The sequence below is a fragment of the Miniopterus natalensis genome, chromosome 3 (genome assembly GCF_054644295.1).
Source record: "Miniopterus natalensis isolate mMinNat1 chromosome 3, mMinNat1.hap1, whole genome shotgun sequence".
NCBI lineage: Eukaryota > Metazoa > Chordata > Mammalia > Chiroptera > Miniopteridae > Miniopterus > Miniopterus natalensis.
In genome coordinates, this window is record NC_142083.1 from 91,877,804 (window position 1) to 92,019,707 (window position 141,904).

The window sequence follows — 141,904 nt, forward strand, 5'->3', positions numbered from 1 at the left end:
GTGAGGTCCAGTTAAACATTAGCCGGCAGATGGGCCTGGCGGGAAGTCCAGCTTCTGGACCTAGCGCCTCCCAGGAGGGGGCTGTTAAGGGCCAACTCGCCTGGTCCACTGACCAGCGGGTACGTGGGGAGGGGCGGAGGCTGAGGGACGCAGAGCGCCCCCTCCCGGCGTCCGGGTTCGTGGGGATTCAGCCAGCAGCGCAGCTCTGCAGTCCACAATGTCACAAAGTCTTATCCCTGCCAGGTTAGGCTCCAGCCCCGGGGAAATCCAGGTGTGCGAAAAAGGTACACAAGGGGCTGATTTTATATCAGTTAAAAATGCTTACTGAGTTTTTGCAGGATGCCAGCCACTGTACAACAATGCAACAAAGAGTGACAACCTCAGTTGCCCTTGCTCTCCTGGAGCTTATAGCCCAACAGGAACTGAATCCAGCGACCAGGGGAATCCAGTGATCTCCAAGCCATAAAGGGGACTTTATTAGCAATCACTACCAGGTGTTAAGCCTGATCCAAGGCCTGTCAATTCCAGGACCCAGCTAGTGTCCCCTTGGCTTCAAATAAGTCCCTAAATTGACTCTTGCAAATGCAACAAAAATGAAGAACGCTATAATTTTGGTGGAGTTGACCCAACCAGAAACCCCCAGTTCTCAGCCAGACCAGTTCTTTCTCTGTACCAGATGCTTTACTTTAATTATATCTACAACCCTGAGGGTGGGTTCTATTATTATTGCTGTTTTACAGAGGAAGAAACTGAGGGCACAGAGAGGTTAAGTACTTCGAAGCTGGTAGGAGGCACAGTACAGACTGCAATCTCAGTCAGTCTGATTCCAAAGCTTGTGTTATAATCTGCTATGTCCCTGGGGCATCAGATAACTGGCAGGGTGGGGTTTGGCGACATCTGAGAGGGCCAGGCTTTGAGAGTTTCAGGAAAGTTGGCTTTTCCAGGAGGCAACACCTACTATAGCATATAGCAGTCAGGCCAGGTCAGGCATCCTCCTTCTTAGTGAAAGGTAGGTGAGGAGAGATGTCTTCCTTCCTCACCATCATGCTGAGTTTCCTCTCTCCAGAGTCCTAACTCTAAGCACCCATTCTTTGTTACTTGCTCCCTCCCAAGTGTTATGGACTATCTCCCCTATTAGACCCTAAATTCCCCAAGGAGTAGGGAGTAGGATACAAGGGCATTATCTGCTTTGCCACTCCCCCGCAGAGTTCTGCCCAGGGTCTGGAATATAGTATATACTTCATAAATATTGCTGTTATGAACTGAATGTTTGCATCCTCTCTAAATTCATAGGTTGAAGCCCTAATCCCCAATGTAACTGTATTTGCACGTGGAGCCTTTAGAAGGTAATTTGGTTTAAACGAGGGCATAAGGGTAGGGTCCTCATGATGAGATCAGTGCCCTGACAAAAAGAGGGAGATAAGATCTATTTCTCTTCCTCTCTCTCTCTCCTTCCCTTCCTCTCTCTGCCATGTAAGGACACAGCAAGATGGCCATCTGCAAGCAAGGAAGAGAGCACTCACCAGGAAGTGAATCTGCGGGCACTTTCACCTTGGACTTCCCAGCCTCTGGAACTGTGAGAAGTAAATGTGTGTTGGTTAAGCCCCCCAGTCTATGGTATCCTGTTATAGCAACCTGAGCTGACTAAGAAAATTGCTGATAGATAAATTTTGGGGACTGAATCTTGTCCTGTAATCTTTCATCAATAAACATATATTGACCATCTCCTAGGTTCCCCATTCATTCAACAGATGCTAATTAAGCTGTTATGTGTTTATTCAACATTTACTGAGGGTCTACTATGTGCCCAGAGTTAGACAACCCCATCTATATTTTCAAGGAGATCTCTCAATCTAGCGGGGACCCCCTGCCTGTCAGTACTCAGAGGGGAAGTGTTATAAACACAGAAGCAGAGCAAGGACGATGGGCCAGGTACAGAAACTCATCAGGGCAGAAAGCCCCAGATGCCTCCCAAGGGGCAAAAGTGGGGAAAAAAGAAGCTTGTCCCCAGGGTGACCTGTCCTCCCCTAGCATATCCCTGGTCATGCCTTTAGACCCCCTGAGCAGTTCCTCCCTAAAGATAACATCTAGACCTCAGTTGTACTTCAGCTCCAAGCCCAGAAAAGCAGCAAAACCAGACAAGTGATGCCTTGGCTGCCTCAGGACCAGCTACATTGGCTAATGACCCCCTGCCCTGGCACTGACCATTCAGTGGAGACCATGACCCTGAAAGAGTGAAAGAGTACACCTGGAAAGCTGATGAATATTCTATTGAGATACTCCTCTGAGACCTCCCCCAAGATTTCCACCTGCAAGAGAAAGATAAGTAAGCTCAGGACAAGACCCAGTGTGTGCTCCCCACTAGGGGAGCAGGCCAGCTCCATTCCTTCCCCCTTCTTCCCTCCAAAGGGATCCCATGAGACTTGCAACCAGGGGAGCAAAGGGCAGCAGCAGCTCCTCCTGGGCTTACCCCTGAACCTGTCTCCAAGGCCCCCTTTTCTCTCTGACTTCCCAGTGAGCCAGAGCAGCCCAGCCTCAGCTCTCCTGTTGCTTCTTCTGTGCACCTTCCTTGTTTCACTGTCCCAAGAATATTTTTGCTGCCATCATGGACCCAGTACCCTTTGGCTCAGTGCTGTATAGCTCTTCCCTTTGGATATCCCCATTCCCCATCCCCTTTTCCTTAAATAAATTTAATTTTTCTGTATTCACCATCTGAGATGGCTATTTAGCCTGCCTGCGCATCACTGACTTTAACCTTTCGGGAAGTGGCTCACATATTCACACACATGGCTCTTTAATGCACAATGCTAGCTCCAGCAGGAAACTCAGTATAAGCACAATTTTTGTCTTTCTAGAACCGTTACTCTATCTAAGGAGCTGAGAGTGAACATGAAGAAGGGAGGCATAAATCCTACATTTGCAGACATAGGAGAGGTGGCAGGAACCAGGACAGATGAATGGCAGCACACCATGAACTCTGGCATTGAACTTAGCCCAGCTCTTGGTTCTCTCTGAACCTTAGTTTCCTGTGTGAGGCTCAGTGGAGAGGGTACACAGAAGACTTCCACCAATTCCAGTGGGGAGAAGGAGCAGTGCGACAAATGGTAGCTATTATTATTAAGGAAGCCTGCAACTAACTATGAGTGGGACCAGGCACAAGAATGCAGTGATGGAGAAAGTGAGATCAGGATGACTTATTAACCTTGAATTGGCATCCTGATGAGAGTCTCTCCAGTTGGCACTGTCTTGCCTTGCCTGCTGGCTTGCCCTGCCTGCAGGACTGGGGCAGACTATGGGTGGAGTGTTTATTCTGGGAAGCAGCCCTGGCTGCTCTTCACACCCTGTGCCAGTGAGAAAGGAGGGCTTCAAGTCAGAACTGAGGCCCCTTCTGGGCCTGGCCTGGCCCTTAAGATCCTACCCACCTGCCTGAAGGGCCCAGGGCTGAGAATGCCCAGGAGCCACAGCCCAAGAGTCAGCTGGGTGGTTCAGGTTTGGGACACACCCTGTGGGACTCACCTGACCCTCAGGAAACTGGTCCTGGAGGGCCTGAAGTACTTCCCTTTTGGAGTTCTTGGAGGTGAGATTCCTGGGCTGAGGGGTGGGGGTGAGTGACACTGGAGGTGGGGTTGTGACTTCTCTGTCCCTAGCAGAGCCCCTGAGTGCTTTAATCAGGGTCAGCTTCATGATATCCACCTGTGCAGTCCCACAAACCTGGCGCTTAGAAGGGCTCATGCTTTGGGACTCAATATTCTCCCATCATCGTCTTGCAATTCTTAATCTTTTTGTTGTTGTTAATCTTCACCCTGAGGATATTTTTTCCATTGATTTTGAGAGAAAGTGGAAGTGGGGGGAGGAGGGGTGTAGAGAGACTAAAACATCCACGTGAGAGACACATCGATTGGCTGCCTCCCACATACACCCCAACCAGGCTGGGATTGAACCTGCAACCCAGGGACGTACGTTGAGCGGGAATCCTACCTAGGACCCTTTAGTGCTTGGGCAGATGTTCTAACCACTGAGCCACACCAGCCAGGGCTCTTGATCATTTTTCAACACAGGGCCCCTCTGTTTTCCTTTTGCACTGGGCCCAGCCAAAGGTCCAGCCTGTCCAGCCTTCATGCTTTCGTTTCCCCTAGTATGTAACTCGTGCCTCCAGTGGGGCATTCAGACGCACCCCTCAGCCACACCCAGCCATCCAGCAGTGCCCAGATAAGCCCATTTTGGGGGGCAAGCACCTCCGGAAAAGCCCAAGACCTGCTGTGTAAATAAATGGTGGGTACCTCACTCAACTTTTCTGAGCTTCTGGATGACAATATTTTACTTACCTCAAGTGGACTGTTGGGAGGATTAAGAGAAAAGTTCATATAAAGGGCACGGTGCCTAATACAAAATAGGAGCTTAATAAATTAGGACTATTACATTTTAAAAATGAGTATTATTACAGGCGCTATCTTGGAAGGAGGGAAAGAGGGAGCGGCTAGCCCCGGATCCCCACGGACCTGCCCCAGGAAGGAGGAGCCGCCCCTCCTGCCTTCCCAGGGAAGAGACCCCCCCCCCCAACCGAGGGCAGGGACGAGGGGGCGGAGGAGCGGGAGCGACACATTTTTGAGTCGTGACCAAGTGGAAACTCCCTCCCCGAGGCGGAAGCCGGGGGCGCCCCACTGGGGCCGGAGCCTCCAAGGGGGCGGGACACGCGGCCAGGGGGCGGGGCGCCGCTGGGGACCGGGTCCCGCCCTTCACCCTCCTCATGAATATGAATGAGCAGGCCGGGGTGAGCGGAAATGTGAGGCGGGCCGGGCCCCGCTGGCCCCGCCTCCGCATTGGGCCCGCGGCCGGAGGGGCGTGGCGTGGCAGCGAACGTCCCGCCCCTCCTGCCCTGTGCCGGGCCTTTTTCCGGCTGGCACGCCCCGGACGTGACCTCGCGGGTGCGCGCCGAAGCCGCCCGCGGGGAGGTGCCTGCGCCCCCAGCACAGGTAGGGCAGTCCTTTGTCCCCGGCGCCGCCCCCCGAAACCGCGGTCCTGCTGCTAGCCCGGGCCCGCGGCCCCCGCGCGCGCCGTCGTGCTCTGGCCCAGGGCGGGGTCCGGCCCCTGTGCCAGGCTCCGAGGCGCGCCCGCAGCCCCGGAGACGTGATAGGAAACCTTCACTCACCCCGGCGGGCGCGGGCGCCGGATGGAGACTGGCACAGAAGCCCTGCCCTCAGAGGGCTTACGGCCCGGGCGCATCAGTAGCATGTCCAGTGTGTCAGATGAGTGTCAGGGTGAGGACAAAAGCGGGGAAGGGCATCACCCGGGCGGCTAGGGAAGGCTCTCGGAATGGTGACGTTTGAGTCAAGACCTGAGGAAGCCAGGGAACCAGCCGGCGCCTGGGGGTTTGAGGAGCAGCCCGGCAATGCCCGTGGGGCAGGCTGGAGCGAGGAGAAAGAAAGGATGGAATAATAATAATGGCTCACGTGTTGAGCAGGTGCCTGGCCAAGTGCTAGGTGCCTTATGCATATTATTTCCTTTAATCATCAGGACAATCGACCTGGGCGCTGCTGTTAGCTGAGAGGAAATTGGGTTCAGGGAGCCCAAGGAGGTTGACGTCATTGCCTGAAACACACCCAAGAGACCCAGGGTGGGGTGACCTTGACCAAGATAGGTTCTCCACTCTACCCCTCATTTTCCTCCCAACGTGCTAGAGGGAGGGGGTGGTGAGTGACTTGAAGGGAAGGATGGGCTGTCAGGGTCCTTTTTGCTGACAGTATTCCCAAAAAAACAGTTTGCTGTAATGCACACCCAGCAGTTGGGGCCCTGAAACCCAGCCTAAAATTAGTGTACAGAACAAGAGTGTAGCAGGAGTTTTCCTGGAGGGAAGTCTCTTCTCTCTGTTCTGGGAGAGGCTTTTGTTGTCTGGGAAGATCTTGTCACCCCTTTCAGGCTTTGCAGCAGGTACAAGTGGCTTCGGGGAGGGAAGGCAGAAGACCTAGAACTGGAAAGAGGCTGCCGCTGGGAGTGGGTTGAGGGGGAAGCCTGCTATGGCTGAGTGCTCTGGAACAGTAACAAAGAAGGTGTCAGCCAGGCAGGCTATGTGTACCCACCAGCAACTGCAGGACAAGAAGCGTCACCCAAACATCCCTGCAAGCCTGGAGAGATTAAAGCACATCCACGAGCTCTGGCTGGTGTGGCTCAGTGATTAGAGCACTGGCCGGTGCACCAAAAGGTCACGGGTTCGATTCCCAGTCAAGGGCACATACCCTGGTTGGTTTGCGGGTTCGCTCCCCGCCATTCGGGGTGTGTGGGAGGCAACCAGTCGATGTGTCTCTCCCACATTGATGTTTCTCTCTCTCCCCCTCCTTTCCTCCCTTCCACTCTGAAAAAAGCAATGGGAAAAATACCCTCAGGTGAGGATTAACCAAAAATTCACACACACAAAAAAACAAAAAAAGCACACCCATGAAACCCACCCAAGTCTGTGCCTGCAAGCAGGCTCTCTGATCGCCGACCAGATGTGGTAGAAAGGGCCTCAGAGTTGCCGATTTGGTCTCTGCTGGCTGTGCCCATCGTTTCTCTGCTGTGGAAAGTGGGGGGAGATCATTTTATGCTCCTGTGAAGACTGCCTGTGATCAGGTCCCAACGCACTGAAGGCCTGTGGGTTTCTCATGGAGACCTCTTTCCCAGCCTGTCACAGTTTTACTCTTGGCCTTTGGGTTATGGTATGAAATGTGACCCCAAGAGGATTAGGAGTGGAACTCAGCCTTTTGTGTTTGAACCTTAAGATACCAGTGAGTCTGAGGTCCTAGTGGTATAGGACCACAGGGTAACTTACTGTTAGGTCATGTAATAGACAAGAGGGAGGCTCAGAGATGTTAAGTGGTTCACCTGAGAGCGCACAGCTATGGGATCCAAGTGCAAAAAACCCCAAACCATTGGAGTCCAAAGCCCAAGCCCTGCCCCTCAGAGAGTGGATTCACCCCAACAGAAGGGATGTATTTTATATGTGGCCATGTGTTTGCTATAGTGGGTACCTTGGAGACCCACCCACCACACACACACACACAGACACACACACACAGACACACACACACACACACACACACACACACACACACACACACTGTGGGGGCACAGGGATGGGGAGGTGATGATGACCAAAGGGGACAGAGACACTTCCTATTCTTCTGAGCTATGCAATCCCCTGGCCTAATCCCCAGGCTTTTACAACTGAGCTGAATCAGTCAGTCTGTTTTCAGGGTGAGACTGGTATAGGAGGGGCCAGTGGCACCATATGGGACACCTGCCAGTGTCTTCAGCCAGGGGCTTCCTCATGAAATCTCAGGCTTTAGTCTTGGGCCCTGGCCCAAGGACTGAATGATTCTGCCTGGGCACTTGGAACCTACTTGCACTCCCTGGCCTTGAACTAAGGGCACAGCTGAAGCTATGGCCACTGACTGAGTGTGAGGGTACAGGATGGAGGGGGAGAGGTCTGAGGTGGCACATGTGAGTCATGAGACTTGAGTGAATAGAAGGCCAGAAGGAGATGGGAGCTGGTCCCCTCAAATGACCCCTGTGGGCCAGGGCTTGTTAACAGTCACTCTGCACATTGCTTCCTGTTGATCTGGTCCCTCCTACCCTCTTTGGCTCCCTGGAGATATTCTGAGTCTTAGAGCCCCAATGGGTTCTCAAACTCAGCATGCTCACCAGTAAGTCTGGGACAAGGTCTAGGGATCTGTATTTTTAACAAGCTCAAGTGATTTGTGATGCATGTGGTCTTCTGACTAGACCCGGCAAACCACTGTCCCAGGCCTCCCAGCCAGGCAGCTGTGAGAAACCCCTTCCAAGCCTTCTGGCAGATAAGAGACTGGTGTGCCTAATGGTTTTCCACAACTGAATTTAAACACATTCTCAGTTGGAATGCTGTCATCAGTTGAGCTTCTCCCCTGTTTAAAATAAATGATGGAGCCCAGCTGGAGTGGCTCAGTTGGTTGAGCATTGTTTTGTGCACCAAAGGGCACATACGTGGGTTTTGTGTTCCATCCCTGATCCAGGTACATATGGGGAGTCTCAAGCAATATCCCCGTCTCCAACCCTCCCCTGCCAAGTATCCCCAAAGATCTGGCTGCCCTAGATCACCCACTCACTCCTGAGCTTCTTGCTCTGTCCTGAGCTCTCCCCTCACAGCACTTTGCACCAGGTTCTGCTTATGTCCTAAAGCTCTCAGGGTCTGCCTATGGTCCCAGAAGTAGGTGTTCCCTAAGGTTTCATCTTTGCACCTCTTGTACTTGATGGGTTTCCTCAATTCAAGAGCAAAAGTGAGGGGAAAGAAACCCCACCTCTACTCAAGAAAGCTCCCAATATTTATACCCAGCCTCTAGGGGGCACCAACCCCACTTTTTTAGGGGCTAGTTTGATGTCTCCCCTAGGCCAAGATAGGCTCTTTGATTTGAGAACAACCTAGCCACACCTGTCACTTAGGGTGGTCCAACTGGGTGAATGCTGTGTGGCTCCTTCCTGAGGCTGCACACCCTGAGAAGAGGCCTGCCATCTTTATGGGAGCCCTTCTTAGTAGCCAGGCTTCCCTGTTGGACACTTCTGAGTTCTTTTTGCTTTCCCTGATAAAACTATTAGTACCATCTTATCTTCCTGACCTCTGACCCCTGAGCCTCCCACCCCCATTGGTGTCTGTTCTAGTGCCCTAGACTTGCAGTCCCAGGATCTCTTTGTACCCTCCCAGCCCCCGCCAAAGCACTACAGTCCCTTGTTTGGGGTCTTTGAAACTTACCAGTGTCCTGCTCACTTTGCTCAGAGCCAGACACTGAGCCCACGGGTATATGATGAGCACTTTGGACTAATTTGTCATCTATCCAGAGATTGCCCAGCTCTCCTCCATTTGTGTTAGGCCACAGGGCATTCGTCCACACTGCCCTTGCCTAGAGGTAGGGGTCTTGGTTTAGATCCTGGTTTTGTCTTAACCAGCCTTATGACCCGACAGATTCCTTGAGCCCTCAGAGTTCCTATTTCCTCTATAATGTGGAAGCTGGTAATAATAGTCCCATCTCACAAGACTCTTGTGAGGATTGACATTACGTGATCTCATCTCTAAGGGTCCTTGGCACGTAATATTGCCTGATCTGTATTACGTTATTTAATTCTCAAAACTACCGTGTCAGGTAGATTGTTGTTATCAGGCCCATTTTGTAGATGAGAGGGACTCAGAGAAGCCAAGTGTTTCGCCCAAGGGCACACAGCTGTCAAGTAGCAGAGGTGGGATTATTCTAGTACAAATCATTTCACTCCAGAGCCTAAGCTTCTAACCACTAACAACCCCCTTGTATCCCCAACAAATATTTTTGGCATATCTACTATCTAGGGATATAGCAATGAATGAATAAAGAAGCTCTGCACTCATGGAGCTTACATTTTGGTCGGGACACAGGAAGAGATGTATAGGAACTCCTGTAGATACTTGCACGAGGCCCCTGTTCCTCACTGTCTGTCCTGGGGGCACAGACCTGGACCCCCTATCTCGCCTCCTTAGTATTTCTTGTACCTGAAGGCCTCAGGCAGTAGGCATTGGCTGAATTGGACTGGATGTGTGTTTGACCCTTGTGAGGGAGGAAATGGATCACAGCAAGACCTGGTATAGGGTTTAAATGCATTGGAATCCTCAAGGAATGGGGGCAGTGGAGTGCTGGCATGGAAGGAATGGGAGAACAGTTGGGTACCACCATCCAAAGCCAGACTGAGGATAGACTTTATTAGGGAACTACAAATCAAAACCACATTGAGATATTGCTTTACACCCACCAGGACAACTATAACAAAAAAAGAGAGACAATAGTAAGTGTCAGGAGGATAGGGAGGAATTGGAACCCTCACACACTGCTGGTGGCAATGTCAAATGGTACAGCCGTTTTGAAATGGTCTGGCAGTTCCTCAACATACAGTCACCATTAGACCCAGCACTTCCACTCCCAGGTATATACCCAAGAGAAATGAAAACATATGTCTAGGCAAAAACTTGTACAGGGTTGTTCACAGCAGTGTTATTCACAACAGGCAAAAGGAGGAAACCACCCAAATGTTCATCAACTGGTGAGTGGCTGAATAGAATGTGGTTTAGCCATACGATGGAATATTATTTAGCCACGAAGAGGATGAGGTTCTGATATATACTACAACATGGGTAAACCTTGATAGCATGCTGAGCAAAGAAGCCAGACACAAAAGACCACCCACATGCGGTATGGTTCCATTTATATGAAATGTCCAGAATAAGCATCCATAGAGATGGAAAATAGACTACTGGTTGCCAGGGGCAGTGGGCACAGGGGTTGGAGACTAACTGTTCATGGCTGCAGGGTTTCTTTTGGGAGTGATGAAAATGTTCTAAAATTGATTGTGGTGATGGTTGCACAACATGGCGAATATACTGAAAACATTGAAGTGTATACTTGAAAATGGTAAATGGTATGGTATCTGAATTATATCTCACTAAAGCTCTTATTAAAAAAAATATTAGCCAGACTTTCCTGCATTAATGCTGACAGAAGGCACCAGGAAGTGGACTCAAGAACTTGAGTGATTGAGGGAGATTCTCTGTGGTTATGTTGCTGTAGTTCTCATGAAGTGTTTACGGAGAAGTGACTCTCTAGAGGAGGCTTTGATTCATCCTTCAGGCCTCGCTTATGTGTTCCCCCTGAGCAGGCCCCCCTGCCCCCACCTCATAACCTTCCCTCTGTCATTTGCCATCAGCCTCAGCCCCTTCTTCCTTCTTTCCTCTAGCTCTTCCCATACTTGGAATTATTTTCTGATTTTGTCTGAGTCTTGCTGGGTCAGGGGCTTTTCTGTATCTGGTTTGCCGCACAGTAGGTGCTCAATAAATACCTGTTGAGTGGATGAACCCATACAGGGTAGGGAAAAAGTAGTTTATAGTTGTGAGTATTCGAAACACAGAGCTTATTCTTGTTTTATTATTTATTAATTATTGTATTATTTTCCATACAAACTACTGTAAACCCACTTTTTTTTTTCTTTAATCTGAGGATTTTTTCCCACTGCTTTTCAGAGAGAATAGAAGGGAGAGAGAGAAACATCGATGTGAGAAAGACAACACATTGATTGGCTGCATTGACTGGGGGTGAGGATTGAACCTGTAACCTAGGTACATGACCCTCAGGTGCACAGGCCTACCCTTTAACCCCTGAGCCATGCAGGCTTGAGCTATAAATTCACTTTTGCCCCACCTTGTATATTACTGATAACTGGGGGAGATCTGGGCTAGGGTCTGTGCTTGCTGCAGGGGAGGGAGTGAACAATGGATCAGGGTGTCTCCTGGTCCCAGTGGCTTTCTTTTTCTCTCTGTTTCAGTTCCAGGAGAATGTCTCTGGAAAGGAAGCCCAAAGCCTGGTCTGGCTGGGAAGAGGGGAGAGGGGTGGGGAGCAGGAATGGGGGCTGGGCGGGCCTGGGGAGGAAGTCTGCAGCCCCAGGCTGCTGAGGGCGTGGTGTCTGTGTTTGCACCTTTGGAATGTGGCTGATTCACTCTGGGGAGAGCCATGTGCAGCCACCGCTGCTGCCTTGGATCTGACATCTGGAGGCTGAATTCCCCGAGGAGACAGATTCTTGCAAGCAGATGCCAACTTTGAAGGTCAAACTGAGTGATGGAGCTGCTTTAGGAGGAGGTCCAGAGGCCCCCCCAGGATTCTGGGAGAGAGGTGAGGCCCCATCCCCAGCCATGTTCTAGCCCCTAAGCTACCAGAGCTCTGCAGTCAGGCCTATGTTCAAAGATCAGTTAACAACTCATATAACTGCAAAGGCCCAGGGCCTGGCTGGTCAAGTGCTCAGCAATGGTGCTGGGACATAGCTTGCATCTCTCCATCCAGTAAGGCTCTGTGTCGCCCAGCTTGGCCCTCCCAGATCTCCAGCAAGACCCCACCCAGGCTTGCCTCTTGTTGGGTCCCAGCTCATCCCTGTTGCTGATTGTACAGGTCTGCGTCAGGAGCTTGCCCCAGTCCAGGGCAGATACCCCTAGAGCCACATGGAGAAAGTGGGAGTGAGGGGTCCCCCAAAGGAGCAGTGCCACTGGGTGGGCAGAAATAGTACACAACCCCACTCTGCTCAGCTGCCCCTACAGGACTGGCTTCTGGGGCTCGTGCCAGGCACTGTGCTTGGCTTTATGGCTCTTACTTACTGTGTGTCCCGCTGGCTAAATTCCTTAAGCTCTTGGAATCTCATTTTCTTCATCTATGAAATCTCATAGGATTCTTTTAAGTACGGAATTAGACAATGCTTGCAAATCCCTTGGTACCTGCCTGGCCCAGAGGAGGCAAGATGCTAACATGTCTAGTTCCCTTTCTCTTCCCTTTATCTAGGTGTTATGTGATCTGCTCTGTGACAGTATGGGCATGTGTGTGCACATGAGTGTATGTGTGTGCATGTGTGCACATACACGCAGCAGGCCCCTTTCTCTTCTCCAAGAGAGGATTCTCCCCAGAGGGTTAGGGACTACACAGGACAGAGGGTAGAGGCAGGAGGGAAAGGGAAGGGGTTGAAGGAGAAGTGTATGGGCCTCCCTTGTTGGTCTACAGGCTCAGGCCTGCCCCTGGGAGTCGCCTTCCTGTTCCCTCAGTTCCACCTTGGACTGGAGGATGGGCCCAGGCTGTGAGGAGTGGTTGCATCTGTCCCTCTCACGCCACATTAAAAGCCTATCTGGTCATTTGACATTGGGGGACAGGCCTGAACCAGGCTTGCTGACCTTGTGTATTCTCTTCTCTGGAACCCTGGAACCTGGGGGTGAGTCAGAGAGGAACCCAGGCCTGGAGCTTCTCAGAAGAAGAAACTGGTACCCCAAGTAGTCTGAGCCTCTGGGATGCCTCAGATAAACCAGGGGCTTCTGGGAGGGCAGAGGGCAGAGGACAGGCCTGCTGTAAACTTTTTCCAGCCAATTGTCATTCTGCTTGGGGCCATGGAGCACTATGATAAGAGTGTTCCACCCCCTGGGTTCAGTGTTCTCCCCTCCTGCCAGCCCTGCTTGGTGCCACATCTCTGAGTTGCCATAGGTCTGTGGGTGCCAGCTCATCCCCACCCAACCACCCAAGTCCTCCAACTCTCATCCCAAATGCCACCACATGCACCTGTGGTTATTCTCATTCCGTGGCAGTGGGTTCAGTACCTGTGTGCAGAGCTTAATCTGGATGCTCCATCAGTCATGGTGACAGGTCATGGCTCCTGCTTGCCGGCCACTTGTTCACGTCTGTGTGTACCAGGTATGACTCTGTGACAGTCGTCCCAGGATGCCAGGACCATGCTGCTTGTCTCTTGTCTGGATGTTGAGCATTTTTAAATGTGTTCATATGGCCTCTTCCATTTTATAACAGACTCTCTGAAGTTGAAGGATATAGTAATGAGAGCTGTATTTTCTGAATTCTTACTAAGTGCTTTTTAAAAATTGAGATATAATTCGCATACCATAAAATTCACCCTTCTAAAGTACACATTCACTGGGTTTCAGTAGTCACAGAGTTGCACATCCATCACCACCATCTAATTCAGAACATTTTCATCACCCCAGAAAGAAACCCCAGTAGGCCCTTCAATTGTAAAAAAATGTACCACTCACATGTGGGGTATTGATAATGGGGGAGGTTGTGATGTGTGTGTTGAGGTCGGGGGCTATATAGGAAATCTCTTTACCTTCTGCTCAGTATTGCTGTGAACTTAAAACTGCTCCAAAAAATAAATTGATTAAGAACAAAAACAAAACAGAAAAGAAACTCTGAACCCATTAGCACTCAGTCTCCATTCCTCCATCCCCCCAGGCCCCGGCTATCACCAGTCTGTTTTCCATCTCTATGGATTTGTCCGTTCTGGACATTTCACATAATGGAATCATGCAATATGTGACCTTTTGTGTCTGGCTTCTTTCCCTGGGTATATTTTCAAAGTCCATCCGTGTTGTAATATCTGTCAGTATTTCATTCTTTTTGATGGTCAAGTAATATTCCATTTTGTGGATAGATCAGAATTTGTATATCCATTCATCTATCAGTGGATGTTTGTGTTGTTTCTACCTTTTCTGAATAATGCTGCTATTCGTGTACAATTTTGTGTGTGAAGATGAAGGTTTTCAATATGTGCTTTTTTTTTTTTTTTAATCCTCATCTGAGGACATGCTTAGAGAGAGGGAAGGAGGGGAGAGAGAGAGAGAAACATTGATCAGTTGCCTTCTGTATGTGCCCTGACCTGACCGGGGATCGAACCTGCAAGCCAAGTATATGCCCTGACCAAAAATCGAACCTGCAACCTTTCAGTGCATGGGACCATGCTCCAACCAACCGAGCCACTCCAGCTGGGCTCAATATAAGTGTTTTTTGACAAACACTTTATTTAATTCTCACAGCAACTCTATGTGTCATTCCTGGCAAACACCACTCCTGCATATGAGGAAATTGAGGTTCAGAGAGGTGAATCAAGGTCACACAGCTGAAAGCACTGGGATTCTCTAGCTCCTCGCCCCCAGGCCCTCTGATGCCTACTGAGGTGTTTCTGTCCATTTTTAGCAGAGCTTTGCCGAGTGCTGTCCCACAGTAAATGTTGATTCTTCCATCAAGGGCCATGCAGACCTCAAGCCCCAGATGTGTTCCATGGTCTATCAAGGTGAGTACCAGTCATTTGCTCAGTGGTAATCCTGTGGCCTCAGGGAAGTATACCTCTTCCAGCAGATTCGTTCACAGATCTGGGACCAGGCATTTAGCTGTTGCGTCTGAATACATTCTCAGCCTGTACCACCTTGCTTTCCTGGGGGACCCAAAGCTGCCTTTCATCTCTTGCCTTGGATTTGACACACAGACCTGTGTTTACCTGCTGGTGAACTTTGCTTCTTCCACCTTCCTTCCCCCGTGGCATGGTGGGTAGGTTTGCAAGTCCTGCTGTCATATAGCCTTGGTTCAAGCCAGATCTGCCACTGGCTGTGTGGCTTCAGGCAAGTTTGTGAATCTCTCCGGGCCTCTATTTGCTCATCTGTAGTGGAGGCGGGGAGGTCATAATAATACTACCTATTAATACACTGATTAGGTGGTGGTGGAACTAAGAAAAGGGAGATGTGCCCATTCAGTACCCAGCACCTCACACACACTTGGGAAGCCACCCGTCTCTGGTCATTCCTCACTGCAAAGGTAGGCTGGCAGGCTGGCACCTGGCCCAGGGAGGGGGTAGGAGCTTTGTGTGTCTCCCTGACTCTGGAGTAGTAGGAGGTTCCCATGACTTAGTTCTGCCCAAGGGGGGGGGTAGTCAAGGCCAGGCCTCTGAGGTAGGGGACCCCAGGGACCTCTCTGTACCCCTACTCACTGTATCCTCTGCCCATCTCCCCATTTCCCCATCCGGTGCTTCTGGCAAAGCTGGGCAGGGTCCAATGCATTCTCTGCTGGTTGCCTTGGCCCGGGCCTCCATCCCTTCCCCAGATCTGCAGCACAGACCTGCTGCCCTATGGACCACCCTGAGTGGGTGCCACAGCCCACAGCCTGAGGCTGGAGGGGCAGTCATTTGGAGGGGATGTGGGTCAAGGATGGGAAGACCTTTGGCCGCCACAGTGGAGCCTCCAGCTCCTTCCAGGAAAACCCTCCCGGCTGCTGCTGCAGCAGCAGCGTCTTTCCCAGCCCTGCCCCTCTCATGCTTCTCACATTTCAGCTTCTGAGTTACTGGCACCACCTTGTGCTGCTGCTGCTGCTGTGCTGCTGAGGCTACTACACCAGACAGATGTTAACCCCCCATGTGCTGGCAACGGCTCACTGCTGGAAATAGCAGCAGGGGGTTAGAGTCCACAGGGGCTGAGAGAGGAGAAAGCCATCCTGAAAGCAGTCCCTTCGCTCTAGCCTGGCTCCCCTCCTGGACTTTATCTTGCCTCCTTCCTCCCTGTCTGCCCAAACTTGAAGCCAAAGCCTCCCTGACCCCTAGGAGTTGTTCATTCCTTCGGCTGCCTGGACACTGACAATTGATAGAACGTTGTTTCTCTATCACTGAGTACTTGACCTTGTCCTTTCACGTAGACTGTGTTTTCTCTCTCCATATTCCTCACCACACCCAAATGGGCTCCCCTCTTGCCCTTGGCTTTATTTGGTCAGGGCTGGCCCCTAGTCCCAGGTGAGTCTTGAGGCCACAAAAAATTGTGAGGAGCCTGCAAGGAGCCAGGTGCTGGCACTGACTAGCTGGGATAATCTTGGGCAAGTCCTTGGGGTATGATAACTGAATGGTTAAAGCCGGTGGTCCGAGGGGAGGCTAAATAGCCATCTTAGATGGTGAATACAGAAAAATTAAATTTATTTAAGGAAAAGGGGGTGGAGGATGGGGATATCCAAAGGGAATGGCTACTTAGTGCTGAGCCAAAGGGTATTGGGTCCATGATGGCAGCAAAAATATTCTTGGGACAGTGAAACAAGGAAGGTGCACAGAAGAAGCAACAGGAGAGCTGAGGCTGGGCTGCTCTGGCTCACTGGGAAGTCAGAGAGAAAAGGGGGCCTTGGAGACAGGTTCAGGGGTAAGCCCAGGAGGAGCTGCTGCTGCCCTTTGCTCCCCTGGTTGCAAGTCTCATGGGATCCCTTTGGAGGGAAGAAGGGGGAAGGAATGGAGCTGGCCTGGTCCTCTGGTGGGGAGCACACACTGGGTCCTTTGTCCTGAGCTTACTTATCTTTCTCTTGCAGGTGGAAATCTTGGGGGAGGTCTCAGAGGAGTATCTCAATAGAATATTCATCAGCTTTCCAGGTGTACTCTTTCACTCTTTCAGGGTCATGGTCTCCACTGAATGGTCAGTGCCAGGGCAGGGGGTCATTAGCCAATGTAGCTGGTCCTGAGGCAGCCAAGGCATCACTTGTCTGGTTTTGCTGCTTTTCTGGGCCTGGAGCTGAAGTACAACTGAGGTCTAGATGTTATCTTTAGGGAGGAACTGCTCAGGGGGTCTAAAGGCATGACCAGGGATATGCTAGGGGAGGACAGGTTACCCTGGGGACAAGGTTCTTGTTTTCCCAGTTTTGTCCCTTGCTAGGCATCTGGGGTTTCCTGCCCTGGTGCGTTTCTGTACCTGGCCCACCGTCCTTGCTCTGCTCATATCTGTCTAACAATAACAGACTTGGGTGCTATAATGAGGACAGAATAGAGAATCTGAGTAAAGCCACCAGAGCATCAGTTGGCACTTAGTGGCTGGCTGGCACTCGACCACTGGTTCCCACATACACATGTTCTTCCCTCCATCACACACACATGCTGGAGTTTTGAGTCCCCTCCCCCTGTCCCCCAGGGAGAGAGACTCCTGTTTCCTAGCTGCCAACGTCCCCATAGCCAATCAGGTCTGCTTTCTCATCAGGGCAGACCTCTGGCCCTCCCCTGGCCTGGTCATTCCCAGCCCCAAGCCCATCCTTTTCCATTCTTAGGTGGTACTGGACCTCCGGCCTTCTCTCGCTCACCTCTCTCCATTCCTCTGAGGAGCTTCAGCTGTCCAGAGAGACACTGGACACCTCTGGGCTCAGCAGCAACCTTAGTATTCCTCTTTCCCTATATCTGATTTGGACCTTTCTCCTGAACCCCAAATGCTCCCTCCTGGTTTTTTGTGGCACCTCTGCTGACCTCCCCCCTCCCTGCTACACCTCCTTGGCCCCTGGGCTGATTTTCTCTCCTTTTATATTGACACAGGCCCCAGCTCTGTCCTCCCCTTCCCCTGCACTCTCCCGTGGGAAGGGCCCAGTCTGGGTGCCTGTTCCCAGCTCTCAGCTGTGCCATCCACAGGCTCCTGATCTGCTGTGTGGGATTGTCACAGCCGAATTGTGTGCCTACTGAGATCAGCTGAGGAACTGGTCACCCATTCTGTTTAAAACTGAAATAGTCCAGCCCAGCTGGGTGTGGCTCAGCGGTTGAGCATCGACCTAGGATCTAGGAGATCGCAGTTCAATTCCCGGTCAGGGCACATGCCTGGGTTTTGGGCTCAGTCCCCAGTCGGGGACGTGCAGGAGGCAGCCAATCAACGACTCTCTCATCATTGATGTTTCTATCTCCCTCCCTTCCTCTCTCTGAAATCAATAAAGATATATTAAAAAAACAAAAACAACTAGATACAAAAGAATGCATTATTTAAAAACAAAACAAAACAAAACTGAAATAGTCCAGCCAGGTGGCCATATGTTGAGTTTTTACAAGGAATGCACCTGAGGCAGGACATACCTGGTTCCTCCTTGCTGACATGGTGAAAAGGAGAGGTATTTCCCTGGGGGAAATACCCACACAGAGGGAGGTAAAACTTTACCAGGGAGTGTGAGGGGAGGAGGGGAGTGCTGACCGTGGAGGGGAGAAGAGGGATGAGGGCCAGAGCCCACCCCAGTGGGCTGTAGTATCAGACCTGGAAGCAGGGAGTAGAACCAGAGGAGGAACAGAGGACATGCCACAGGTGGACTCCAGCCCCCTCCCTTTTTAAAAACCCTCACCTGAGGACATGTTCATTGATTTTAGAGAGAGAGGAAGGGGGAAAGAGAGAAAAAAAACCCACATTGATGTGAGAGAGAAACATTGATCCTTTTTTTGCCTCCCGTTCGCACCTGAACCTGGGATTGGACCCGCAACCTAGGTATGTGCCTTGACCTGGAACCCAACCTGCAGCCTTTTGGTGTATGTGTGGGACAGTGCTCCATCCAATTAAGCCACCTGGCCAGGGCTATAACCCCCTTTTTAAGAGCTTGCTTATGAGCAGAGTGAATCATATGGGGCTGGACAAAGGAAGCCAGCATTTGGAGGTCAGGACCTTTTGGGGCTTCTGGACAAACCCAGTGTCTCCAAGATCTGTAAGGCCTTGGGGGTGCTGGAGGCCAGAGCTCAGCCACTCCACCCCAATCCCTGCCTTGGGTTCTCCAAGGATGTTCACTCTGCTTGCCCTCAGAGCATCGTTTGTGCCAGGCGCCCTCTAGTGGTTGGGGAACCCCAGCCTTGCTGGCCCAGAAATCTGTGTCAGGGAATTGGGGGATATTGGGATTTGCTCCAAACCCCTGCGTGGGCATCTGCCCCCCATTCTGTCTTCCTGGAAGTATTTTCTCTCCGAAGCAGGGGCTTTTTGCTTCTATGGGGCCTCCATTCCTGATCCAAGAACTTGTATCCTCCCCCATCGCCTAAACAGGCTGATGTTCCTCACATGTACCAGAACATGCTGGGGCCCAAAAGGCCATCTGTCCACTCCCCCATCCCTCCCGCAACTCATGGCGTATTTGCTTAGAGGAAAAGCCTCAAATTAGGATTGGGGCCCTAGATTCCTGTGTAGGTTCCATCTCCAGTTTTCTGTCCTTAGTGTGGTCCTTTAACTTTCTCTGTACCTCCTTTATGTTCCCCTCATCTGTGGTAGCCGAATTCTTCTAAGGTCCCCAATGACCTTTGCCCTCATATACTGCCCTCTCATTGAGTGTGGGCAGAACCCGTGTATAGGGTATCATTCTCATGGTTAAGTTAGGCTATATATGCACAGTTGACCTTGAGATAGAGATATTATCCTGATCATGTCAGGCTAACAATATCCATTAGTCTGACCTAATCACATGAGTTCCTTAAAAGTAGGGAGTTTTCTCCCACTGCTTCTGGAAGAGGAAATTGGAGAGATTTGAATTAAGAGAGGGACCCATGTGTGGGACATTCTCTTGCTCAGATGGAGGGGCCCAAGGCACAAGGACCTGAAAATGGCTTCTAGGAGCTGAGAGCGGACCCCAGCCAGTAGCCAGCAAGCCAATGGGACTCAGTACTACAGCCGAAAGGAACTGAATTTTGCCAACATCCACTGAGCTTGGAAGAGGATCAGATACCCAGATGAAATCGCAGCCACAGCTTACACCTTGATTTCAGCTGGTGAGACCCTGAACAGAGAACCCAGCTATGCCATGCCTGGCCTTCTGACCCCCTGAATTGTGGGATGATAAACAGGTACTGTTTTAGCCAATACATTTGTGGAAATTTATTACACGGCAACTGGAAACGAATACATCATTTGTCCAAAGAGAAGAATAGTATTCTAGACACATGTAAGATAAAAATGAGAAAAATCTATATCCCCCACCTCCCAATGGGTGTTGTGTAGAGTCAAAACCTGCAGCAGCTGCTGTGTTTACAGTCCCTTCTGGCTGCAGTTAAAGCCACATTCTTAGGGTTCATATCTTTCACTTGAGCTTCCATCTATTCTGGGTGAGGGCAGGCTTGTTCTGAGAAGGGCTGTGCTAATGGCACCATCAGAGCAGCCAGATCCCACTGTGGCTGAAGATAGGAGCTCTGGAACCCTCTGCTTTGGGGATCCCTGGACTTTGGTCACCTTTAGGGTCAATAAAACCGTTTTTAAAATAACAGCGTTATTAGATATAATTCACCCATCTAAAGGGTAAAATTGAGTGGTTTTAGTGTATTCAGAATTGTGTAACCATCACCACAATCAATTTTAGAACAAATTCATTGCCTTACAAGAACCGCTCCCCACAATAGTTGTTGCCCCTCATTTCCTCCTAATTCTCTCTCATTCCCTGGCAACCACTAATCTTTCTGTCTCTATAGACTCACTTATTCTTGACATCCATGTAAATGGAGTCATGCAGTATGTGACCTGTGTCTGGCTTCTTTCACTGAGTATCATGTTTCCAGGGTCATCCATGTTGTGGCATGTGTCAGTACTTCATTTCTTTTTATGACTGAACAATATTCCATTGTATAGGTGGACCACATTTTGTGTGTTCATTCATCATTAAAACCTATTGATGGCTCTTATTCACTCCTCCTACATGGAATTTGGGGGTGGGGCTGTGAGAAGGGGAGCAGAAGGGAGGGAAGGGTGCTGGGCACCAGCTCAGTAGATGATCTGCATTTCTAACTGGGATCATCCATGGGCAGTTATTTGATTACACTCTTTATAGAGATCTAGTTTTTAAAGGGCAAGCAGTCTGCAGGCTGATTTTCACACCACTTGTTCTATGTGCAGTTGTCTCTACTGTAAAGCAGGTGAGCCCCATATTCAATGTCAACCTTACAATATGTCTGTTCCATTTCACCTGCAAGTTGTAACAGGGAAGTGGGGGCAGGGGGTTAGCTTCTCCTCTGTCCCTCCCTGCACATCACCAAACTGTCATTCTCCCTGGGCAAGCTCAGACACCTCTGGCCACCACCACCCATGGCAACCTGGTAATAGTGATATATCAACTACCGATTATTTTTTTAAAATATATCTTTATTGATTTCAGAGAGAGGAAAGGAGAGGGAGAGAGGTAGAAACATCAATGATGAGAGAGTCATGGATCGGCTACCTCCTGCACGCCCCTGACTGGGGATCAAGCCTGCAACCTGGGCATGTGCCCTGACCGGGAATCGAACCCTGACCACCTGGATCCTAGGTTGATGCTCAACCGCTGAGCCACGCCTGGCCTGGCTCAACTACTGCTTATTGATGCCAGGCATGCCACTAACTTCTCGTTACGGCCTGCAAGCTAGGTGCGGTAGGGCCTCTGTCTTACAGATGAGGAAACTGAGTAGCCTTGAGGAACTCGCCTGGGGTCACTCTGGAGCTGGGGTTCAGGCAAAGTCTGGATTCTGAACCACACCACACTGCACGGCTTCTAGTCCTTTCTAGAACTGTTGTCCAAAAAGCAGGGAGTGTGTGTGGACAAATGAGGTCCCAGGACTGTGGCCCCAGGGGATGGTGTCCCAGATGCCAAGAAAATAAGAATTTCACGAAAGTCAGATATGGTGACAACAGAAAACAGCCCTTCGGAGGTCACCAGTGACTTCAGAAAGTTTTAGCAGTTTTTATGGAGTCCTGGGAGACAGGTGGAGTGAGCAGGAGAGAAGGGGACAGTGAGCACAAGCACCCACTTCAGGGTTTTTTTGTGGGAAGGGAAACGGACGAGAGTGGTAACTGGAAGGGAATGTAGGGCCACTGGGTTTGTTTGTTTGTTTGTTTGTTTTTAAAAATGGCAATGAGACCAGCTTGTCCTTGGCGTGGAGTCATCTAATGGAGGCTCACACGGAGGATGCATGAGAGTGGACAGCTACTGGAGAGACACATTGGAATAATACACAGGAGAGCTGTCTATGCCCGGACATTCATCCAGACGCATTACAGGTACAGGTGGGGAAGCAGAGGTGTTGATGGATTGTGTGGAGCTTCTTTCTTTTTTAAAAATTTCAAATATTTATTTTTATTGGGTACTACATTTACGTGGTCTAAAATTTAACACGCTATAAAAGTGATACGCCCAGAGGAATCTTGTACTCACTCCTGCATTCCTACCCCAACCCCCTAATGTTCCCTTCTAGGGTTTTTAAGCAAGCGTATACAAATATATCTCCCACCTTATTACACACAAGGTAGCCTACCGTGTACACTGTTGTTGTTTTTTTTAAATTAAATGTACTGGGGTGAGATTGGTTAATAGGATCATAAAGGTTTCAGGTGTAGATTTCTATGATACCAGACCTGTATATTGCACTGTGTGCCCACCACCCAAAGTCAAATCACCCTCGATCATCATATATTAGGCTCCCTTCACCCCCACTCCTCCACCCCCTTCCCTCTGGCAACCACCATACTGCTGTTTGTGTCCACGAGTTTCAGTTTTATATCCCATATGTGAGCGAAATCATATGGTTCTTAGCTTTTTCTGACAGACATTTCACTTAGCATAATATTCTCAAGGTCCATTCATATTGTCGCAAATGGCAGTATTTCTTCTTTTCTTATGGCTGAGTAGTGTTCCATAGTACATATGTACCACATCTTTATCCAGGACATGTTGGTTGTCTCCATGTCTTGGCCACTGTGAACAATGCTGCAGTGAACATAGGAGTGCATATAGCTTTGTGAATATGTTTTCAAGTTTTTTGGGTATATATCCAGGAGAGGGATTGCTGGGTCATATGGTAACTCTATTCTTAATTTTTTTAAAATATGTTTTTATTGATTTCAGAGTGAGGAAGGGAGAGGGAGAGAGAGATAGAAACATCAATGATGAGAGAGAATCATCGATCGGTGGCCTCCTGCACGACCCCCCCCCCCCCCCGCCACTGGGGACGGAGCCCGAAACCCCAGCATATTCCCTGACTGGGAATCAAACTGTGACCTCCTGGTTCATGGGTCAACGCTCAACCACTAAGCCACACCAGCTGGGCTATTCTTAACTTTTTGAGGAATCACCAGACTGTTCCATAGTGGCTGTACCAGTCTACATTCCAACCAGTGGTGAACGAGGGTTCCCCTTTCTCCACAACCTCTCCAGCACTTGCTATTACTTGTCTTGTTGGTAATAGCCACTCCAACAGGTGTGAGGTGGTATCTCATTATAGTTTTGATTTGTATTTCCCTAATTGCTAGTGAAATTGAACATCTTTTCATAGTACCTGTTGAGAGTTTGTATGTCTTCTTGGGAGAGGTGTCTGTTCAGGTCCTCTGCCCACTTTTTAATTGGGTTGTTTGTTTTTTTGGTGTTGAGTTTTATGAGTTTTTTATATATTTTGGATATTAAACCTACATTGGAGCTGTTGTTTGCAAATATCTCCCATTTGTTCGGCTGGCTCTTTGTTTTGTTGTCAGTTTCTTTTCCTGTGCAGAAGATTTTTAGTGTGATATAGTCCCCTTCATTTATTTTTGCCTTTACTTCTCTTGCCTTTGGGGTCAAGTTCCTAAAATGTTCTCTACAACCAAGGCCCATAAGTTTAGTACTTAGTTTTCTTTTATGTAATTTGTTGTTTCAGATCTTATATTTAGGTCTTTGATCCATTTTGAATTAATTTTTGTACATGAGGACAAACTGCAATCTAGTTTCATTCTTTTGCATATGGCTTTCCAATTTTCCCAACACTATTTATTGAAGAGGCTTCCTTTACTTTGTTGTGTGTTTCTGGCTCCTTTGTAGAAATTTATCTGCCCATATCCATGTGGTTTTATATCTGGGCTCTCTATTCTGTTCCACTGATCTGTGTGTGTGTTTCTGTGCCAATACCATACTGTTTTGATTATCATAGCTCTGTAGTATAATTTGAAGTCAGCTAGCGTGATACCTCCAGCTTTGTTCTTTTTTCTCAGGATTGCTTTGGCTATTCCGGGTCTTTGGTGGTTCCATACAAATCTGTTCAATTTCTTTGAAAAGTGACATTGGTATTTTGATGTGAATTGCATTAAATCTGTATATTGCCTTCAGTAATATGGTCATTTTAACTATATTGATTCTTTAATCCATGAACACAGGATATTTTTCCATTTTGTTGTGTCTTTTCCAATCTCTTTTAATAATGCTTTGTAGTTTTCAGTATATAGGTCTTTCACGTCCTTTGTTAATTATTTTTCCTAAGTATTTTATTATTTTGGTTGCAATTGCAGAAGGAATTTTTTTTCCATTTCTTTTTCTGACGTCTTGTTGTTAGTATACAGGGAGGCAGTAGATTTTTAATCCTGATTTTGTATCCTGCAACTTTGTTTATTGTTTCTAATAGCTTTTTGGTGGAGTCTTTAGGGTTTTCTATGTACAGAATCATGTCATCTGCAAAAAGTGACAGTTTTACTTCCTCCTTCCCTATTTGGATGCCTTTTATTTCTTTCTCTTGCCTGATTGCTCTGGCTAGGACTTCCAGAACTATGTTGAATAAGAGTGGTGAGAGTGGACATCCTTGTCTTGTTTCCGATCTTAGAGGAAATGCTTTCAGTTTTTCAGTATTGAGTATGATATTAGCTGAGGTTTTTTTCATATATGGCCTTTATTATGTTGAGGCACTTTCCTTCTATTCCTATTTTGAGTGTTTTAATCATAAATGGAGGTCGTATCTTATCAAATGCCTTCTGTGCATCTAGTGATAAGATCATACGATTTTTATACTTTCCTTTGTTAATGTGGTGTATTACATTGATTGATTTGCATATGTCGAACTATCCTTGTGAGGTAGGGTTCATCCCTGGAATGAACCCCATTTGAGCGTGATTTATTTATTTTTTATGTATTGTTGTATTTGGTTTGCTAGTATTTTGTTTAGGTTTTTTGCAACTGTATTCATCAGATATACTGGTCTGTAATTTTCTTTTTTTGTGGTGTCCTTGCCAGGTTTGGTATGAGGGTTATGCTGGCCTCATAAAATGTGTTAGGAAGTGTTGCCTCTTCAGTTTTTTGGAAGAGTTTGAGAAGGATAGGTTTTTAAATCTTTGAATGTTCAGTAGAATTCACTGGTGAAGCCATCTGGTCCTGGACTTTTATTTTTGGAGAGGTTTTTAATGGTTGTTTCAATTTCCTCACTGCTGATTGGTCTATTTAGATTTTCCATTTCTTCATGATTTGGTCTAGGAAGGTTATATATTTCTAGGGATAAGTTCTCTTCTAATTGCTCCCGTTTTCTCAGAGAAACAGGATGTGAGGTCAAGAGCTGAGAGTAAGGAGCAGGAGGAGGTGATGGAGATCTTGTGGAGAGAAGGTGGGAGAGAGAATGGACTGGACAATATGAAGCAACTGCCAGCCACCCAAGGATCCACTCCAGGATCTTGGTCTGGCATTAAAAATATCAGTAAGCCCTGTTCAGCTTGGGGCTGGGGTAGGGGCAGGGCAGTTGGGGTTAGATTGAAAGGGAGAGTGTATGCAAGATGACTATATATATATATATATATATTTAAATATATCTTTATTGATTTCAGAGAAAGGAAAGGAGAAAGAGAGAGATAGAAACATCAATGAGAAAGTCATTGATCGAGCCTGCAACCCAGGCATGTGCCCTGACCAGGAATCGAACCCTGATCGCCTGGATCCTAGGTCGACGCTCCACCGCTGAGCCACTCGCGGCCGGGCAAGATGATTATATTGATGGGCTGTGAATTCTAAGCCAGATGAGGAGGGAAGTGAGAGGTTAAGGGGGGAAAATTGATAAAGCCAGCCTACTGACCTTTTTTTGTTTAACTTTTTTTTTTTAATACTCACCCAAGGATATGCTGGTTTTTTTTTTTTATTGTTTTTTTAAAAAATATATCTTTATTGATTTAATAGAGAGGAAAGGAGAGGGATAGAGAGATAGAAACATCAATGATGAGAGAGTCATTGATCGGCTGCCACCTGCACGCCCCCGACTGGGGATCGAGCCCACCACCCGGGCATGTGCCCTGACCGGGAATCAAACCTCGATCTTCTGGATTCTAGGATGATGCTCAACCGCTGAGCCACGCCCGGCCAGGCCATTTTAACCATTTTAAAGTGTACAATTCAGTGCCATTAATTACATTCACAACGTTGTGCAATCATCACCACTATTTCCAAAATTTTTCATCACCCCAAACAGAAACTCCATACTCATTAAGCAATAACTTCCCATTCACCCATCCCCCCCAACCCTCGGTAACTTTCAGTCTATTTTCTGTTGCAATGAATTTGCCTATTCTAGATATTTCACATGAGTGGAATCATACAATATGTGATCTTCTGTATCTGGCTTTTTTCACTTAGCATTATGTTTTCAAGGTTCATCCATATTGTAGTATGTATCAGAACTTCATTCCTTTTTAAGACTGAATAATATTCCATTGTATGGCTAGGCCACATTTTGTTTATCTGCTCACCAGTTGATGAATGGTGGGTGGTTGGCACCTTTTGGCTATTGTGAATAACGCTGCTGTGAACACCGCTATACAATGATATGTCTGAGTCACTGTTTTCATTCTTTGGATATATATTTAGGACTGAAATTACTTTGGCATATTGTAAACTCTGCGTTGTTTTGTAGGGCTCACAAACTAAGAGTGGTGTTGTAGACAGAATAATGCTCCCCCCAAGATATTTATATCCTAATCCCAGTACCTGTGAATGTTACCTTACAAAGAGAACTTTGAATATGACTTAAGGATCTTGAGATTTGGAAATTATTCTGAATTATCCGGGTAGGTCCAAGGTATCATAGAAGGGAGGCAGAAGAGTCAGAGAAGATGTGATGACAGAAGCAGGAGTTGGAATGACACTTTGAAGATGGAGGAAGGGGCCACGAGCCAAGAAATCCAGGCCGCTTCCCAGAATGTGGAAAAGGCAAGGAAATATTTTTTCCTATAGAGCTTTCAGAAGGAACACAGGCCCTTCTGACACCTTGATTTTAGCCAAATATGACCCATTTGGGCTTCTGACCTGGAGAATAAATTTGAGTTGTTTTAAGCTAAATTTATAGTAATTTGTTACAGTAGCAATAGGAAACTAGTACATATAACTTTTACATGCAGTTTGCTGACTCCTAATTTAGAGCAAGAATGTGACCGGTAGAGTCAGGTGTCAAGGATCTAAGGGATTTTGCTGAACACCTGAGGGCTCCAGAAGGCACAGTTAACTTGAGTTTAGGAGCTGGGGAGGGGAGGGGAATGGGGTCAGATTAAGGGATGTACAGAACCTCCTGGGAATGGGGGACGGCCTGGATTTTGGAGGATTTACTGTGCTACTGCTATAGTGATGGGAGAGAGTTGGAGTGTAGGACTGGGGGCAGTGATGGTATTTTAGGTCTTAGGGCAGAAATTGTTGATACAGCTCAAAGGACTTTGGGTTTGTGCATCTGAGAGAGCTGAGGGCTCTCTGTGAGAAGGTGCCTTTGGCAGAAATGGAGAGGCCAGTCTTAGTGACAGGGCTCATGGGGACCAGGCTGGGTCAAGGCAGTTCCCTAGCAAAAGAAAGAGCAAGGGTGTAGATAAATTTTCCCAGCTGTCATTCATTCATTCATTCATTCATTCATTCATTCATTCATTCATTCATCTAGGCACTGTACATGTTGTTAGGTGTATAGTTATGGGGCTCTGTATCCTGTTGTCCCCCAGGTGTCATCGTTTCCTGAGCACATTCCCTGTCCCCACAATTGAGGCCTTCCAGGGACTGTGATGTTAAGTGGCTTGGTCTCTGCCCTTAGAGAAACTGCCCAAAAGGTTGCTTTAGGGACTGGAAAATATGCACGCAAAACTGCTCAAGATCTACAAGGTGCTCTCACAATCTAATAACAATATTTCCTAATAACTAATCCTTGTTATTAGTAGGAGTATTTCAATTAGGATGTGCAATGTGGGCAGAACCTTGAAGGTGAATGGGATTGAGAAAGGTGGTAGGCAGGAGGCAGGATATTCCAAGGCAGGCGTGGTCTTCCTGAGCCAGGGGCCAACCCTCCAGGAGGTGGGGAGGGCCTGGGGAAGGAAGGTGGGGACCTGGTGGGGGACGGAAGTTGGTTGTTAGCCAGTGTCCCTCCCTCCCTCCCTCGCCCCAGGCATCACCCCTCCTTGAAAGCGCACCCTGGTGGAGGAGCAAGTCTTGCACTGGCTTCGCCATGAATAAGAAGCTGCAGCTTTCTGCCAGCCCGGGCCAAGACTCCCGCCGTCCTGCCTCCTCGCAGAGGGGGAAAGTGTGTATGTCGAAGGTTAGGACGGGACCGGGCAGCAGCCACCAGACCTCCCAGCCGCGCTGGCAGCCTGCCCCCGGGCCGCTGCCGTCTTGGCCTCCCTCCACGTTTCCCTCCCCGCCAGGGCCCCTGCTTCCTAGGGCAGCCCCAGGATCCGAGGCGCCCGGCGCGCCCCCTTTGCATTCCTCTCCCCGGCTCCGGATTCCCAGGCTTTCGAGCCGGGGTTGGGCGATCAGTGGCGGGCAGCTGGGCATGGAGGGAGGGTGGGAGGCAGTAGGCTGGCGGGCCTCCGAAGTCGGCCCCAAGTTCCATGTGGGAAGCGGTGGCTGTGACGCAAGTTTCCAGGGGGCCCTGAGCTCGGAGGGAGCGCGCCAGAGCGGCTCCACTCTGTGCAGTTACAATCGTTAAAAAGGAAAAGCCCCGAGCAGCACCCCAGGCTGGCTTCACCGGGCCCAGCTGCGCGCCCCCGGCCCCCGCGGGCCTCAGCGCGCAGACCCTGCACTGGGCAGCCCCGCCGGACCCCGGCCGCATGGGCTGGGCTCCCCCGCGGTGGCTGGCTTTTTTTTTTCTCTTCTTCCTAACGCTTGCCAACCTGTCAGCTGATGGACCTCATCACCCATAGTGGCGCATGTAGCTCAGCCGCAGCTCGCTCCATTCACGCCGCGCCCTCCAAGTCAGCCCACGGCCCCCAGCTCGCTGAGCCCCGGGGGAGGCCCGCAAACCCCGGCCGCCCTTCGCCCACTGGGGCCCAAGCCCCTCTCGTCACGGCCTCGCGTCACCCGGGGGGGCGCTGCAAATAGTCCTTTGTTTACATGCAATTCCTTACTCCGCGGAAGGAGGCCGGGGGAGTGCTGAGTTTTCACCAGCTGTTTCCCGCCTTGAAACAGACATCTGATCAGCTGCAAACACACACACACATACACGCGCCCGGGGAGGCAGGCCGGAGAGACCTCCCTCCCGCCCCTCCCGCCCGCCTCCCTCCCCTTGCCGCCGCCGCCGCCGCCGCCAGCATCTGGGACCGGCCGATTCTGCACCTCCGTCCAGCGCTGCCCTTTGATTCGGATTTCCATCTTGCATTCTCCGGCGGACCGCGGGACCGGCTCGTGCAGAGGAGGGGGGCCGATCGCTATGGAGTATTTCATGGTGCCCACTCAGAAGGTGCCCTCTTTGCAACATTTCAGGAAAACAGAGAAAGAAGTGATAGGAGGGCTCTGTAGGTGTGTACTCCTCCCCCCCCCAACCCCTTCCTACAATTGCAGCCCCGGGCCAGCCAGCCCGGGCGGGCGCGCGTGTGCGCACGCATGGCCCGCGCCGCCGAACCCGCTCGCTTTTCTTAGCCGCTGGGACGGTTGCAGCCCCGCACGCTTGTCTCGTGCCGTCCGGGGACCCTCCTTCCTCGGAACGTGGGGGCCCTGAGCGGCCCCGGTCACTTTTGTCCGCTGCAGGCGGGCGAGTCGCGACGTTTGTAATTGCAAACAGACCCACGTGGTTCTGCAGCAATCCCGGCCATGCTTGGTGCTGGTGGCTTCCCTCCCCACCCCGCGCGTCCTCCTCCCCCCTCCCGCGTTGGCTTCCTTCCTTTCCCTCCTTCCTCGCTGTCTCTGGGCGCCCGCTCCAAGGGAGTCTGGGGGTCCCGGGGCGCGCGGGAGGCTGCGGGAGGGCGGCTACAATGCAGCCACGCCGCAGCTCCGGGCGTGGGGGGGGGGGGCGGGCAGTCGGGTGTGTGTTTGCTGGACGCGGGGCTGCGGCGGGGGCGTGCTCGCGTGGGGGTGTAAGGGTGGGCGGGACCCTAGGGGCCCGCGCGGCTAGCCGGGAGCGCTGCGGCCGGGGCACGTTGCGGCAGTCGCTGCTTGCTAGCCGCCCGCGCCCGGGCGCTGTTTACTAGCGAGGCCTGGACGTGACTCTGCAGCCCTCTTGGAGTAGGCGGACCTCGGCGCGCCGCCTCGCGGGAGCTGTAGTTCTCCGCGACCCTCTGGTGCGGCATTATGGGAGTTGTAGGCGCGCCAGGGCCACGCTTTCCCAGCACAAAGCTCAGCCTCCGCTGGCGGGATAGGCGAGGCAGGCCAGGTGGGGTAGCTTTTGGGGCAGTGGGTACCAGAAGCCGCGCCTAGTCTCACCAGACGCCGCACGTGGGTCTCTACCTCAAACTTTCCCACCCACGCCCCTCCCCCCAGGCACCAACCGAAAGCGTCAGATCTTACAGCGGGGTGGGAGTGGGGGTGGGGGTGGTCCGAGGTCCGAGGCTCCCCCGCTACTTTACAAATTTGACCCGGGTTGTTCCAGGAGCCACTTTACAAGTGTGACCCGGGTTGCTCCGGATTCACCCTTTTCCAAAGGGTGATGAGTTCGCGCACCACTTCCACCAGAGTCACCCTGGACACTTGCTAAAATGCCGATCCCTGCAACTCCGCTAGAAGGAAGGGCCTGGCCATCTGTGTACTGAACACTACCCGCGAGGCTGCAGGGCTTCCCGGGGGGTTCTCCCTAGTGGCCAAGTTTGGGACCTGTGGTCTCTTTGCTGAGGCACTACTCTAGGACCGAAATGGCTCCCCAGGGTTGAGGCCACGTGCTCTGCCGCCAGGGAAGGCCAGGCGTGGATATTGAGGGAGGTGGAGCCCCAGGTGGTGTGGCCCAGGCTGGTGAATACCAGGGGCTACGGAAGCCAGGTTGGGGGATGGTTGCTGCACAAGTATCACCCCCCCTTTCTCTCCCACCTCAACTCTCAAATACAGGGAGGATGGGCCAGTTGGTGGGTTGCAGCTAGCAGGACCCCCTGAGTGTTGGTCTCCTCTTTAGGGCCACCTGGGGCCCCTAGCCATAAAACATTAAAGAAATTTCTGGAGCTCAGTATATTTTAGGGACTTGTTTTGCTAGATTTTCTCGTTGAGTTTTCAGTCTCCTGAGTTAAGTGGCCTGATGGTTCCTGTGTGGGACGAGGACACAGGCTGGGAAAGGGAACAGTTCCAGCAAGTGGTGGGGCTGGGACTTTAACCCTGATCCCAGGGCCCTGCTCTTAGCCACCGCCCCCCAGGGAAAAACCCACAGAACACTGCTAGTTGCTCAGAGGAGGGCTGGGCAGTGGGGGGGAGGGGTTGGGCTGCCCCAGATGCTAGAGAGGACATTGCCAGGCCTCATCCTGGGCAGGCTTGGAGCAGTGGATCCTGGCTACACACTGTCCCTAGCCTCCCTTTAGAGGAGTCCATCTGTTCCCCCAGGGGCCAAGTGCTCAAGGTGGCAGGACTCCCCCCCCCCCCCCCAGGACTGGGCATGGGGGTATCCTCAGCCTGCCTTGCTGGGAGACACTTGTGAGCCTGTGCACTGGGTGTGGAGTTAGGGCCTCTGGGTTTGTTCATTTTTAGGAGGGGTTGTGAGGCAAGGTCAGAAGCCTGTGGAAGATTGAGGTTTGGGTTGGACAGGACCTTCTGGCCAGATGGACTCACTCTTCAGGCTGGTGGACTTTGTTCCACCCTACAGGCCAGTAGGGTTCCCTGCCTCCCCCCACCCCCACCCCCACCAGCAGGGTACCCACAAGCTTGTGGTTTTGGACTTGCCACCTAACTGCTCTTAGCCTCCGTAAAATGGAGCACCTGTGAAGTGTGGCTACAGGTATGGGAAGTGCCTGGTAGTTGTCAAAATGGCTCTTAGTCCTGGCTGGGTAGCTCAGTTGGTTAGAGCATTGTCCTGATAAGCTAAAGTTTTGGGTTCAGTCCCCTGTCAGGGCACATACAAGAGCCAACCAATGAATGCATAAATAAGTGGGACAACATATCAGTGTTTCGCTCTCTAAAAAAAGCACCCTGGCCAATGTTGCTCAGTGGTTAGAGCCCCCGCCTCCCCCAAAGGGTTGCAGGTTCATTTCCTGGTCAAGGACACGTACCTGGGTTGCAGGTTCAATCCCTGACCCCAGTTGGCACACTTGTGGGAGGCAACCAATTGATGTGTCTCTCACATTGATGTCTCTCTCTCTCTTTCTCCCCCCCATTCCACTCTCTCTAAAAATCAACAGAAATCCTTGGGTGAGGATTAACAACAACAACAAAAAAGGCTCTCAAACTCTGAGAAGCTGGAGTTTAGGGACTGTCTTCAGTGGGGAAAGAGACAAGCTGCTTTAAGAAGGAATTAGAAAACATTTAGGGGCTTTTGAATGTGTGTTGGGTCCCTGATCCAGTATTTACAAGGCACTTACTTTGTGCCAGGAGTGAGGTCATCACAACAAACCAGAACTGACACCTGCCTTAAGAGTTCCCAGTCTCTTAGAGTTGTCAGCCCTCTAAGACAGATACATGAGTTCTCCTGGAGTCCTGGGTATGAACCCTGGAAAAATAAGGCATCCTGTTTTCCCCAACGTCTCTCTTTTCTCCTCCTCTTTTAAACTTCACCATGGCCCTGTGAAATGAGGCAGTATTTCCCCATATTACAGATCGGGAGACTGAGGCTTTGAGAGAGAGAGTGGCTAAGCTTGGGGTTCTACCGCTAGCAAGTGGCAGGGCTGGAGTTTGCACTTGAACCCATTGAGTGTAGGGCTCCCTCAGAAGGACTGGAGAAGCTGTGGGGAGGAGGTGTTTCTGATGGTAACAGCCTGGATGTGGTGTGTTCTGGGACTGAAGGCAGGGGTGGCAGGCTGGTTGGAGTGGGGTCTGTGGATAGAAGCAGCTGGGATGGGTGAAGGCCCCCGGCTGCTTCAGCACCTGCTGCATAGAGAAGAATGAGCACCTCAGGCATTCTTGGTGAGGGTTGTCTTCCTCCCTCCTATCCTTTGGATTGTGGAAGAAATCCTGTGTGGCTCTCCCACCTCTGACTGTATAGCTGTTGAGTGGCAGTTGTGTGAGTGATTTTGGGGCAGTGTGAAATGAGAGTTGTTAGTGGCTAATTTGAGGCCAGAGTCCGACAGGGGTGTCTGTGGGGGATGGGAGATACTGTCCTTGGGCTGAGCTCGAGGGACAGGTACAGGTCAGGATCTAGACTTGAAGAGTGTGTTCCCTGCTGAGTCTCTGGTTGGGCTGTTGGTGTGTCCAGGAGGCTTTCTGAAGGTTCTCTCGTAGTGGGTTGGCAGCTCTGGTCTTGGCACCTGAGGCAGGTGCCCTCCCTTATTCCTGAGGCAAGGCAGTCCCTGCCAGCCCCAAGAGACTGTTGGAGGGCAATCAGGGAGAGAGAAGCAAGAGATATCTGGTGGTAGTAGACCCAGGCCACCTTTGTTGCTCATCTGGGGGGTCTGAAGTTGATGTGGAAGGGGGACGTGCATAGGACTTTTACAATTACTGTAAACCATGTTTACTTCTGCAAAACTCAGAAAGAAATGCAAAAATACTTTAAGGCATTTGCAGCATCAGCTGGTAATTCCAATTAGTCATCCTTTATAGGAACCTCTGGTTGGCCAGCACTCCACCAGTCAGAATCCCTGGTTAGGCAGCATTCTACCAGTCAGAAATCCTGGTTGGGCAGCAGTCCACCAGTCAGAACCCCTGGTTAGCTGCACCTATTAAAGAAACTGTCAGCTGGTACTTCCAGGGCTATTTAAGTGAGTGAGAGTGGAAAGTTTTGGTGGCAGCCCAGGTCCCCATGAGGAACTAGCTTTGGGGAGAAGTCTCTTCTGGGACTTGCCTGCACTAGGTTAACCAGCAGCTGGTTCCTGCACCAGGAGGCTGGGCTGATGGATATGGTGTTGAAGAGGGAAGGATGGGACATTTGGAAGAGCCACGCTGGCGGCTTCCAATGAGCAGGAGACAGCATAGGCCTGTGCATACTGCCCTGCCCCCCGGCCTGTGGGAACTTCCGTCTGAGACTGTCAGGCCTGGGTCCTGCAGTCGTCTTTGGTCTCCTCAGTTCGTGGGCATCCTGGGGAGAGAGGAGGGGGAGAGGCAGAGGGTTGGCTCCCTAGAGCTGTTTCATGGGCAGATGAGCTGGCTGGGGGGTAGGATTCCGAGCGATTTGGGTTGCTGCCTCTTGCTGCCATACACAGGGCTCTGATAAACGGTGGGCTATGTGTGAGCCATCAGTAGAGGGCGCCATCAGCTGGTGGGGAAGGAGAGTGAGCTTTGGTGCCTGCAGGTGCCTGCTGCTCCCTGGTCTGGCTGCCTGACCTTGGGCATGCCACTTCCCCTCACAGGACCCTGGATTCCTCATCACAAGAGGATGGTGCAGCCACCTTGTTGGGTTTCTGTGAGAGTCAAACAGGGAAACATGTAAAAGAGCTCTGTGAATGGTAATAGGAGTTAACACGAGGGCAGGGCATACCTGTGCTTGGTCCTTTCTACGGGGGTAACTGTCACCTGTCTGTTGGGATGTGCTGCTCTGGGACATGTAGAGCCCACTCTGCTCTGTGGCAAGACCTCTCGGGGCTAATAGCAGGGCCCTGGGATCCAGGTTCACGTCCTATCCCAACCCTTGCAGAGCTATTCCTTTTCCAATCCTTTGTGTCCTCACCCCACACAGGAATCATAAGGCCACATAACTCAGGGGAATATTATGACAATTCAATGCGAAAATCCCAGCAACGTGAGTCCTTAGCACATTACAGTAAAAACTTTAAAATGACTTAAAAACAACAACTTATTACTCTGTCGCTAGGCCCTCCAGGTTGGCCTTCTGTAAGGACTAGCACTCAGGGTGGCCCAAGGCTGGATGTGGGGCTCCTTTTTGACCCCTTACTACTTTGGTCTTCTCTGACCTTTGGGCATCACCAGGAGGGACCCAGGGACGGTGAGTGGGGTTCTCTCCCTGTATCTCCTGAGGGGGAGGGTGATGCTGTCAGACAGAGTCACCCGATGGCTTGACTTCCTATGGATGTCTCCGTCTTTTCTTGCCCCAAATATTCCCAACTTTAATCCATCCACCATTGAGCTTCTCGAGGGCACTGCTCAACCCAGGAAGCTGGACTCCGTTCTCCACCCTCCCCTAAAGGGCAGGCACACCTCTGTGTATCAGGTCTCTGACTTGCATCCTCTCCAGCCACCCTGTCACCTCCACTGTAGGGGCAGGGAAACTGGGAGAAGTGAGATGCCCCTGGCCCAGAAGTAGGGGAGCTAGATACTCGGCTGTCTGACTTTAAAACTGTGTTCCTTCCCTCTATGAGCTCTAAACCCCATCTGTAAAGTGGGGGTCATGGACACCCTTTACAGCACTGACATTTTGAGGCCCTGCAATGGACCTGTACCCTGTGGAAGGGGGCCCAGGGAGGCCCTGGGGGAACTGGTGGAGGAGAGGTCTTGTCTTTGGACCCTTAGCAGCAGCCAATGTGGAGCCTGCTCCTGGCTCATCCCCAGCTGCCTACCCTCTGTTGGGAGAGGGAGCTGAGATACAGGAAGGCGCAAGGACAAATCCAGGGTCCTGCAGGGAGCTGAGGTGGCACAGATAGGGTGGGCTGCGGGGCCAGGAAGGGCCTCAGCTGTCTCCAGCTGTTGCAGATGTATTCCTCTCCTGCTTTCATGCAGATTCCTTTCTGCCTGGGCATGGGGGCCTGGCATAGTAGAGGAGCTGAACCAGGTACCTCTTTGAGCCCAGGCTCCCGCATCTATGGAAACAGGGCTGCCCAGAGTCCTTTTCCTATTACCTCAGACCCAAGGGTGTGAGCCCAGGCCTGAACCAGTCACCCTGGGGGGGGGGGGCCCTTCAGGAAGAAGCCAGGGCTGTGGCTTTGGGTGGGGCCAGTGGCCTCTTCTGGGAGCCCAGCATCTGGAAGCCATCAGGCCAGGGGCGGGGGGTGTTGCAGGAGAGGGCTGGGAAGGGGGACATGCCTTCTTGAGGCCACACACATGCCCACCCCTTGGGAGCAGTGGCTTTGGGCCCACAGGCCCTGTTGCCATCTCTGCCTCCCACTACTGCCTCTTAGCCCGCAGCCTCACCCCCTTCCACTGGCTGCCTTCTCTCTCACCCCACAGGCTGCTGCTCCTGCAAGATGCAATCGCATAATATGCAATAACATTGCCCACTACATGCTGGGAGCCTTGTTTCTCTGGCACAGGGTAGTCTGCCTCTTGGAGTAGTGTGCATGGGGGAGAACTGTCCCTAGGGGTGCTTGGCTTGGCATCCCCCCTCTGGAGTGAGTGCTACCTGTCTTGTCTTTGAAGTCTTAGCATAGGGTGGCTGGGGCTGGGCTGGGGGCTTACGTAGGAGCTTGTGGCTGGAGATGTGTCTGTGGGGATTCGAAGGGAGTAAGGATATCATCTTCAGGCCCCAAGCCTGTGACTCTGAAGGAGGTGGTCCAGGTACATATCAAGATGCTCAGGAGTCCCAGGAGCAGGTGTGTCCATTTGTCACCTGGACCCACCTGCATCAGAATCATAGGGATTCTTGCTAGCCATGTAGGTTTGGGGCTCCACTCAGGCCTGTTGGCCAGACATTGGGGCGGGGACTTGGGGTATGCATGGTGACTTTGATACCCAGGCATCATAGAGCATGCTACTCCATCACCCTCCTGATCTGATAGGGTGTAGGCATCAGGTCTGGTATCCTTTGCAGGGGGAGAATTAGAATTGCAAGATACACCCAGGTCCTTTGGAGATGAACTGTAAAGACAGGGGTGCCTTAGGGGCAGGGCATGGAGGACACTTAGGCTGAACATGTCCCTGCCTTCTCTGGCAGTCTTGCCAACATTCCACTGACCCCTGAGACTCAGAGGGACCAGGAGCGGCGGATTCGGAGGGAGATTGCCAATAGCAACGAGCGGAGGCGCATGCAGAGCATCAATGCGGGCTTCCAGTCCCTCAAGACCCTCATCCCCCACACAGATGGAGAGAAGCTCAGCAAGGTGGGCGAGGGCTGGGAGGGCTTCCTGGAGGAGGTGGTGGGCTCAAGCAGGGAGAAGGAAGTGAGCTTCAGTAGATGTTGTCAGCTGGGGCCCCTGACTTGTCCCTCCTTCCCTTAGGCAGCCATTCTCCAGCAGACGGCGGAGTACATCTTCTCCTTGGAACAGGAGAAGACCAGGCTCCTGCAGCAGAACACACAGCTCAAGCGCTTCATCCAGGTAGCACCTGCAGAGGCCTCCCGTCACCTCAACACCTGTCCTCCTCCTGGCTCCCTCTCCCTGGCATGGGCATGTCTGGGCTCAACCACTGGCCTGGGACTCCGATGAGGCTACAGGTCCCACCTTCCCCACCGACACGCCTACTTCAGGCACTTGCCTACCTGCCTGGGCCTCAGTTTACCCATCCATGCAGTGCAGTTGAGCAGCTCTGGGAGGAACTGGGTGACTTGGCCAGCAGGTCCGTTCTGTCCCTCTTCCTGACCTGTGGCTATTGTTGGATTTGTAGAATGGTGCTCCCAGTGCCAGAGCACCTGGGCTGACAGGTTTGGGGGGCTGCAATGGAGCCCTCCAACTTTCCCATTGGTGGTGGTGATACAAGGGTGTCAGGGCACACTCACCAACCCCGTGGGGTCCCCAGGAGCTGAGCGGCTCGTCCCCCAAACGGCGGCGGGCAGAGGACAAGGACGAGGGCATCGGCTCACCGGACATCTGGGAGGACGAGAAGGCGGAAGACCTGCGGCGGGAGATGATTGAGCTGCGGCAGCAGCTGGACAAGGAGCGCTCGGTGCGCATGATGCTGGAGGAGCAGGTGAGGCGGGCGGGTGCGGTGGGGAGCTCTAGTCCCTCCCCCTTCCTTTCCTCCCGCCCCTGCTTCTTGTGCCAGGTCTAGGAATGGGGGAGTCCAGTGGGGAGTAAACCAGATGGGTACATACCCTCGGTCACCGCTGTGTTGGGTGGGAGGGTTAGTCAAAGGATCTTACACTGTAAAAATGCGGTTGTGATAAAGGTCCCGCAGGAAGCATGGGCATTAGGAGGGACATTTGGGCTGGTTCTGGAGGGGCTTCTCTGTCAAAGTCACTTGAGCTGAGGTTGGGAGGTTGGCCGGGGAGTCAAGTCTCACAGTTAACCAGGCAGAGGGGAGAAGGGTACTTCAGGCAGAGGGAACAGCATGGGCAAAGGCCCTAAGGCTGGAGGGAGGGAAGGAGTGGGAGCATGGCATGAGGGAGGTGATGGCAGGAGAGGAGATGAGTCAGGGAGGGCCTGGCGGGCTATTGTAGGACTTTGGTCTCTACCCCAGGTCTCTTCCCCTGGATGGCAGGCTCCTGTTAGGGTTTGCAGCAGGAGTGAATGGCCTGCTTTGCAAAGGGTAGAGCATAGGGAGACTGACCTCAACAGCCCTGAGGGCCCCAAACTGGAGGAGGTGCCAGGGTGTGGTCTGGACCCTGCCCCTGAGCCTGCCTCTCTACCCCCAGGTGCGCTCGCTGGAGGCCCACATGTACCCGGAAAAGCTCAAGGTTATTGCACAGCAGGTGCAGCTGCAGCAGCAGCAGGAGCAGGTGCGACTGCTGCACCAGGAGAAGCTGGAGCGGGAACAGCAGCACCTTCGGACCCAGGTGAGCAGGAGGCACCTGGGAGGGGCTGTGTGGACTGTGGTTGGGGCCCTCAGAATCAGCATTGGTACCTCAGGGGTCCTATAGGGCAGACCCAGAGCCTAAATCGTAATAGTGTAGACATTCCTGATTCCAAGTGTCTTACATACATTATTATTATTATTATTATTATTAATCCTTACCCGAGGATATTTTTTCCATCAATTTTTAGAGAGAGTGGAAGGGAGAGAGGGAGGGAGGAGAGAGAGAGAAAGAAACATCGATATGAGAGAGACACATAGATTGGTTGCCTTCTACCCATACCCCAACAGGAGCTAGGGATCAAATCTGCAACCCAGGTATGTGCCCTTGACTGGGAATCGAACCTGGGACCCTTCAGTCTGCTGTCTGATGCTCTAACCACTGAGAAAACCGGCCAGGGCTTACATACATTATTACATGAATCCTGTAGCCACACTTTGAGGCTATTCTACTGATCAGGAAAAGAAGCACAGAAAGGCTAAATAACTTGCCCCAAATCCTCAGTGATGGGTCAGAGATTTGAACCCTGGCTGTCAATCTAAAATCTAAATTCCTGACCACCACTGCATTAGATGTTGGAGTGCTTGCTTGGTGCTAGACAGTGAAGGGGCCACAGGTTCTTGGATGTCTGGAAGCCCCTTTCCGGGCTGCCTTTTCTTTGCTGCTTATAATAAAAGGGGGTGGGAGGCCCTAAATTGGCTGACCTCTCATGAATGGTTGGTGGAGACTGTCTCGAGGCAGTGGGCAGAGGGAGATGGTTTTGGAGGGCATCCCATATCCTCTGTGACCCCCAGAAGGGAAGGGAAAGCTCCCTGAAACTTTGGAGAAAGACTGAGGGCCTCTATCTCACAGCTCCTGCCCCCTCCGGCCCCCACCCACCACCCCACGGTGATCGTGCCAGCACCACCACCCCCTCCTTCCCACCACATCAATGTCGTCACCATGGGCCCCTCCTCGGTCATCAACTCTGTTTCCACGTCCCGGCAAAATTTGGACACCATCGTGCAGGTACCTGGGCTTGGGAAGGGGACAGCACTTCAGGGAATGGTCCCTCTGGGAGACATTAGAAAGCTGGGACTGAAGGGGAGCGAGACAGGACTTGAGTGTGGAGAAAGATCAGGAAGCTGGGTGTATGTGTCTCTGTCTCCATCCCTGAATCTCCCTCTCTGTTTGCAGGGGTTGTGGGGAGGGAGCTTTGTGGAGAAGGTGAGAGGTAGAGATGGGGGACAGGATGCCCTGGAAAACCTTTTTTCTTCCCTCCGCGTGGGGTTTGTTGAGAGGGTCTTTTGCTCTCAGAGCCCCCGGCTTCCAGAGTTCCTACATCCAGCTCTTGGTTTGGTCCAGAACTTCCTCTCACCTCCATCTCCTAGGACCTGAGATGGGGATGGAGGTGTCAGTGGCTGGGAGGGTGACAGTTAAGTCTCCTACAGAGGAGGAAGAAATGAGATTATAGCTCTGTGGGTCAGGCCCAAAGTCATTGCTGTACTCAGCCTGGAGCAGAGACCTCAGGGGAGTTCAGCAACATCACAAAAGAAAGAAACAACTAAACCAAAAAAAGCTCATCAAGCCCTGGACCTTTAATTACACATAATTCCATCAAATTGAATAGTAAAATTAATAACAAAGACCTTTTATCAGTGAACAGACCAACTTTGAAATATATAAATAAATGAAAGATGCCGAATAAATGAAATATATAAGTAAATGACATGAAAGGTGACCTCCTAGCAGCGCTGCACTGTCATCTCCAAGGGGTTTTTCGGCTCAGCAGAGGGGTTTGCTACCCCTGACTCTGGCAGGCCGCCTGCTGCTCTGCCAGGCTTACGTCTGGACCTTTGTGTGTGTGTGTGTGTGTAGAAATGTTGGCTGTGTGTGTCACTCCAACCATCCTCACTGCAGCCTGTCCCCCCAGGCGATCCAGCACATCGAGGGCACCCAGGAAAGGCAGGAGCAGGAAGAGGAACAGCGGCGAGCTGTAATTGTGAAGCCCGTCCGAAGCTGCCTGGAGGCCCAGGCCTCTGACACTGCCTCCGATTCGGAGGCCTCAGACAGCGACACCATGGACCAGAGCCGGGAGGAGCCGGCTGGGACTGGGGGGCTTCCCTGACCACCCCCCAGCCCTCCTCTCCCTTCTGGGGGCTGGAGGGGGCCGGAGCAGCAACAGGGAATACATTCGGGCCAGCGAGTGAGGAATTTTTACAAAATTACGACGTCATTTGGGTCTCTTTTATGACCTCTTTTTCAATACTGTAAATCAACCTTTGAGCGAAGGCCACCCAACCTGAGGTCCTGGGGGCTGGGGTGGTGGGAGTGTGGGAGCACCGGGACAACTGGGGCTGGGCCTCACCCGCGGGGCTGGGGAAGCTGACACTTGAGGTGCCTGGCCTCTCTCTGCCAAAAAGCATTTTTTTTTTTTTCATTTAAACATGTTTTTAAGAACAGGGAAAATCAAACAAAACCCCAACATATTTCTGCCCTCCCCAGAGCCAGCCCTACGACCATCAGTTTTTAACTCCCCCTTCCCTCCTCTTTTTGGTTTTCTTCTTTCTCTAAGCACTTAATGGGTTGGGGGTCTGGCTGGGTCAGGACTCTCTGGGGGGTCCGGGGTGGAAGTTGCTTTTGGGGTTTGCTGCTGCCCTTTTGCCCTGCCTTCCCTTCCCCACCTCAGCACTAGGATTTGCCACTCTCTACCACCAGCTGGCCTCCACCTCTCCCTCCAGGTTTCCCATCTTTGACCCCCCAAAATGTCTTTGTCTCTCTTTTTGTTTTGTTTGTGGGGTTTTCTTTTGTTTTGTTTTTGTTTTCTTCTTTGTTTGTTTGGTTTTTTGTTTTTGTTTATTTTTTGGGTTGTTTTTTTACAATTTCGAGGTCTTTGTGTTCAAGGAGAGCTATTATATTTTGTTAAGAAAAGGGGGGGGGGAACCAAGAGGCCACCATGCCTTTATAAAGAAACGAAATAAAGTTTGTACTTTGTTTTTTAGATTGTGCTTCCTGGGTGCCCATTGTCCTGAGTTGCTGAGGAAGGTTTCCTGGACTATAGATTATGGGATGCTATTTGGGCCCACCAGAGGGGATTATATGTGGGTGAGCTCATGATGGCTCCCCCAACTTGTGTGTGGTATTGCAATGAGAAATCGGGGTCCTCACATTCGCTGGAATTACTCTTGAGTATTCTGCAAAGATGGGAGATGGTATTAGGGGGTGGGAGGAGTGGCTCCCAACTCTTTGGTGGAGGAGCAAGAAGAGAATGGACAACCAAGCCATAGGTTCCTGTCTCCTAGAGAAAGGACACAGGCTGTTCGGGGTTCCTGGTTGATCTCTAGGCTTTGCTACTTTTTCAACTTGTGTAACCTCCCTGAACCTCAGCCTCTTCATCTACAGAAGGGAAGGGAACACTCCCTCATAGTGTGATGTTTTATTTTTTATTTTTATTTATTTTTTAAATATATCTATTGATTTCAGAGAGAGGAAAGGCGAGGGAGAGAGAGAGAGATAGAAACATCAATGATGAGAGAGTCATTGATCGAGCCCGCAACCCGGGCATGTGCCCTGACTGGGAATCGAACCCCGATTGCCTGGATCCCAGGTCGACGCTCAACCGCTGAGCCACGCCTGGCCGGCCTGGTGTGATGTTTTAAAAACTCAGGCCCTACCCAGCCGGGCGTGGCTCAGCAGTTGAGCATCGACCTATGATCCAGGAGATTGAGGTTTGATTCCTGGTCAGAGCACATGCCTGAGTTGCAGGCTCGATCCCCAGTGGGAGGTGTGCAGGAGGCAGCCGATCAATGACTCTTCATTGATGTTTCTCTCTCTCTCTCTCTCTCTCCCCCCCTCCCTCTCCCTTTCTCTCTCTGAAATCAATGAAGATATATTTAAATAAATAAAAAAAAATAAAGATACATTTGGAAAAAAAAAAAGAACTCAGGTCCTCGAGTTGGTCTGCAGTGGTCAGTTCCACTTTGGGCAAGCTGTATATATATATATATTATTTTTTATTGATTTTTAATTTTTAGAGAGGAAGGGAGAGGGGGAGAGAGAGAGATGGAGAAACAACAATGTGAGAGCGAAACATCAATCTGTCTCTTGCATGGTCCCCTACTGGGGATTGAGCCCACAACTGGGCATATGCCCCGACTGGGAATTGAACCAGCAAACTTTTGGTGCACAGGGCAATGCCCAACCAACTGAGCCACACTGGCCAGGATGCCACTTATATTTGAGCCTGTTTCTTTTTTGAAAGTTGGGAATAATAAAAATAAATAAGGGAGCCTGCCCGGGCATAGCTCAGTGGTTTAACATCGACCTAGGATCCAGGAGATTGGGGTTCGATTCCCGGTCAGGGCACATGTCCGGGTTGCGGGCTTGATCCTCAGTTGGGGGCATGTACAAGGCAGCCGATCAATGACAACTCTCATCATTGATGTTTCTCTCTCCCTTCCTCTCTCTGAAACAAAGATATATTTAAAATAAAATAAAATAAAACAAATACATAAAGGAATAATAATAATTGCACAAGGGCAATGCATATTATGGGGGGTGGGAGTGGTCCTGTTAAGTCCTTAATCCTCTATGACCAGAGAGCACTTCACAATGTATTCTTGGCCTGCTTTTCCCCATGCTCACACTGTGCCAGGTATAAGGGGACTGGGGCCAGAGTGGGATAACAAGTTCACTTCTCAGCCCACAATGAATGCCTCCAGGCGTGAACTTGAATAGAAAGGCAGATGGGAGCCTGCATTTTTAAAAGAACTTTTAAACATTTTTTAAGGTGAAATTCACAAAATCGACCATTTTAAAGGGAATGATTCAGTGGCATTTAGTACATTCACAGTGTTGTTCAACCATCATCTAGTTCCAAAATATTTCCATCACTCCAAAACGGACTAAATCAGTCTCCCCATTCCTTTTTTCCCAGCCTCCTGCAAACCACCAATCTGCTGGGGATTTTTTAGTATTTGTAAAAATTAAAATTAATTTGCATTCGGTAAAATTCACCGAATTTTTGGTTGAGTTTTGACAAATGTGTACACTTGTGTAACCACCACCACAATCACGATACACATTCCCTCATCCCGCATTCCCCCCAGGTCCCTTTGTGCTCCACCCAGCTCTAGGTAACCATTGATCTAGCCCTACAGGTTTGCCTTTTCCAAAATATAAGTGGAATCATACAATATTTAGCATTTGGAATCTGGATTCTTAGCATTGTATCTAATTTTTGGGGTATATCTGGCTAAATTTACATAAGTTGAATACATGTCTGAGTGGAGGGACTTATCAAGAATCTGTACTTCCCAAGGCCAGTCCAGCGACCCCTTTTGGCCAGGTGCTGGGCGCGCCGCACGGGGTCCATGCAGTTCCTGAGAGGGTCAACAGAGAGTGCGGGCGACCCAGCACACCTGGTCCTGCCACGGCGGAGGCTCCTCCTTCTTCCGGTGCCGCCCCGGACTCTGCAGTTTCTATAGGCCAAAGGCGGGGCTTAGGGTGGGGCCAAGGAAAGTCCCCTTCCCCGGATCGGCAGCGGCGCGCCAGGAGGCCGTAGGCTGTCACCCAGCAGGCAGCGGAAGTCGGGGGTGCGGCCCCTGGCCCCGCCCTTTTCCGGAGTCCCACCCTCCCGTCCGCCGCTTCGGCGCGCATGCTCTTTGTCACCCCAGGCCATCTGGCGCGCCGTCCTCTGGCCCCGCCTCCGCTCCCGCGCCGGGAGGCGCGCTCACGTACGCCCCGCGCGCAAGCGCTGCAAACGTGCGGCTCCAGCGTGTCTTCCGCGCGGAGGCGCTCGCCGACTTCCTTCCGCAGCGGCCAGCCCAGCCAGAGGACGCGCAGTGTGGCGCCAGGCGGTGGAGCCCGCGCTGTCGGGAGGAAGTCCGGAGCGGCGCACACGTGACTTACGACGATCTGGAGGCCGCGGTATAAAATGTGGCATTAATTTTAATAACGTTATTAATTTTAACACAGAGTATCCGAAACATTGTTGTGTCAGCACAAATGAGGAATGTAAGAAACCACACGCTAGACGCTGGGTGTCCTCGCCTCCGCCATGGGTCCAGGGCCCGGTCAGTGGCCACTCGTGGAGTAGCGCAGGTCCAGCCCTGGGAGCACATGGTGGTTAGAAAGTGCACAGTGTCCTGCACCAGGGCAGGAATAAGAAGTGGAGAAGATGTGGGAATGTTACGGAACTCATGGGGTTTGCTGCTTGGGTTGCTCTACTCAAAAAGGACGGGGGGGGGGGGGGTTATCCTGAGGTAGTTTTATTTACTTGCAGCAAGTAAAGGAGATGGGGTTCATATCCAAAGATGTGCCACCTTCAGGGGAGGCTTGGCCATTGCTTGTATACACTATTTGGTCAATTGTATGTTGACTTCTTTGAAGTTGGCTACTTTCATTCCTTGATTTCCTGTTTGCTCATCCAGTTTACAGCTGCAGCTACAAAAGACTGTGCTACATTTTAACATTTAGCAAGAAGTAACATTTAGAACTGGCCAGACCTTGAGACCCTTGTCCTATCTAACAGGAAGGGGTTCATAGAGGATTTCCTATACTAAGAAGCTTGGACTTTATTTTTTGTGAAAGGGAGAGGGGTCTAGGAGAGACATGATGAACCCAACACTTAACAAAACCATTTTTAAAAACCTTTCTTTGCTTAGTTGATGTGGCTCAGTGGTTGAGCATCAACCTATGATCCAGGAGATGGAGGTTCCATTCCCTGTCAGGGCACATGCCGGTGTTGTGGGCTCGATCCCCCAGTAGGGGGCGTGCAGGAGGCACCCTATCAATGATTCTCTCATCATTGATGTTTCTTTTTCTCCCTCTCCCGCTCTCTCTGAAATCCATAAAGACATATTTAAAAAACAAAACAAAAAAACCAACCACCCTTTCTTTGAAGTATTTACTGTATAATGTACATTCAGAAGAGGGAGCATAGTTTGTGTTTAGTTCTGTGAATTTTCACAAACTGAATATACAACCATGTAGCCAACATCCCACCAAACCCTCAAGTAGTTTTGTCACCAGAAAGGGGACCTGGCCCTTGAATTCATGCAGGAAAAATTTCACAGCATGAGTCCAGATGACTATGAGGGAACGTTTATTAAAGCTGGGGACAGTAAAACAAGAAAGGGCTTAGCATAGAAGAAGCATCAGGAGAGCCTAGGCTGGGCTGCCTTAGCTCTCTGGGAGTTCAGAGAAAAGGGGACCTTGGGAACTGTTTCAGGGTTTAGCAGGGGACGAGCTGCCGCTGCCTATTGCTCCCCTGGTTGCAAGCCTCGTGGGATATTTTAGAGTCTGGGAGATGCACGCCTGTGGGGGAAGAAGTGGAGAGAAGAGGGGAAAGGGAATGATGGGGGCTACTCCCTAGAGGGAGAGCACACACTATGTCCTTTGTCTTGACCATTTTATCTCTTTCAGGCAGGAATCTTAGGGGAGGTCTCTGGGGAAGGTTTTAGCAGAATATTCATAACTTTTCTAGGTATACTTCTTCAGGGTCGTGGTCTTCACTGATTGATCAGTGCCAGGGCAGGGGGTTGTTAGTCACTGCAGTTCATCCTGGTATCTCCTGCCTGGTTTTACTGCTTTTCTGCATCTGGAGCTGAAATATGACTGAGGCCTAGATGTTATCTCTAGGGAGGTAGCCTTCTGTATCTGCTGCAAATTGCTTGGTCAGTTTGTTCAACTATCTGTCTATTTCCCTATTCCATTTGTCCTGCCTTACTGGCCTGTCACAGTTTGTCTTTTAAAACTTTTTTTTAAAATTTGGGAATAAATAGCCTTAGCCACTTTGGCTCAGTGGTTAGAGCATTGGTCTGCGGACTGAAGGTCCCTGGGTTTGATTCTGGCCAAGGGCACATTTGGTTGAAGATTTGATACCCGGCCCTGGTTGGGGTGTGTGCGGGAGGCAATCAATCAATGTGTATCTCTCTCACATCGATGTTTCTTTTTTTCTCTCTCTCCCTTCCACTCTCTCTGAAAAACAATGGAAAAAATATCCTAAAGTGAGGATTAAAAAAAAAAAACACCTTAAAAAAAAATTGGGAATAAATATAGAAATGTGCCCAGCCAGGCATGGCTCAGGGGTTGAGTGTCGACCTAGGATCCAGGAGATAGGGGTTAGATTCCCAGTCAGGGCACATGCCCGGGTTGCAGGCTCCATCCCCAGCAGAGGGCATGCAGGAGGCAGCTGATCAATGACGACTCTCTCATCTTTGATGTTTCTATCTCTCCCTCTTCCTTTTTCTCTGAAATCAATAAAGATGTATTTATATATATAGAGAGAGAAATGTTCTAGGAGGTCCTGTGTACCCTTCACCTAGCCTCTCCCAGTCCTAACATTTTGCATACTTAAAGTACAACTTAAAACCAGGTAATTGCTATTGGTACAGTCCACGAGAGTTATTAAAATTTATACTACTTTTCCATGCTCTCATTTATGTATGTGTGTACATAGTTCTGTACCATACAGTGCACCAGCAATGTATCAGAATTAGAGTTGCTCTGCATCCTCACCAACACTTGATATTGTCAGATTATATTCTTTTTAAAATAGCCATTCTGGTAGATATACAGTGGTTTTAATTTTTATCATCATAGATTAGCTTTGCCTCTTTTAGATGTTTATACAAATCATATAGTATGTAGTTGACCCTTTAACAACATAGGTGGTTAGTAGCGCTGACCCTCCATGCAGTCAGAATCTGCATACAACTTTGACTCCCAAAAACTTAACTATAGTCATCCCTCAGTATCCATGGGGGATTGATTTTAGGAACTCCCCCAACCCCCTCCATGGATACCAAAATCTGAGGATACTGAAGGCCCTTATATAAAATGGCGTAGAACAATGCATGCAATCAGCCTGCTGCATCTATGGACTCCCAGCCTCAGATCAAATAATGTTTTTGATCCAGTGTTGGTTGAATCAGAGGGTGTGAAGCCCAGGGATATGGAGGGTCAATGGTATATCCATTGAAAAACATCCTCCTATAAGTAGGCCTGCATTGTTCAAACCCATATTGTTGAAGGGTCAACTCTATATACTCTTTTCGTCTGGCTTCTTTTGCTCAACATAATGTCTCTGAAATTCATTTACATTTTTGTGTATATCAGAAGTTTGTTCTTTTTTTATTGTTAAGTGTATTCCACCGTATGACTATGCCACTATTTGTTTAGCCATTCACCTGGTGATGGAATTAGATTGTTTCCAATTTATGGCTACTGTGGATGTATTTTAGTGGACACTACCCCCCAAATCAATTGTGGCAATTTGCCCTGTGCCACCAGTGTGTGAGGTGCTAACGTGGACGTAGAGAATAAGATACATCCTAAGCACGTCCCATTGACCGTCTTTGGTGGTGGTTTCTTTGGGAGGGGGTTGGACATTCTTGGTACCCGGTGGCCTCCTTGTGCCATTTTAAGGGTCTCTGTTAGGGATAAGACTCCCAGGAAATGTCTGCCTTCTCCCATGTTCTCGAGGATGGTTACATTATGCTGTGTCGTTTTTCAGAAGAGCCTCAGAAGAAATTCCTGTAGAGTCTCCATAGCAGAAATCATTTTACTTCTCCCGAGCAGTTGGTTTGTTCTTATTTTAAGGACGCTGTGAATTGGCAAGTGATCAAGTTACACACATGTGAGGGAACTTATGTATGTAGTGCTGTTTGCTTTTGAATCAGCTTTGTGAATGGCTCCATTTTGTGTGCCTGCTCTTGTGTGGTTTTCTTCTGTTACTTCTAATTCTTGCTTTCTTGCTGTACTTTATGAGTACTGGGAAGCCACCTTTATGCTTTTGTGGCACGGGGCTAGGTTATAATAAAAAAATTTTCCGTGGCCTGGCCGGGCGTGGCTCAGCGGGGCCTTCCGGTGACCTTGGCCTCCTTATTGGTTGATTAACTGGCCTCATACAAGTATGTAAAGTACATGCAAATCCTCCAGCTGCCTCTTGGAGCTGGCTGGCCGCATGGTCCTTAGCCTTATATTTTTGTTGGTTCTGGCTCTACCCTGTTCCACTAGAGTCCATCCCACTGTCCCTTCTTTATCCAGCTGCCCCTCTGTGTTTTCCTGGATGCTGCTGTCCCTGTGGCATTTGTCTTTTTCACTCCTCTTTTTTTTTGTGTGTGTTAATCCTCACCTGAGGAGATATATATATATATATATATATATATTTTTTAATATATCTTTATTGATTTCAGAGAGAGGAAGGGAGATAGAAACATCAATGGTGAGAGAGTCATTGATGGCTGCAGCCCGCAACCCGGGCATGTGCCCTGACTGGGAATCTCCTGGATCCTAGGTCGGCACTCAACCGCTGAGCACGCCGGGCTGGGCCCGAGGATATTTTTTTCCATTGATTTTTAGAGAGAGTGGAAGGGAGGGAGAAAGAGAGAGACAGAGAAGCATTAGTGTGAGAGAGACACAACAATTGGTTCCCTCCCCCATGCTCCCCAGATGAGGCTGGCCAGGGATGGAACCTGCAAGTGAGGTATGTTCCCTTGACCGGGAATCAAACCTGTGACCCTTAGGTGCAGAGGTTGATGCTCTAACCACTCAGCCATACTGGCCAGGGTGTGTCTTTTTCACTCTTGAGTTCTGTATGCCCTCCTGTGCCCTAAAATCCTGGGCTAGGATAGGGTTAGCACCATCCCCTGCCTTGGTTCCCTCTCTTCTCCTGCCCTGCTGAGCTGCAGGTTTCTTCTGTTGATTGACAAGAGCACATGCTGACCTAGAGAAGGACATAGGACTGGGGGCTGCAGGGCATGACCAGCCCTAAATCTCATAGCTGTATAAAGGAATGAGCTCCCAAGCCTGCTGTCCCCTCCCACACCCCTGGTGTTGAAAAGGACCTAAGAGTTACAGCTGCAGAGTTTCTTTCTTTCTTTTTAAATAAAGTTTTTTTTCATTGATTTCAGAGAGAGGAAGGGAGAGGGAGAGAGAGATAGAAACATCAATGATGAGAGAATCATTGATCAGCTGCCTCCTGCATGCCCCCTGCTGGGGATCAAGCACAAAACCTGGCCATGTGCCCTGACCGGGAATTGAACCGTGATCTCCTGGATCCTAGGGCTATGCTCAACCACTGAGCCACGCCAGCTGCAGAGTTTCTTGACTTAGGGTCCCCAAGTCACATGTCTCCCTGGGTGCAACCCGTCTCAGTGGACAGCCTCAGAATCAAATTAAAGAGGAAACAGGAAAATGATTTGAAAAGACTGCAGATATTGGACATGTACCAGAGATTAGTTTGTTGATACTTGTCTCTCTCACATTGCCTCTTGCCCTGTGAGAGATACAGAGGATGCTCTGAAAATTCCAGTTGCAAAAAGAATTGGTGGAAATCTCCTGTTCCCTTGTAGGTAGACGGAAATATCAGTGGGTCTGGCCAGGCACTGGGGGCGCGTGGGGGGCTGCTTATTTGAGATTAAGGGAGAGATGGTCTCCATTCCCCACAGGATCCTCATAGTGCCTGTTCCTGGCTGTGGGAGAAAGTTGAGGTGGCAGGTGGGGAGATCAGAGCACTGTGGCTGGCTCAAGATTTTACATCGTATTCAAAACAGCAGAGGTGGTATTCTCTGGTAGTGAGTTCCCAGTCACTGAAGGTATTCAAACAGAGGCTGGATACATATCTGTCAGAGTTATAGTGGAGGAGATTCCTGATGTGGGTGGGAATTTGGGTCCTTCTAAGGTAGGTGACCTATAATTACTAAGATAAATGGGAAAATACACTCCAAAGAGTTACTTGCTGCACTGCGTTAGTGTTGAGTGTAGAGTGGATCCAGACAGAGGCCTGCAATGTCAGGGTCCCACTTGGTTTTCCCAGCCCCTTGAGGAACTGTTTGAGGCATGGATTAATCTAGCAAGTCAGTTGCTAAAAGCAGGACCAAACCATAGGAACTATGTGAGGGTGAGGACCCTTAGGCTGAGGACTCTGGCAGCTTCTGTTTAATTAATTAATTATTTTTAAAGCACGAACACAGTCCCCCACTACCACAAATTATGCGTGAGTTTCCCACACTTGGGAAAATCACAGGGGGCAGCACATCCAGAGTGAAATGGATAAGCCTCGCCCTGGGAAAACCACCTTCGTGATCATGGTATCTCCCTTGCAAGGTACAGCCTCTGTTTATCACTGAGCTGGGGAAAGGGGAGGTCTTTGCCCTGGGAAAGGGGCATGGTGGTGGTGAGTGATGTTGGATGAAACCAGTGTGGAGATTTCATAGGCTAAGTGAGTCTGTTTAAGAATTTATGACCTGAGAGTTTATCTTCAGTTGAGTCTACCCTCATTTTTAATCTCTCTTATTTTCTGAACAGAGCCTTTGTTTATTCATTTAAAAAATTACGGTAAAAATACATATATATATACACATACACAACACACAACACACAACACACACACACATATATATATAACATAAAATTTACCATTTTAACCATTTTTCTTTTCTTTTTCTAAAATATGTCCATTGATTTCAGAGAGAGGAAGGGAGAGGGAGAGAGAGAGAAACATCAATCATGAGAGTCATTGATCAGCTGCCTCCTGCACACCCCGTGCTGGGAATCAAGCCTGCAACCTGGACATGTGCCCTGACTGGGAATTGAACCGCTATCTCCTGGATCATAGGTCGATGCTCAGCCACTGAGCCACGCTGGCCGGGCTTAACCATTTTTAATGTACAATTCAGTGTCATTAAGTATATTCACAGTGTGTGCAACCATCACCACTTACATTCATCACCAGAACTTTTTCATCATTCTAAGTAGAAACTTTGTACCCATTAAATAATAATTTCTGTGCCCCTTCCCTTCCCCAGTCCCGGGCAACCACCATTCTACTTTCTATTTCTATGAATTTGCCTATTCTAGGTATCGCATATAAGTGAAATAATATAATACTTGTCTACTGTAGGCTGAATTGTGCTCTCCCCCAATCCATATGTTGAAGTCCTAACCACCAGTACACCAGAATGTGATTGTGTTTGGAGATAGGGTCTTCACAGAGGTAATTAAGGTGAAATGAGGTCATATAGGTGGGTCCTAATCTGATATGAATGGTGTCTATGTAAGAAAAGGAGATTAGGACACATAACACAGACTGAGAGATGAACATGTCAGGACACAGTGAGAAGGTGGCCATCTGCAAGCCAAGGAGAACAGCCTCAGTAAAAAAGAAACCTACCCACACCTTAATCTTGGACTTCCAGCCTTTAGAACTGTGAGATGATAAATTTCTGTTGCTTAAGCCCTGCAGTCTGTGGTATTTTGTTATGGCAGCTCAAGCCTGCTAATACCTTGTACTTTTGTAACTGGCTTTTTTTCACTTAGCATAACATTTTCAAGGTTCACCCACGTTGTAGCATGTATTAGAATTTCTTTTTTCTAAATGGCTGAATGATATTCCACAGTATGGGTAGACCACATTCAGTTTATCAGTTCATTTGCAGATGGACACTTGGGTTGTTTCCACCTTTTGGGTATTGTAAATAATGCTGTGTTGACCATGGGTGTACAAGGATCTGTTTGAGCCCAAACAAGATATATTTACTTATTTATTTCTTTTAGAAGTCTATTTTTTTTTAATTGGGAAACCAATGTAACAAACCTAGGCTTATTGAAAATGAAATCAGTAACTAAGACTCTGCAGTCCCCATCCCGAGCCAGCACTAAGACCTCTGCTTGCCCTGAGCCCAGTTCCTCAAGCCCCAAAAAGGACAAGCATGTGAAGAACCCAGGGTCAACTCAGGCTACTTTCCTACATTGTAACCCCCCTATTCCACCCTCAATTGATACCCCCATCAGCAGGCTGGGTTTAGGCCCAAGGAGGGAACAGTGAGATTCTCAGGGTGGCAAGGAGTCACAGCTACACCACAACCTGCTCAAAATCCCAAGTTAGCAAAGGAGCCAAAGAGAAAACTGGCTTGCCCATCTACTCCCCTCCCTCTAGCCATTCCAGACAACAGTCTCACATCCCTAATCAGTAACACTGTGATTCTGAGGTGCCAGTGGGGCTCTCAGTGGCTTCAACAGCCCCTAGGAGATTACTGCAGAAGGTTCAGAGCCCAGGGGACAGGGCAGGCATTTGCCCCACCACCTGCTCAGTATTAGCCGGCCAAACTGCTTCCCTCAGCTTGTGCCTGGGGTGCATGTGACCCCTCTCCCTTCCAGACCATCCATGGCTGGGAACCAGTCCTCCTGCCAGAGAAATCAGTTCCAGGAGGCCCCTTCTCCCCCAACCTGGGAGGAAGGAAGGCGACACCAGCTTCTTGACTTCAAAGAAGCTCTTGAGATGTTGCATCTGCCAGACACTGATGGCTTCTAGGATGACGGTCTACAGAATGGGCCACAACAGCATCCGCTGGTTGGTGCTCTTGCTGGTCTGTCAGCAGCGCTCCTCTCGCCTCCGCTGGTAGTTCTGTTCTTTCTAGATCTGCTCCACTTGCTCCATCAGCTGTCGCACTTGTAGCTGCAATTCACTCAACTTGTCTTTGGCACTAATTTCTGTAGTCATTGGTGTGTTCACTCACCCAAATGTCCAGATGAACTCTCAACATGCCTCCAGCAAAAAGGGAATACCAGGTGGAATTAGAATGAAGGTAGATCTGATGCTCACTGGGTTATGGGACATGAAAGTGAACCTGCCTTCAGAGCCACACTGCCAGGCCAGAATGGCCTTGTCTTCTGGGTCCTTCACCTCCACGAACATGCCAAGCCCAGGGGTGGGCGGCTGGTACTCTTCCCGCTGCTTGTTATACAGCTGCGTCTGGTAGTTTTCTATAACCTTGGTCTTGCCTGGAACCTCCTCAATAAAGCACTTCTCTGTCTCCCTGATGTGAAAGTAGAGTGTGCCTCCTGGGCCACCACACCTCAGGGGGAACCAAACAAGTTATTTCTAAATCAAATGCAGTTAACCCTTTCAATAGTGCTGGGCTCACCTTTTCCCTTCCTGCCTGGGTTGGGGTTTTGTGGCTTTTTCTGACCTTTTAGCCTGTGCCCTTTCTTTGTCCCCATTCCTCCTCCACAGCCCTTCACCCCTTCCCCTGACATGCTGCTTCCTCTCTTTGCCTGATGGTGTTCACTTGGACTGATGGGAAACGTCATGGGTTTTGTGAGTCAGGCAGATCTGGGTTCCAATGAAGGCAACTCCGTTCCTTATTGGTGATGTTGCACTGATCACTTCAGCTCTGAGCCTCGATCTTCTCCTCGCAAAGTGGTGATGTGTCCCCACCTCTTGTAGCATGTGAAGTACTCAGCACAGAGAGGATGCTTCATTTACTTGACTTTCTTTTCTCTTTATGACCATGTGCTACCTCCTCCCCTCACATTGGCCTCTCTCCCCAGCTGTGAACGTGGATTGGAAGACTCAACATTGTCATTAGTCAGGATTCTCCCGAGAATCAGAACCAATAGGATGTGTTTCTATAGAGAGAGGTTTGGGGCCTGGAACGTCTGAAATCCACAAGGGAAGCTGGCAGACTGGAAATTCCAGCAAGTGTTGATGTTGCAGTCAGAAGGCACTCTGAAGCAGAATTCCTTCCTACTCATGGAACCTCAGTTCAACTGATTGGATGAGGCCCACCCACGTTAGGGAGGGTGATTTGTTTTACTAAAAGTCAACTGCTTCAAATGTTAATCATGTTTAAAAATGCCTTTACAACAATATCCGGACTGATGTTTGACCAAACAGCTGGGCACCATAACCTAGTCAAGCTGACATAGAAAATTAACCATCGAAACTGGTAACTTGCCGGTGCTCTTCAAACTGATCTATAGGTTCATTGTAATGCCAATTAAAATTCAAGGAGGCTTTTTATGGACATGCAAAGTAACTAGAGTAGTCAAAACAACTTTGGAAAAGAAGATCAGAGTTGAAGGATTCACATTACCTGATTTCAGGACTAACTAGGAAGCCGTGGTGATCAAGACAGTGTGGTATTAGTGAAAGGATAGACACATAGATCAATGGAACAGAACACAGTCTAGAAATTGATTCACATGCAGTGGTTAATTAATTTTTTAAAAAGATGCAAAGGCAATTTAGAGGAGAAAGGATAGTCGTTTCAACAAGTGGTGCTGGAACAACTGGATGTCCATATGTAAAAATCAAAATTTCTGTATTTTGCAACATTTTTTATATTTAAATATGTTTTATTAATTTGAGAGAGAGAGAGGAAGGGAGAGTGAGAGAGAGAATGAAACATCAATGAGAGAGAAACATCGATCAACTGTCTCCTGCATGCCCTGCCACTGGGGATCAAGCCTGCAACACGGGCATGTGCCCTAACCGGGAATCGAACTGGTGACCTCTCGGTGCATGGAACAATGCTCAACCAACTGGACCACACCAGCCAGGGCTGCAACATATTTTTTAAAATTTCACAAAATGGATCATAGATCTAAATGTAAAACTTAAAACTATTATACTTTTAGAAGAAATCTTGTGACCTTGGGTTAGGAAAATAATTCTTCAGTATGACACCTGGAGCATAATTCATAAAAGAACAAATTGATACATTGGATGTGATAAAAATTAAGAATTTTTGCTCTTTGAAAGACAAGTGAATAAAAAGGCAAGACACATACTGGGAGAAAATATTTACAAAGATATAGCTGAAAAAGGGCTTGTACCTAGCATATATAAAGAACTCTCAAAACTCAATAAAAGAAAACCCATAAAAAATGGGCAAAAGCTTTCAACAGGCATGTCACAAAAGACACACCAAATATGAACATGGAAACAGTCAATAGGAAGATGGAAATTAACACTACAATGAGATATCACTACACACCTATACAAATGACTAAAATTTAAAAGACTGACCATATCAAGTGTTGGCAAGGACGTGGAGGAACTGGTAGTGGGAACATAAAATGGTACAATCGTCTTCAAATAAAGTTAGACACCCATGATGAGACCCAACCATTCCACTCCTAGGTATTCACCCTAATGAAATGAAAGCATATGTTCATACATTTAATTGTAGACAAATGTTTATACCAGCCGATTGGTAATAGCCAAAACTTGGAAACAACCTAAATGACTCTCAACAGGTGAATTGATAACAGATTGTGGTACAGCAAATCCTCACTTAACATCATGAATAGGTTCTGTGACTTTAAGTGAAACAATATAGTCAAACTGGTTTTACCATAGGCTATTTTGTGTGTGAACACTGGATATTTTATTAAGAAATTCCCCTAGCTAGTTTGGCTCAGTGGTTAGAACGTTGGCTTATGGACTGAAGGGTCCTGGGTTCGATTTCGGCCAAAGGCATGTACCTCGGTTGCAGGCTCAGTCCTCAGCCCCAGTTGGGGCGTGTGCTGCCAGCAACCAATCGATGTGTCTCTCTCCTTCCCTCTCTCCCTCTCTCTCTCCCTTCCATTCTCTCTGAAAAGCGATGGAAAAAATATCCTCCAGTGAGGATTGAAAAAAATTTAAAAAAAATTAATGAGAGGCCCTGGCCATGGCAGGGAGCCAGCTAGAAATCATGGGCAGCATTTTCTCATGGTCTTGGGACCTGACTCAGGCTGGGATATTGAAGGAGAAGCCCTCTGGTTTGACATATATTACGCCTTTCCCCGCTGAGGGTGCTGGTCTTCTGAAGGCCCTGCTTGTGATATGGCAAAGCCAAAGCTCCATCCCAGGACATCTTCTACCACATGGATCAGATTAGAGTACCACAGGCTAATTGATATAAACAAGAGTTCAGTTCCTAGGGCATCTCATCAACATTATAAGGAAATGAAGTTGAACAAAAAATAACATTACTCGAGGATGTGCTGATGTCCACACAACGGAATACCACTCAGAACAAAAATGAATGAAATACTGATACCTGCTACAACATGGATAAAGCTCAGGATAATTATGCTGAGCGAAAGAAGCCAGATATAAAGGGATCATGCGGGCATGATTCCATTTATATAAAAATCCAGGAAATGCAAACCAATGGTAGTGACCGTAGATCACTGGGAAGGGGTAAAGGGAGGCACTGTGAAGGGACCAAAGGAAAATTTGAGAGTGAGGAATTCACTCGTTATTTTGATTGTATCTGATTAGACATCATTAAAGCTGTTTAAAGGTAAAGCACACAGAAGATACCTAATCGATTCTTGTTCCTTTCCAAAGTGCTGATTGCTATCTTAGAGTTTCACCCTCCCCTAGACAGACTAGCCCGTGTCTGCTTTCCCTCGGCTTTATAGAACTGGCTCTCAGGGGCTGTCACATGCCCTTAGGAAAACTGCATCAAATAGCACATCGAGGAGGCGACAGAAGGTTTTGGAACCCCTGCGCCACTGGAAATGGATCCCTGTCCCTGCACGCTCTGACTTACATCACATCATCAGATGCGCCTCTTAGCTCCCCCTTTTCCCCCTCCCATTGACATTCTGTCTCATCCAGAGGTCTGGGAAGGTAGGCTCCTAGCCACTGATCTCAAAGGTCATACATTGAGGGTTTTCCTTAACCATTAGAGCTTTACTTTCCCGACCTTTGGGGAGGGGCTGAAACGGATGTCTGTGGTTCTCAAACAGGGTCCCTGTTGCTGGGCCCTTCAAACTCACTTGTTCAGAAAACTGAAACATGTCAAGGTCATTGACTTGCCTCAGACTTTGGATCAAGTTAGTGCAAATACTGGGAAGACTCAGGTCCCAGACCTAACTCAAGGGACGTCCCACTTTTTCCTCCTGCTACCCCCTCCCGTGACCCACATCATGTGACCTCAGGGCTGCTAGGGGAGAGCCGGGCTCTGCCTTCTGGGGCCTGGCAGCTGGCACAGCAGTGGCAGAGCAAGCCTCCTCTCAGCCTCACAGGGTCAGCGCTGCTTCCCCATCACGCCCGCCCAGTTGCCCTAGTGACTGTGTGACCCTTCTCCCCCGCCCACGCTGCCACCGGCCCTATAAATAGAGGCAAGGAGCAGCTGGGCTCTCTTGGCAGTCACCATGAGGGCGCTGGTTCTGCTCTGTTGCTTTGTGGCGTCGCTCCTGCTCCCAGGACAAGCAGGTATGACCCCACCCCTGTGGGCCAGGCCAGACTTTGCCCCTGCCTGTGGTGTGGGGGGCTTGGGCAGTACTTGGAGAATGAGCCTTCTGTGGCTCCTGGGGCTGATGGCTGGTCTCATCTTGTCCCCATTCTGTCCCCGCCGGGATCCAGGAGAAAGAACTGGATGTGGAGGGAACCTGAGAGAATTCTGGGGGCTCTCAGGGAGGCCAGAGGAAGCAGAAGTAGTGCACTGAGAGGCACAGGAAGGGCGAGGCCTGAGCCAGGGGCCAGAGAGGAGGTCTGGCCAGTAGATGCTGGGAAGAGGACCTCAACATTCAAGACTAGAGGAGCCTCCTAGCCATACAAAATAACCTGATCTTGGAGTGGGAGGGACCCCTGGAGGTCACTGAGTTGACCCTCTCTTTTGGTGGAGATCTGGCAGGGGGCCTGGCTTTGCATGATTGAGGACAGGGGACCACGCTGGGCAGAGCCGGGGGTGGATATTCTGGGGAGCAGTGAGATAGAGTGGGGGTCAGTTCGGGATGAGATTGGAGATAGGGTTGGGGATTAGGTTGGAAACTGATTTGGACAGTTCAGAAGAGGAACGGGACTGTTCTGGAGTAGAACTGGGCTTGGCTGGGGCTTCGTTAGAAGCGACTGGGGGCCTGTGTGCCATGGTTTCCCTTTGACATCTCAGCACTATGTGGCAGAAGCGGCTCTGGTTACAGCATGGGGGTTATTTATAGGTGTGGAGGGGATACCAGAGCATTTTGCCACCTCTCTGTTCCCAAGATTCCTGGGGCTGGGTTTCCCTTGGAGATGCTTTGGGGTGCTCCGGGGGCCCCCAGGAATCTGAGACTCTGCTTTGTCTTTTTATGACTCTGTAGTCTTCATCCGCACAGGGGACTGTGGGGGCCAGAGCCCTAACCTTTTTGATCTTTGAGGTTCTGACTTTTGAGGTCCCAGTCCCAGCCAGGAGAGCAGGCGGCAGGGGCAGCAGAAGCCATTACTTTGGGAGTTAGAAACCAAGGTGGGGGGCTCCAGCTTTGCATGTGCTGCTGGGCCCTGCCCTTGTCTGCCCTTGAGTTAATTTGGGCTCCGTGGGGCTGCAGTGGCTGGAGTGTCGAGGATTCCAAGCGGCTGTCAGGTGGCTAAGTATGGAAACAGCTGTGTAATTGGATCCTGAGCCCCGAGCCACTGCCACCCTCTCCCCTTCCCAGCCCCTCCCCTGCTCCGCCCAGCCCCAGCTGCCACCTCTTTGCTTGCACATAACAGGCCCAGGAACTTTTAGCCTTTTAGGGACATCTTTTATCTTTCCTCCTGACAAGGGGACTGGACATCTGGAACATTCCACAGGTCTCACTGGGGGAATCTCGTGGTGGGGAAAGGAGGCAGTCAGGTGTTTTGTGCAAAGATCCTCTCTGCATGCTTCTTCCTTCCTGGACTCTGAGGTGTGTCCTGGCGCAGCTCCCAGGGAGGGGCTGTCCACCAGTGGGCAGGGCTCCCTCCTTCCTCTCCCTGCTCACACTTGGGCTGTGGGTTCTTACCCATGTGGATTTGATCACTACTTCAGTTGTAGGCTGTGTACCTGAAAAGAGGCCTTCCTTCTGCATCCACTGGGAGGTTCCAACCATAAGGGTGGCTTCCCGCCACACCCATAATGACAGTCTTTCCTACTGGTTGATTTTCTCCTAGTATTGTGCCACCCAGTAAGTGCCACCCTGCCCACAGACAGCAGCTTTGCTCCTGGACTTCCCCCCCTCACCACTGGCTCCTCATTTCCATGCCCATGTTGCTTGCTCCTCGATGGGTGGCAGGTGTTCTCTCCACCTTCCCATTCCTGCTTCCTGGGGGGGGGGACCCTACAGAGTTGTCCTTCCTTCTTTTGTCCTCACGTTGCTCCCATGGCCCTCTGGGCGGGAATGATGGCTCCGCAGCATCCTCTTCTCATTCCCATGTGAGGAACCAAGCTGCCCCCCAGATGCCAGGACATAGATGGAGCCACCAGACCCCCTGACCCCAGTCCTTTGTAACCACCAGGGTCCTCCTCTTCGTCTTGGGGACAGGCTTGCTCAAGGACAGGGGAAAGCAACCTTGAACTGATTTGCTCTGTCTCCTCATTGTCTAGGTAAGGGAGCAACAGCCAGAGGAATGAAGAGATGTGTTCAAGATTAGACAGTGAGTTAGTGACAGGCGCACCCAGCCTAGAGCTAGTCTCATCCTACCTGGGAGTTCCCACCCTCCCTTGGCCTCCCTGAACTACTCTGCCTGTCAGGGCCTGTGAGGGGTGGTGGAGAGGTTGCCCAAGGGTAGCTTCCCTCAGGATGCAGGACAAGACTGATGCCATTGGTCCTTTGACTTCTCGGAGGGTGGAGTCGGGTGGGGGAGCTGAGAAAACATTTCTTTGGGTTTAAGCCATTGGCATTCACCAGGCTGAATTTGGGACATCTTTGCTTCCTGCTGCCTGCTAGAAGCAGAGAGGTCGGGGACAGATGGGTGGGTGTTTGTGCATCCCTTGTCCTCCAGCCCAGTTCTGGTTGCAGGTGTGCAAATCTGCTCTGCCCCCCACCCTAAAATCCCAACGGTGAGAGGTTGGTGCATGCTGGGGCTGACCCACTCCTCCACGACAGATGAGGGTGCGTGGTGACCACCAGGAAGTGTGCTCTCCCAAGACCCCGTCCTCGCCCACCTCAGGCTGGTTATTTCTGGAAAGGGGCCCATTCACGTTCCCTCAACAGGGCCATGCAGCAGCAGTTATGATCCACCATGGGGAGGGCTGCTGAGAGAAAGTCATGAGCTCAGGGGTCCTGGGGAAAGAGCAGACCCCAAAGACTTCCCAGCCTCCTGCAAGCTGTGTACCCAGCAGGCTCCTGATTCCTAGCTCAGTGCAGCTGGGTAAACCTCCAGGGAGCATCTAGTCTGAGAAGTGCTAGTCTGGGATTTGCTAATGGAAGTGTCCTCCCAGTTGTGGACACCTTGCTTGGTGGCCCGTGAAAGGGCATTTTGGAAATGCTGATTTTGCCCCATGTCTGGATGGGACAGTGAAGGTCACATAGCTAGTTCATGGTAGGGCCGGAGCTGGAATTCAGGTTCCTTCATTTGTCGTCCAGTGTTCTTGGCCATTTACACACTCAGAAGGAGGTCCCCATGAAGCCAGATGCATCCACCTGGCTGTTTGGTGCTCACTTAGATGTGGTGGTCTGGGACGGAGCCTTATGGACACAGGAGGATGATGGTTGTTCCTCCTTTGTCTCGGTCTGAGGGACTGAGGACAGGGCCTAGGTGCTGTGCCTCCTGACCTGGAAAACAACAGTGGTGGCTGGGGGCATCGGCTGGGGTGGGATCTAACACTGTGGGATGCTGGGCTTAACTCTCTGTCTTGGGCACCTTCCTTGCTCCAAATCCAAATCCAGACCCACTGATGGCACAAAGCCTCCATTTAAATATTACTGGAGTATTTGAAGACTGTTCATTTGAACACCTTGCCACATTTCATCATTCATTCATTTATCCCAAATTTATTACGTACCTACTATTTTTTAGGTGTGGTCCTGGGGGAATTCAGATAGGCATCTTATCCTTGGTGAGCTTACAGTTCAGTAGGGGAAACGGTGTCTTCTGCCTTAGGGCTGTACACGTGAAAATCAGACAAACTGAGATTTTTATTTTTATAATATATTTTTACCAATTTCAGAGAGAGAGGAAGGGAGAGGGGGAGAGAGATAGAAACATCAATGATGAGAGAGAGTCATTGTTCGGCTGCTTCCTGATCGAGCCCTCAACCCGGGCATGTGCCCTGACCGGGAACTGAACCATGCACGATCTCAAGGATCATAGGTCAGTGCTCAACCGCTGAGCCATGCCAGCTGGGTGGGGAGGTTATTTTTAACTGAGAGGATCAGGAAATGTTTTATAGATGAGGGGACGTTTGAGCTGGATCTTGAAGAAAGTAGATTCAGACATGAAAGGATGGAAGGAAGATAATTCCATGTGAGGGAACAGGGTGAGCAAGCTCCTGGAGCCAGGAAAGAATGGAGTTCTGGGGAAAATCAGGAAGGACACATTGTTCTGCCTGGGATGAGGGCAGGCAGAGAGCAGTGGGAGTCATGGGGAATCTCTCTGGAAGGCGAGGTTGGGGCCTTGAGTGTTGGGCTGAGGACAAGGGCTTTGCTCTGTGGGCAGTGGGTGACCACTGAGGGCTTTGGAAGAATACATCTGGCAGTTGTTTGTAGGGAGGAGTGAAACAAGGGGAGACTGATTAGACAACCATGTCAGAAATGCAAGTATGAGGGTGTGAGCTCGGGTGAGGGAGTGGAGAGGAGAGGCAGACCCAACAGAGCTGGGCGAGAGTCACTGCTCAACTTGGAAGCCAGGTAGGAAGGAGTCCTCTTGGGTTTAGTGCAGGTCACGTGATCTCCCCAGAAAAGGAAGCATGGAACGTAAAAGAACAGATTTTAAAAGTTTAGCCTGGGTCATTTTGAATTTCTGGTGCCAGTTGGAGATATTTAGTTAGAAAAGGGGGATTGGAGCTGAGGGGAGAAATCAGGCCTGGGGATCCAGAAATGAGATTCGTTTGGGTCAAGATGAGGGTGAGGCTGTGAGACTGCTGAGGGGGCTGTAGATTTGGGGAGTGGGAAGAGAAGGAAGATAAATGGATTTCAGGAAGAGACAGCTACCCGGAAGCCCAGGGAAAGGGTGGGAAGTCAGTCCCTGGCAGATTATGAGGGGCCATGTGTGTTTAATGAGCACATGGAGGAAGCAGCATATTCAGAAGGTGAGCCTTTTTGTTGTTGTTGTTAATCATCACCCGAGGATATTTTTTCCATTGCTCTTTAGAGACAGTGGAAGGGAGGGAAAAGAATGGGGGAGGGAGAGAGAGAGAAACATTGATGTGAGAGAGACACATCGATGGGTTGCCTCTCTCATGCGCCCCAACTGGGGCTGGGGATTGAACCTGCAACTGAAGTACATTCCCTTGACCAGGAATCAAACCCTCGACCCTTCATCTGTGGGCTGACTGCCGCTCTAACTACTGAGCCAACCAGCCAGGGCCAGGAGGTGAGACTTTTAACACTGAATTTGGGAGGGATAGAGGACAGTAAGAGTGAGTGGGGGTAGGTGAGTTTGTGGAGGTAGAGAATTTTTTTTTTTAACACTAGAGAAGATCAAGTGTGTTTGTGGGCCAATGAGGAGGGGGTGAGGAAGTGACTGAGATGCCAGATGCTTGAGGAGGGTGGACGAGATCTGAGATAGTTTTCAGGGACACAGCACTGCGGATCCCTCAGAGGGATACCACAAAGTCGAGGTGAACTCAGTAGCCCTGGTACCAGCTAGGGACCTGAACTAGTAGGGATCCTGGTCTACACAGGGGATTGCTACAGATGGCCTAGGGCCACAGAGAGGAGGGAACCAGACTGATGTTCCCATGAACCTGTGGGTGGAAAGGGAGCCGGTTACTTGGAGTTGTCAGGTACTGAATGTAGGGCCAAGATCAGAGCCTGGTTCCCAGTGCTGGAGAAACACTGGGCAGAGCCTGAAAGACCTGAGGCCCAGGGACAAAGTCGGTGAGTCAGCAGTTTACTCACAGTGAATGTTAGTCTTATGTTGGTGAGCCTGCTCCACAAGCCAGGTGCTGTAGAGAACAGGACAGAAGACACCTAAGGCATTCATTCAGCAAGTGTCCACTGGGTCTAAATGGGTAAAATACTGGGTTTAGACTCCATTGGGATTAGTGACTGTAGTGGAAGCTGGCATGGAGGAATGTGGCCCGAGTTTCCCGGGTGACGACCTCGGTTCTCCTTCCTTGTGGAATGGAAACCGCCCAGGCTCAAGTTCCCTCCTAGGTCTTTTCCTGGCTGTGAGGCCTCCGCTTCCCTCCCCCGCAATCAGCTTGGCTCATTTTGGGATGAGGGGACTGAGCGAGAGGAGCAAGTTGAGTTGATAGGCTGGCTCCTGTTCTCTCACCACCTGCTCTGGGGGTTCAGGCCCCTCAAAGCTGCTCACCTGCCTTCTCAAAGGCCTTTCAGGACCTGAAAGCTAGAAGTCTATCTTCAGACTCCCGCATCAGCCCTGTTGGGCCCTTTTCTCCCTCTTAGTGGTTCCCTTCCCTTTCCCCACACTGGCCCTGCTCTGTCCCTCCTCCTAAGACATGCCAGCAGCAAAGTCCCTGAAACTCACTCTAATGAGGGCCAACGGTTCAACACTTAAATTGTCACTTTCCCAAATTACTTTTTCTTTTAAAGGAGTCAGAAGATTTTAGCTCAGGAATGCATATCTGACGTGGAATTTCCCATTGCTTTGGTGGGCAAGGTCTTACCCAAAGCCCCTAATGACAGCATTGAGACAATAAATAGTCCACTCCATCTGAGCACAGAGGAGCTGAGCTATGGAGTGGGGCTTTCTCCACCAGGTCCTGAAAGAGTGAGTGCATAAGTGGCCGCATGAGCTGGAGCCACGATGGGCACAGCTGTAGGCCTGCCAAACTGCGCTTGCCCAGTGCTCTGCAGGCCCCAGGCCTCTCTGCTCACCCCCAGCCCTGGTGTCCTCAGCAGGAGGCGAAGGGGGCCACATAATTTGGCAAATGAGATGGGCCAGATTTAGCTGAGTTTTTGGAGACATTCTCCTGGTCTGCATCACATGTGCTGTCGTCTTTTCTGGGATCAGGAAGTTCTGTCCCATCATTGGTTTCATCCTCATACCTCTCTAGCCCCAAAGGTGTTTTTTGGCTCAGAATCAAGGTCCCAGGCACCCCTTCGCCCAAGAGACATGCCTGTGCTTGTCACTCCTCCTTCTCCCTCACAGAGGTCTCTGGAGCATCAGCAGCCTCTTAAATTCCCCCACTGTTAGGAATTCAGCCATTCACACCCTCATGAGGGCCTAAGCAGCCTCCTCTCCCCCAGCCTCCAGCTCTTCCCCAGCTGGTGTGAACGGGAGGCTGCCACATGCTGCCCAGGAGGTGCATGTGCCCAGACGCCTGATTCTGAAGAAGGCCTGAGGTGCCCGTGTCAGCTCCTGCCTGGCTGTCTCAGGAGCCTGTTTCCCTTGGGATCATGTCATTGGGACCACAGGAAAGCATAGTCGCTGTGGCTCCATCCAGATCCAAATCCTGGGGCCCAGAAGGATTTCAGGTGGGATGTTGGCCCAGGTGGGGCAGGCTCCCCAGGCTCCTTGCAGGGGTGTGAAGGGACCATAAGAGGCTTTCTCCTTTGACTCTTGGGTGCCCTCCCCCAGGTCCTTGTCCTTCACAACCTTGAGAGCACTTGGTCCTCTAGTCCTCTGTCAACTCAGAGTGACAAAGGGCACAGAATGAGTGTGGGCTGGAAGGAGAGCTCAGTGCAGAGTCCTGGAGAAGTGGGAGATGTGGCCGTCCCTTGGGAGCCCGCCCTGGGTTGGGGAACCAGGATGGGATCATGATTGGGGTGAGGGGCAGTATATGATCAACAAGAGGCAACACAGACTGGGATGCAGCAGGATCTTAGAGGGAGAAGAGTGGGAGGTTGAAAGGGGCAGGAAAGATGAGATGACGCTTCCTTTCTGAAAGGCCCAGCCCTTCAGCCTGAGGCCACACTGTGCCCCTTGTGAGGTCCTGGCCAGCTACACTGTGCAGGTAGGAACGAGCTATGTCTCTGCCTCCAGGAGTTAGCCTTCTATTTGGGGAGATGACACACCCTGAAAAAAATGTAACTAACACCCCAGCAGCTCTGGTTGGAGTTCAGAGGAGGGCTGGAAGGTCAGCCTTGTGGAGGGGCAGAGTTCCCACTGAACTGGGTGGAAGGCGACGATCACTGGACTGCAGCTCCAAGAAGACAGAGGCTGTATATTTGTTTAATTTACTCACTGCTGCATCACCAACACTTAGCACATGCTTGGCTTATTGAAGGATCTTAATGTAGATGAACGAGTAGATGATTTGTGCATGCAGAGCTAGAAGAGCATCTGAAATGGTGATCGAAGCCAGGAATGAGAAAGCTCAGAGCCTTCACTGGCAGGGACAGGATGAGACCAGCTCCTATTGGGGGAGATCAAACTACCCTGATGGGTCGCGCCCTTTGCAAAGGGCCTTGAATGCTGAGCCAAGTGGCTCTCTCCCTAGGACCACAGCATACCTAGCCTGTTCCCCTTGTGGCTAGCTCCTCCCCCTTCTCCTCCCTCTTAGATATTTTTGGATCCTTCTAGAGCAGGACTATATTCTGAGCTCAAACAGGTGCAGGCAAAGCCTGGCCTGGAGTTATGGGCCCATAGGAAGTGAGTTGTGCTGGGAGCTCAGCCCAGAACCATGCCAAGGGAGAGCCCTGGGGTTTGGGAGCCCCCTCCCCACCACCACCTGGTCACTGCCAAAACTGCAGCCCCTGGTCCTCCTCCAAGTGGCCATTCTGTTAGGACCTCAGCCAGCTCTGTTGTCTCCCAGAGACTTTTCCCTAGATGACAATAGGTAGAGACTTGATAAACCTGTTGCCTTGGAAACTGTCTCTGATGTGCACCTGAATCCATAGCTGCCTTCCCTGGGCACCTGTATCTGCCAAAGAGGCTTCTAGTCACTTTGGTGGTTACTAGGGTTTTTTTTGCATTTCCTCCTACCCTTTATTCCAAGTCTTAGATTGTAGAAGATCACTTATTTCTCTAGCTATCCCAGAAGTTCAAGACACCAGGAGTCGCCCTAGCCAGTTTTGCTCAGTGGTTAGAACACTGGTCCTTGGACTAAAGGGTCCCTGGTTCGATTCTGGCCAAGGGCATGTATCTTGACTGCAGGCTTGATCCCCAGCCCCAGTCAGGGCGAGTTTAGGAGGCAACCAATCGATGTGTGTCTCTCACATTGATGTTTCTCTCTCTCTTTCTCCCTTCCATTCTCTCTGAAAAGCAATGGAAAAAATATCCTTGGGTGAGGGGGGGAAAAAAAAAGACACCAGGAGTGATCCCTGGGATCCGGGGAGGCATCTGGAAAAATTAGGGAAGGTTCACAGTGCTCGGCGTTGTGCGGGGGAACGCATCCTGGCCTCAGATGCCCAGCAGAGTGGGCTTGGGTGCAAGCCGTGCCGGTGGTGAATGCGCCTCTTCCTGCCATCTTTTCCTGCCTGGGCTTCCTTTCTGAATTAGTGGCTAGGTTGCAGGCCTCTGTACTCAGACCCCCTCACCCGGCTGCCCACTCAGGAGCAAAGCGACCAGCAGGGCTGGGGTCGGCAGGCATGCTGGGCCTCAAGAACAGAGCAAGTGCTGGCTTTGTCACACACTCGCCACCAAGCCCCTTACCATCTTCACACCTGTTTGTTTGCCTGTGAAACAGGGTAATACTTTGCCCTATTTACAGCATAGGGTTGTTATGTGACTAAGATAAGCAAATGGCTGTGGGATGCTTAAAATATTTTCTGATATCAGATACTTTTTAAGGTTAAAAGGACTATGACAGTAATTACAGGCTATCACTGCTGTCAGTACTGCTGTGGCCTGACATCTGCCACCAGTTTCCTCAAATATCATGAAATATGAACAACTGGGGGAATCCATCTACATAGCTGCCCCTTCTCAGGACTATTAAATCCTCGGGTTTCTCTGTCCTCAAGGAGCTTACAAACCAGGAGGGGAGATAGTCCCTGCTCATGATATGAGGAGGGAACCATATAAGGCAGGTGTAATCAGGGGCTAAAAATAAGTAGCCTAAGAGTGCAGAGAAACGGGGAGCCGTGGGGCAGGATGGGGCCTCAGGCTGGTGAAAGCGACACCTGCTTAGTGTGAGGTGGGTCGGGAAGATTTTGTAGGTGTTAGTTTCTATATTATTTTCTTGGGTCTGCCATCACAAATGACCACAAGCCAGGGGACTTAAAATAACAGAAATGTATTCTCTTACAGTCTGGAGGCTGGAAGTCTGAAATTAAGGTGTTGGAAGGGTTACGTTCCCTCTGAAGGCTCCAGGGGAGGATACTTCTCGCCTCTTCCATCTTCTGATAGATCCTGGCAGTCCTTGGTTTATAGATGTGTCTCTACAGTCTCAGTCCTCATGTGGCCTCTTCTCTGTGTGTCTCTGTGTCCACTCGTCTTTTTATAAGGATACCAGTCATTGGACTTAGGGCCCACCCTAACCCAGTATGACTTCATTTTAACTAATTACATCTGCATAGAACCTGTTTCCAAATAAGGCCACATCCTGAGGTTCTGGGTGTCCGTGAACCAGATATCTGATATAAAAAAATTGGGGGGACATCCTTCATCATGACAGTTCCTTAGCCTTGGACCCAGATTGTTTGAGCAGTTGTTGGCTCTGAGTATGTAGTTCTCATCTCTCTCCTGGATGGTAGGTAGTCTTCTACTGGGCACAGATGACACCTGTTTCCTTGGTCAGCTCTGGACCCATGGTCCATGCGATTGCCCCAGCAGCTAATTTGGAGCTCTGCTGATACACCCAGGGCAAGTGTGTTGAATGAATGGGTAGACAGCTGGCCAGGGGCAGGGAATTCCAGGAGCAGCCGCCTAGCCTAGTGGTGATGCTGGGGAGAACAGTGGGGAGAATTTTCCAGCTCCCTGTTGGGTGTGCTCAGGTGCAAATCGAGTTGGAGCTGGCACGTGCTGAGGGCAGGGGTGTTTGGTTCCCGGCTGGTTGTGTGATAGAGCAGTGGACTGAGAACCCAGAAATTGAGGCTTGGTGTGCTGTGCGACCTTAGGCCCAGCTCTTTCATGTGTGCCCCCCACACCCAGCCCCTCACAGTCTCCTGCCCCAGCAACAGCGCACAGAGGGAGGGTCAGCAGGACACAGGTACCTCATAACACTCTGCAGAAGCCATTTGGAAAAAGATCTTCCAAGTGAATCCTCTGCCGAATCCATGAAAGGTTCGCATCTTGACATCACTACCTTTCTGTGCTCCCCTCTCCAGCAACAGGAGCCCCCGACTGGAAGGGTGGGTGTCTGGGTCTCCTCATGGTGGAATTGGGGGTCCCCAATCTGGAGTCTGGGTTGGGGGCAGCTGTGGAAGCTGGTGGCTGCGGCTCTGTTGCACACTCTGTGGTTTGTCCCAGTTCTAGAGGAGAATAGGGGTGAGGGGACAGGTGTCCAGGGCCTTCTAGCCTTTCCAGAAATGCTCAGCAGTGAATCCAGTCCGCACTCCTCAGCCTGGTGTTCCACGCACTCTCCTCTGCCCGGTTCGTCCCCCCTCCTGACCATGGCCACTGCTCCCTACACACACTTGGTTTGGCCTCTGCAGCCTCGGTGCCCTACCCCCCACCCCCACCTCCAGGAGCTCCAACAGTGAAACCCTGGGTCCCATGCTTGAGACTCTGCTCTCTGCTGCCAGGAGTGGTCTCTTCATTCTGCGCCCCTCCCCTCCAGTTAGATGCTAATATCTTTAAGGGGAGGCTCTTAAATGCAGGAATCCCGTTCATGGTCATCGCAGCAACCTTCTGAGCTGGCGAGGCAGCTACTTCTGACCCTTTGATCTCATCCCAAAGAAATAGGCCTGAGCAGGCTAAATGACTTGGCCCAGGATACTTCTCTGGTTCTGAATCCTGGTCTTGAATCTCCTCTCTCCTGGAAGGAGCTCTTTGCTATTAAGTTGAGAGAAGGCCTCATATTTTGCCACCATCAGCCAGCCAGCCATCTATCCAATGGTTATTCTAGATGCTGGGAAACCAAATAAGTAAGCTGTATAATTTATTAGATATTTATGGGTGCAATGGAGAAAGAGATGAGAGAAGGGAGATGGGGAAAGCTGGTTGGAAGACAGCATCACCAAGTGGCCGGGAAAGGCCTGGCAGAGGTTTTGGAGAAAGAAAAGAATTAAAGACACTTTGGGTTTTTTTTTAAACAGCTTTATTGAGATATAATTCACAGACCAGTAACTCACCCTTTTAAGTTTAATAATATTAAGAATATTGACTATTGTACAATTCAGTAATCTTTATTGTGTTCACAAATATATGCAACCATGAGCAAAGTCCATTTTAGAACATTTACACCATCTCAAAGAGCAACCCTGTGCCCACTTAGCAGCCACTCCCCATCTCCCCCACTCCCACCCCCAGCCCCTGGCAACCACTAATCTCTATCGATTTTCCCATTCTGGACATTTCATATCAATTGAATCATACACGATATGGCCTTTTGTGACTAGCTCCTTTCGCTTAGCGTAACGTCTTACAGGTTCATCCACATTGTAGTATGTAACAGAACATTCCTTTTTATGGCTGAATAATATTCTATTGTAGGTATAAACCATGTGTTTGTCCATTTAGCCCTTCATAGACACTTGCATTGTTTCCATCTTTGGCTATGTGAGTGGTGCTGCTCTGAATATCAGTATACCTGTTCTTATGTGCAGATATGCTTTGGGGAGATTTTATCTTAACATTAGAAATACCTTATATTTTTCTAGGACTGACTGTATGCTTTCAGAATTCCATCACATGTTATCTGAACCTCCCACTACCTAGCACATAGTAGGTACTCCATCAATAGCAATGACATGAAGGCACAACAGACCTGGAGGTGGGCAGGGAGGGTCTTTTTCTTTTCTCTTTTATTACTGATGGAACAGAAACAGAAATGCTCAAGGTCCCACTGTTGCTTAGGGGGGTAAACTCAGACTCCTGGCTCTATTCTCCTCTTCCTTCCCCAGAGTCACAGGTCCTCAGGGCTGCCCCGCCATGGTGCTCCACAGGGCAGCTCTGGCTGACCACCAATGTTTCCTTCCATGGGCAGGTTGTGCGAGGGCCTCCCACCACTGTCTGCTCCTGCCTCGTTGTACTCTCTTGGAATATCCCCTTGCAGCGTAGCAAGGCCAGCTAGACACCAGACCTGTGATGTCCCTAGAGCTGATGGGCTTCAGTCCTTGTTGGCTGCCTATGACTTTGGAGGTGGACCATAGCCTAGGCTGGGGGGCTGAGGCAGGCCTGCTACAGCCTCCTAAGGTGGCCTTTGCAACCAGTAGATCTCTGGGGATGGGTACAATTTGACTCTCATGGTCAAGGCCCAAGGATGGTGTTTCCCAGATACTAGCGTGTGTGAGAATCACCTGAATGCTTGTTAAAAGGACAGACTCCTGGTTGGAGCATCAGTCTGCACACGGAACAGTCGAGGGTTTGATCCCCCATCAAGGGCACAGACCTGGGTTGCAGGTTTGATCCCCGCCCCGGGTTGGGGCCTGTGTGGGAGGCAACAGATTGATGTGTCTCTCTCACATCCATGTCCCTCTCTCTATTTCTCTCTCCCACTCCCTCCCTGTCTTCTACTCTCTCTAAAAATCAATGGAAAATATATCCTCAGATGAGGATTAACAAAAAAAATAATAATAAATTTTTTTTTTTTTAAAAAAGGGCAGACTCCTGAGGCCTCACTCATCCTGGGTGCAATTCCGAGGGTCTGTGGAAGGGACACAGGGATGGAAGATTTTAAACTAAGCTCCTCTGTGATCTTTTTGCACATAGCCTCAAGTGACACCTTGAGCCATACCTTCAGAAGGAATGTCCCAGGGCGGGAGGCTCCTCACTGTTAAGTGCTCTCAGGGTGTCCAGCAGATATTTCCTGTATATGGATATTTGTCACGCACATGCTGGACACCCATGATCCCACTGGGGACAAGCCACGGCTGCTAGCCTCAGGGACCTTATTATTCATGGAGACACAGGTTAAAAGAAAGGCTGTCATATAGGGTGACAGATGCTGTGGGAATACAGAGCAGAAGCACCTCAGAACTGAGGGGTCAGGAGCAACCTCACTGGGAATGGGCCGAAAAGCTGAGATCTGAACTGTGAGCCAGAATTAGCCAGGCCCAGGATGTGGGGGAAGAAGAACAAACTGTGTGTGGTTGACTCTCAAGGAGACTGACTGGAAATCCACACGGACTAAAAGGATTTCTAAAAGAATTCTGCAGGTGGTTGTCCTGTGAGTCCTGATGCTCAGAACGTTTTTAGGGACACAAAGAGGCATTGGTCCAACCTCTTGTCTTGAAGGAGATGCCGACCTAGAAGGGAAGCTAGGACACAGGCACACCCTGTGGAAGGTCACAGCCGCACAAGACAGGAGCTGTGTCATTTGGCTCAGTGTGGATGGTCACAGACACTGAGTCAGTTGATGTCAGCAAGGGGACTTGTGTGACCTGGAAGGGTGAGAACCGGAAGGCATCACAAAAGATGAGAGGGAACAGGTGAGGCTGGAGAAGCAGGAAGGCGTCCTAATGTAGGTGGTGGGGTGGGCCATTGGAAGACCTATTAATGGGTTGGATTGTGTCCCCCTAAAAGATATGCCTAAGTCCTAACCCCCAGAACCTCTGAATGTGACCTTATTGAAAATAGGGTTGTCACAGATATAGTGAGTTAATCTGCTGGTGTCCTTATATGAAAAGGAGAAGAGACATAGAACAGAGGCATAGGGAGAGAAGGCCATGTGTGATGGAGGCAGAGACTGGAGACATGCATCCACAAGCCAAGGACTGCTGGGAATGACCAGAAACTGGGAGAGGCAGCAGGGAGTCTCCCCTAGGGCCTTTTGGGGGAATTCGGCTCTGGCTCTATTGACACCTTGATTTTGGACTTGTGGTGCTCAGAACTGTGAGAGAAAATATTTTTATTGCTTTAAGCCACCAGGTTGTGATGCTTTGTTATTGCAGCCACAGGAAACTAATACACGGCCAGGCTCAGGCTTCTTTCTGTTCAGGGATTTGGGGCTCTTGTCTAGCTTGGTGGTGGGGGACCCTTTAGGCATGTGGCCTGCTGGAGTTCCTCAGATACAGCCTGGCAGTGGCCTCATAGGGCCCTTGGCATTGACCAGGGATGCTCACCCTGGGGACAGCAAGTGCAGAATGTACACATGCTCTGGCCCCACTCTCTGCCCTGCCCTTGGCTCTAACCGTCCTCTCCCCAGGGGAGCCCCGTGGGAACCAAGGAGTTGATGTCTGCCCTGGCCACCAGGCTGCCAAAAGGAAAGAAAGTTCCCAGGTATTATGAGCCTCAACTGGTTTCAGTATTGAAGAGATGAGGCAGAGAACCGAGGCCCTAGGTGATATGAAATCCACCCAAGAAGGAAGCTACTCTCAGTTTAGTTGCTTGTAATGATTCTCCCTCGAGGTGGGGATGTCCAGAGAGGGAGCCCTCAGGAGGGACAGGGCTCATTATACACCTAGAAAGGGTTGATTACATACCTGGGGTTCAAGGGTCTAGGCCACTTGGAAATACAAACTGGGAGCAAGTCTGCTTCTAAGGGAGACATGAGATTTCTAGAATGTTGCGTTATAGAGTGGCCTGGTTTTCTAGACGTCTTTGCCGGTGGCATTTCCCAAGCTCTGGAGTGATAACTGAGGGTAATGGATGGATTTGTTGGGAGGCTTTCAGAGGGTGTCCCGTTCACAGAGCAGCAGACAGGGAGGTAATCTTCCCTTCCTCCCATGACCGAGACTCTGGAAGGCTCTTCTGGCCCAGTCTTCCTGTGGCCTCTGCTATCCTCAATTCAGATGCTAAGAGCTGATCTCACACAACACTTAGGAACCAACTGTCCTTTGTCTCCTGGTGACAGAGACAGTGAGCCTCTCCTTGCATTCCTCTCCAGGTGACACCAGGAATACTGCAGACTAATGGCGAACGCAGGGCTGGCTTGGTGCAGCTGACCTCTGGGAATTTAAACCCCACCCCGTTTCTTCCCCAAATCTCTGCACAAAGCTCTGTTCAGGGACCCAGGTTGACGTCAGAGCCCTCGGCAGGCACATACGGGAGACCACAGTTTATAGGAACAATGTGGGGAATGGATGGGTGATCCCAGGAATGCTGGGTTCCAAGGATAGGGCAAGATGTGGGCATGAAGGATTAGAAATGTCAGGGAGAGAAGGAAGTCATGGCTGTTTGGAACCCTGCATAAAAGACCAACGTGAAGGGTCTGGAGACCTTGTGTTTTTATCTGGTTTTGCCCCCAGCTTGCTAGGTGGCTTCCAGCATGTTCTTTTCCCTCCCCGGGCCTCGGTCTCATCTATGAAATGGAAAAGTTGGTCTAGTTAATTTCTAAGTCTCCCTTCCCCCTAGTTCTAGAAGTTTCTACCAGAAAAATAACTATAAGGCTGAATTAAGTTCCGAGGTTTGGGGTCAGAATGTCTGGACCCAGCAGTGGAACCCCTCCATCGCGAATTCAGTGAGGCCCTCTGGGAGAGAAGGTGGAGAAAGACCTAGTGTCTTGGCGCCTGAACAGCAGTTTTTCTGGAAGGGTTTATGGATGGGATCACACAGGGCGGGATATTTGCTGTTGCTGTCCCAGCCTCTGCCCTTGGCTTGACCTTCTCTGAGCAGACTCTGGTCGTCTTGGCAGTTGGGGGTGAGATTTGCTAAGGACGCTACACCGCCAAGTGGGTGTGGGGGAGGCTTGGTGCTGCCCGGGGGAGGCCTGGGTGTTAGGTGCTTCCAAGCCATGAAAACCTTTGCTCTGATTTCAGCCGAGCAGAACAAGCAGGGCTCCACTTGAACGGGAGCTAGAGCCACTCTGGCTCCGTCTGTGGTACAGTCAATGCTCATTCTCTAGGCCCAAGTCAGTTCTGAAGGGTGTATTGTTTTGCTCCATGTGCTCACTTATCATAAGGATGTGAGGCCACATTGGCACCACGAGTGGCCTCTCTCTGGCTGTGTTGCCATTTCTGAGAGTAGTGAAGGGCCCTCAGTCGCTCTGCCTCCTGCCAGGGTCTCTCATCCATTCTCACAGACCTGCCCCAATGAGTGGGTCCATTTAGATGTCTCCCAGAGTATGTGTTTGCGTTCGAGTGAAGTGCAGAGTCACCTCGCTTCAGTAGCCTGATGGAAGGGGCCTAGGAGGTAGAGGAGATAGGGAAAAATACGAGAGGCCTTAGAAGTTTCTGAGTGAGTCAGGGCTGACTGAAACTTGGAGTCAGTGACTGCAGGAGTTAACTCGGGCTCAGCAGAACAAGATCTGAGCCTGGGAGTGTTGACAGCTAAGGTCCATTTCTGTCCCAGGACAGCTGGAACCTCATGCAGAGAACAGGGCTACCCCCATGGTGCCCACAGCTACTTGTCTGAGCTGCTTCTGGCTGGGAGAAGGGGAGACAGATCCCCAGACAAAAAGACGTCTCTTGGCCTACTAACTGACCCCCCAGAAGCAAGGGTCAAAGGAGTAGAGAGGGGAGCCAGCTCGGCTTCTGTCCAAAGCTGGTTCTGTTTTGGCCCACTCAGTGAACTTGGGATTTGGCCTGAACTCTTTGCTCTTCTAGGAAAGAATTATTATACCCGACATTTGTAGAATGCTTTTAAATATCACTTGCTGTTTAAAATACTCCAAAGGGATTGGCAAAGCAGGCACTATTATCTGCATTTTCTATGGGCGAGTGGAGTTGGGTATAGGAAGAGTGAAGGGCAACTCACGGTCACATTGCTGGTCAGTAAGACAGCAAAGAAGCAGGCCCCAGCTCTCCTGACTTCCGGCTGCATCCAGAGAGGCCAGTTTGGCTCTGTGATGCATGGCAAAGGAAAGTCCAAAGATGTGGTCCTGACCCAGGCTGGGAAGGTGTCAGGTCCATTTCCAAGCCTGAGAATCAAGCAGACTAACTCCAGCTTTCCCAGGTTGGGGACGAAGTCAGTCTGGTCTCATTGCTCCCTCTACCTGCCAAGCCCATGATGGCTCTGACTTGAGGTGTTAGAGACCAAACTTCTTCGGCTCCCAGTTGGGTCTCTCCCTGCCTGGTTCCCCAAAGTTAAACCATCAACCTCCCAGAGGTCACCCTCACAGAACCCAGGGAGATTCTGTTTCTTTGGGTGGGAGGTGGGAGAAAGCCAGCCAGCGGCCTCAGTTTGCCTCAGAATTTAGCTTGCATCTCTCCCTCCTTCCTTTTCTCTCCTGCCCAGCTCAGCTCCTCTGAATGTAGGAAGTATTGTCTAACAACTCCTGTGAGGATTTCTGTTCACTTCATGCTGATCTCCGGGAACACTGAGTGCTCCATTGGATGTCCCTTTAATAACTGAATCGCACCGAGTGGTTAGGGCTTCATGTTTTGCTTCTTCCAAAGGTATTTGCCTTTTGAAAGCAATGTTCACGCGCAGTCATGAAGCCCCTGGGCATCAGTGACAAGCCTGTGTATATACAATGGTGGTGGGATTGTGGGCGCTTTCTTGGTACCTCCCAAACCAAGAATTCCCAGGAATTAAGGGTGGGACAGGGAGTGATCTGTCAATTCTCTGGGCTTTGTAGTTTACAATTCTCTTGAAGTCTTAAGCAGGCCTTTTAAAGGGAGTAGGAGAGGGTAGACTAAGGAGTCGCTGTACTTCTGAGGCTTACACACTCCCTCTTGTTTCTGGGGGGCAGTGCCCCATTGCCGGGAAAGCTCACAGGACTTAGAGTTGGTGGTGAGCTGGGTTCTAGAACCAGCCTGCTGGTAATTAACCTAGCTAGCCCTGTGTCTTTGGTACAATCGTTTATCAGGGTTTTAGGATTCTCGTCAGTGAAATCAAACTGGTTAGTCTGTGAGGTGATCCCTTTTGACTCCCAATCCCGTGGTTCTCTCTGATTGGTGCCTTTGTCATTGTATCCTATCCCCTGGGTGAATCATTTTTGGGCTTGAGTCCAGCCAGGGATAAGCTGACCTGGTGGTATTAGCCTTGCCTTTAGGAGCTTGGCCAGGCCAAAGGACCTTCTGAGAGTGGCTGCTTGCTCAGTGCACCTTCCTCCTCTTGTCTGGAGGAGAAGAGTTAAAGCTAACAGAATGGCGAGAGGGACGATTTCAGGGTCCTGGGAAGATGTGGGCAACCGTTGCCTCTTGAAAGTGCTTTCCTTCAAAGGTCCTTTTTGGCATTGGCATCTGCAAAGCTGTCTGAAGGCTTATCCAAGAAGTGAAAGAATAAGGGACCCTGAGTGGTGAGCATTTACTCTGTAAATAAAGTCAAGAAACAGTATGGTGCCAGAAGAGGCCACTGACCATATGCCCAGTCTAGGAGTGTTCAGGGATAAGATCTAGAACATGAGGGTTGGTCTGCTCGCTCCGGCTCTGTGAACACCGTTTCTGAAGTGCTGTCAGCTGCACTTGAGGCACAGCCGATGAGATGTCCAAGTGTGGGCAGAGGACAGCCTGATGACAAATGTGGGGCTCCCTGGACGGCAAGACTAACTTCATGGGACAGATATGTCCTCGGGTAGAATTGGAAAGTGATCATCCCCCTGGGACTTTATTACTGATGACCCATTTGCACAATTGTATATGAAGAACGGTCAAAGGTACTTTACCTGCGTTTGACTTTGGACTTGATAGTTTCAGTTCAAATGGATGAGAAGTCATGTGGAAGACTAATCTTGGCAGATCCTTAGAAGTACATGCTAAGGAGACTTGGACAGGTTGGAATTGAGTTTCTTTTTTTTTTTAAATTTTGTTTTCGTTTAAAATATTACAGATGTTTCTTTTTCTCCCCAATGACCCGTTCCACTCTGTCCCATCCCCTTCCCCAGTTCCTCTCCCCATCATTGTCCGTGTCCTTGGGTTATGCATATACGCCTATAAATTCTTTGGTTACTCTCTCCCTCTCCACCCACCCACCCTCCTCCATCCCTCTGACTTTTGTCAGTCTCATCTATGCTTCCATGTCATTGAATCTATTCTGTTCATCAGTTTATTAAGTTCTTTAGCGTCCACGTATAAACGAGATCATGTGATGTTTGTCTTTCCCTGCCTGGCTTATTTCACTTAGCATAATTTTCTCCAGGTCCATCCATACTGTCCCAAAGGGTACGAGATTCTTCTTTACAGTTGCATAGTATTCCATGGTGTAAATGTCCCACAGCTTTTTTATCCACTCAGCTACTGATGGGCACTTGGGCTGTTTCCAGATCTTAGCTATTGTAAACTGCGCTGCTATGAACATAAAAGTACATATATTCTTTCTGATTAGTGTTTCAGAATACTTAGGATACATTCCTAGGAGTGGAATCACTGGGTCAAAAGGCAGCTCCATTTTTAATTTTTTGAGAAACCTCCATACTGTTTTCCATAGTGGTTGCACCAGTCTGCATTCCCACTAGCAGTGCACCAGGGCTCCCCTTTCTCCACACCCTCGCCAGCACATGTCATTTGTTGATTTGTTGATGGAGCTATTCTCATAGGTGTGAAGTGGTACCTCATTGTGGTTTTAATTTGCATCTCTCTGATGATTAGCAATGTCGAGCATTTTCTCATGTGTCTCTTGGTGGAATTGAGTTTATATCTGTTCCACCAAGGTGGAATAAATTCAGCGCCTAGAGGTGGACTCAAACAGGTCAACAAAACTCTATTCTGAATAGACCTCACTTCTCCCGATCTCAAGACAAATTCTCTGACACTTGGTACTGAGGGTGACTCAGATTCATGGTTCTCAAATGTTGGTGTTTGTTAGAATTGCTTTGTGAAACACCAGATTCACACTGACCCACACCTAGAGACTGGACATCTGTGCTTGGAAAGCTCTCGGGTCTCAGATGCCACCTCCACATGGGCCAGGGAGCTTTGTTTTATTTCTTGGCCTGTGTTCTAGTCCATTCCTGGAATGGCTTGTTGAACTAACAGCTTGACTCTCCTGTATCTGCATCCTCATTTCAAGAGAGGTTAATAATCCTTACTTTCTCTGGCTCAGAAGACTGCTAGGAAGATGAAAGAAGAAGAACATGAAATAACTTTGGAAAGCATGAAGTTCTATGTGAAGGCAAGATATCATCTAGCTCAGTGCCTGGCACATGTGGATTAAAGTGAAAAGATGCTATAAGGGGGAGGTTCGTTTGGATGTTGGAGAAAATCATCAAGAGGAGGCTAGAGGAATTTTAGGAAATAGGTGGGGGAGACAGGAGCAGTGGTTGTCATCCACCTACTCCTCCCTTAGGTGGCAAGACAGACAGACCCAAGGAGAGCTGTTGGGCAGGAAGTACAAAGTGGTTGACTGAACCCCAGCTCCTTCATTGTCTCTCACCCCGTAGTCACTTCCATGGACCCCTCTCCCTTTATAGGACATGGTTTGCAAACTACTTGGGAGCAGAAAGAACTATAGACTAAGAGCCGTGAATTTGGGCTTTGTGTCAACTCTACCCCTGACCTTGGGCAAGTCTCTAAAGCTCCCTGGCCAGACCTTCCTCCTCTACGGTTGGACCCACCAAGGCCTTTGGCAACTCCAGAGTTATCTGAGTCCATGTGAAAAGTACTTTGGAAGGAGTTAGAAGCTGGGGAAATAATCAGGTGTTTGGTTGGTAGAGGAGAAAGGAACTGAGTCTGGGGCTACTGCTGAAGCTATGGGTGGGGTGAGCAGCTGAGGCTGACCCCCAAAGAAAGGCTGATGGCAGAGAGGGTGTTGGGAGAGAAAGAAGAACTGGTATATGTTGTGCTATGTCCAGGGCACCAGCTTCTCAGGCACACAGGTCTTCCCATGGTCTCCAGGGCTGAGCTGGGGGCTTGCTATTCACGTACCCTGATGTAAGCACCTAGGCCTGTATGGGGCTGGGGCGGCGGCCTTGGCAGCTGCACATACAGTATGGTACTACATGTCCTGGGATAGACCAAGACTCATCTCACCAGGCTGTTAACCCACCCAGGGTATCCTGAGTCTTCTGTGCCCTCCCCCACCTTCTCCTTCCAGGGGCAATGGGGAGCTTCAGTGAGATGCTAGGGAGGTCAGGGAGGGCGGGAAGACACTGTGTTTGATTTTAAAGAATTGAACTGAGTTTAATCAGAGGTTCTTGAAGCTTCTGACTACCTCCCAGAGGAGAGATTGGGCCCAATGGCACAGCTGCATTCTGGGGGTCAAGCTCTGGGCCCAGTGGCACAGCTTGTTTCATTGAGAGACTTCGTGTCAGAGAAGTTATTTTTAGCCCCAGAAGGAAGGTCACTGGGCATGAAGCCATCACCCTTGGTCTTTTTCATTCCAAATTGCTTAGTAGAAGGTCAGGGCAGCTTGGCACTAAACCATAATCGCCAGGGAAGAAGAGGATGCAAATATGTATACACCGCATGTCTGACGCCTAGTCTTGCCTAGAAATGGAAATACAAAGAGCGTGAGGGTCGTGGCAACCCCCAGGGTCTGAGGTCCTCCTTTCCGTTGGGACTGTATAGCCCTCTCACCCCCATCAGGATCAGAGGATGTTTTGAGAATATTAAAAATGCCATAGGTGGTTAGACCCATTCTGTTCTGCCCAATATCACCAACATCACTATCATTGTCACCGTCCCCACCATCATCACCACCACCACCACCATCATCACCACCACCACCACCATCATCACCACCATCACCGTCATCACCACTACCACCATCACCATCACCACCATCACCATCATCACCACCATCACCACCACCACCATCATCACCACCACCACCACCACCGTCATCATCATCACCACCACCACCACCATCATCACCACCACCACCACCATCACCACCACCATCACCACCATCACCATCATCACCACCATCACCATCATCACCATCACCACCACCACCATCATCACCACCACCACCACCATCACCACCACCACCATCATCACCACCACCACCATCATAATCATTACCACCACCACCACCATCATTATCACCACCACCATCATTATCACCACCACCACCATCATAATCATTACCACCACCACCACCATCATCATCATCACCACCACCACCATCATCATCATCATCATCATAGGTAGGGGGCAACAGGGACCTGTGGAAAGGGCTTTATTCCCCAGAGGAGAAACCTTGATGACTGTTGTTGGTCACATGCCATGCCCCAGGTGACCCACCCAACTTGGGAGCCCCCAGCACACACGTGAGTGGGGGAGAGGCTGGGAGCAGAAGCCTCAGGGTCAGGATTATTTGGCTGAGCAGTGGTTTGCAGCTTTGGCTGCATGTTAGGACTACCCAAGAATTTTTCTGATAAAGTGCTGATGCTCGGGACATATTAACTCAGAACCTTTGAGCAGGGGGAGAGGAATGGGACCAAGAATCTGAAGATTACAGTGCTGAGAACACTTGTTTAGAGGCAGTTTTATCAGATGGTGTAGACCAGAGCTTCTCAAACTGTAATGTGAGAACGGATTGTTAAAATGCACATTCTGGTTCAGTGGGTCTGGGTTGGGGCCTGAGAGTTGGCATCTCTACCAGGCTCCCTGGGTGGTGCTGATGCTTAGAATGCAACCCTCTGAGCAGGCAGGTGTAGAACCCCCTCCAGGGCCAGGCAATCTCTTCTGCAACTCTGGAGTTAAATGGCCTCAGCCAGTTGCTTGCTGTGTAATGTTGGGCAAGGCATTCATTGTCTCTGATTCCAGTCCTCTCATCTATAAAGTGGGGGTAAGAATAAGACTCGTTTTATGGAAGCAAGTAAGGCTTAGTAAGTTGACTAAGATCAAGTAAATTAATGTTTTGTATACAAAGTGCTTAAGCACTGCCTGGCACGCTGAATAGTTGTACAAATGTATCTCATTTGATATATATCTTGCTGCTCAGAGAATTTTCAGTCTCCTTGGGTTAAACCAAGTTCCTGCCATAGATTTTTTTCCAGAGGGTGGTGGTGGTGGGGAAGATATGCATAGGAAGGAATCAGGACATATAGGTGTTCAGGTGGTAACAAAAGAAAATTTTAATGAGTGACTTTCAGCCCTTCCTAAAAGGACTACGAATTCTTATTGGACTCAAATCCCACCTCTTCATGGCATTTTTCCTGGGTCAGGCAGAGTCCCAGCCCTGGACTCTGGAGTGTGAGTCTGGAGAGAAGGTGCAAGCAGGGAGGGGCGAGACTCCTGTGGGCAGGGGCATCCCTGGGCTTCCCTCCACACACTTTGGCATGGAAGGCATGGACAAGGAGTGGGCAGTTCTGGGCTCTAGTCACCCACTAGCCAGACATCTGGTATCTTGGGCAAGTCCAAGTCTTTCTCTGGACCTTCAGCTCTGAAATGTGGCTGACAGTAATGAGGACGGTTTGGAGGTGGTCACATGTGTGAAAGTGCTCGGGGAAGTGTTATATCAACATATATGGGGCTTCTTTATAAGAAAGGTGCCCAAACTTCGCATTCTTCTGAATTTGATAGGTTGCATCTATGGGGGACTAATGAGAAAATATTTGTTCTTGGTCCCTGGAGGCTACCCAAGCTTTCAGGGCACAAGGTGTGTGGGTACCCCAAGGCAGAAGGGATACCCCAAGAGCTGGCTTTTCTTTGTTGAGGCAGAGATGGGAAGACCAGGCTGTGGCCTGAGAAAGGGGGGGTATCTGTACTCAGCAGAGAGGAGGGAGGCTGTTTCATCAGAAAGAATCCTTGAGAGTCGAGGGAGCCCGGGGGCTGCCTTAGCTACCCCAGGGCAGGGCCCTGTGATTCCTCATCCCCATGAGCCGGCAGTGTTCCCCCACCGCAGATCTCGTTAAACAGGCCCCAGTCTGGTTGGGAGGGGGCAGAAGGGATAGGCTCAACCGTCACTCCTGACCTCATTTTCCAACTAAATGAAACTTGTCCCTTGACAGAGGTTTCAGCATAGGCCAAGCCCCTACTTTGCTCTCTCCTTCTTGGTTCTCCCTGGGCCTTTAGCTTCCTGGTAAAGCTCTCAGCCTTTAGAAGGGGATACCCTCAGAAGAGGTTGGCTGAGGCCACTGGGAAGCCCTGGCCCTTCTAGTTTTGGATATCTTTTTCTCCTCAGGCCACGTCCCCTCTAATCTAAGGTAGCAAGGCCAGCAAATGCCTGCCTTTAAGGGGACAGAGTTGGATGTGTGACTTAATAAGGCTGAGAGCCACAAGTAATCCCCTAAGTACTCTGCCGTGTAACCTAAGATGATCTGGCCTGCACCCACCTGTTTGCACTCCTTTGCTGATAGCAGTATAAAAAGCACGCTGGTTAATGACTCTAGGAACTGACAGAGGCATCTGTCCTATCTTGGAAAGATCTCCTGGTGAGCCAGGCTGCACGTGCCTTCGTGCCTGCTGCAAGGTTGAGGAAGGACTATAAGGGCTCACCCAGTTTCCATCCCTACATAGTCATCGGGACCCAGAGGGAGGCTCAGTCAGGGTCAGAGGAAGAGCTGGGGGGGGGGGAGTGTCATCCACGGAATCCTGCAGTGACAGTGGGTCTGTAACTCCCCCAGCCACGGCCTCTATGGCTGGGAGGGGGGCAGAGTAACACCCCCCCCCCCCCCCCCCGTTTGCTGCACAGGGCAGCTGCGAACACCAGGGAGGGAGGTGCCCCTGATACCAGGTCCACGCCTCACTCCCGGAAGGCAGGAGCTAGGTTGAGTTAGACTCTTTTGAGAAGCAAAGCGAGTGCCAACCCTGTGAAACTGACCAATCGTGTTCTAATCATTTAGAACTGCAAGTTTCTGCTTCGGGTGGCACAGAAGATGTTGGCAATTTGTTGGAGAATCATTTCTCTGCTGGAGATGCAAGTCTAGAGGAGAAGGAAAGGGCGCTTTATGCAGAGGCGGCCCCTCGAGAGAAGAACCTGCTCCTTCACTCCCCAGATGGCAGGGAGGCTGAGAGCTCGGAGAAGACTGCCACAGGGGCCTCCACCGCTGCCCCCAGCCCAGGCTCTGACCCTGAAGCCAGCCTTTCCAATGCCTCAGCCTCAGCTCCCCCCGGGGACCCTGTGGAGCTACCAGGAGCAAGCGCCCTCCCTCCAGAAGGGGAGGGGGGAACTGGGGAAGAAGGGAGGCCAGAGCTCAGTGCGAGAGAGGGCCCAGCAGAGGAGGCGGAAGGACAGGCCGGGAGTGGCGTGGTCACTGAGGAAGCCAAGGAGGCCCTAGGGGACAACCCTGCGCAGGGAGCAGCTGCGGGTGCTGCAGAGCCTGAAGGCACAGGGGCCTCTCCTGTGGTGGTAGAGACAGCAGGGGGGGGCATCCCAGGGCCTGATCAAGGGCAAGAAGGGCAGGATGGAGCCATGGACATGGACACAAAAGCCAGGGAGGGGCCTGAGGACCAGGGGGACCCCAGCCCAACTGTAGAGGCAGGGGGCGCCCAGGAGGACCGCCCCCTGGAGGGCCAGGCACCAGGGATGTTGGAGGAGGACCTGGAAGCTGCGCCCTCCCAGGAAGAGGGTGGTGGCCTCAGCAGAGGCAAGGAAGGAGGACTTCCATCCCAAGAAGAATCGGAAGAGGACAGCGGCTCTGGGGCTAGTTCAGAGGAAGCGGGGGATACCTCCGAGGAAGCGGGGGGACCCCAGGAAGCAGCAGGAACCCCACGCCATGGGGACGAGGGGGCCCAGCTGAGCTCGGAGGAACGGAATCCAGGGCCCGAGGGGGCCGAGGCCCCGGAGGCCAAGGCAGAGGAGCCCGTGGAGGGGCCTCAGGGTAGGGGACCCCAGAATTGCTCCGGCACTTGGGCAGCTGCATTCTTCCTGGAAGCCTTGTATGTAGTGGGACAGGCAGGGACAGGGTGGGGCGGGAGAGCCCCAGCCAGCCCGGGTTTGCGGGGTGGAGGCTGGGTCCAGGTTTCCTGGCCCAGGGGGTGCCTTCTGCTGCTTATGAGCCACTCCTTCCCAGTTTGAAGAGACTCAGTGAGATGCCATGCCATGGAGGGCCCAGAGCAACCTGGTCACTTCTGAGTTAGGCCCTTGGGAGCCTGCCCTTTAGGATCCCTGATAGAGTTTAACACCTACCAGGCCTTAGCCTGGAGAACAAGGGATATGGTGGCAGAGTCTGAGAACCTGTGTGGGCTGGTGGAGAGATGTACAGGTGGGGGAGTAGGTTGGCAACCCACCCTCCTGGGGACCACATCAGTGGGCTAACAACACATGGGGCCTCCCCTTGAAGTCTAGGCCATGTCAGGTGGGGTGAACTGGGCTAGGGTAAGGATTGCAATAAGAATTCTTAGGCTGGCTGTGACACTGATGTCCCACAGATGTCCACCTGGAGCAGCAGCAGCTGCCATCTCAGGACCTGGGGGATAGGAAAGGGGGAGGGCAGGGCCAAAGCCATTGGGTGACACTGGGAATGTATTGAATCCTCGGCATGGCCAGGATATCGATGGCCGCATCCACTGAGGATGCTGGCCTGGACCGAGAGCTAGGCTTTTAGGATGGAGGAGCTGAGGTTGATCTTCACCCTCCAGTGTGACTTCCCCACGGTTTCCCTGCAGAATTCAGTTTCCATACCTCTCATCAGCTACTCACACCGGCTATAGGAGCCTGGCAGTCAGCCAGCCCCCCAGTCTTCCCTGTCCTGGCACTGGGCGGGGCTGCCTGGGTCCTGAGATGCTCCATAAGACACATCGATTCTCTGCGTCCATTCCTGGTGGAATCAGCCTCCCTGTGCCCCACAGGCCCAAGTCCATCCCACTTCTAATTACTTAAAATCCTCTGTGCAGCCAGTTGGGTAGAAACGGCCTCCTGGGGACCTGCAGGCAGCCATGGGCATCTCTTGCTTGGTCAGAGCAACAGTTTAACCCTCTTCGCCCAGCGGCTTCTCTTGCTCATGCTTCATGGCAGCCTTGTAGGCCCGATCACATGCTCATTTGATCAGGTCAGTTTGCTGAGAGCCCCACCCTGGCTCCAGTACCCCCAGGACGAAATGCAGACTCCTGTGGTCCTCCAAGACCACGCATGGCCAGCCCCTGCAGAGCTCTTCTGCCCCATGGCACCCCCCTCCCAGGCCCAGCCACGCTTCCTGCTAAGCCACTTCTGTCTCCTGTCCCTATCGTGACCTAGTGAACTCCTCACACAATGGATCTCAGCTCATGGGTGGCCCCTCTGGGAAGTTTGCTGACCACCCCCCCACCCCCACCCCGCTAAGATTTCCTAGGCACACTTCTTAGGCCCTCATAGCTTCTGGAATCTTCCTGTCCCTGGCCACATTACCATTTATAATTATTTCATTAATTTCTAGATTATTTCTCCCCTTGCCCGACAGACTGTGTCTGTTTCAGGCGCCTCCGTGTTTCCCACATGACGCGCGGTGCTCGGCACGTCACAGGGGCTCAATCAGTATTTGTTGAATACATAAAATGGACCATGGAGCTTCACAGAAGTTGAGTTGGGGTTTTCAAAGTCCCTCCTAGAGACAGAACTCCATTCAGTTGAGCTTGGCGAGCCCTGTGCCAGCACTTCCTCGAGGCCTAACCCTGTCCACATCTAGGGGCTTAGAGCCCAGCTGGCTCTTAGCTTTCCTAACCCTGCTCTCTGCTTCCCTCCCCAGAAGAGGCAGAGGATGTGAGTGAAGAAGCCCCACTGAGGGACCGCTCCCACATCGAGAAAACTCTGATGCTGGACGAAGACAAGCCAGCCGATGATTACTCTGGTAACCAGAGGAGGAAGGAGCTGGGCCTGGGGCTGGGGTTGGGAGAGCCTTGGGGGCTAGGACTCTGAGGCCAGTGGACACTCCCGGGAGGAAAGGCCCGGAGGGAGGGGGCTTCATGGAGGAGGTTCTGCAAGCAGCGTCCAAGGCCCGCGGGTTCTGGATTGGCAGGGAGGAGGGAAGGCAATACAAGCAGAGGGACCAGCAAAAGGGCAGAAGACAAATCCCAGTGCTGGGTCTGGGGGTGGGGCCAGCTTCCGAACCGTGACCAGGAGGGGTGTTAATAGAGTTAATCACATTTGCTTTGATTTTTTACAGTTTACAGAGCCCTTTCATGCCTGATATTTCATTTCACCCTCATAATAATCCAAAGCCTTCAGCGAAGCTTACTGTCTCCTCTTAGTTGAGTTAGTGCAAGCTCAGAGCAATGCAGAACTTTGCTAAGGTGCACACCTAGAGAGGGGCCGTGCAAGGCGTGGGCTCTGACCCTCAGGCCCTCTTCCCCTCTGTGCCTCACACCCTGCTGCACAACCGAGGAGCTCCCAGCCTGGCCCCTGTGAGTCACTTCTCCCTGGAGTCATGCTTCTCCTAAGAAGAAGCCTGGGCTGTCTGCATCCGCCCTGGGGCACCAGGGATTGTGACTAGGGGCTAGGGTGGCATCCTGCGGGTCTGCTTAGTGCCATACCTCCTTGCCCTCTGAGCCTAAGGTAAACACAACAGAGGTGGGGGCAGAGAGAAGGAGGTGGGGTTCTTCTCTGCCCCAGAAAGTGGTGCTTCAGGGTACACTACTGTTGAGGGACGGAGGAGAGGGTTAGATTAAAAAGAAATAGCTCAGAGGCTTTAGGGGATGGGGAGGGAATGCCTCAGGTTTAAAGATTTCTCAGGGTTGGGATGTGGACCAACTCTCTCCTTGAATGCTAATATATGAACAGTTGCTGGGCTGTAGATGGTCCCTGCTCCCCACTAGGCAGGGCTGGAGCTGCCTGGGAAGTGACCTGGTCCACAGCAGTCAGCAGTCTGGAGTGTGCCCTTTTTGATGTTCCCCCTCCTTCAACCTTCTCTGTCCCCAGCGGTACTGCAGCGGCTTCGAAAGATCTACCATTCGTCCATCAAGCCCCTGGAGCAGTCTTACAAATACAACGAACTTCGGCAGCATGAGATCACAGGTACAGCTCGCGTCCCAGCGTTGGGCCTGTTCCTCCAACCTGTCCATGCTCCCGATGCCCACGAGGTTCCCGAGGTCTGTGTGTGGTGGGCTCGAAGACACTGGAGCTGAGCTCTCCTAAGTTCTTGGAGACCTCAGTCATGTGACTCATCCTTTCACTGCTAGGGTATCCCATAATTTGCACAGGGTTTTCCGGAGAGCGTTTCATTTGTAAGCACTCATGCTTCAGGAGTGCAGTTTTGGTTTCCAAGGGTAGTGATGCCAGCTTCTACTGTCACGTGCTCAAGGGCCCACCAAGCTCCCTATTCACTCATTGATCATTTCTGAGGTCCCCTGACTGGCCTGGAATCCTTCCCCCCTCCTGGTTGATTTCCCTCAGGTCTGGATTCCTTAAAAATTGATTTTAAAAATAATAAAATATGGTATACTTGTTGCCACCAACCCCACACACCCAAATTTAAATAGTGTAAAATAGTACACATGGAAAAATAACCCCCCTTTCTTGATTCTCAACTCCTCGAATTCCACTCCTGAGACTGTCATTGTCACAGTTCCTCGTGCACGTCGCTCCTCTGTGCACATGAGCATCCACAAGCGCGTCTTTCCCTGTTTGTTTTGTGAGATGGGGTCACATCACAGAATTCTGCGTGTGCAGCTCCTTTTGCCTTTCTGATCCTTGCGTGGATGCGCTGCACTAGGAAACCGCCACCCTGCTGATGGAAAATTGGGTGTTTGCCATCTTCCACTTTTTAAAATATTACAAGCACTGCTATGATTGTTACATATTTCATGCAACTATATTTGCACGATAAATTTTTAGAAGTGGGACACTGGAAATTAAACATTTTTATAGTTGTTGCCAAATTGCCTTAGGTTGTACCAATTTATACCCACAATGACAGGATGTGAGAGCTCTTATTCCCCCACAGAGATGTCTTTTTAAAGTGCTAATCATCTTTGAAAGCTTTAATAATGGCACCTACTTGTTGTTTGAATGGTGAGTGCTATTACACATCTTCCTGTGTTAATTGGCTACTTCTGTATTATCTCATGGGATGCTCTTGATGGTTGTAAAGTGGGTAGGCTATTAGAGGGCCTACCTTGTTCCTGCTTTCCAGAGGAGGGACCAGATGCCCAGAAAATGCCGGGCTCCCCAGGATCACATAGCTGGAATTTGGGGCCGTAGCTCTCTCCTTCTCCGAGAGAATGCCCTGTCTCACTATTATCTCTAGTGCTTCTTGCAAGCCTAAGAGCCAACGACCGTCTTTGGCTTCACAGAGAAAGTGCGGGTGTTGGTGTGAGGTCTCAGTCTCCCAGTTGCTCTCCTGCCCTCCAATCTTGCCTTCTCCGGCAGCCCTCAGAGCTGGCAGTTTGGCCGGGTGGCTGTGGGCTGCCCCAGGAATAGCGTGCTCTGCAGGGAGGGCATCCTGACTCCTGAGCTCACTTTCCAGGCTTGGCTCCTCTGCCCTCCTCTCCCACCAGTGCTGGGACTCCTCTGTGCCCTTGGGCAGTGCATAACCTCTGCTCCTCGGTGTCTCGCTTGCAGCCTTCTGTATGTGCCAGTAACGCCCCCTGCTGCAGAGGGCTGAAACAGCTTCCGGGGAAGGCCCTGGTAGGGGTTGGCCTCAGCTGCCCACTGAGTGTTCGGTTCCCCTTGGCGTCCTTGGCCTGGGTCAGGGTAAAATAGACTTTTTGTAGGATCTTAGTGTTATCACTGGGGATTCCTGCCACCCCCCCACCCTGTCCCTGAGCCAGGGGTTGATACACACAGAGATGCCAGCAACTCATGGGGTAGGGCCACGGTGTTGCTTTCAGGCAATATCTATGTGCCTGCCACTTACAAGATACCATCTTGGTCTTCTAGGACTTGGTTTCACCTTACAGAAAACCGGTGCATCAAGAAGTGAGGTGCAGCCCTGGCCGTGTGGCTCAGTTAGTTGGAGCATCGTTCTGAGCACCAAAAGGTTGCAGATTCCCCTCTGGTCAGGGCACATACCTAGGTTGCGGGTTCCATCCCGTCGGGTGCCTATGGGGAGGCGACGGAATGATGTTTCTCTCTCTCTCTCTAAAAATCAATGGCAGTATATCCTCGAGTGAGGATTTAAAAAAGCATTAGCAGCAGAAAGGTGCAGAAAAAGAATATAATACGCCTCCTCTTTCTATAAAAAAAAGATGGGGACTATGCTGTCTGCTAGTGTTGCTTATATATGCATGGAAACATCTGAAAGAATATGTAGGGGGCGTTATGGTCTGGGCAGACTGGGGACAGGGATGTGAGACTTCTCACTTGTGTACCGTTTTATACTTTGATTTATTTTTTTCAAAATCTTCACCCGAGGACATGCTTAGTGAGAGAAAGGGGAGGGGGGGAGAGAGAGAAACATCAATGTGAGAGAGAAATATTGCCTTCCACATGTGCCCTCACAAGGGATCGAACCTTCAACTTTTCAGTGCACAGGACGGTGCTCAACCAATTGAGCCACTCCAGCTGGCCGTAATACTTTGGTTTTTGAACCAGTAAATTAAATAAATTAAAACAGAAAAAAATAAATGGAGTGCCTGCTGTTTTGAGGCCTATCTACTTGCCAAGCTCAGGGAGACAAAGAAGTTCAGAGAATTTTAGGCACTAAATTATGCAGGGTTGACCCTATGTGGTTCAGAGAAGGGTTGAAGGAGCTAGGACCTGAAAGCCAGCACCAGGGTGCCTAATCCCATGTCAAAAGTCTCTCCCCCTCCCCTTCCCGCTCCCTGGTTTTGAAAGCACTGGAGAATTCTGCTTTTTCTTCTAGGGACCCCAACTGGAGTGGCCCGTGCAGAGTGTTCTCTCCAACGTCGGACACAGGGCCCAAGAACCCAAGAATTGCCTAGTCAGTGCTTGGTCTTGGGACCTGGCAAATATGTCATGGACTTTGGAGGCTAATATTTGAGATTGGCCCTAGAGCCTAGGGTTGGGCTGAGTCTGAGATGGGATTTCAAGAGGTGCAGCTAGGGGAGGGAAGCTGGGGATAGGCAACGTCAGAGTCCAGGCCGCCTAAGATTGTATAAGCCTCTCTCATGCCCTTTCTCCTGCTACCAATCCAGACAGCAGAGTTTTCACCACTCCCCATGTGGCAGCTCTCTGCTCTCCTTTTATGAACCCTTCTCTCCCAGATCTAAACAGGAAGGGCTCATTCTGAGTAAGCTCTGCATCAGTGTCTGTTGACCTTCACTTACTGCCTCTTTCTGGTGCTAGTGTGCCAACCATCTGGGCAAGGCCCAAACGGTATCTTCTGATGTCTTTTAACTGGGTGATTGCACTTATGGAGCAAGAGATGTGCCACCGATTGCTACATGCTGTCTGGTCCAATGTAGAATTCCACAACCCAATTAGGTGGACTGTGTGGGATACAGCGTGAAGAACTGTGTTGCTTCTGTAGTGAGAAACTTGTTAGTTCACTGCTACCTCTAACTTCTGCTGCCTACAGATGGAGAAATCACATCCAAGCCAATGGTACTGTTCCTGGGACCTTGGAGCGTTGGCAAATCCACCATGATAAACTACCTCCTCGGGTTGGAAGACACTCGCTACCAGCTTTATACAGGTGAGAGTGAGACTTTCTTGTGTGATTCTTGGTATTTCAATGTCATATGTAGAATCACTATGAAAAAAAATCAATAAATCAATAATATATATTCATATATCTTCAGTATGTTAATGAAAATCACGTGCAAGAAACCAGCAGCTACACTTATGTTGGTAGCAGCGTAATTGACAACACACAACCCAAATATCCATCGATGTATGAATGGATAAACAAAACACGGTCCATCCATATAGTGAAATATTATCCAGCCTTAACAAGTAATACATTTCTGATATATACTACCACGTGGGTGAATGTTGGGGACATTATGCTAAGTGAAATAAACCATTTAAAAAATATATATCTTTATTGATTTCAGAGAGAGGACAGGAGAGGGAGAGAGAGAGAGAGAAACATCAGTGATGAGAGTCATTGATTGAGCCGCAACCCTGTCATGTGCCCTGACCAGAAATCGAACCCGGATCGCCTGGATCCTAGGTCGATGCTCAACCGCTGAGCCATGCCCGGCCGGGCAATAAACCATTTTTAAAGTGTTTTTATTGATTTTAGAGACAGAAGGAGGGAGAGAGAGAAACATCTATGTGAGGGAAAACATCAATCAGTTGCCTCCCTGACTGGGAATTGAACCCATGACCTTAAAGTGCACGGGATGACACACTCTAACCAACTGGGCAACACCAGCCAGAGAAAAATAAACCAATTTGTCACATGGTTCCACTTATTTGAGGTGCCTAGAGTCATCAAATTCATAGAGACAGAAAACAGAATGTTTATTGCCAGGGCTGGGAAGGTAAGAATGGGGACTTAGCGTTTAAGGGATACAGTTCAGTTTGGGGTGATGAAAAAGTTCTGGAGATGGACGGTGGTCATGGGTGAATGTGAATATACTTAATGCTATTGAACTGTACATGTGAAATGGTTAAAATGGTAAATTTCATGTTATATATATCATCACAGTTAAAAAAAAAAGAGGTCACTAGCTTAGCGAACATAGTATCCGATTCTTGCAGCAAACCCTCCTGAAATACCTTGCTTACCCGCCTTCGTTGCAGTAGGTCTCTTCCCCAGAGACGACTGTGTTCCTACTAACCTTGTGCCTACGTGCGCAGGTGCTGAGCCTACCACCTCTGAGTTCACGGTCCTCATGCATGGGCCCAAGCTAAAAACCATCGAGGGTATTGTCATGGCTGCTGACAGCACCCGGTCCTTCTCACCCCTCGAGAAGTTTGGACAGAATTTCCTGGAAAAGCTGATTGGCATCGAGGTTCCCCACAAACTTCTAGAGCGGGTCACTTTTGTGGATACCCCAGGCATCATCGAGAACCGCAAGCAGCAAGAAAGAGGTAATTTAGCACTCATTTCTGACATAGGGTGAGATCTGTCTTAGAAAACTGTTTTCGACAGTGGGTGATAGGCAGGCAGGGGAGAGAAATGTGGCCAGCATTGGCCAACACCAGGGGATGTGTTCTCTGCTTCCAGCCCCTTCTTGTTGTCACTATGGTGCCACTTAGGTGTGGAGCACCTTGTCCTTTTACCTCCCCAACGACTGATCTGGTTTGGAGGTGATCATTATTTTCCCAAGAGGAAGCTGACCTTTTCTGTAAGTAGCTCCTCAAGGTCCACACTGGGGCTGAGCTGTCTTTAGGATACCAGGTTGTCCTGGCTGATCAAGGGCCTGGACTAATTGGATCTCAGTCTAGGTATACTTAACCTCTGGCTAACCTGGGGCTGGGTTGAACCTGACCTTTAATTCTTCCTGCTTTACCAGGCCTGCTTGAACATAAGCTTGTATTAAAAGCCCTACTTGCCTTTAGGTGACAGGGGAGTGCCACTTTGGGCCTAGCAGGCACTAGGCGGTAACAGAGGCCACTGAGTATCGCCCGTGACTCAGGGTTATCAGCAGAGATGAGTCATAACAGGACATTTGTAGGATATACAACCAGATGATAGACCTCAGTTTATGACTATCACTCCCATTTTGCTTATAACTGGACCCTGTTTTATGACTAGTAATAATATTATCACTAATAATTATAATAGTAAATTAACCTTTATTGTACTCCTAGCATATATCAGATAATTTTATGCTTTATTGGTTGATTGTTGTAAAAAATTCCCAAGACATGTATTCCTAGTCTCCTCATACTGGAAATAAGATTTTGAAGAAATGAAAATATATTGAGCACCTACCATGTGACTGGCAGTTTTAGTTAGGTGCTTTCCTATATTTGTAGCAACAAAGGAATCTTTATATCAACTTAGGCTTCATAGTTCTTGTCATTTTGTAGCCAAAACGCTAGAACTTAGAAGCATTTACTATTCAGCTGGCCAGTGACAAAGCCCCAATTCTAGCCGGGGTCTTATGCCAAGTTCCCATTTCTTTCCCCTAAATGATGGATCCACTCTCGTCTTTTTAATTTTTATTAAAATTAAAATATTTTCTACTACAGTTGACATACAATATGATACTAGTTTCAGGTGTACAACATAGTGATTAGACATTTATATAACATGAAGTGATCACTCCCATGAATCTAGTACCGATAAATCCTCTTTCACATCCTTCTAATTCCCCGGTTTCTTTTTTTTCAAACATTTGAGAGTTTCATTTTTTTTTTTAAACTCCCAACCCTGAAACTTTTTTTATTCCAACATAAGATTTTCGAAACTTTTAAGTATTTATTGCTTTGTCCAGAGCACATTACCTTTATGAGGCCCAGCTCTGCATATAGGTGAGAAACATACGGTACAAAAATAATTCTACCCAGACAATGACTCAGGGTCAGTATCCCAAATGCTTCTGTGAGCTACACCTCTCACGGGGCATAGGGCAGCTGCCCTGGGAAGGCAGAAATACAGTGGCCTGAGCTTCCAGAGTTCCCAGTGACATGGCGGCACTTTAAGATCTGGCTATCAGCGCAGCTTATCAGAAACCTAGCATCTATTAAGTGCCTGCCATGGCCTGACATTCTTATATTGAAACCAGCTGAAACCCCTGTCAAGACAGGTGTTTTTCTATGAGAGAACTGAGGGTCAGGGAGCCTTTAGAACCTGCGCTCATTCCACCTGGCCAGCCCTACAAATGAACCCAGTGGAGGCTCTGCATTTGAGGGCTGAAGGGAAATGTAATTATTTATAAGGAATTTGGTTACAAGCTTTAGACTGTTCCTAAAGAGTCAGGGTTTTGAATCCAGGGCCCAGAGAGCCTAGAACTGAGCAGCAGGATTAAGTAAATGGGTGGCAGGGAAGCAGGTGCTGGTCAGGCTTCTGGGCTTCCCTTTAAGAAATGAAGGTATTTGGAAGATTAGGGTCCATCCTTTAAAAAAGGAGGATAGGGGGATAGGCAGCTGAGAAACCTTTTCTAATAACTCGGAAAAGGATAGATGTAGTCAAGCCATGGATGGGATCAGCCAGTGGAAAGAACTGGCAACAATACACAGGGCTCCAAACTGGAAGCAGGTTTAAGATCTCTTTAACCGCTTCAACATGAGTCCTCAACTATCTCCAGCAGTTAAGAAAAGAGAGAAACTGCCCTCACTGGCCTCAGGACCTTAAGCAGCCAAGTGTTTCTCTCAGGGCCTATTCCCTCACCTGTAAAATGAGAGGTTGAGCTAAGACATCTAGAACCTTTCTGGCTCTCAGGCTTGTGCCTTTGTGGCTAAATTTGTAGTGCTTTCCTAGAGTAGAAAGGACTCAGATGGGACTGGGTTCTTCAGTCCCTCCTTTTTTGGCCAGTCAGATCAACCCCAGAGAAGATGGCCCTCAGACGTTGAGCTCTTAGCCTAACAAAGCCTTTGTTGACACTGAGGAGGTTGGTTATCCTGAATGGGCCAGGCCTCACATGCTTAGCATGTTAATTGTTCCTCCTCTGACTGGCCATTCATGTGGGAATCACAAAGACCTGGACTCATCTTTAACGAGAGTTTCATTTAAAAAAAAAAATTTTTTATTGATTTTAGAAAGAGAGGAAGGGAGGAAAGATAGAAACATTGATCTGCTGCCTCCTGCACACCCCCTACTGAGGATCGAGCCAACAACCCAGGCCTGTGCCCTGACTGGGCATCGAACTGGTGGCCTCTTGGTTCATAGGTTGATGCTCAGCCACTGAGCCACACCGGCTGGGCATTCCCTGACTTATTTCCTTCAATATCTACACCACTGCCGGAGATCTTTTTAGACAGTAGGAAAATTTCCATTTCAAAACAGCATTTTGCTTCCCTGGAGCCTTGGATTCCACTTAGAGTAAAGTGAGATCAGGTTGAAAGTTGACAATGGGCAGGAGATATGCAATGAATTGTTTAAAAGTCTTCAAAAGGCTAGAAAATCCTTAACGCTGTTATTTCCTTCAACCTGTGGAATGGTTTGTTTCTAGCAAGAGGCTCGAGGGGCTCGGGCTAATGCTTGCACAGCCTGACTTCTCACTCCCTCTCCCAAAGGTTACCCCTTCAACGATGTGTGCCAATGGTTCATTGACAGAGCCGACCTCATCTTTGTCGTCTTTGACCCAACCAAGCTGGACGTTGGCCTGGAGCTGGAGATGCTGTTTCGCCAGCTGAAGGGGCGTGAATCCCAGATAAGGATCATCCTGAACAAGGCCGACAACCTGGCCACGCAGATGCTCATGCGGGTCTACGGGGCTCTCTTCTGGAGCTTGGCCCCGCTCATCAATGTCACTGAGCCCCCAAGGGTCTATGTCAGCTCCTTCTGGCCACAAGACTACAAGCCTGAGACCCACCGGGACCTGTTTCTCAAGGAAGAGATCTCCCTCCTGGAAGACCTGAACCAGGTGATCGAGAACAGGCTGGAGAACAAGATTGCCTTCATCCGCCAGCACGCCATCCGGGTTCGCATCCATGCCCTCTTGGTCGACCGCTATCTGCAGACATACAAAGACAAAATGACCTTCTTCAGTGACGGAGAGCTGGTCTTTAAGGACATTGTGGAAGATCCTGATAAATTCTATATTTTCAAGACCATCCTGGCAAAGACCAATGTCAGCAAATTTGACCTTCCCAACCGCGAGGCTTATAAGGACTTCTTTGGGATCAACCCCATTTCCAGTTTCAAGCTCCTGTCCCAGCAGTGCTCCTACATGGGAGGCTGCTTTCTGGAGAAGATTGAGCGGGCCATCACCCATGAGCTCCCCGGCCTCCTGGGAAGCCTGGGGCTGGGGAAGAATCCGGGTGCTCTCAACTGTGACAAAACAGGGTGTGGTGAAACCCCAAAGAATCGCTATAAGAAACACTAGGTTGCTGTGTGGCTGTTCTCGGGTTCCTGTTGGTGAATGAGCTTGTGTCCTAACTGTCTGAGAAGTCCTGGTTTATTAGCCCTTTGAGCCACACTGGCAAGAATCATTACACATTGGAGATTTGGGAGTAAATTGAGGCCAGTGGTGGGGGAAGGTGTGGATCGAGGAAGGAGAGTGGAAACTGTGAATTATAGTGTGCTTGTCTCATTGCTTCAATTAGGAGGCCTGATTGAGACAAGTCAGGCCATACCTGCTTTTCCGGGTCCTATCTTGAAGGGACAGAGAGCAGCTAAATTCTAGTCTATACTGAATTTATGAGCATTAAATAAGCTAAAAGCAGCTGAAATCCCCTTTCCCCCTATAAGCTGGGAAAAGAGAAGACTTGAGTTCTGTAGGGCTGCCCAGGTCCATTGTGGCTGCCTTCCACACAGTCTTCTGTCTGCCTCAGCTGTCTCCTAAACTTGGATTGACTTCAACAGGGGACAATCTCGTGGGCCTGAATCAACCTGGGTTTCGAGCCTACCCCCAGGCTGTCTTCCCTGTTTCCTCAAGGGATGGGAGGGATGGTTTAGGATACTGGAACACTAAGAACAGGCGTCCCCAGGCTAAGAGAAGCATTGCCTCCCCCATGCCCTTTCTCTGACGTGGTGTTCTAAGCCAGCTGGGAAGCAGAGTCCCTTTATTGGCCCCAAGAGGAGGGTCAGATAATTCACTGGAAGTGACTTCAGTGAAAGTACTGGAAGGGCTCAGAGGGTTAATTGGTTTGCAGTGTGTCTTTGTTTATTGCATGTCTTGGAAAACTCGGACCCCAAAGTCATTGGGTTTCAGAGGGGACAAAGGAGATCTTGTTCTTTTTCACTGGGGACTTCTCTGGGAAGCCCACCTCTTCCAAATTTAAGAGGAGGCTGTTTCCACAACTCTGTGGAGACACTCAGCAGAAGAGCCGTTCCTTCCTGGTTTTCATCACCATGCCTTTTTCTTTCCCTTCTTCTCCATTCCCTGATGTGCCAACACTCCAAACTCACAGGAGTCAGAACCAGCACCAGCCATCAGTGTCAGTGGCAACTAAGGCTTAACCTTTAGTTTCCCACTTGAACTTGATGCTGATACCCACTGGACGCACCGCAGGAAAGCCTGGGCCTTCAAATACCGATAAGTGTGGCTATGTGTGTATTATGTTGTCCAAGAGAGATTAGGGAGGTAATAGATGCCAGAGGGTGTAGCGAAAGAGCCTGCTGCAAGAGTCCTGCCTGGCTGGTGTGCCACCCAGGAGGACAGCGAGGGACAGAGGATGGGGGAAGGACCCTGGAGGGAAGAAGCCATTTGACAAAAAGTGGGTGAGTGAACAGTCTGTACAAATCCTGGAGACCTGGCCCAGGGCTGCCCTGAGGGGCTTCTGCCTAGTGAGCCAGCCTCTCTTGGGAGCTTTACCAGGAGGCATGGGTCAGGACCTGCCAGCACCAGGAAGTCACCCTGGTGCAGAGGGAAAGCGAAGATGAAGGCAGAGGGAGAGGCTCTAAGGATTAGGCAGTGGAAGTAGATTGGCAATCAGATTAGGTCCATGCAGAGAACTGCGACTTCGGAATTCCTGTTTCTCAGAATTAGTAGCACTCCTGTGCGGCTGCAACAGAGGCTGCTGCTTTTGGCATGTGGAGGACCTGGAACCTCCCACAAGAGAGCCAGAGGCCCCACGGCCTCCAGGACATTGTTTCTAAGGACAGAACCAACCAGAGAAGAAAAAGGGTCTTCTAGAGGTATCCAAGGAGCCTGGTAACGGCCTGACGAGCTGCTTTTCTTCTCACCAAGAACCAACCCTTGCCTCATCCCTGTCATGTGCTCTCTCTCGAGTCTGCCCCCCACCTTGCTCCTTAAAGCCCCTTCATGCCCTTGAGCTCCTTTTGGCATATCTGTGTTTCTCAATGCAGTAGGGGAAGGAAAATGTGCAGAACTATATGGGCATTGTCATAGCTGCTGTCATCATTGCTTTGGGGAAGAAGGAAATGAGGTTAATACATTCATACAGTATTTATATTTTTAGGGGGGTACCATTGTTAGTGTGATCCCCCCTTTTTCTTTTCTCCACCAATTTTCCTTTTCTTACTCCTGCTCCTCTATTCACTGCTTGACTTACCTTTTCTCTAATTGCCTGCAGGCTTGTCCATCAGTCAGCTTGGACTTTAAGAACTGTTTTGTGCCCCACTCTGTGGAGGTGGATTTTAAGCAGAATTCTGACTTTTTTGGGGTGGGTGGGTTGAGAGCTGGGGGAAATTTAGGATCTAGAGATCCCTCAAGAGGAGTATCTGTAAGTATTTGTGCCTGAACAGTTGCTGTTTCTCTCCAAAATGGAACCTTTCCAGTGTTCTTTCCATTCTGATTTCATCAGGTAGAAAGTCTCAATAAAGTTCCAATCTCTCTTTAACACCTTGTACTTTGATTGTATCCAACCAGTTCAATCTCTTTATCTTCTTTTATATCTAGTAGTGTACTGATTTAAAAAAAATGTTTTTATTGATTTCAGAGAGAGGAAGAGAGAGATAGAAACATCAATGATGAGAGAGAGTCATTGATCATCTGCCTTCTGCATGCCCCCTACTGGGGATGGAGCCCACAACCTGGTCATGTGCCCTGACCGGGAATCGAACCATGACCTCCTGGTTCATAGGTTGACGCTCAATCATTGATCCATGCCGGCCAAGCTAGAGTGTACTGATTTTTATTTTTTCTTTACTTATTTTATTTTTAAATTTTTAATATTTTTAATATATTTTTTATTTTTATTTTTAAAATAGATCTTTATTGATTTCACAGAGAGGAAAGGAGAGGGAGAGAGAGAGACAGAAACATCAATGATGAGAGAGTCATCATTGATCGGCTGCCTCCTGCACGCCCCCGACTGAGGATCGGGCCCACAACCCGGGCATGTGCCCTGACCGGGAATCGAACCTCGACCTCCTGGATCCTAATTTTTATTAACACTGTTTTTTAGGGGAGTTTTAGGTTCACAGCAAAATTGAGAGGAAGGCAGAGATTTCCTATATACTCCTCCCCTCCATATGCATAGCCTCCCCACTATCAACACCCCCACAGAGCAGTACATTTGTTAACAATTGATGAACCTACATTGACCCATCGTAGTCACCCAAAGTCCATAGTTTACATTAGGGTTCACTCTTGGTGTTGTACATTCTGTGTATAATAGACAAATGTATGATAACATGTATCCACCATCAGAGTGTCATACAGAATAGTTTCACTGTCCTGAAAATCCACGTGCTCCACCTATTCGTTCTGTCTGCTCCCACCCTCATGTACCAATTTTTAAGTTTTGGGGGGATAGATTGAAAATAATTGCTTCCCCTTGCCCCTCCCTGCCTTCTTTTCAGGCTTCCTCCTTCTAGCCTCCCGGTGTCAAAGATGGCACATTCCCCTAGTTAGCTGTGAAACTAACGCCTGCTGTTGGACGATGGTGAACTTGAAGAAACGCTCTCCTGAAACTGTCATCCTCCCAGGCCTCCGTGGCAGTAGCCCGTTCATAGGAGTTACTGAAATCTATTGCAAATCTCTCACAGAGGCAGCTCAGGCTGTCACACCATTTGGCCTACAGCCTCAACCACACAGCTGCCCACTTGGTGCCTGAAGCCGGTGGCTGGAGCCCAAAGGTCTGCCCTGAATGTGAGGATGGTGCCTCCCCTTGGCCTCTCTAGGAGGTGGTGGCCCCATAGCATAACCTGGGCCTCCTGCCTGTTCTTGTCTTTAAAGAAATCTGAACCTGTCCTTGTCTCTCCAAGTCTGGGCCCTTCAGAGTGGAGATCCCCCTTCCCCCACACACCTGAGAGCATGTTTCTGAAAAGAACTGGGCCCTGGGAGTTGGTGGGAGGTTGGACCACCATGCCAGAGAAATGCCAGATTCAGCGGCGTGGCCACCTGCTCTGGGTTTTCCTGTCAGAGGGGCTGATCTTAGGGCCTGCTGAGTAGGGCAGTGCAGTTCAGTTCCTCCCTCTCCCTTGATCTCCTCTCGAGTAGTGGTCTACAGTCCACAGTCTGAGCAAGCGAGCAAGCTGACCTAAGGCCACTGCTGCCCACCCATCCCTGCCCCAGGTCACCTCTCCCACCCAGGACTGCAACCAGTATTTTCCCACGGCCGGGAGAAATATGGAGCTTCTCCTTGGAAAGGGGATGGTAGGTGAGATCTGTTTTGAAGATAAGTACAACATGTTGGAACCTGCTGGCGTGATCAAAATTGGGCTATTTCACAAGCCTCATACCCTACCACGTTTAGGTTAAGTCTGCCATTAAGATGACAGAGAAATAGAAACACAAAGTGGAGGAAGCAATATCAAAGACCATTCTAAACACCGGCCAATGATGTGAGGGGCTGAATGGAGAGTGTCTTTACGGGTATGTATATGTACCCTCTGCATATATGAGGGTTATATGTGCTGATATGTATAAGGGGTGTGCAGATGCTTTCATGTAATGTCTGTGTGTGGGGAAACAGATGCATATGTGAGTTTTTGGAGCCAAATGATGTCCAGGTACCTAGCACAGTGCCTGGCACGTAAGACTCATCACCTATGTGGAAGCAGAAGGAAAGAGAGTAAGTGGGTTTTGGGGGGGCGGGGTGAAGATGGGGTCTGTGCCTTGTATGTTGTGTGGAGAGGTTCCAGAGGAACAGGTATGTCTGTGGCGGGGCCTGGGCATAGCTGTGAAAAAGTAATTGTATGAATGATGTGGGAACAGTTTAGGGGGCCATGTGTGTAGGCAGGTGTGTGAGTGGAGTGAACCTGAAGCCCAGTCCAGTGTGGGGACCCAGGAAGATTTCAGCCATAGGAGGACATCCTGCCAGACCCTGGGCTTTTGCAGGAGTTGGATCCTACCCCAGGCAACTGAGGTGAAAGTCAGAGCCTTCAGAAACTCAAAAGTCCTGGCAACATTTCATGCCAATTCCACCTCCTGTGACATTAGACTGAGGCTTTTCCCAATCCAGGGAAACCGTAATTTTTCTTTAGAAGAACATGGAGGCAATAAAAAAAGAAGTATAAGAAAAACAGTGAGAGTAGAAACGCAAGTTTGCCTGTACCAGTTGTATTCAACAGATTCTGAGGAATTCCCTGTGCCCACCTCTCATCCGATGGATAAAACAACATGCATAAATGAGCATTTTTTATGTCTGCTTGCACTGTGGAACATGCCCTCTGTTTTTGCATAATGTCAGTGGGGAAGGGAAACAACTTCTAGAGTACTCTTTTGTGCCAGAAACTGGGCTGCAGGCCTATGGACATTACCACACTTATACCTTAAGATAATGGGATAATTTTAATAGCTGTGCCCCAGGCCACAAGCTGAGTGCTTTCTGTGTATTAATTCATTTAATCCTCTCAAGAACCCCTCAGGAAGGGATCCGTCCAGTCCAGCACTGACAAGAGCACAGACCCTGGAATCACATTGCTTGGGATTCATCCTGGGCTCCACCACTTACTAGCTGGGAAGCCTTAGAAAAATGGCTTAACTCCTCTGTGTTTCAGTTTCCTTATCCATAAAATGGAGATATTAATGGTCCTCTCATGGGGTTGTTGTCAGAATTAAATGACTTAATATATGTCACATGCTTGAAATAGTACACAGCCTACAGAATGCATTCAGTAAGTGTTATTACTATTATTCACATTTTACTGATGAGAAGACTGATGGTCAGAGTGGCGGAGATGATGGCCTGTGTAAGTGGGAGGGTCAAAATTCTAGCTGCTGCCTGACTCACCCTACAGGTCATGCTAGGTCACTCACCTAGGGCCACATTAGGTGACACTGGACTCCTTGATCCCAAAGCCTTTCCTTCCTCTTCACAAACCCGCAAAAATTCAGAACTGTCTGATTTTTTACATAGTCCCTCAGCACCTTGAAGCTTGTTAGTAATAAAATTTAAACCATTTAGAAGTAATTTTCTTTAGAAATGTTATTGAGGATTATTTTCTGAACAAAAAAATACTTAAAATTAAAAAAACAAAACAAAACCACTTAATTCCATTTCACATTTGATTATCACCACAATCATCTTTTCTTTCTTTTTTAAATCCTCACCTGAGGATATTTTTTCCATTGCTTTTCAGAGAGAGTGCAAGGAAGAGGGAGAGAGAGAGAGAGAAACATCATGTCCCATTGATTGGTTGCCTCCCACACGCCCCTCCCCCGGGGCTGAACCTACAACTGAGGTACGTGCCCTTGACAGGAATCGAACCTAGGACCCTTCAGTCCACAGGCTGACGCTCCACAATCACCTTATAAAATAGATGGGTATATATATTATGCCAAAATTCAAAATTCAAATGCAACAGGAGGAAAGAAGGTCTCCAGAGAAATTGTTCAAGTTCATTCAGCTGGCCCATGACAAATCAAACTAAAAGGCCAATTTTCTGCCCAGCCCGGTGTGGCTTGGCGGTTGAGCATCGACCTAGGATCCAGGAGATCCTAGTTCAATTCCGGGTCAGGGCACATGCCTGGGCTGCCGGCTGGTCCCCAGTCAGGGGCATGTAAGAGGCAGCCGATCAATGACTCTCTCTCATCATTGATGTTTCTATCTCTCTCTCTCTCTCCCTCTCCCTTCCTCTCTGAAATCAATAAAGATATATTTTTTAAAAAATAAAATAAATAAAAGGCCAATTTTCTACCCATCTCACTATTTCTGCTATATTCAATCACGTTGATCTGTGTTAATCTGGAGCCTAGACCAGTACATTTTTCCGACACACTGAAAAGAGTGATTTTGTATTTGTGAAGAGTGAAAAAATATGTTTTGGATATATTTCCATTTTCTCCAAACTTCTGGATTTTTTCCCCAGCGCCACCTCAAAAGATTTGGGATTTTTACAAATTTATTTAGGCATAGTCTCTGCCCTAAGGGAGCTAACCATGGAGTTAGGGATACAAGGCCTGGAGCTGGAATGACCAGCGAAGCCCTCATGGGTAAAGCGACCGCAATTTCCAAATCATAAATCCAGATACATGGTCTGGCAGGGGATTTTCTTCCTCGTTGGCAAATGTAATTGAAAAGTCTGACCGATGCATAGAGACTATTAAATTTATCTAGACATTTAATAGATTCTCTCTATTGAGGAGAATCCACTTACATAACGTCAGGACTCTTCTGAGAATACTGAGATAGGGGTTTACCAAGCTTGGGAAAGGAGTGGAATTCTAGCTACACTTTGGAGGATGGGCAGGAAGGTCAGGGACCGAGGGGATGGCTCCTGGGGGAAGAGCAAAGGCCCAGACTCGGAGAACGTTGATAGTGCCCCTTGGGCAGTGCCCCTCAGATGCATGATCCCCGGCCTGCTGGGCAGGGGGCACTGGATTTCTGTCCTGCCCACTCCTAGGAGCTGGGGACCAACAGCCGGAGCCCCTTAAGGAGGCGGCGGGAAGAAGCCCACGCTATTAGTCTGGCCCCCCCACCAGCCCTGGGCAGACGCAAATCTGTGTCTCTTCTCTGGACCCCTGTGACATTTCCGTCACTCCACCCCGGGTGACCGGGGCCGGCGGACACGCGGACACGCAGGCCTGCGCGCCCAGGGCCAGACGAGGGCGCGGGGCTGCTCCTGGGCCCCGACCCCGGGTCTGCAAAAGTCCGAGGGCTCGGGCTCCCCGGCGCGGTAGCCTGGGCCGAACGGGTCTCCCTGGCCCGCGTCCTCACTGCGGCTGGAGGACCTCAGCCTTCTGCGGGGAACCCTCACGCCTTCGAGGGGAAACTGAGGCTCAGTGCAGGGCAGTTCTCTGCCAAAGTCGTGAGAGGGGGCGGAGCGGGAGCCTGGACGACTTTGGACTGGTTCCTCAACCCCGCCTCCTCACGCACAAATGGCTAATTCTGAGAGAGGCTCAAGAGCGCGATCCTGCGGACCCACGCAGGCGCCCAGTCCCCGCGGGTCTGGCCTGCGGGCCGGAGCCCCCTCTGCGCATGCGCCTCCGCTCGCGGCAACGGGCGGGCCCCAGCCCCCTCCAGGGCCGCGGGCTTCCGAGTCACGCGCCCGCGCTCGCGCCTGCGCACGCTCGCGGCGGCGCTTCCTGCGCGCGCCGGTCGGCGGAGCCGGGCCCGCGGTGACTCAGCGCTGGGGGCAGGGGGGGCAGGGCTGGCTGGGCAGAGGGGTTCCCTTCCCGTGGGGCCCGCGAGCCCCGCCCCCCTCGGCCTCCGTCGGACCCCCCCGGACTCCGGCCCAGGCGGGGGACTGGGCTCGCCGCTCCAGTCCCGCCATGTGCGCTGTTCGCTGCTGGACGCCCCGAGGGGGTCGGAAGTTTAGATTTGGGGCAGGGCGAGGCCTTGAACTTGCTCACTGTTGTGGTGTGAGGTCACAGATTTCTGGAGGCATTTGAGGAACGTGAAGAATGCCAAAGACAAATCAGGGCTGGTGGTTATTATGTTGTGGTTTTCTCCTGCGGCCAGCCCTCAGGTAAAACAGGAACTGAGAATTTTAAGAGGTTTCTCATCATCTCTCTTAACCCTTCAGAAACTCAGAGAAGCTGGACTCCAAGCTGCCCTCCCCTCCTGCTCTTTCTTGCCCACTTTCCCCTACTTCTGGGTGCCAGTAGGTGGGAAAGCTCTTAGAGCAGCTGAAACTCCAGACAAAGGGGACAGGGCGGGTGATATTCTCATTAGACTTTTTTTCTGTGGCTCCTGGAGTTGCCTGAGTCACTAATTTCAGGAGCTAAAAAGAACTTCAGAGATTCTGTAATATCTCAAGTGGTTCTTAGCCTTCATTTGAAGCATATCCTGTGACAGGGATCTCAGTCCAGGGCATTTGATGTCTTCTGACAGGATGCTGGTTTCAGTGGCTCCCTCTGCCCTTCTTACCACCTGTGAGATGGCATCATTTCCCCTTGCAGTTTTGTGGAAGAAGCACTGGCATCAAGTACTTGTATACCTGTTTCCCTGCTTGGACACCGCCCCCCCCATCCCAATACTAGAACCCAGGAAGGGGCCTTTGTGGCTAAACCAGGGTTAATCAGTTGGTTACTGAAAGTAACAGGAATTTACTTTTAATCTCCTGGTTTTTCTTGGCTGTTGCTTTGGAGTAGAGATCATGAGGGCATCTGGTACCCTGATGGCCTCAGGAAAAGAAAAGTCCTTTGGAAGAAGTTTGGTGATTCCTGGGAAAGAATGAGCTGATGCGGGGCTTGGGGAAAGTCGCTTAGCTGGCTAACCTGCTCTCTGCACTAGGAAGCTTTATTCCCTTATAAGCATCCCTTTCCTGGGTTTGACTTCACTGCACACCCCGTAGTGGCAGGGAATTGTAGCACAAAAGAGCCATGTGGTTCAAATCATTCTTTTTACATAAGAGGAAGCTGAGGCTTAGAAAAGGAAAGTGATTGGCCCAGGGTCACAGAGCCAGCTAGAGGTGGGACTTGAATTCAGGTCTCCTGATTCCCAGGCCTGTTGTTATTCTCTTACACCATGTATATTAGGGGCCAGTAAAAAACAGATGGCACATTTCAATTGGGTAATTTGAAGCAGGGTGTAGGGAAACAATATGGATAGTGAAATATTCTGGCACTAGTAACAGGGACCTTACCATCTCTGTGTCTGGAGGCAGAGAGACTGTGTGGAGGGTCATCTTCTTAGAGCTGGGACTTTAGGTCAGAGGGCTCAGGAATGCAGTTGAGGCTATAAAAACCTTTTCACTTTCTCCCTACTGATCTGTCAAGGCTCCCCAGGGACCAAACCCAGTGGGAAGTCAGAGGACTGGGGAGCCTTGATTAGTACATATAGGTCAATTCTAGAGCACAGCACAGGATGGAAAATGAAGAATTTTCCACTTGGCGGGACAAGTGAACGATATCCAGCATAACATGCAATCTTACTTCTAGTATAATAACGGTTTACATTTCTTGAGTACTTAATAAATGTCTGGTATGTCCATTATCTTATTGCATCTTCCCATAAATTGGTTTTCTCCATTTAACAGATAAAGAAATGGACTAGTCAAACCACTTGAGAATGGAGGTATGAACAACTGAGCTGCCATCTGCTTCTCTGGGATCTTGTATATAGTTATTCCTTTGTGGATGTTTGTGGAATGAATGAATGAAGAACAAACACAAATAGGATTTGATATTAAATCTCCCAGAAAATCCTTAGCTGAGAGGCCCAGCTGTAGAGTGTGGAGGCTGTCTGCAGAGGTGAGTCCCATGCCTGTTGGTATCTCTCCTGCTTATTTGTAATCACGTTATTCAGGTTAAAAGAGTGGGTATATAGATGTGATTTTTAAAAAACCTTGGACGTCTTGGCTTTCCTAGTGAAGGAATAGCTTTTAGAATTAAAATTTTTCTATGTCAGCCTGCAGACTAAAGGGTCCTGGGTTCCATTCTAGCCAAGGGCACTACCTCAGTTGCAGGCTTGATCCCTGGTCCTGGTTGGGGAGCTCTTGGGAGGCAACCAATCGATGTGTCACTCTGACATTGATGTTTCTCTCTTTCTCTCCCTTCCACTCTCTCTCTGAAAAGCAATGGAAAAAATATCCTCAGGTAAGGATTGAAAAATTCTCCCTAAAGCCACCCCCTGATTTCTGATGCCCCCACAATCTGGGCAGGGGTCCAGGGTGTTGTCTCTCTTCCCTGCTAAACTCCTCTCTGCTCCACCCACAAGCTCAGTTCTGCTAATTGCATCGCTGGTGGGGCTCCTGGAACACAGTGTTCTTCAGGGATGAACCAATGACTGGTATGGTGGAGAGGTTTACCAGCACTCCTAGAATGGCCTGCTGTGCAGCAGAAGCCTCAACTTAAAGGCACTGGGCTCTTTCCTCCATGCTTCCTCTTCCTTCACCATCTCCTCTCTTCAGAATCCCCTTTTATTGGCCTCTTCCTCCCTAGAGGGTCCCACAGAATCTTTCATTTGTTGTTTATCATTCAAGCCTCTCAAGCATGGACAAGGAACCTAGTGATCACATGCTATTTTCCCAACAATACCAGATGCTTCATATTCGTTATTTCGTTTCATAGTGATCTACTAGGTAGGGACCCTACTAGGTAGATGAAAAAACCAAGACTTCCGGTTAGGCAATTTGTCCACCACTGCACATTACATTTAAAAAATATATATATATCTTTATTGATTTCAGAGAGAGGAAGGGAGAGGGAGAGAGAAAGAGAGAAACATCAATGATGAGAGAGTCATCATTGATCAGCTGCCTCCTGCACGCCCCCGACTGGGGATCCAGCCCGTAACCCAGGCATGTGCCCTAACCTGGAATCGAACAGCAATCTCCTGGACCCTAGGTTGATGCTCAACTGCTGAGCCATGCCCGGCCAGGCCTTTTTTTTTGTTTTTTTTTTTAAATATTAAAACTATGTTTATTTTATAGCATTGGGTTTTTTAAATTATTATTTTTATTGTTACAAAATATTACAGATGTCCTTTTTTCTCTCCATTGACCCATTCCACCCCACCTGCACATTACATTATTAAGAGTAGAGCTGGTATTTGAACTCTGATCTAACTCCAAGACCCATCCTGGCATACTTTTCACCTAGAATAAACCCTGCTCCTTTAGTCTTTGCATTCCTCTTGTCCTTTTGCTATTCAGAGCCTTTTCCTTGTGTACTTTACTGTGTCCCTGGGGCTTGGGCATGTCAAATATGACTGTTTCAGCCCACCCTTGTGGATCTGCCTAACATTTGATGCCATCCATAGTCTGTGTAGTTCTTTGCTGATGTCTCCTCCATTGGGAAGAACCATTTTACCTATTTCTGAATGGCCACAGCCAACCCATTCTCTAAAGCCCAGCTCATATTCCACCTTCCTCATGATGTCCCTCTAAACTCACCCACCTCCAGATTCTTAGACTCACCTTTGTGGGCCTTCCCTAAAGGATTTATCACATTATCTCCTGTATTTACAGTAATTTGGAAATACAACTTATTTTCTTTGTTGAGGCAGGGATTATACTATAATAGTATTTGTATCTTCTCTTTTTTTAAAATATATTTTTATTGATTTCAGAGAGAGGAAAGGAGAGAGAGAGATAGAAACATCAATGAGAGAGTCGTCATTGATCGGCTGCCTCCTGCACGCCCCCGACTGGGGATGGAGCCTGCAACCTGGGTATGTGCTCTGACCAGGAATCAAACCGAGATCTCCTGGATCCTAGGTCGATGCTCAACCACTGAGCCACGCCTGGCTGGGCTATCTCTTCAGTTCTTAACAGAGGACCTTACACACTAAGCCACCAGTGAATGAATGCATCAGGGGAGTTCTTTGTGGTGAAAAGAGTTTGTAAAGTGAAGATTTATCGCTTAACTTCACATGTTGACTTTGTTTAAAACAAGATTCAGCTGTGAGATAAATGTCCTAGTTAAGTCTGGGGGATGGGTGGTGGAGGGCATCTTGTGGTTTGCTTGAGGTGCTTTGAATTTGGGGAAATGAAGAGACACCAAGGAGGGCAGGCAGTGGGGAAACAGGCTGCTTAGGTGGAAGGCCCTGCACACCTGTCCATATGAGGCCCAAATAGTGATGGGCTGTGTCTCTTGACCTTTATCATGGGCTGCAGCTTTTCTGAGGCCATTTCCTGTTCTCCCTGAGTCCCTTTATGCTTGCTCTGATAGACAAAGACCATCACTTCTGCTTTCACCATCAGTGGTAAGGGAGACTTTGGCCACAATGTCAGCCCTCCCTCCCTGGGACCTCGGTCGGCTCAGAGCACACTTTTCCCATATCACTCAAGACAGACAGATGCTGGGGCCCTTCTGCAGAGAACGGGTGTGGGCTGAGATGATGACTCACCTGCTCTGTCACCGCCTACAGCTTGCTTCAAAGCCCTTCAGAATCAAAACACTTTCCTAGGAGAGGCACAGAAGGCTGTCTCTACAGATAGCAGCTTGGTTCCTGCTTCTGCAAAAGTCTGTTATTGCCTCAAAGTTTCAAAGTCTAGGCCTGTGAGCACCCATCTAACTGCATGGTTATGGAAAACAGGTAGAAGAAGCAACCCAGAAAGAAATACCCTGATTTGGGCATCAGACAACCGAGACTTTAATTGGGCTCAGCTAGGAGCTCCTTGTGTGTCTATACAGGTAAGGGGTTCATTCTTTAAATAAACCTATCCTACTGTGCTAAGATCAAGGAGAGCTACAAGAAGTCAAAACCTATTTCTACCCTGGATGGTCTCTCAGTCTCTATAAATCAATGCAAGTCATGGTTAATAAATGCTCTACAGAAGTGTGTTTGGGGCATGGAAGAGAAACTAACTCATCTTTCTAGGAAAAATGAACGAACAAGGGGAAATTTAACTGAAGAATTAATACTTGAGCTGGACCTTGAAATTGGAATTCTCCTGGCAGTTGAGAGTAAGCCTATTGCATCTTTGGAGAATATTGTCAGTCGAATAAAGTCAGTGGAATGTAGAGAGGGGATTAGACTTGAAGGTCTATCTGGGTCTAGCATGAGGGGCCTTCATAGATCATGTGAACTTTGAACCCTATCCTGAAGGTAGAGGGGAGACTTTGGACCAATCTCTGTTGTAGAAAGATTACTCTGGCAGCAACGTGGAGGATGAGTTGGAAGGGTCAAAGATGAAGAGACACTGGGTAGAAGAGGGTTGGACTATAACAGGCAAGGATATTTGAGGACTTCAACTATGGGATTAGAGAAGGTTAGGCTAGATAATCCCTCAAACTAAAGTTCTTTGTCCCTTAACCCACCTGGGCCTTTGGTCCTTTTGTACCTGCCCCCTCCCATCCAATCCCAGTTTATTACCTTTATTGCTTGCTCGTGCGCCTTCTGGGGGGGAGGGGGGATGTGACCTGTTTGGGTTTATCCCTATCTGTTTTCCCTGTTTGTCTGTTCTGTTCACCTAGCACTTCAGATGAGACCTCAGCTTCTTGGAGACCAACTGGTAGGAAGATGTACTCTGCTTCAGGATCCTTCCCACTACCCCCTTTTGCCCTGACTTTGCCCTCTCCTCTGGTATTGGATCTTGGGTCTCATATGGGCAATGGCAACTATGCCATCCTTCTTGTTACTCTTTCCAAGAGAAAGGATGAGATACCATGTTTATTGGAAGATGTTGACAAGCAGGAACTAGAAAAACGAATTAAAGGGTACTTGAGATCTTGGTGTAAGAGAGATCCAAAGGTGAAATACAAGGCAGTCCCACAGAGTGACCCAGCAAGTCTGAGCCTCGATTTAGATTTATATCAGTTCTGTAAAATGTAATCCTGAAATCAGAAGAATGTGTCTGCTCCTGATGCCTTCACTGTTATCCCAGGCTAGGGCTACAAGTATTGCCCCTTCTTGCTATACTTGTTTGTAATATGATGCTTGGGCCTATAGACTTTAGCAACCAGTCAACAAGCGGGTTGTTGGTACCTACAGTGTACCGAGCCTCATGCTGGCTGGGCTAGCATATAGATGCCCCCTGGCTGTGTCTCAAGGAAGGAATCAGGAGCTGGCATTTTGGTTTAGTTAGGAAAGCAAAACACTTGTGAGAACCAACTAGAGAACAGAAAAGATGAATAGTTAAGAGGACAGTTAAGATTTGGTGTGGGTCATGCTACAAGTACCATAGAACCTGAGCAAAAAGGTCTAAGTCTCTTGGTTTCCCTCACGTTGGCCTAGATTTAGCTGAAGTTCTCAGCTGGATCCCAACCAGCCTCGGTATGAAGTTGGGGCCAAGCCAGCGTTACGCTGCCCTCATATGGGGCTGTGTCCCTATTCCCCACATGCTCATGCTGCTGCCTCAGTCTGCATCTCCCTGTTTGTCAAGATTCTCCATTCATTCTTCAAGGCCCAGCCCAAATACCTCTTTTTTTTAATGAAGACTCTTCCCTTCCACCAGTCAGAAATGTCACAGATCCTTCACAGCCCTTTGCTTATAACTCAGTTGTGACATTTATTCCATCCTGTAATCTGTCTGTGAATGTCATGGATCTTGTCATATATTTGTGTTTCCATCAGTTCCACTACATTGTGAGCTTCTTGTTAACAGGGAATGTCTGATTTATTTCTCTTAACTCCCAGTGACTAGCCTAGAGTGGTACTCTGCTCAGAAAATGTCTGCTAAATGAATGAAAAATGTTTTAACAGGTTCCATTCTCCCTGGAGTATCAGTTATGTAGATCCACTTCTGTAAAAGTAACCCTAAAACCAGAAGGGGGAGGTGCCTGTTTTCTGAGGCCAATTTCTGGCAGGGGAAACCACAGTTGGATGAAAGGTCATTATATGTTGGACTTGTGGGACACATAAGAGAAGGGTATCAAATCATCTGTTGCTCTTGACCTTTAGAATCAAAGGTACAAATATAGGGTATAAGTGGCAAGGTTGCCCTCCCCTAGCTTATGGAAAGAGTCCTGGAATCAGAAGAATTGGGAACCAGTTCTGATCCAATCTCTGGTGACAATTTACTTGCCTCATTAACTTTATAGGATTCTTTTGTGGACCAGATGAAAGAAATATGTGAGTTCTTGGGAAAGAATATAGTGTGACTAGATATTAAGCATCCATGTATTTTCCTCTTATTCCTAATCTCTACTTTTTCATTCTTTCAAGAAATAAACTCTCAAATCACCAGCCACTAAGGCCAGCTTGGCAGAGCTTAGCCAGTCTTTGCTTGGGTTCACATTTAGGCCCAAAGACTAGATCCAAGGTGGCAGAGAGGGAAGAACATGGTTTTTTGCTTCTAAACCAGGTGACTCTGGGTAAATAACTTCAACTCTCTGAGCCTCAGTTTTCTCATCTGTAAAATGGAGACAACAGCCTTCACCCCATCCACCTCCTAGGGCTCTTGGGAGGAGTAAATGAGACGATGAATATGACAGTGCCTTGTAAACTTATAAAAGTCTGTTCAAATGTTATGGATTTACTTTTTAATCTGTGCTTGAGGGCCCTGGATGAAATTTGCCAAGACTGTTGCGCATCTAGACAGTGACATCATATACATGTTATTGGAGTCTAGGGTGGGGCAGAGGCAGCAGGCCCAGAGTCACGGGGACCGGGTAGAATTCAGGAGGGAACCTCACCCACTCCCTGCCTGTGGAAGACCTGATTCTGTGCTCACTCATTTTTCTGACCTGAAGAAATTCAATCTTGTTTTCAAACTGTCAAAGACTCTGCCATGACCTCTGTGCTCAAGGTCAGGGCCTCTCTTAGTTCTCTGTCTCCTGGGCCTCTTATCCTGGACATGGTAGACATTCAGAATGAGTTTGTTATTGAACAAAATACAGGTAGTGCATTTCATGAGATCTCTCATCATCATCATCATTCTCACTTCCTTTGTGTTTGCAAACTCCAGTTTTAGATAAACATTAAAAAACAACACACCAGGCTATGATTCAGAGAAATGGTAGCCCGACTCATGCTTGAAAACATGACTGAAAGGTCAAGCTTTGGAAATGGGGTATCCCCACCTGGGTGCTTTGTAAATTCAAAGAGGCCATGGAGCCAGAGTCAAATGGGAAAGGCTCCCTGTGAGCTTGTGGCCAGATGGATTTTGGATTCCTTCAGTGGCCCTGCTGGTCACTGGAGCTGAAAGAAAATGGCTTAACCTACAAATACTTGTATTTATTGTGTGCTTAGCCCTGTCCTGGGTGCTTTGGGGAATATGAAAAAGGTCAAGTTACGGCTTCTCGTGTTGGAGTACTTAGACCAGAGCTGAGAAGACAAGCTCACTATGGAGGAGCAGAGGATCCCACTGGTAGATGGTGTGTGTGCAGGGCCAAGGGAGTGGTAGATAATTACTGACATAAGAAGGCAGAGGCAGAGGATCCTCGAAAGCCCAAGCGGGTGGGTATGGCTTTCTAGAGGAGGTGGAAATATGTGAAGAAGACGAAGTCAATCTTTGAGGCTCATTTTGATCTTCAAAATGACTTCTTTTCTGTCCCCAATTAGAAGATTGTATTAGTTTTTTATTGCTGCATAACAAAAGACCATTCATTACCACACTGTTCTGTAAGTCATATGTTCAGGCAGGACGTGCTGGCTGTCAGCTGGGGGTTGCTCTCAGCTTCTAGAGGCCACTCCCTTACTTTTCCATGTAACCCTGCCCATCTTCACTCTAGCAACTTCCTCAAATACCCCTGTGTTTTGAATCTCTGACTTCCTCTTCTGTTACCAGCTGGAGAAAACCTCTGTTTTTAAAGGACTCTTGTGATTAGGTCAGGCCCACCCAGATAATCTCCTTTTCCTTAGCTTAGAGTCAACTGATTAGCAACCTTAATTGCATCTGCAAAATTCCCTTTGCCATATGCTAAAATAATCATAGTCCTGGGGATTCCTGTGGGAAATCTTGGGTGGGGGGGTTGTTAAGATTCTGCCTACCATTGGTATATTAGTAGAAGGGAAGTAATGAGGGGCTAACCTCAGGCATTGTTGGGAGGGATGGAATAGAGAAAGGAACTTGTGGCAAGAACTTGTCACGTGGTAAGCACTGTACCAGGCATTTTCAGAACTGTCATCTCCACCCTCACATCAAAGCTATAAAGTAGGTATTGTTATCATTATCCTCATTTTATTAGTGGGAACACTGAGTCTCAAAGAAAAACAAGTCACAGCTACTGAATGGCAGCTCTGATTCCAAGCTTCCTCTTTCTACTCCACCATCTTGGGACGGAGGAGGCGGGCGATACGACAGATGCTGGGGAGACAGAGTGCACAGCTCTTGGCAGCTGATGTGCTGTGAAGAAAGGGAAGAGGAATCAAAGATGATCTAAACACTTAGTCTAGAGGAGGGGGGCAGAGGAGGGTGTCATTAATAAATATAAACCTAGGGGCTAATTCAGCAGTGCATGGAAAGGACACTGAACTTCTGTGTGGATTTCAAATATTCAGTATCCCCATGCTCTGTTAATCCATACCTTTTACCTTCAGAGGATCTGGTTCTCTCAGCAAGAAGAGGCCAGGGCCCCCAGTCTTGATGCCTGGTGACTGTTTTAAGGCCTAGGCATAGCTGAGAACCCTACTGTTGCTATGTTCAAGTGGGGGGGGGGTGAGGAGGTTGGGGTCATCACTAGTCATTGGTAGCATCAGAGCTGAATACAGAAACCCCTTTGCCAAGTGTCTGGGCAGCACTTGGTGTTCACGTGCCTTGACTTTTTTGGACTTTGACATCAAGAGTGCACAGATGGGTCCTACTGTGATGTTGGTATGCAGATCAGGAAGTTTTGGCGCCTGCCCCTGGTACTCCTCTGGACAACCATTTCTGGTAAATTAGATCACTGGCAACTCACATTTCACTGTCCCTGTCTCTCTCCCCATCCTGTTTCTGATGATTACAAAGGCGCTTTGATGGACAACATGTGATCTCTGTAAGAGTCAGACCCCTTTCTGCAAAAGAGGCTGGTGGATTAGGTAATGCACAAGTCAGTGTGCCTCGGAGTAGCTTCTTCACCTCAGTTTCTCTGCACTATGGGACTTCAGCACTCACAGGAGGAGGGAACTTCTCGGTGGCCTTGTCCTTGCCCAGTTTTTGAAGACCTACACTCTCAACGATACTAACACACTTGTAGAAATTGTTGTAATTAAAAGCTTCAAAGGAGGTATAATTAAGTTGGATGTTTTCTCTAAGGGCCATTCCAACTGTGATTCTCTGTGCTTTGGGAATTTAATTGAAAGGGGAGGGGTATCTGGAAAATCTAGGACTGACAAGGCCGATGACAAGGAGGAGGGCCCCCTTCCGGGGACATGAACGGATTTCTGGGGTTGAGGTGGTTGACAGGGGAAGGGAAGACCTTCCAAGCTGTCGGGAGAACTGAACAGAGACCTGCAGGTTTGAATGTATGAGAAGGTAGTGCTACCTTAATCTGAGGAAATGACTCTCTGCCCCCTCCTTCCCCCTTTCATTAAGACTTGGGACTTTTTAGCTTCCTCCCCTGCCCTAGGTGTACAGATGGATTGATGGGGAGTTATTCTCTCTGGCCCAGTCTCAAGGGCGTGTCTGTAGAATACTATTTTCAGGTTCACTCCTGCCTCCCAGTCAATATCCTTCCCTTGGTCCCACCCTATTTTCTTTTAAAAGTCCTATTTTAACCAAGGAACTTTACATGCTTCATTTTCATTTTTGCAGACACTGTAGTATTAAAGTTGAATGCATTTAAATGTCGTTATAAGCCTATCTAACATTATTTTACCCTCTATGGCCACCATGACTATTTCATGCTTTATTATTGTACATTTTCTAGAGGCACGCAAGAAGAGGGGCCTGTTTTGGGTTCTAATGGTGCAGAGAGCTTTCCTCTTCAGTCAGGTGGGTAGCACTTGGCTGGAGGTCCCGTTCTCTTCTTTGAATCTGACCACAGTAGGAATAAACAACTCCAGTGATCATACAAATTGTGAGGAAATGAGTTTACTACAGTATTAGTTAGGATTGTGTTATTACATGCCCAGAAATCAGCTGGAGTTAGTTTAAGCCAGAGTAGAATCTACTGAAAAGACTCAGATACATATCATGAGATCAAAGGACAGGGATACCCGTGATGCTCAGGAGGGGACATGAACTAGGAGCTGGAGAGCCATGAAGAAGCAACATCTGGGCAATGCCCAGGTGTGCTTGCTGCAACGTGTGCTGTGGTAGATTCGCTGTCCTGCTTACCGTCCACGCATGAGGCAGAAAAGGACTATCTGCCCAAATTGTAATTCCCTCCATTCAAGAGATCAGCCAAGACTAAATGAGGACCTGTTAGTTCAGATTCCAGATATGCTCTGGAGACCAGCATGGGGTCACAGAACACAAGACCTGGCTGTTGGATGCCTGGCCTGTGGGAGGGGCCTACTTCATCAGAAGGGGCTTATGCCAAGCGTCCCTCTGCTAAACCAGACGGATGGTCAACAGCTCATTGTTATCGGAATGATTGTCTTGTTTCACAGTGAACAAGAGGCATTGTAGAGAGAGTGGTGGCCATGGAGATTGTGTGATGGGAGGAGCTAAATAAAGGACCCGTTCTTCACGGTTTTTCCAATTTTACAGTAGAAGCCTTGAAAGATGTAGAACTTGGCTAAGAAATCATCATGTGCATTGCTCCCAAACCACATTCTATTTTTTAAAAAGTGCTTAACTGACTCATTTGAAGGTTTTTGTTTTAAGGGATGCAGGCTTTAAAAAAATGACTCTTGGAAGGCAATTGGTGAGCTATCAGTAGATAATTGCTAAGAAAATATTTTTTCCGTGGATTTGTTGCAACAGGGCTCTAACTGATGGACTAATACATTTTCCTGTTTCTTGAGAACTATTGTTCTTTAATAGAAATGGTACTTAATACTGGTCTTGGGTACAGAAGACTGGATCGGGTGTCTGGGCAAATTATTGAGTATCTCTGGGCCTCAGCTCTGTTTCTGTGAAATGGGATCAGTGACAGGATCTACTTCTTAGTGTCAGGAAGATTACATGAATTAATGCATGTTTTGTGCTTGGTATCCTTCTTTGCATATAAGCATTCAGTAAATGCCATCTTACAAAAATAATTGATTAAGCCTGTTTGCTAATAGTTAAGGGTTAATGAGAAAATAACAAATTATGCTTGTTTATTTTTTTAAACCATACTCTGTGAATAACATTTTAAAAATATTTGCTAAGTAGCCCATGTTTAGCTTTTAATAAAGAGTTATATTTATATTTTATTTTTAAAAGTAAGGAAAGTAGACTTTTTGTGTGTCATAAGAAAGGCACCCCTAGCCTAAGGCTTTTGGCATGGGTCATGAGATCTTTTTATTTTTTAATTGTAAAATGCACATAACATAAAATTTATCATCTTAACCATTTTTTAAGTGTATAGTTCATTGGTAGTAAGTACATTCATATTGTGCAGCCATCAACAGCATCCTCTCCAGAACTCTTATCATCTGGCAAAACTGAAGCTCTGTACCAATTAACCACCAACTCCCTGTTCCCTCTCCCCCAGCCCCTGGTAACCACCCTTCTTTCTGCCTCTGAACTTGACTATTCTTGGTACCTCATATAAGTGGAATCATATACAACAGATTTGTCTTTTTGTGATTGGCTTATTTCACTTAGCATAATATCTTCAAGGTTCATCCATGTTGTAGCATGTGCCAGAATTTCATTCCTTTTTAAGGCTGTATAATACTACACTGTATGGATAGGCCAAATTTTTATTTATTCTGGAGTGTAAAGATCTTTTTAATTAAAGTATAGTTGACGTACAATATTATATTAGCTTCAGGTATACAACATAGTGATTTGACATTTATACCTTACAAAGTGACCACCACGAGAAATCTAGTAAGCGTCTGTCACTGAGATCAGCCAAGTTAGGATTCTGTTACTGATTGTATTCCCTATGCTGTACTTTGCATCCTTGTGTCTTATTTATTTTATAACTGGAAATCTGCACCTCTTAATTCTCCTCACCTTTTAGCCTATGCCCCCATTACCCTATCCTCTCGCAACTATCAGTTTGTTTTCTGTATCTGTGAGTCTGTTTGCTGGTTCATTTGTTTAGCTTTTTAGGTTCCACATATAAGTGAAGTGATACAGTATTTTCTTTCTATGACTTATTTTACTTACCGTAATAACGTCAAGGTGTTCGACTGACTACATTTTATCCATTCATCAGTCACTTGGACACTTGGGTTGCTTTCATCTTTTGGCAATTGAGAATAATTGTGCTATGAACATATGTGTGCAAATATCTTTCTGAAACCCTTCTTTCAATTCTTTTGGATTTATATCCAGAAGTGAAATGGCTGGTAAGTTCTGTTTTTAAGTTTTTGAGGAACTGCCATACCACTTTTCACAACAGCTGTACCATTTTCATTCCCACTAACAATGCACAAGGGTTCCAATTTCTCCACATCCTCATCGACACTTTGTTATTTATTTTATAGTAGCCAACCTAGTGAGGTGATATCTCATCATGGTTTTGATTTTCATTTCCCTAATGATCAAGGATGTTGAGCATCTTTTCTTGTGCTTGTTGGACATTTGTATGTGGGTCATGAGATCTTGATTAAGAAGATATCAATGCCATCTGATGTATGCCATGCCCTAGTTGCAGGAAAAGTACCTAAAGGGGCAAACTGTAATCTTTTAAATCTGTGGAGACAGAAGGTAGATTAGTGGTTGCCTAGGGCTAGGAGCAGGCAAGGGCAGAATGGAGAGTGACTGCTAATAGCTATGGGGTTTCTATTTGGGGTAATGAAATATTCTAAAATTAGATAATGGTGATGGTGTCACAACTCTATGAACATACTAGAAACCATTAAATTGTGCAATTTAAATGGGTGAAACTTATGCTTGTACAATATATTTCAATAAAGCTGTTATAAAATGCTGCCTTTTGAAAGAACTAAAACAGTAATAGTGATAATAGCAAATGTTACTACTTATTGGCCAATTCTACTGAGTAGGAGTGAATGTTAGAAATTTTTGGTGACTTTACATTTCTACTCAGAATTTCAGTCACCATCTCTCTCCCTTTGCTTTCCCAAATAGTTCTTATTCCTTCAGTCTGAGTCTGTCTTATGTAAATATACCTTAGGTTTTTCTAACCCAGGAAACCTCTTTATTTCATCTGAGGGGGCAAGCAAACCTCCTTTGGCAGAAAAAGGAAGTTAGACAGGGATGAGTCAGCCGGCCTGGGGTATCTCTGGGCCTCCCCTCCTCCAGATTTGCAGAGGCTGACTGGAGAGAGAATATCATGATTGATGCGTCTCCCTAGGAACGGGGTAAGCAATTGCCTAAACTGTGTCCCGTGGGGCCTTAAAAGGTGCCCTCCCAATTTCCACACCTAAGTTATTCCCCTTCATTTGATGGCCTGAAGTCACACCATTAGTTCCATAGCCCTGGATGTGTCACCATGGCATAAGGCCAGCCCCTAGACAGCCAGGAAACCTCCCTGGACCCAGGGCTTTCTCAGGCGGAGAGCCTTTGGGCTTAAGTGACAGACTTGCATGTGTAGGAAGAGCTTTGCTGAAGCTTTGCTCTGCATGTATCCAATTTAGCAGGTTTCTCCTCGGTGAATCTGGAGGGGTGCCCCCTTGCAAGCTTACTGGTCTGGTAAGAAAGGTAAGTGGCAAAGTAAGCTAGAGAAAAGATGGCAAATAGTTTAAGGTTGGAGGTGCTAGAGACATATTTGGATACAGTTTGGTAGAGGGTTGTCAAGCCCCTCTCTTCCAACAATGATACTTCTATAGGCTTAAGACATTACCAAAAAAGTGTGCCACCCCTTCACCCACCATCCTTTTCAAGATGAGGAAATGGATTGAGAGAGAGGAAATGACTGACTCAGGACTGCATGGCCAACTAGTAGTAGAGACAGAGCTTCCCGCTCTCCTGCTGGTGCACAGTCTGCTCAAGCTCCACACATCTGATCTAGCCCAGCCAGCAGCCTCTGGTTCCAGAGCCTCCATTGCAAAGGAGGAGCCAGGACAATGGACACAGATGCAGCCCTCTCTGGAGGGCCTCCTGAGCTGCAAATGTGTACCCTTCCACACATGTTGCTCCGGTGGCTTGCTTTGGAGTGGGCTTCTCTCCTGGTTTGCCTTCTGCCTTCACTGCTGCAGCCCCCTCAGTCTCCACACCAGTACCATCTGGAATTGTAACTCCACTGAGGATCTCTGTAACTTTGCCCACCCCCTCTGCTATGTTCTGCCGTGTGGGCCCACACCAACGCAGATTTACCAAGTACAAAGCATTTTCTTTTATTTATTTCTGATTGCTTAGGGAGGAAAATGCTGCTTCTCAGACTTCAGAGTCTTAGCACTTAAGTAGTGACAATGAAAAGAAATGATTTGTAAAATCTTCTATTTACTGTTTGCATCATGGAAGTGGTCTGTGGCTTAGGTGAGACCCAAGCCAGGAGGAGCTGTTGCATCCCCTCAGCCTCACAGCCTGCTCCTCTGTTGTGACACAGACCTTGTTCTCTGAGGTCAGGAGGCCTAGAAAGCTCCCCATGTCTTGGAAACTCTGGCCTGCACTCCTTGTGCAAAGGGAGACGCCCTTTCCTCCTCCTCTCGAGCTCTTTCTCCCTTTCTCTCTTCTTCCTCCTCAATCCTGCCCTCCTTCCTTCTTCTCTGCTTTGCCCTCTCCATTTCCACATTTACTTGCCCTTGTGACCAAAGGTCATCCGGTTACTACCCGTCTCGTGTCATGTCAGCAATGTGGCTATTTTTTGTGTGCAGACATGATGATACAGTTGGCTCACTCCTTGTTGTTTGTGATACCAACCATCTGCGAACGACTCCGGCCAGAACCTAGCTTGCAAGGCCAGACACTCCCAGGGTGGGAGAGATTCCCATCCTTATTTTACTCAAGAAGGTAAGCAGTGGGAAGCTCCTGTTGCCTCTTGACACACGGTGTGACAGGGGAGCCATGCACCCTGAGGTCTGTGCTTGTTTCCAGCATTGTGCCTTGCCCCCAGTTCACTCTCAGGCAGAAGTCCTAGATTGGCAGAACTGAGACACCCCTCCCTTGTAATGACTCCCACGGAGCATTCTGATTCTTTGTTTGCAACTTAGCCTGCACCCCTAGATGGGAGGGAGCATTTGGAGCGCGTGGCTGCACCTGATTAATCATTGCATCCATTGTGCCATTGCATTGGCACATAGCACGTGAAAGGTATAAAGCGGCCTCTCAGCTGTTTGGGCTTTCATGGCATTTCTGTGTAGCCTGCACTTGTGCAGTACGTGGTGTCTCTCGCCTACTATTATTAGTTTGTTTTTTTTCCCTGCAGGTGCCCTGCTGCCCACACCCTCTCCCCCTCAAATACAATTAGGACAGAGATCTCCAGTCCTGCACACAAAATCTTACAACCACTAGATGGTCAACAGTGTTGAGCCAAATGAAAACGCTGCTGTTTGACTGTTTTTAACCTGCAGAATACGAAGTATCTTTTGACAAGGAGACAAAGTATTCATTGCTCAGGGAGTTTTGATGCAATTGATGGGGGGTCCTCAGGCTTCCCAGTGTGGAAGGTTCTTCCCTTCTTTCTGTGGACATGACCTCCCTTCAGGTGTAAAAAAACCCCCAAAACTTTAATAATATCAACCCCCACATCAGTTTATTGATTTTCATCAAAAGATAGAACTGTCAGGCTAACCAGCTATCACCTCCCTTCTGCAGCAGGAAAATCTCCCCATAAGGACAACTTGGCATCACAAAGTTGCTTGGTGGACTGGAGTAAGATGATCTCAAAGGGCGTGTGCTCAGACGCAGGGGTCTATGTGGGGATGACCAGCCTGAAGTAGACTGCCCCAGCCCAGCTGAGTGCCATCTCCAGCAAGCCCACCGCAAAAAGGCAGGTTTTCTCCGCAGGACAGAATGTGCCCTAAGAAGGTGATGAGAATTGGTCAGAGAGCATGCTCAGATAATCACAGGGTCCTGAGCACAGTTTGATCTCCACTGAGAGAAATTTGCTACAGCCCATGGGGTTGACTCGAGTGACCTTCCACCCCTCAAATAACCCACGATGGCCATGGCTAAAACAAGGAGGAATCATCTCCCAGAATATACCCCTCCCTCCCTCCCTCCCTCCCTCCCTCCCTCCCTCCCTCCCTCCCTCCCTCCCTCCCTCCCTCCCTCCCTCCCTTCCCCCCTTCCCCCTTCGTCTCTCTATCTTTATTTTTTTTTTCTGGTGTCACTTAAAAAATTATAGATTATTTTTAATAAAATGCACATATTTTAACTGTACTGTTCAATACATTTTGAGAAATATATACATTCATATAGCTACTATGTTGATCACCCCAGAAAGTTCCCTTGTGCCTTTTCTAGTCAAGTCCCTCCACAAATGTCCATCAACTGAAATGGTTAATGAATGCCTAAACAAAATGTGGTCTTTCTGTACGACAGTGATATCCAGACACAAAAAGGAATGAAGTACCGACACATGCTACAACATGGATTAAGCTTGAAAACATTATGCTGAGTGAACCAGACACAAAAGACCACACGTTGTATGGTTCCACTTATATGAAATGTCCAGAACAGGCAAATCTGTAGAGATAGAAAATAGATTAGTTGTTGCCAGGGGCTGGGTGGGGACTGAGTGCTAATGGGAATCAGGTTTCTTCTGGAATTAAATAGTGGTGATAGTAGCATAACTCTGGACATACTAAAAATTATCACACTGTACACTCTAAAAGGGTGAACTTCATGGCACATAAAATATATCTCAATAAAGCTGTTACTTTGTAAAGTATATGATTGTCTAACACCTGAAACGAATACAAAATAGTATTGAATGTAAACTCTAATTGAAAAATAAAACAAAAATAAAAAGGAAAAAAAATTAGGAACATGGCCCACAATAAGAGTTATCACCAGAAATGACTTCTTACCTAACTGTATGGCAGGACAGGCTAATAATTATTGAACGTGTGCTCCCCCTGCAGCGACCTCCTGAAGCCCTAAGGTGCGTTACCTCATCCCTGCCTCAGGAGGTCTTCTGTACCTGTTTCCCTTTCTGCCTCTGAACCTCTCATGTCTGTGAGGTCCTGACTCTCTCGTGTACACAGGGTTCCCATACATATGGATGTAATTAAATTCAGTCATTTTCTCCTGTTAAAAAAAAGTAAAGCTGTTATTCTAAAAAAAGATACGGAGCATTCCCATCACCCCAAAGTGCCTTCACACCATTTCCCGGTCAGTGCCCACCCTACGTGCCCTAGAGGCAACCACAGTTCTGTTTTTTTCCAACACAGATTATTTGTGTCTGTCTGTCCTAGAACTTTACATAATTGGAATCGTATATTTGTGTAAGGCCCCTCCCGCTCAGCATACTGTTTTTGACGTTTGCCCATGTTGTGGCAGTAGTTTGTGCCTTTTTTCCCTTTTTTCTGAGTGGTAAGACTTTTACTACAATTTCTTGATCTATTTTCTTGTAGATGGTTTTGGCTATTATGAATAAAACTACTATGGATATCCTTTAAAAAAAACATTCTTGTACAGGGATTTTTGTGGACATACGTTTACCTTTCGCTTTGGTAAATACCTAGAAATGGAATTGCTCGGTCATACAGTTTTATTTTTAGTTTTATAAGAAATTGATAAACCTTTTTTCAAAGTGGTTTTGGCATTTTACACTCTCATCAGCAGTGTATGGAGTTTTGATCGTCCCACATCCTCGCCAACATTTGGTATTTGTTAGTCTTTTTAATTGTAGCCATTCGGGTTGGTGTGTTGGAAATTCTAAATTTTGATGAATTCCAGTTTATTAATTTTGTTAATGGTTAGTGCTTTTTGTGTTTTGCTGAAAAAATATTTGCCACCTCAAGGTCATGAAGATAATCTCCTATGTTTTCTTTTAGATGCTGTATGGTTTTAATTTTTCATTTTGGTGTAGAATCCATTTCGATTAAAAAAAAAATTTTTTTTTAATTGATTTGAGAGAGAGGAATGGAGAGGGAGAGGGAGAGAGAGAGAGAAACATCAATGTGAGAGAGAAACATTGACTAGTTGCTTCCTGTGCACACCCCGCAGCCTGGATATGTGTCCTGACCAGGAATCAAACCCGCAACCTTTCAGTGCATGGAATGATACCCAACCAACTGAGCTACATTGGCCAGGGAGGATCCATTTCAATTTAATTTTTTGTTATGATGTAAGGAATTGTGGTTCAATTTTTTCCTTTTGGATAGGCAATTATTCCAGCCCATTTGTTGAAAATAATTTTCCCTCATTGAATTACCTTGGTATCTTTGTTGAAAATCAATTGACCATATATATGTAGGTCTATTTATGGACTCTGTTTTCCGTTCCACTGATCTATTTGTGTATGCTAGTGCTAATACCAAACTCTCTTGAAATCAAGAGAGTAAGTCTTAAAATCAGCTAGGGTAAGTATTCCAACTTTGTTCTTTTGTAAAATTATTTTGGCTATCCTAAGTCTTTTCATTTCCACTTAAATTTTATTTAATTAATTTATTTTTTAAAATATATCTTTATTGATTTCAGAGAGAGGAAAGGAGAGGGAGAGAGAGAGAGAGAAACATCAATGATGAGAGAGTCATTGATCGAGCCCGCAACCCAGACATGTGCCCTGACCGGGAATCAAACCCTGATCACCTGGATCCTAGGTGGACGCTCAACCCCTGAGCCACGCCCGGCCGGGCTCCACTTAAATTTTAGAATCTTCTTGCCAATTCCTAAAAAAAAAAAGTCTTCTAAAATTTTTATTGTGATTACATTGCATCTATAGATTAATTTGGGGAGAACTGACATCTTAACAATATTGAGTCTTCCAATCCATGAACATGGCACATCTCTTCATTTATTTAGGTTTTCTTTAATTTCTCTCAGTAATGTTTGGTAGTCTTCAGTGTAGAAGCCTTAAATTTATTCCTAAGTAGCATTTTTATTTTAATAGAGGAACCCAGAAGCCACAGAGGGGCGAATGTGAAGCGGTAGACAGATGATGGGCTGATGCTTGGCTGGGGACCCTATTAGGCATCCCAAATCATCACCAACAAGAAGCAGCTGGGCACATGGGTGATTCTCACTGAGTCCCTCCGTCTGGGTCTCAGAATCAAGCCAGCTCTCTGCCTGCGGACAGGATAGCCAAGAAGTCTGCGTTTGCTTGTTTCCTCCATGCACTGAAACGAACGTCTTCTTAGTTCTTCTGGACACTGGGCATACTATGCCGAGGCACAGGCTGGTCCTGCTTCCTGTCCCCTCGAGAGAAACTGCACTGCTTTCCACTCTGGCTGAGACTCCTCAAGCTGTTCCCTGAGCAGCAGTGGCCAGCAACCTCCACAGTGACCTGGCTTGAAGAGCTGTGCTTGAGTGAGCTGGGAAATGTAGCCGAATCAACCCCACACTTGGTAGAGGAGGAGTGAAAGAGATGAGAAGAGACAGAGCGCGAGAGGGGAGCTGAAAGACTTCATTGGCAGAGCACCGAAGTAGGGGCCATGAACGCTTGAAGGCTGATCAGATGGCCTGCTTTCCCATGCTGCTTTGGATTCCCAGTGGCTTTCCAGTTCCAGTGCCTGGGGCGCGTTGCTCTCCAGGGATTTCTGCTCTTCCCACAAGGCTCAGATGTTGGATTTTTCAGGGTTCCTTGAGCGCTGGCTCTGTGACTAAGGTTCCTCTGTTTCTTGTTTCTACAAGTATCCTAATCGTATTGCCTGTCCTCGTGCCTGAATTAACGATGGAACTGCTGCTTTCTACTTCCAGGAGTGTCCAACACACATCTGAGAATCCCTTTGGGTCTATTGTGTTACCTCAGTTTGGAGCCTTTTGTTTTCCCCTCGGTTGTGTAAGTGAGTGTATGTGAACACAAATAACTAGGGCTCTACACTTTTTCTTTGCCACACACAGGCAAAGGTCTTATTGATAATTTGGAGCGAGCCCATTGAAGGCATCTTGGACAGGGGTGGGGGGAGTCTGAAAGGCGTGCCTCGGACCTGAGAGAACTGGTGAACATTCTCAGGAGATGCTTGGGGACTTGCATGACTGCCTGGAAGGAGCACAGCCCAGCTGGGAGTGGCTCAGCGGTTGACCTAGGATCCAGGAGATCGGGGTTCGATTCCTGGTCAGGGCACATGCCCGGGTTGCAGGCTGCAGCCGATCGATGACTCTCTCATCATTGATGTTTCTATCTCTCTCTCTCCCTTCCTCTCTCTGAAATCAATAAAGATATATTTAAAAAAAAAAAAAAGGAAGGAGCACATTTGTTCCTGATGCCGTGTGGGGAGGAGAAGAAGCTATAGGGAAAGCACTTTGGCTCAATGTAAAGAACTTCGTAGGAGCTGTACAACCGCGGAACAGGCTCCCTTACCGGACTGTGATTCCCACAGCCCTGGAATAAACTAGGAGATGCTGTCAGAGATTCATTCCTGTGCTGGTCAGGATAATGTGACCTTCAAGATCCATTTGATCCTGTGTCTGACACTTTACCAGGAGCTGATGAATGTTCTCCCAAGAAGACATCTCCTGGGGAGAGGAATCCACAGAGACATTTTGGAAGGTGAAAGCTCGGGGCACGCATCAATGTGGAGAGGTGGTTTGGGCTGGGGACTTGCCATTGTCCCTCAACTTAGACTGTAGCTGGTAAACAAGACCAGCAGTGATCCATTTCACCACGTGGAAATGCCCTCCGATAAACATTCTCACCAATCATTTGTTGAAAGCGAGCTCTCAAACCAGTCAGGCTATGTTTCCTGCTGCTTTGCAGCTTCTCTCGGTGAAAAAGTGCCAGAAGGTGTGGCATCAGGGCTGGAGGAGAGAGGGGGATGCTGCTGCAGGAGACACCTACTCAGGCATTTTATGGAAGGCACCCTTCTCTCAGCATCAGCTTGGAGCCAGCTTTTCTTTCTTTTTATGACTCAGTCATCATTAGAAAAGCCGGCTGAGTTTTCTTCATTTCAGTCAGAAACCCTGCCATGTTTAAGCTGTTGGGGCCAAAGGAATTTACTTCTTTCTCATTTAAGGTCACATAGGAGACTTGTCCTTTCCAGATGGTCCTCTTTGTAGGGACCCGAGCCCCCTTCATGGTTTCTGTGGGTGGAAGATAACACCCTTTCCAAGCTTTCGGCTGGTTCGGTCATAGATTTATCTTCTCAAGATGCATGTCTGGGGTCCTAAGTAGGGGAGCAGTGTGGAGCTAGAGATGAGGAATGCATCACTTCCTATCATGGAATGAGAAGCATCATGCGTTAAAGAAAAGGGCCTTGAGGTTGGACAAGCCTGAATTTGTTTGAATTAGTTCCCACACTAATTAGCTGTGTGGACTTGGGTAGCTTATTAACTCTTCTAAGACACAGTTTCTGCAGCTATAAACATGAGGCGATGGCATCTCTTGTGCTTGGTTGTTCTGTGAAAGCACCTAGTGTGGTACTTGGATTTGAGTAGGAGCTCAATGAATGCCACCTCCTTTTCTTTGCTTTTCCTCACTGCCTGGAACTCTGATCTTCATTCCATCCAAGGCCTTCCTGGCAGCCATCCAGCAGCACACTGGTGGTCCTGGGTGCCAAGGGAGCAGTCTTGTTGGATAGAAAGTCTTGGTGCCTTTTAGAGCTTGCACAGAGATTCATAGAGTAAGTGGCCACTTTATGCTATTCCGAGCATAACCTGAGGAGTCGATACTTGACAGCATCTGTTACTTGCTTACTACCCTGAGGTGGCCTGAAATTCCTCCCATTAGTCATTTTCATTCTTAAATTATCTTCTGGAATCAATAGATTCACATGGGGAAATAGTCTACAGACTGGAATATAGAAAGCCATTTTTAAGGGTGGAGAGGAAGGCCACGTTTGTTGTCTGTCTTTCATCCAGTAGCACATTGGAGCCTTTAAAAATAAAGTTAGTTGGCTGACACCTTGAGGTAGAGACTCTGTCATTTACGTTTTCTAAAAATCTGGAGTCTTGAGTGAATGCCTTGCCTACAACAGGCGATCATCAACATTTTTTGATGATCCAGTGAATGTCTTTTTAAAATTATATGATTCTGACACATGCTACAACATGGTTTGACCTTAAGGACATTATACTAAATGAAATAAGCCAGTCACAAAAAGATAAATACTATATGATTCCATTTATATGAGGTACTTAGAGTTATCAAATTCACAGACACTGAAAGTAAAAGGGTGGGTGCCAGGGGCTGTGGGAAGGGGAAATAGGGAAGGGAAAATATGGTATGGAGGTTCAGTTTGGGAAGATGAAATGTTCTGGAGATGGATGGTGGTGATAGTTGCACAACAATATAAAGGAACTTAATGCTACTGATCTGTATATTTAAAATGGTTAAAATGGTAAATTTTGTGTTATTGATTTTTTAGCACATTAAAAATTATGTGGTCCTGACCGGTGTGGCTCAGTTGGTTGGAGTGTCGTCCTGGACACCAAAAGGTGGTGGGTTTGATTCCTGGTCAGGGCACATACCCAGATGGCGGGCTCAATCCCTAGTCAGGGTGCTTATGGGAGGCAACTGACCGATGTTTCTCTCTCACATTGATGTTTCTCTCTCTCTCTTTCTTCTCCCTCCCTATCTCTAAAATTAAAAAAATAATTGTGTGGCCCAGCTGGTGTGGCTCAGCGGGTGCGCATGGACCTAGGATCCAGGAGATCGTGGTTCGATTCCCGGTCAGGGCACATGCCCGGGTTGCAGGCTCCATCCCCAGTGGGGGACGGGCAGGAGGCAGCTGATCAATGACTTTTTCATCATTGGTGTTTCTCCCTCTCTCTCTCCCTTCCTCTCTCTGAAATAAACAAAGATATATTAAAAAATAATAATGTGTGTGTGTGTGATCTAATTTATGTCTTAAATTTAAAGAATTGTGGTATAAGCAGTTATTTCTCAAAGATAATGTTGTGAATTAACATTTGCGGGATGTGAAAAGATTGCTGGGTTTGCTCGCTTATTCAACCAACACTCCTCAGCATCCAGCTCCCTCCAAGCCCCTGAGCTCAGTGTGAGGATCAAAGACTAAGTTCCAGGCTTACTCTTCCAGACCTAAATTTTGAGGGTAAAGCTGAAGGCCTGGTCCATGAACCCCTGATTCAATGAGTGAAGGTTGCACTCTGTCAGAGGAGACCAAGGAAGAACTGATTAACTTACCCTGGTGTTGAATGCAGGTTTGGGAGTGTGGTGTTAGTGGGTTAGCCAGAGCCTGTTGCATAAGGAGGGTCTCAGAAAGAGGGACGGGGCCCTGGGCACAGACACAGAGCTGTGATCTTGTCAGGTGAGTCTGAGAAATGGCAGAAAGTCCGGTGGGGCTCGAGTGGGGCCCTCAGTGTTCAGTGAAAATGAGATGGAAGGAGTACATCACAGTGACTTCAGAGTCCTTAATTCTGGTGCCAGACTCACTCCAGTCTCCCGTCAGCTGAGTTAAAATACATCTGTAAATCTCAGTTTTCTCATCAATAAAATACTTCTTACCAAGTTGACAGAATCAAATGAGAAAATGTGTGTATTTAACTGAGATACATCTATACCATCTATATCTACATTTATATTTGTGTCTGCATATCATCTATAGATCTATATCTATATCTATGTCTATAACACACAAAAAAATAGGCGAAGGTGGGAGGACTCTGAAGGTCTGGGCACAAGCCTTGATTATTTATAGGTTTTGCTTCTCTGTTTTCAATCAGGGCCTTTAGGCTCTGGTGAATGAAGAGAACATCCTGGGTGTCTGGTGCCCTTGGTCTCCCCAGCCAGTCTCTTTGTCAGAGTATGGCTGAGGGCTTGGGACCCAGAGCGGAGAATCTTCGTGGAGCCTGGGGGTGTTGGCAAGGGTGGTTGTTGAGGTTGTGGGAGCCTACGGTTGGCTATTTTGTTGGTTACTGTTTTGGGGTCCAGATCAGAAGTCCAGTCCCATGGGTGAACGAGTTTGCTTTGTTGCCATGGAGACCACACTGTCCTTGCTCAGATTCATCCTCCCACTTTCTAGAGAAATAGTTTGGGAGGCAATAAGGTCATTTTCATCAATGAAAAATGATGCATTCACATACCCACATGGGTGGCAAGTTATGAATGACTTTGTTGTGATACAGCCCTCAAAAATGATTTGTCCAAGAACAGTGGAGGGTAGGGAAGGGAAGGAGCACTATGAGGTTCCATTAGCCATTGATAACGCAGCTTGAGTCAGTTTATCAGATCTTATACAGTCATCTATTAGGACTATGGGATGTTAACTAGGGGAAGCCAAATACTGGGATCTTGAGATGAAGGAGAGGAAGTCAACACAGAGGGAGTGATGGGGGAAGAGGCTCTGAATTCTATACACATTCACTGGCAGTCCAGTAATAATTATAGCTAACATTTATTGAGCACCTACTATATGCCCCAAACGGCACAAAGTATATCCATTTTTATGGGCTTTTTTTTTTTTTATGGGAAAAATTATGATTTTATTTTTGTTCATTCCTAATAGATATTTCCTTCAGTTATGAGTCTAGGCAACAGACCACAATATTATTATCAGGGCTGTGCCTTGTCACCTTGGAAATCACAGCTATTAAATAAGAGAGGACTGACACTGCCAATCGATGAAAGGATCTAGGCTATTTTCTGGAATCTGGGGGTGTCTCAAGATATGTGGATGCAATTGGCATTCTGTCCCCCCCCCATTGCTTTATGAGCCATGTCAATATAACCACTGAGAGAAGATGCCTGGAATGCTGCCAAGGAGGAGGCACTATGAGCAAAATGTTTGGATTATCATTGGTAGAAATTTTCACCATGTGTCTTCAGGCTAAGAGGCCAATTTGTTGGACGCATATGGAAGCCCCAAAAGGGCTCTGGTTAGCTAGTCAGTCTCACTTACTTTTTTGTTTGCTGGTTTATCTTTTCTTCTCTTCATTCCCTCTTGTTGTTGAGACATAATTCACACCTCATGAAATTCACCCTTGTAAAGTGTACAATTCAGTGGTGCTTGGTATTCTTACAGAGGTGTACAATCATGACTACTGCCTAGTTCCAACATTTTCATCACCCCCAAAAGAGACTTCCACCTCCTAGCATTAATTCCCCCTACCCCAGTCCCTGGCCCAGGAACCACTAATCTAATTAATGGTTTATGATGTTTTGTAATTTTCATAGTACAAATCTTGCACTTCTTTTGTTATATTTATTTACTTTTAAGGGAAGTATTTGCCAAAGGGCCTTTTCAGTGAGGAACATTTTGGTTTTTGGTTTTTGTTTTAAAAATGTATCTTTATTGATTTCAGAGAGAGGAAGGGAGAGGGAGAGAGAGAAACATCAGTGATGAGAGTCATTGATCGGCTGCCTCCTGCACGCCCCCGACTGGGGATCAAGCCCGCAACCCGGGCACGTGCACCAACCTGGAATTCAACCGTGATCTCCTGGATCCTAGGCCGATGCTCAACTGCTGAGCCACACCTGGCCGGGCAATGAGAAACATTTTGACTGGTAACCTTTTCTGTTTTAATAATAACACTGTGATTTTCATCACTTATGAAACGTTTGAGGATTCTCAAATTACTCATAGTTCCCATGATTTTCATCCAATTCTCAAACTTTAATTATACTCCAGTAATTTTGTCCAATGTAGTAAAAGCCATATGCCAAGGTCATATCCTATAGCTGTGCTTTCTAGGGTCCAGAGTTAAGTCAATTAACACAGTGTATCAGTTTGGAATGCATATGGATGCAAGTAATAAAAAACCTTACTTTAGAGGCTGATACCAATAAAGAATTCTTTTTTCCTGTATAGGAGAAAGTTGATAGGTAGACACTCTGGGGCTGGATGATCACGAACCCAGGCTCCTTTCCATTTTCTGTTCTGTTGTTATCATAGGCCTTCATTCTCAAGCCTCTTGTTTCATGGTTGCAAGATGACTGCTGTGCCTCCAGGCCTCACATTTATGTTCCAGGCAGGAAGATGGAAGAAGGGTGAAAGGATAAAGGACTTTCTCAGCAATTTCTTACCTTCTTATTTAGGAGGAGGAGCCCTTCCCGGGTCTTGGGAAAGCCAACGGTGTCTGCTTTATATTAACTTTTTTACTTAATTCCTATTTTAATTGTCCTAGATAGGTAATCCTTTCTGTTTCACAGATGTGGAAACTTAGACTTAAAAATCTTATATAATTTATCCAAGGTCACAGTGTCAGTGGCAGAGCTAAGATGAACAAAAGTAACACTTTCTCATTCAGTTTTTTCATTTGGGCTTCACCAAGCTCTTTGAGATGGGCAATGCGGGTATTAGAATATCTTCATTTCTCAGAAGAGGAATATGAGGCCCAGAGAGGTAAATAATGACTTACCCAAGGCAATTAGCAACTTTCAGAGCTGTTGTGTGTGTTTTTTTAACATATCTTTATTGATTTCAGAGAGAGGAAAGGAGGGGGAGAGAGAGATAGAAACATCAATGAGAGAGTCATTGATCGGCTGCCTAGCCCCCAACCCAGGCATGTGCCCTGACTGGGAATCGAACCCCGATCTCCTGGATCCTAGGTTGATGCTCAACCGCTGAGCCACGCCCGCCCAGGCCAGATCTGTTTTTTTAAAAAAATATTTTAATTTATTTTATTGTTGAAAGTATTACAAATGTCCTCCTTTCCCCCAATTGACCCTTTCCCCTCTGCATGCCCCCTGCCACTCTAAGCCTTCACCACACTGTTGTCTGTCCATGGGTTATGCATATATGCTTATAAATTCTTAGGTTAATCTCTCCTTGTACCCCCCCCCCCCAACGCCTTCCCCCTGAGATTCGTCAGTCTGTTCCACAGAGCTGGGGTTTTAACCCCTGGCCTGATGTCTTGTATTCTGGACACACTGGCTGGGTGCAATTGAAAAGGAACAAACTGACCTCATATGCTTCAGTTCTGTCTAAGCCCAGCTTTTTGTGGCTTTTCTGGACTTTCCCTTGCAGGGGGAGGGTGTGTCTGGGACTGTGAGGTGATGAGTCCACATTTTGTCTCGGAATAAACCATGCATTGCCTTTCTCTACCAATGGTTTCATTCTTTTTGTGTGTTTCCAGCCTTGCTTCCAGACATGTATTTGCTGCCTAAATACATGGGAGTTTTCTAGACTGAAAAGTCAGATTTTACCTCAAGTATTATATTCCTCTCCTTGAGCACAGGTAACTCACAGGAGTGGATGTTTCTGACAACCCAATCTCATTACATGGTAAAAGGGAAGACAAGAAAATGGAAGTCCAAGCAAGTTTTCTGTTGGCCTTGCCAGAATGAAATATGGTTAAAAAAAAAACCACCCCCCAAAACCCCCAGCTCATCCATTTTCTTAAAGCCTGTGTGTATCATGACAAATGTGACCTTGGGTCATGGGTCTTTGAGAAAAATCTGTAAGTGATTTATAGTAGAGCAGACATGAAAGCCCCAGCTATAGCAAATAGATGAGCACAGTGGATTGAATGCAGCATTTGGATATAAATAGGCCCATTTAAAAATAAAAGTATGATTTTCAATGTTGTGTTAATAACATGTTGATAATCACACAGTAAGCAGATTGGTATCATGATGAGACCTTAACTTGGTCCACAATATCGAGGCCCATAGTAGCTACTCAATAAAATAGTCATTGATTAGCTCTGGGAGTCAAGCCAAGTGAATGAATTGATCACTGGACTTTTGACACCACAATCAGATAAACTTTTTTTTAAAAATTTTACTGATTTTAGAGAGAGAAACATCGATATTTGTTATTCCACTTATTTATGCATTCCTTGGTTGGTTTTTAAATTATATGTTTTTATTGATTTCCGGGAGAGGGAGAGAGATAAAAACATCAATGATGAGAGAATCATCGATCTGCTGCCTCCTGCATGCTCCCTACTGGGGATCGAGCCCCACAACCCGAGCATGTGCCCTGATCCAGAATTGTACGGTTACCTCCAGGTTCATGGGTCGATGGTCAACCACTGAGCTACACTGGCAGGGCTCTTGGTTGATTCTTGTATGTGCCCTGACCGGGGACTGAACCTGTAACCCCAGCATATTGGGATGATGTTCTAACCAACTGAGGCACCTGGCTAGGGCAAGATAAACAATTTAAAAGTGCCATGTAGTCTGTGGTTATTCCATGACTCAAAATGATCTTTTAAAATAAATCGCTGTCAAAATAGTATTGCGAATTAGGGGAGAAAAGCCTGAATTTAAATCTGCTTTCATCAAGGAAACCTCATGTGGTAATCATTTCTTTCCCACTTTCCCTAGTGGTCTGAAATGTGAACAGCATTTGCTGCTGACATAAGCAAGCAGGCTCCCTGCTGCGTCCCACTCAGCTTTTAATCAAGGCAAATTCAAGGGGCTGCCCTGGGAGTTAATTACACAGCCACGTGATGCGGTGTGGCCAGCAGATCACTGCTGGATGTGAATTGAGAGGGTGAGTTTTTAAGTGTTCCTAGCTACACTTTCATGGGTGCAATGGAGGCAACCAGGATAGAATCCCCTTTTTAGGAATGCCTTCTCCACCCTCCCTCATTCCAGTTGGCAGGCTAATAATAAACTTGGAGTCATCTTGACTCCCCTTTTTTTAATATTCCTTACCAGGTCCACGAGCAAATCCTGTTGGCTCTACTTTGAGCATATATGTATAATCTCACTACTTTGAACCACCCACTACACTGGTACTATGCTAGACCAAGCTACCATCATTTCACACCTGGGCTATTGAACTAGCCTCCTAGCTGGGTGTCCTGCTTTTGCCCTTCCCTTCCTGTAAGCTATGCTCAACACAGTGAGCAGAGGTATTCTTTTTGAAAATTCAACACAAATCATGTAACTCTTCTCAATTCTTCTCAAAGATTTCCAGATCCCCATCATGCTCAGAGTAAATCCTCAAGTCCTCATGGGGACATTTTCACCCATGGCCTCTCTGACTTCATCTGCCACTCTCTCCCTGGTTTATTCAACTTTAGTCACACTGGCTTCTTTTCTGTTCCTGGATCACAGCAGGTGGCCTCCCATCTCCATGGTGGTCCTACTCCCTGATTCTTTGCTCTGCCTAGAATATGGTTCTCCAAATAGCCACCTGATTCCCTTTCTCACATCTTTCAAATCTTTGCCCAAATGTTTTCTTCTCAGCGAGACCCATCCTGATCACCCTCCTTAGCAATCCTCTCTTCCTGTGACCAGCACTCCTTCTGTACAATTTCAGGGTTGCCTTTCCCACAGATTAGGAAGTGAATGGTGTTTCTTGAGCTTGTACAACTTGTGGCCCTGCTATGGGCATTATTTTTCTCCATAGAAGACTACACAGTTTTCTTTCTCATTTATTTTGTTTATTGTTTGACTTTTCCCCACCTATGACTTGAATGTAAGTTCCATAATGGTAGGAATTTTGTCTTTTTCCCCCCACTACTAATGTCATCAGTGTCTAGGACAGTGTCCAGCACGTAGTAGGTACTGAATACAGATTTGTGAATAAATAACTGATAAAGCTGTTTCCTCCTTTTCAATCTTATATGTTTTATTTTCTTAATTGTATTTTTATGCTGACTGGAACAGCCTGGATAATGTGGAATAGAAGCAATGAAAGCTGTTTTCTTTTGTCCTTCCCGATTTTCAAGAGACTGCTTTTGATGTTTTAGCATTATGTATTAGGTTTGCTATAGGTATTTTTTGTATGTACTTTTTTTTATTAGGTTAAGGAAGTCTCTTTCTATTCCTAATTTGCTGAAAGATTAAAAAATTATTGATAGTTGTTGAATTTGATTGAATGATTTTTCTGCATCTGTCTACTGAGATTATCATGTGTCTCCTTTAATATGTTAATGTAATAACATTAATAGATTTTCTAATGTCAAACCAACCTTACATTTCTAAAGTACCCAAACTGGCTATTGGGAAGAATAAATATAGTCTCACCAAGCTGGGAAGACAAACATATGCATTTGGAGGGGCTAAAGCAATTTGAATTTGCATAGCAGAGCCCCAGAGTGGACCATCGCTATGTAGAGAAAGAGTTCCAGAAATCTGGAGACTGTTACTGAATACTAAGCCACATATACGTGGGGTGAAACTCCATGAGATTAGTCAAAGGACAGCCGGAGAACTGTAAACTGAACAACTCCTAGAGTTCATATAGGTCTCGGAAATATCCTAGTTCCAACCAGCTACAGGAGAGAGTCCTCACTGAACTCATTGACTACAGACGGCATTCATAGAGACCCCAGAGGGTAGTCAGGCTAAACTATTTCTAGCGTAAAGGCTTTAAAGACCTGTCCAAACAAAGCATAAGACTATACCTTGAAAGAGTTAACTTAATCTGCACGTAACCTAACTGCCTGTTAGAACAAAGCCTAGTCCTCTGGAAGAGAAGGCAGCAAAACCTAGCACTCAACAGTGTAGAATTCACATGTGTGTTACAGACTCAGAAATGACAGAGATGATATGATTAAAGGACAAGGGCTTTAAAACACCTATTGTAAATATGCTCAGTGATTTATAGGAAATCGCTTAAGAAATGAGAAGTGGAAGAAAAAAATAACCAAGTGGACCTGAAAAGCTGAAAAAATTATGTGAAGTGAAAATGTTACCAGATGAGATTAATAGCAGATTAGACTCTACAGAAGAACAGGTCAGTAAACTTACATGCATAGTAATGGATACGATCCACACTAAAGCACAGAAAGAAAAAGAAACCCCCCCACTAGATCTTCTCTGACCTATGGGAAAATATTAAGCAGCATGTGTAACTATGTGTATGTGTAATTGTATGATTGAAGTCTCAGAAGGAGGAGGGTCAGGAAAGAAATATATTTGAGGAGATACTGGCCAGAGTTCTTTCAAATTTGATGGAAACTATGAACCCACTGATTCAAAACACTCAAAGAATCAGAAGCAGAATAAACATAAAAGAAAACCAAACCCAGACACATCATCACCAAATTGCTGAAACCAGTGATAATGAAAAAAATCATTTAAAATTTCAGAAGGCTGGGTAGTGCTCCATTCTACAAGAACCGGTTATTCACTCACTGACAGGGACATTTGGGTTGTTTTCACTTTTTGGCCAGTATTAATAAAGCTCCTATAAACATTCTCATACAGGTAAAAAAGTTCAGAGAAAAAAAGATACATTAAATGTAGAAGAACAAAGGTTAGAATTACCATAGATTTCTTGTCGGAAACAAAATAAGCTAGAAGACATCAGAACATCTTTAAAGCCTAAAGAAAAAAACGCTGTCAGTCTAGACTTTAAATATCTAGTGAAAATATTCTTCAAAAAAACCAAGTTTTTTCAAATACTCTAAAGCTGAGAGAATTTGTTTCCTGCAGATACGCACTATAAGAAATATTAGAGAATGTTCTTCAGGTAGAAAGAAAATGATACCAGATGGAACCTTGGATGTATACATAGAAATGAAGACCACTGGAAAGGGAAAATAGAAAATAATTTTTCTTATTTAAAATTTTTTTAAAAAGGTAATTGTTTAAAAGCAAAATAAACCTTGTATTGTGAAACTTATATCTAGATATAAAAAGTAGGGCAGCAATAGCATGAGGTTTGGAGAGGAGAAAACAAAAAACCAACACTTTCTTGATTCTTTTGCAAGTTGATTGGATATATGACTGTGTTCTGGTTAATGTGATTTGAGCAGAAGTGGAGCGTGCAGTTCTCAGGAGATAGAGAGAAGGCATGCCTTTTTTCTCTCTCTTCCTTCTTCCTGCCTGGAATTCTGGCTGGAGCTCCAGAAACTATCTTGGACAAAAGGGTGACCTTTGGATATTGGACAGTGATTTTGTTGTTGTTGTTGTTGGATAATGAAAGAGCAACAAGATCTATGGAGCCTGCTTCTCTGACACCATGAATTGCCAGATCAAACAAGGATTGAGCCTTCTGGATATTTTTCAGTGAGAAAAAGAATTTATCTTGTTAAGCTACTGTTATTTGGAGGTTTTCTTTAACCCAGAGCTGAGTGCAATTCTAACTAATATGGTTAGCTATTTGAAAGAGTAATGCAGTTGGTAAACCTGTGACAATATGATCTAAAAAAAATAAGAGAAGCCCTGGCCAGGTAGCTTAGTTGGTTAGAGTATTGTCCCGATACACCCAACCAACTGAGCCACACTGGCCAGGGCTGGCTCTGACATTCTAAAACATCTAGGTCGATGACTTCTGCTCTGTTCTTGTTCTCTCTTGGCATTTATAACATTGGAAGAAGGAAAGGGTGCACATATATAACTTTATAGCAACCAGCCATTAGGAAGGGCAGGCATAACTTCTGTTCCCAGCAGGAAGCCTGTTAATAAAGAAGAGAGAAGCCTCTGGAACGAAATGACTCCACTTTGCCAGGAAGCAAGCCCTGACCATTTTCTCATGTGAGCTGGCAAGTGAAGTCTTCTCAGGCTTATTAACCAAGGTCAGCTTTTAGAGCTTCTGGTGGGGATGACATCCATTTGCCACCAGGCTGTGAGCAGGGCTCCTGGGTGAAACCAGCTCCTACTGCCCACCTTTCAGAGTCTGTCTACAGAATGCTGTTATTTCCTGATGGCCCCGGCCTTCAGGATCACCTGAGCCTCAGAAATGCACCAGGAATCCACTTTGCAACATAGCACATTCCAGATCCCTGAGTAGGGTGGCTGCGCCCAGATTCCGCACGAGAGCCTCAGCAGACCCAGCTCTTTCTGTACATGCTCCCCACCTTTTTGAGTGTTACTGCCTCATGACTGAACCATGTATCTGCATTTGTGTGTGACATCATTGATCCCATATGAGAGGTGGGTTTCTTCTTTTTATTATTTTTAAATTAAAATTTTTTTAATCTTTTATTTTTTTCTTCTTTAATTTATCTTTATTGTTGAAAGTATTACAGTTGTCCCCTTCTTCCCCCATTGATGCCTCCACCCCACCCCACCCCTCCAGGCCTTCACCACACCATTGTCTGTGTCCATGGGTTATGCATATATACATATAAGTTCTTAGGTTATTCTCCCCGCCCCAGTCTGCCCCCCCCCCTTCCCTTTGAGATTTGTCAGTCTGTTCCGTGCTTCTAGTCTCTGGATCTATTTTGTTCATCAGTTTATTTTGTTCATTGGATTCCACATATGAGTGAGATCATGTGACACTTGTCTTTCTCTGACTGGCTTATTTCACTTAGCATAATACTCCCCAGGTCTCACTATGCTGTCCCAAAGGGTAAAGGATCCTTCTTTTGTACAGCTGCATAGTATTCCATGGTGTAAATGTCCAAGAAAACGCTTGATATGATTTCAATCTTTTTGAACTTGTAGAGACTTGTTTTGTGTCCTAAGATTTGGTCTATCTTTGAGAATGTCCCATGTACACTTGAGGAGAATGTATATTCTGCAGCTTTGGGGTGAAATGTTCTGTAAATGTCAATTAAATCCATCTGATCTAGTGTGTCATTTAGAGTCACTGCTTCCTTGTTGATTTTTTGTCTAGAAGATCTATCCAGTAAAGTCAGTGTGGGTATTAAAGTCCCCTACTAGACTGTCCCCTACTAGACAGTATTGCTGTTGATTTCTCCCTTACAGTTCTCCAGAAGTTTTTTTTTCAGCCTGTGTGAATCTTTTGTTCTGAGGTGGGTCCCTTGTAGAGAGCATATGTTTTCTTATCCATTCAGCTATCCTATGTCTTTTGATTGGGCATTTAATCCATTTATATTTAAGGTTAATATTGATAGGTACTTATCTGTTGCCATTTTATTTCTTTATGCCCATGTTTCTCATTTTCTCTATTTTAACTTTTTATTACAGCATCCCTTTAACATTTCTTGCAATGCTGGTTTGGTGGTGATAAACTCCTTTCGCCTTTTTTTGTCTGTGAAGCTCTTTATTTCACCATCTATTTTGAATGATAGCCTTGCTGGGTAGAGTATTTTTGGTTTCAGATCCTTGCTTTTCATCACTTTGAATACTTCATGCCATTCCCTTCTGGCCTGTAGAGTTTCTGATGAGCAATCATCTGACAGCCTTCTGGGAGCTCCTTTGTAGGTAACAGCTTGCTTTTCTCTTGTTGCCTTTACAATTCTCTCTTGTCTTGAATTTTTGGCACTTTAATTATGATGTGTTTGAGTGTGGGCCTCTTTGGGTTCTTCTTGTTTGGGACTCTCTGTGCCTTCTGAACTTGTGTGACTTTGACCTTGACCAGGTTAGGGAATTTTTCTCCCATTATTTCTTCAAACAAGTTCTGTAATCCTTGCTTACTTTCTACATCTTCTGGTAGTCCTATGATGCGAATATTGTTACATTTCATGTTGTCCCACAGCTCCCTTAAACTGTGCTCCTGTTTTTTAATTGCTTTGTCTTTGTGAATCTCTGATTGAGTGATTTTTTTCTACCTGGTCTTCTAATTCGCTGATTAGATCCTCAGCGTCCCCTAATCTGCTATTTATTCCTTGCAGTGTTTTTAAATTTTATTTATACTATGTCACTCTTAATTTCCTTCATAGTTTCCATATCTTTTCTCATGCTGTTGAGCATCCTTGTGATCAGTATTCTGAATTCTATATCTGATAGATTGCTTATCTCCATTTCATTTAGCTCTTCTTCTGGAGAATTCTTTTGTTCTTTCACTTGGGGCTTGTTTGTTTTTGTCTCCCCACTTTCGCTGCCTGTTTCGATTTCTGTCTATGTATTAGGTAGACCTGCTAGGACTCCCAGTCTTTTGGATGGTCTCTGGTGCAGGCCAATGTCAGATACTTTTTGTGACTGGCTTTGAGTATCTTGTTAGAAGCTTTCTGCACTTCACAGCTTGTTGTTCCCTCTGCTGAGGTGCATTTGGAAAGGAGCAAGATGTGCACCAAGGTCTGCTTTTCTAAGCCCTGGGTCCAGAAGCAAATCAGGCAAAGACTCAAAGTGCCCAGAGGCTGATTGTTATGCAGTTTCTTAATGAGCTCAGGCTGTAGAAACTCCACAGGTTGGGGTGAGAGGTTTTCAATGGGTGGGGCAATTGCTCCCCCCCCCCCCCAGGCAGAAGCTGCTTGGATGGTAAATGTCTGCCTGAGAAAGATGTCCTCTGCCTTATGGGGGAGTGACTCAGCACAAGAATCCAGATAGCTGCCCTCTGAGCTCTATCCTCCACATCAGCACCCCTGGATCCTCCTCACACAGCTCTAGTCCACTCTGCCCTCCGTCTGCTGGAGCCCAAGGTGAGTGGCTGCACACAAAACTTTGTGTGTTGGCCCTTTAAGAGGGTGCCTGCATTTCCAGCCGTCTCTCCCTGGCAGACAGAAACCTTGCTGTTTTTCACAGCCAGATGTTATGTGGACACCTTTTTCAGTTCTGATGGTCTGGGCTGGGGAGCCCAGCTTGGGGTTTAGGCCTCAAAGTTCTCAGTGGGAAACCCCCACAACTGAGATATCTCTCGGGAACTTCAGCTGCTGCCTGTGGGAGCCCAGCCAGCCCTCTTATGTCTTCACAGTTCCTACTAGTCTCTATGTGGTCCTCCACTTTATGTCCTTGGTTATGAGGGTGCTCTCCAGCTAATCTTCAATTCATTATTCAGGATGGTTTTTCTATATTTTAGTTGTAATTCCAGTTTGGTCCTGGGAGAGTGTCAGTGTAGCTTCCACTCCATCTGTCGCCATCTTGGAATCTCTTTTCCTTTTCTTTTAAAAACTTTTTTATTTACTTACTCATTTTCAGGGTGGGAGGAGAGAGAGAGAGATATTTGTTGTTCTACTCATTTATTCATTCACTGCTTGATTCTTGTATGTGCCCTGAACTGGGATAGCACCCACAACCTTGGTGTATTGGGACGATGCTCTAACCAACTGAGCTACCCAGCCAGGGCCAAGGTAGGTTTCTTCATCTCAAGCACATTTCTGCAATGAGCCTGGTTCCACCTTTAGAAGTAGATACAATGATGGGAGTCTGCCAGTGTGCTCTGTGCAGTGCCTCTTCTGCAAGGGCAGCTCCAGGCACCCACACTTCACTTCATGAATCTTCCCAAGGCTTCTTAGCCTCCTCTCCACAATGCCCAACCTGCCTGACCTGCTCAATTGCCTCATATTCCCTCTGCATTGCAGCCCAGCTGGCCTGCTCGACCTCCTCAGCACAGCCCACCCCCTAGGGCCTCTGTCTGGGATGTTTGTTCTTGTGGGTCCTGGCCACAGTCTAATGCCCTCTCTGTGTTAGAGTTGTCCAAAGAAACAGAACTAATAGGATGTGTATATAGTAGATAGATGGCTAGATGTACCTAGATCTATCATCTATCTACATCTATCTATCTAGCATCTATCTATAGGGAGCTTTATTTTAAGGAATTGGCACACATAATCGTCAGGGCTGGCAAGTCTAAAATCTGCAGGGCAGGTGGGGGTTGGAGATCCAGGGAAGAACTGATGTTGAGTCCAAAAGATATCTTTTAATCAAATACAGTTAACCCTTTAAATGGTGCTGGGCTCAACCTTTCCCATCTTACTGTGGCTTTCTCTGACCCTTAAGCCTGTTACCTTTCTTGTCCCCATGACTCCCACAGAGCCCTCCAGCCCTTTCCCTGACATGCTGATTATTCTCTTCCCCTGATGGTGTTCACTTGGACTGATGGGAAAAGTCATGGGTTTTTGAGTCAGGTCTGGGTTCTAGTGTATACAGCTCCTTTACTCGTTGGTGATATTGAAAAGGTCACTTCTGCTCTCTGAGCCTTAGTCTTCTCTTTGTGAAATGGTGATGTGTGCCCACCTCTTTTAAAAATTTTTATTAAATTTATTGGGGTGACATTGGTTAATAAAATTATGTAGGTTTC

At 48.2% G+C, this 141,904-nt stretch overlaps 2 protein-coding genes, 1 long non-coding RNA gene, 1 other non-coding gene and 1 pseudogene across 11 annotated transcripts; 3 read left to right on the forward strand and 2 right to left on the reverse strand.

Annotated features, from left to right (window-relative positions):
• The first annotated feature begins 1,049 nt into the window (after positions 1 to 1,049).
• LOC107538270 (uncharacterized) lies at positions 1,050 to 1,725 on the forward strand. The gene is made up of 2 exons (XR_001603301.2): positions 1,050 to 1,346; positions 1,479 to 1,725. It is a non-coding gene; the product is annotated as an uncharacterized LOC107538270 (long non-coding RNA).
• A 3,163-nt stretch (positions 1,726 to 4,888) lies between these two features.
• On the forward strand, positions 4,889 to 41,704 carry TFAP4 (transcription factor AP-4). 7 transcript variants are annotated; one of them, XM_087815675.1, is made up of 10 exons: positions 4,889 to 4,973; positions 14,535 to 14,631; positions 19,643 to 19,914; positions 21,955 to 22,090; positions 36,931 to 37,096; positions 37,214 to 37,312; positions 37,731 to 37,901; positions 38,566 to 38,706; positions 39,577 to 39,732; positions 40,637 to 41,704. In XM_087815675.1, exons 4-10 carry the CDS (start codon positions 21,999 to 22,001, stop codon positions 40,829 to 40,831), a joined length of 1,020 nt encoding a protein of 339 aa, XP_087671801.1. In that variant the 5' UTR covers positions 4,889 to 4,973; positions 14,535 to 14,631; positions 19,643 to 19,914; positions 21,955 to 21,998; the 3' UTR covers positions 40,832 to 41,704. The 7 variants fall into 7 exon arrangements, with proteins under 7 accessions (XP_087671801.1, XP_087671805.1, XP_087671806.1 ...); XM_087815676.1 differs by having other exon boundaries at positions 4,900 to 4,973; positions 14,538 to 14,631; XM_087815677.1 differs by lacking the exon at positions 4,889 to 4,973 and adding an exon at positions 11,464 to 11,690 and having other exon boundaries at positions 14,538 to 14,631.
• A 2,389-nt stretch (positions 41,705 to 44,093) lies between these two features.
• On the reverse strand, positions 44,094 to 56,348 carry LOC107535822 (transmembrane emp24 domain-containing protein 9-like; annotated as a pseudogene).
• Positions 50,666 to 50,823, reverse strand: LOC148093557 (U1 spliceosomal RNA). Its single transcript, XR_015714299.1, has one exon. It is a non-coding gene; the product is annotated as a U1 spliceosomal RNA (small nuclear RNA).
• A 1,191-nt stretch (positions 56,349 to 57,539) lies between the features above and the next one.
• Positions 57,540 to 98,260, forward strand: SRL (sarcalumenin). 2 transcript variants are annotated; one of them, XM_016211345.2, is made up of 7 exons: positions 57,540 to 57,700; positions 82,926 to 83,903; positions 85,746 to 85,847; positions 86,915 to 87,010; positions 90,474 to 90,590; positions 91,703 to 91,936; positions 95,030 to 98,260. In XM_016211345.2, exons 1-7 carry the CDS (start codon positions 57,640 to 57,642, stop codon positions 95,839 to 95,841), a joined length of 2,400 nt encoding a protein of 799 aa, XP_016066831.2. In that variant the 5' UTR covers positions 57,540 to 57,639; the 3' UTR covers positions 95,842 to 98,260. The 2 variants fall into 2 exon arrangements, with proteins under 2 accessions (XP_016066831.2, XP_016066832.1); XM_016211346.2 differs by lacking the exon at positions 82,926 to 83,903 and having other exon boundaries at positions 57,598 to 57,700.
• Positions 98,261 to 141,904: the final 43,644 nt, after the last annotated feature.

What these genes read in the sequence shown, in the direction of transcription:
- SRL (XM_016211345.2), top strand. Translation starts at nt 57,640, where the DNA reads ATGAGGGCGCTGGTTCTGCTCTGTTGCTTTGTGGCGTCGCTCCTGCTC. An exon ending in CCTGCTCCCAGGACAAGCAG is followed by an intron (nt 57,701 to 82,925) that starts GTATGACCCCAC and finishes CTAATCATTTAG; the next exon opens with AACTGCAAGTTTCTGCTTCG. An exon ending in GCCCGTGGAGGGGCCTCAGG is followed by an intron (nt 83,904 to 85,745) that starts GTAGGGGACCCC and finishes TTCCCTCCCCAG; the next exon opens with AAGAGGCAGAGGATGTGAGT.
- TFAP4 (XM_087815675.1), top strand. Translation starts at nt 21,999, where the DNA reads ATGCATGAGAGTGGACAGCTACTGGAGAGACACATTGGAATAATACAC. An exon ending in TTCATCCAGACGCATTACAG is followed by an intron (nt 22,091 to 36,930) that starts GTACAGGTGGGG and finishes CTTCTCTGGCAG; the next exon opens with TCTTGCCAACATTCCACTGA. An exon ending in AGCTCAAGCGCTTCATCCAG is followed by an intron (nt 37,313 to 37,730) that starts GTAGCACCTGCA and finishes TGGGGTCCCCAG; the next exon opens with GAGCTGAGCGGCTCGTCCCC.